General features: G+C 39.4%; 2 protein-coding genes and 1 pseudogene across 8 annotated transcripts; 1 reads left to right on the forward strand and 2 right to left on the reverse strand.

Moving 5' to 3' along the window:
• Nucleotides 1–2,132: 2,132 nt before the first annotated feature.
• On the reverse strand, nucleotides 2,133–2,682 carry LOC100654154 (putative monooxygenase p33MONOX; annotated as a pseudogene).
• Nucleotides 2,683–33,038: 30,356 nt separating this feature from the next.
• On the forward strand, nucleotides 33,039–76,894 carry TMEM184C (transmembrane protein 184C). Of its 3 annotated transcripts, XM_064267553.1 has the most exons (11): nucleotides 33,041–33,663; nucleotides 45,903–46,160; nucleotides 47,128–47,258; nucleotides 47,357–47,393; nucleotides 48,493–48,698; nucleotides 67,379–67,453; nucleotides 68,991–69,084; nucleotides 74,177–74,289; nucleotides 75,644–75,743; nucleotides 76,240–76,411; nucleotides 76,629–76,894. In XM_064267553.1, exons 1-11 carry the CDS (start codon nucleotides 33,541–33,543, stop codon nucleotides 76,892–76,894), a joined length of 1,575 nt encoding a protein of 524 aa, XP_064123623.1. In that variant the 5' UTR covers nucleotides 33,041–33,540. The 3 variants fall into 3 exon arrangements, with proteins under 3 accessions (XP_064123624.1, XP_064123623.1, XP_003417571.1); XM_003417523.4 differs by lacking the exon at nucleotides 45,903–46,160 and having other exon boundaries at nucleotides 33,047–33,663; XM_064267554.1 differs by lacking the exons at nucleotides 74,177–74,289; nucleotides 75,644–75,743 and having other exon boundaries at nucleotides 33,039–33,663.
• On the reverse strand, nucleotides 76,765–106,923 carry PRMT9 (protein arginine methyltransferase 9). Of its 5 annotated transcripts, XM_003417543.4 has the most exons (12): nucleotides 106,735–106,923; nucleotides 104,286–104,434; nucleotides 101,645–101,881; nucleotides 100,964–101,131; nucleotides 98,216–98,318; nucleotides 97,278–97,384; nucleotides 90,013–90,205; nucleotides 88,267–88,450; nucleotides 84,873–85,593; nucleotides 81,167–81,320; nucleotides 79,470–79,592; nucleotides 76,765–79,168 (listed from the first exon to the last, which is right to left on the reverse strand). In XM_003417543.4, exons 1-12 carry the CDS (start codon nucleotides 106,921–106,923, stop codon nucleotides 78,953–78,955), a joined length of 2,544 nt encoding a protein of 847 aa, XP_003417591.2. In that variant the 3' UTR covers nucleotides 76,765–78,952. The 5 variants fall into 5 exon arrangements, with proteins under 5 accessions (XP_003417591.2, XP_064123621.1, XP_023412909.2 ...); XM_064267551.1 differs by lacking the exons at nucleotides 97,278–97,384; nucleotides 98,216–98,318; XM_023557141.2 differs by lacking the exons at nucleotides 101,645–101,881; nucleotides 104,286–104,434; nucleotides 106,735–106,923 and having other exon boundaries at nucleotides 98,216–98,283; nucleotides 100,964–101,008.
• Between the last annotated feature and the right edge of the window lie 14,973 nt (nucleotides 106,924–121,896).

Below are 121,896 nucleotides of genomic sequence, written 5' to 3' on the forward strand. Positions count from 1 at the left end.
AAATAGTGATGTGGAACAAATGAAGGTTGTTAAAAGGAGAAGATTGACATGATCAAAATAAGGTTGCATCGGATTCATTCTGGCAGTGCAGACAGGATGGCTTGTAGCAGAGATTGGCTAACAGACTTTCTGACAGTCTACCAAAAAAAAAACACTCATTGCTGTTGGGTCAATTCCAACTCATAATGACCCTATAGGACAGAGTAGAACTGCCCCATAGGGTTTCCAAGGAGTGGCTAATGGATTAGAACTGCTGACCTTTTGGTTAGCAGCAGTAGTTCTTAACCACTGTACCATCAGGGCTCCTGACAGTAATAAAGATCTGACCAAAAATAACTGACAGGAAGGTGTCGATCACATTACAAAGAAAGAAAAAAACCAAATCCGTTGCCATCAAGTCAATTCTGACTCATAGCGACCCTATAGGACAGAGTAGAACTGCCCCATAGGGCTTCCAAGGAGAGCCTGGTGGATTCAAACTACTGACCTTTATGGTTAGCTCTGAACCACTCACTGCGCCACCAGGGCTCCCCATTACCAAGGAGGAGCTGTCAACTCTGTGTCACTGGGGGGTCATAGAGAAGAAAGGATAAAGACAGCTCCTTTCCTGAACCAGAGTAATGGGAGAAATGGCACCAGGGACTAGAAACTGTAAGAAGATGAGGAAAATAACTCTTTTAGGGTATTATCATTTCTCTAAAACTATGCCCTAAGGAGATTTGCTGAATGATCCAGAATTGTGTGTATTTTCCCACTTGCTACGCGAAAGCAACTTAAATCTGTAGGTGAGGCATTCTCCTCTCCACCCTCCCCACCCCCGACCTTCACCAGCTCCTAAGACCATGATCACGGCATCTGTTGTTTCTGCCTGCTCATCATCGACCTTCCTCCTTCCTCCATTAACAGCATCTGTCTTTCCTACAGAGATCTCATTTCATGCAGTACAGGTGGGGCTGACCCTGTCCCATGTGCCCACACACAACACCCCACCCCTATACCCCAGCCAAAGAAATGGGCACATAGCCCAGACCTGGCCCAATTCCCTCTTACAGTGGAGTGGCTCTGGAATAAGCATGTGGCTGAAGCCAATCACTCTCCATGGAATTTTTCCTGGGAAATAACAGGAAGCATGTCTTCCTGCTACAATTAGTGTTCATAGTAGGAGCTAAGGGTTAGAAATTAAGGACTAAGGGTTAAAGATCAAAGGGTGAGATGAAGGCTAGGAAAGAGAGTGACTACGATGAGAGAAGCAGAGTCCTAGTGAAATCATTTGAACCCTGGGTCTGGCCATATCTGAAGCTAGCTGAACTTCCAAGCTTTCCACCTGTATCATCGAAATCTCTCTCTCTTTTTTTTTTTTCTTTAAGGAAACAGCATTAGATTTCTATCACTTGTTGCCAAAAAAGTTTTTGTTTTTGTTTTTGTTTTTGTTTTTTGGTTTTTGAGAAAGTAATGAAGATTTTTAGTATCAAAACAAGAAATACAAGCATAATAGAAGATACAAAAAAAAGTAATTGTTCTGATAATTCTAGACTCCAGGGTCTGTCTATGGAAAGGCCAGCTCCTCATGTAGATAAGATAATATTCAAATAAAAAACAGCAGGTATTTGAGACAGCATTCAAGACCACGACTGGATATGTACATGTGGGAGAAATAAAAAGGCAGTTTCCCTATTCCCTTTCCTCAGTAAGTCATATGTGTATATAAAGGTACGAGGCTCGTTTTGGGGTGGTGCAAATGGTTAGCATTCTCAGCTGCTAACCAAAAGGTTGGAAGTTTGAGTCCATCCAAAGGCACTTCGGAGGAAAAGCCTGGCAGTCTACTTCTGGAAGTCAGCCACTGAAAACCTTATGGAGCACAGATCTACTCTATAGGTTAGATTGCCCACCAATGCACCTCATACACAGCCACCACCCACCTGGCAGTAGAGGCTTGCATGTTGATAATGATGCTGGACGGATTTCAGTGGAGCTTCCAGGCTGAGACTGACCGGGAAGAATAGTCTGGTGATTTACTTGTGAAATCAGCCAGTGAAAACCCTGTGGATCACAACAGTCTGATAGGCAGCCAATTGCGGGCATGGCATAGGACCAGGCAGCATTTGTTCTTTTATGCATAGGATCACCATGAGTCAGGGGCTAACAACGACAAATGGTAACAAAGCTGTTTAAGAGCCAGAAGTGATCTAGCCTCTAGGTTTCCGCTTAGGGGGAGAGTAGGAGGGTGCTGCTTGGGGTAGATGGGGCTGACGTGGGCTATTTCTCATCTCTTGTTCTCTTTCTACTCTGCAGCTTCAGTTTGTGGAACGTTTCTTTCACTCTAAGGTACTTGGTCTGCTTGGTGGTAAGACTTTTGTGGGATGTAGCCATCCTGTCTCAGCCCTGCCTATTGCTCAAAATACTGAATGCTCTTCTGGTCTATCTTTGATCAGGGAATTCATGATGACATGGGTGTCTCTAGCCTTTGCCACCAGGACTTTGCCATACTGTCGGTGGCTGATGACAGGGTCATGACAGGGGAGGATACACTGGCTTCTCCTTCCTCCACCTTCAAGAGGCGCTTATACTTGTGCTCTGGGGAATGATGTCCATGTCTGATAGAGGAGGAATCATTGGCGTGGGGCCTTCAAGGGCTTTCTCACAGCTGAATGCCTGTTGGTTCATCCCGATAGGCCGTGACATTATGCCTAGAGGCCCACCAGGCTCAAGAGCAGGCACTTCCGGTGTCTCCAAGCCATGGAAAGACTGGGATCTAGGTGCTAAAGAGGCTCAAGGAGGTCTTCCCCAGGTGCTTGGCGCAGTCAGACCCAAGCCATGGCACGGAAGGCGCTGAGCCAATGGGGACAACAAGGCAAGCACTGGGGACACGACCCACAACCACTGGCTCCCAAAAAAGTTTTATATACCTAATTTTACTAGCATTTGATTCGGACATGTCCCGCCTGTGCCAACAGCCGACACAACATTAAAAATTGCTTTAGGGGGGCGGGGCCAAGATGGCGGACTAGGTGGATGCTACCTCGGATCCCTCTTGCAACAAAGACTCGGAAAAACAAGTGAATCAATCACATACACAACCATCTACGAACCCTGAACAACAAACACAGATTTAGAGATGGAAAACGAACAAATATGGGGAAGCAGCGATTGTTTTCGGAGCCTGGAGCCAGCGTCCCAGTCAGGCGGCTTCATGAACATTGCAATTTCCTGAGCCAGAGGGAGAACGGCTCTGGCTCAGGCTCCGCGGCGGCTTTGCTTCCCCCCCCCCCCCCTTTATTTTTCTTTTGGTCTTTTCCTAACCCACTCTTCCGGCCTGGGAGAAGGAACCACAAAAAACCCAGGAACCAAAAATCCACCCCTAATTGGACTAAAAACAGAGAACCAGCTACAGCCAAGCATATATGATCCAAATCTCAGACTTTCATCCTTACAGGGAACAAGGTGGCAGTTATAATCCAGAGGCAATTCTGATAGGGATCTGACTGCATTTTTTTTTTAGCAGATTTCCTGGAAAAACTAGTTTCCCAGTGATGGCTCGGAGACAACAGTCCATATCAAACCACATAAAGAAGCAGACCATGACAGCTTCTCCAACCCCCCAAACAAAAGAATCAAAATCTTTCCCAAATGAAGATACAATCCTGGAATTATCAGATACAGAATATAAAAAACTAATTTACAGAATGCTTCAAGACATCAGAAACGAAACAAGGCAAACTGCAGAAAAAGCCAAAGAACACACTGATAAAACAGTTGAAGAACTCAGAAAGATTATTCAAGAACATAGTGGAAAAATTAATAAGCTGCAAGAATCCATAGAGAGACAGCATATAGAAATCCAAAAGATTAACAATACAATTACAGAATTAGACAACGCAATAGGAAGTCAGAGGAGCAGACTCGAGCAATTAGAATGCAGACTGGGACATCTGGAGGACCAGGGAATTAACACCAACATAGCTGAAAAAAAATCAGATAAAAGAATTTAAAAAAATGAAGAAACCCTAAGAATCATGTGGGACTCTACCAAAAAGAATAACTTGCAGGTGATTGGAGTCCCAGAACAGGGAGGGAGGACAGAAAACACAGAGAAAATAGTTGAAGATCTCCTGACAGAAAACTTCCCTGACATCATGAAAGACGAAAGGATATCTATCCAAGATGCTCATCGAACCCCATTTAAGATTGATCCAAAAAGAAAAACACCAAGACATATTATCATCAAACTCGCCAAAACCAAAGATAAACAGAAAATTTTAAAAGCAGCCAGGGAGAAAAGAAAGGTTTCCTTCAAGGGAGAATCAATAAGAATAAGTTCATACTACTCAGCAGAAACCACGCAGGCAAGGAGGGAATGGGACAACATATACAGAGCACTGAAGGAGAAAAACTGCCAGCCAAGGATCATATATCCAGCAAAACTCTCTCTGAAATATGAAGGCAAAATTAAGATATTTACCGATAAACACAAGTTTAGAGAATTTGCAAAAACCAAACCAAAGCTACAAGAAATACTAAAGGAAATTGGTCAGAAAACCAATAATATCAGATACTAGCACAACACAAGGTCACAAAACAGAATATCCTGATATCAACTCAAATAGGGAAATCACAAAAACAAATTAAGATTAATTTAAAAAAAAAAAAACGCTCGTAACAGGGAATCACTGAAGTCAATACATAAAAGATCAGAATAATCAAAAAGAGGGACTAAATACAGGAGGCATAGAACTGCCATATGGAGAGTGATACAAGGCGATATAGAACAATACAAGTTAGGTTTTTACTTAGAAAAATAGGGGTAAATAATAAGGTAACCACAAAGAGGTATAACAACTCCATAACTCAAGATAAAAGCCAAGAAAAACATAACGACTCAACAAACATAAAGTCAAACACTACGAAAATGAGGATCTCACAATTTACTAAGAAAAATGTCTCAGCACAAAAAAGTATGTGGAAAAATGAAATTGTCAACAACACACATAAAAAGGTATCAAAATGACAACACTAAACACTTATTTATCTATAATTACGCTGAATGTAAATGGACTAAATGCACCAATAAAGAGACAGAGAGTCTCGGACTGGATAAAGAAACACGATCCATCTATATGCTGCCTACAAGAGACACACCTTAGACTTAGAGACACAAACAAACTAAAACTCAAAGGATGGAAAAAAATATATCAAGCAAACAATAAGCAAAAAAGAAGAGGAGTAGCAATATTAATTTCTGACAAAATAGACTTTAGACTTAAATCCACCACAAAGGATAAAGAAGCACACTACATAATGATAAAATGGACAATCGATCAGGAAGACATAACCATATTAAATATTTATGCACCCAATGACAAGGCTGCAAGATACATAAATCAAATTTTAACAGAACTGAAAAGTGAGATAGACACCTCCACATTTACAGTAGGAGACTTCAACACACCACTTTCGGAGAAGGACAGGACATCCAGTAAGAAGCTCAATAGAGACACAGAAGACCTACTTACAACAATCAACCAACTTGACCTCATTGACTTATACAGAACTCTCCACCCAACTGCTGCAAAGTATACTTCTTTTTCTAGCGCACATGGAACGTTCTCTAGAATAGACCACATATTAGGTCATAAAACAAACCTTTGCAGAGTCCAAAACATCGAAATATTACAAAGCATCTTCTCAGACCACAAGGCAATAAAACTAGAAATCAATAACAGAAAAACTAGAGAAAAGAAATCAAATACTTGGAAAATGAACAATACCCTCCTGAAAAAAACTGGGTTATAGAAGACATCAAGGAGGGAATAAGGAAATTCATAGAATGCAACGAGAATGAAAATGCTTCCTATCAAAACCTCTGGGACACAGCAAAAGCAATTCTCAGAGGCAAATTTATATCAATAAATGCACACATACAAAAAGATGAAAGAGCCAAAATCAGAGAACTGTCCCTACAACTTGAACAAATAGAAAGTGAGCAACAAAAGAATCCATCAGGCACCAGAAGAAAACACATAATAAAAATTAGAGCTGAACTAAGTGAATTATAAAAATGAATTAGAGAACAGAAAAACAATTGAAAGAATTAACAAAGCCAAAAGCTGATTCTTTGAAAAAATTTACAAAATTGATAAACCATTGTCTAGACTGACTAAAGAAATACAGGAAAGGAAACAAATAACCGGAATAAGAAACTAGAAGGACCACATCACAACAGAACCAACTGAAATTAAAAGAATCAAATCAGATTATTACAAAAAATTGTACTCTAACAAATTTGCAAACCTAGAAGAAATGGATGAATTCCTGGAAAAACACTACCTACCTAAACTAACACATTCAGAAGTAGAACAACTAAATAGACCCATAACAAAAAAAGAGATTGAAACGGAAATCAAAAAACTCCCAACAAAAAAAAGCCCTGGCCCAGATGGCTTCACTGCATAGTTCTACCAAACTTTCAGAGAAGAGTTAACACCTCTACTACTGAAGATATTTCAAAGCATAGAAAATGACGGAATACTACCCAACTCATTCTACGAAGCCACCATCTCCCTAATACCAAAACCAGGTAAAGACATTACAAAAAAAGAAAATTATAGACCTATATCCCTCATGAACATAGATGCAAAAATCCTCAACAAAATTCTAGCCAATAGAATTCAACAACATATCAAAAAAATAATTCACCACGATCAAGTGGGATTTATACCAGGTATGCAAGGCTGGTTTAATATCAGAAAAACCACTAGTGTAATCCACCACATAAATAAAACAAAAGACAAAAATCACACGATCTTATCAATTGATGCAGAAAAGGCATTTGACAAAGTCCAACATCCATTTATGATAAAAACTCTCAGCAAAATAGGAATTGAAGGAAAATTCCTCAACATAATAAAGGGCATCTATGCAAGGCCAACAGCCAACATCACTCTAAATGGAGAGAGCCTGAAAGCATTTCCCTTGAGAACAGGAACCAGACAAGGATGCCCTTTATCACCGCTCTTATTCAACATCGTGTTAGAAGTCCTAGCCAGGGCAATTAGACTAGACAAAGAAATAAAAGGCATCCGGATTGGCAAGGAGGAAATAAAATTATCTCTATTTGCAGATGACATGATCTTATACACAGAAAATCCTAAGGAATCCTCCAGAAAACTACTGAAACTAATAGAAGATTTGGCAGAGTCTCAGGTTATAAAATAAACATACAAAAATCACTTGGATTCCTCTACATCGACAAAAAGAACATCGAAGAGGAAATAACCAAATCAATACCATTCGCAGTAGCCCCCAAGAAGATAAAATACTTAGGAATAAATCTTAACAAAGAAAACTACAAAGCTGTACTACAAGAAATTAAAAAGGACATACTTAAGTGGAAAAACATACCTTGCTCATGGATAGGAAGACTTAACATAGTAAAAATGTCTATTCTACCAAAAGCCATCTATACATACAATGCACTTCCAATAAAAATTCCAATGTCGTTTTTCAAGGTGATAGAGAAACAAATCACCAGTTTCACATGGAAGAGAAAGAAGCCTCGGATAAGCAAAACATTACTGAAAAAGAAGAAAGTGGGAGGCCTCACTCTACCTGATTTCAGAAGCTATTATACAGCCACAGTAGTATAATACAGCCTGGTACTGGTACAACAACAGGCACATAGACCAATGAAACAGAATTGAGAATCCAGATATAAATCCATCCACATATGAGCAGCTGATATTTGGCAAAGGCCCAGTGTCAGTTAATTGGGGAAAAGATAGTCTTTTTAACAAATGGTGCTGGCATAACTGGATATCCATTTGCAAAAAAATGAAACAGGACCCATACCTCACACCATGCACAAAAACTAACTCCAAGTGGATCAAAGACCTAAACATAAAGACTAAAACCATAAAGATCATGGAAGAAAAAATAGGGACAACCCTAGGAGCCCTAATACAAGGCATAAACAGAATACAAAACATTACCAAAAATGACGAAGAGAAACCCGATAACTGGGAGCTCCTAAAAATCAAACACCTATGCTCATCTAAAGACTTCACCAAAAACACAAAATAATAAGTGTTGGAGAGGCTGCGGAGAGATTGGAACTCTTATACACTGCTGGTGGGAATGTAAAATGGTACAACCACTTTGGAAATCTATCTGGCATTATCTTAAACAGTTAGAGATAGAACTACCATACAACCCAGAAATCCCACTCCTCGGAATATACCCTAGAGAAACAAGAGCCTTCACACAAACAGATATATGCACACCCATGTTTATTGCAGCTCTGTTTACAATAGCAAAAAGCTGGAAGCAACCAAGGTGTCCATTTAAGGATGAATGGGTAAATAGATTGTGGTATATTCACACAATGGAATACTACGCATCGATAAAGAACAGTGACGAATCTGTGAAACATTTCATAACATGGAGGAACCTGGAAGGCATTATGCTGAGCGAAATTAGTCAGAGGCAAAAGGACAAATATTGTATAAGACCACTATTATAAGATCTTGAGAAATAGTATAAACTGAGAAGATCACATACTTTTGTGGTTATGGGGGGGGGAGGGAGGGAGAGGGTTTTTCACTGATTAATTAGCTGATAAGAACTGCTTTAGGTGAAGGGAAGGACAACATTCAATATATGGAAGGTCAGCTCAACTGGACTGGACTGGACCAAAAGCAAAGAAGTTTCCGGGATAAAATGAATACTTCAAAGGTCAGCGGAGCAAGGGCAGGGGTTTGGGAACCATGGTTTAAGGGGACTTCTAAGTCAATTGGCAAAATAATTCTATTATGAAATCATTCTGCATCCCACTTTGAAATGTGGCATCTGGGGTCTTAAAAGCAAACAAGTGGCCATCTAAGATGCATCAATTGGTCTCAACCCACCTGGAGCAAAGGAGAATGAAGAATACCAAGGTCACACGATAACTAAGAGCCCAAGAGACAGAGAGGGCCACATGAACCAGAGACCTACATTATCCTGAGACCAGAAGAACTAGTTGGTGCCCGGCCACAATCGATGACTGCCCTCACAGGGAGCACAACAGAGAACCCCTGAGGGAGCAGGAGATCAGTGGGATGCAGACCCCAAATTCTCATAAAAAGACCATACTTAATGGTCTGGCTGTGACTAAAGGAATCCCCGCAGTCATGGTCCCCAAACCTTCTGTTGGCACAGGACAGGAACCATCCCCGAAGACAACTCATCAGACATGAAAGGGACTGGACAGTGGGTGGGAGAGAGATGCTGATGAAGAGTGAGCTAATTATATCAGGTGGACACTTGAGACTGTGTTGGCATCTACTGTCTGGAGGGGGGATGGGAGGATAGAGAGAGTTGGAGGCTGCCAAAGTTTTCACGAAAGGAGAGACTGGAAGGGCTGATTCATTAGGGGGAGAGCAAGTGGGAGTAAGGAGTAAGATGTATATAAACTTATATGTGACAGACTGACTTGATATGTAAACGTTCACTTGAAGCTCAATAAAAGTTAATAAAAAAAAAAATTGCTTTATTCAAGTTCAGCCTTCATTGGCCACTCTAGGTGTGTCCTTGCTTTCTCTGTCTGCCTCTCCCTCCTGATCTTGACTCCTTCTACCCAGTTGATTTGCATTGCCTTTAAAGAACTTTTAGAAGTTGCTCCAGCCACACACCCTTCTGAGTGTGGGCATTCTGAGGGAGGACCTCAACAAGGGCTGTCACATGGGGAGAGTGGCAAATGGCCCTGCCCTGGGCCTTCCCTGAGTGGTCCTGTTTTCTGCTTGACCTCTGGGTAGGCTTCAAGTGGTAGGATTTCCCCATACACCATGCCTAGTCAGCTCATTTATTTATATTTTGTAAAAAGCCTACATATGTTGCCTTCTCATATGTGGGTTTGAAAAAAAAAAAAGTGGTTCCACTAATGAAATTTGAGTTGCCTATCTATACACAAAAGGAGCCCTGGTGGTGCAGTGGTTAAGCACTCGGCTGCTAACTGAAAGGTTGGTGGTTTAAATCCACCAGCTGCTCCTTGGGAGAAAGATGTGGCATTCTGCTTCTGTAGAGATTACAGCCTTGGAAACCCTATGGGACCATTCTGCTCTGTCCTGTTGGGTCACTATGAGTCAGAATCGACCTGACGGCAATGGGTTTATCTATGCACAAGCATAGATCTCTTTCAGTCAGTTGGCCAGATGGCTGTCTTCCAAATTTCTTGACATAGACAAGTGAGCACCTCCAGTGCTGAATCTATTTGTTGAAACATCTCAATTGGTATTCCATCAGTTCCTGGAGACTTGTTTTTAGTGATTCCCTTCAGGGCAGCTTGAAATTTTCCTTCAATACTGTCAGTTCTTGATCATATGCTACTTCCTGAAATGGTTGAATGCCATTAAGATGGACTCTATTTTGAGGATGCAGCTCTTCCCCGGTCATATTTTGACTGGGGACAGATATATGAATGTGTGGGGAAGGATATATTTATAACCTGAGGAGCTCATCTTCCAGCACTATATTAGACAATGTTTTATTGCTATTCATACGGTTTTCACTGGCCAATTTTTTCAGAAGTAGACTGCCAGGCCCTTCTTCCTAGTCTGTCTTAGTCTGGAAACTCCGCTGAAACCTGTTCACCATGGGTGGCCCTGTATTTGAAATACCGGTGGCATAGCTTCCAGGATGGCAGCAACACCCAAGCCACCAGAGTATAACAAACTGACAGATGAATGATGGGGTCAACAGACATACCCCCTTATTCTAGAAAGAAGCCCTGGTGGCATAGTGGTTAAGAGCTTGGAAGTTGACTCAATGGCAATGGGTTATTCTAGAAAGAATCTCACATTTTGACTTGAGAAACTAGCCCTCTCCCATTGTTGACAGACCTGGTACAACAATCGGAGTGCCCTGCCCTTCTCTGGAGAAGGGTAGGAACAAAGAAGGTCAATCACGTCCTTGTTCCCAGGAACATGACCTTGAGAAGAGTGACACAAAGACCTAAAACAGTGCTGCTCATTTATGCTTATGACGACTCCCTAAGGAGACTGTTCATTGTTCCTATTCTAGGCCCCCAAACCACCCCCCCACCAAAAAAAAACCCCTTGCCATCGAGTCAGTTCTGAGTAGAACTACCCCAGAGGGTTTCTAAGTAGCGGTTCATGGATTCGAACTGCTGACATTTTGGTTAGCAGTCAAGCTTTAACCGCTGCACCACCAGGGCTCCTACATTCCCAAATGAGTCCTGTATATCTTTCTCACAGCCTGTTATGAGCTACTCATATATCCTTCCAATAGATTTCTTGTTGTGCTATTGGCCTCTGACTCCATCTGATGCCTACAAGAAAGGAACCCTAACTAATACACACTGTTTGGGCAGAACTTTTTTTTTTTTGTACCAAGTGAACTTACAGGCCACCGGTCAGCCTATCATCTGTCAGCATGCACCCTTGTCCAGTGACCCATGGCCAAAGAGAGTGATAAGGTAACATAGCATATATCACAACTATTGGAGGTTTAGGTGTCCAAGAAATAACGTTTCTCTTCTTCATACATATTCAGAACCGATTGAGACACAATGACTAAGCACTTTTAGCAATTGTGGATAATCTATTGTGAGTGTGATATATCCAAGAAGTTCTATGCATATTCATCCAACATATTCATACTTAAAGCAAACGTCTTGGTGTGCATCAAAAGAAAGACAAAGTAATACATATACACATGATTTAAGTTTAAAATTAAAAATTTAAAACCATAAACTTTTAAAATTAAAAGTTTAAAACCATAGTCCCAGAAATATAACGTAGGCTCAATTTTCCCTGCTTCTCTCCCACTAGTTACAACTACAAACCCTGGAAATATCACAAGACACAATCAAAGGAGGACTCTTTATGGAGGAAGGCAAACTGGTTAGGGACTCCAAGCCTAAAGAAATAAGACAGCGGCAGGACGTCTTACAACTACAACATCCCATCCAACAGCAGAGGGTGACTCAAGCCCTATGTCTTCCAATCCCCAACCTAGCAACAGAAGGCAGCATAGGGAGGCTCATTCCTCCTCTGGATAGAAGTTTTGCTGAAAACATCAGGAGTATCTGGTGGCATCTGAAAGGGTAATCATCTGGGAGCCCCTCTGACAATAACTGACTAGGGGGAGCATTTTCTTTCCCCACCTAGAGACACAAGGCAGCCAGGGCAGCTCTAGCAAAGGGGATTCCACTACAACAAGCTTGCCTAGTCCAAGAATCACTCTTTGTCCTTTTGGACTGGAGAATTACTTCTCCACATAGAAACACCAGGCTGAACTGTTGGCAGTGGTTCAAGTCAGGTTGGCGGGGGAGGTGCTGATATGGAGAGCAGCAAGGAAGGATCTAAGCAAGGTCTGGCAGTAAGTAAACCTGATTTTAGAAATTGTATGTGCATAAGAGACCTGCAAGCTTCTTTGGCTGACTACCTTGCTTTTGAAATTTCTAAAAACCAAACACAAAATCTAATCCTGCCACTGAGTTACAATGTAAGTTGGATTCCCAACAATGGATTGTGAAGGAGTAGGATTCTGAAGGAGGGGCCACGTGGTAAGCAGAATTCTAAGATGGCAACTCAAGGTTCCTGATTTCTAATGTGCGCACACCTTTTCCCAATTATTAAATCAATCATTAATATAGGTACTACTGTGAAGGGATTCTAAAGATGCAATTAAGTTCTCAAACCAGTTGACCTTAAGATAGAAAGATTATTTGGGTAGGCCTGACTAAAATAGAAACCCTGGTGGCATAGTGGTTAAGAGCTACGGCTGCTAACCAAACGGTCAGCAGTTCAAATCCACCAGGCACTCCTTGAAGGCCCTATGCGGCAGCTCTACCCTGTCCTGTAGGGTCACTATGAGTCAGAATCGACTTGATGACAATGGGCTTGGGCTGGGCTTGACTAAAACATGTGAGCTCTTTAAAAGCAGAGAGTTTCTCCAGCTGGTCACAGAACAGAAAGTCAGAGACATGTACTCCAGGTAGCTTGGAGGAAAGCACACACCCATGCAAACTGCCTAGGGAGTGCCACAAGGCAAGGAGCTGCATTCAGGTGGCCACTAGAAGCTGAAGGCAGCCCCTGGCCAACAGCTAGAAGGAAAACAGGGACCTAAGTCCCAGAGCTACATGGAAGTAAATTCTGACAAGTGACCTTGGATGAAGGCCCCAAGCCCAGATAAGAACCTCAGCCATAGCTGACAACTTGATTCAGCCCAGTGAATACCTGAGCAAAGAATTCAGCCATGCTATGCCTGGACTTCTGACTTACAGAAACCATAAGATAATAAATTTGAGTTGTTTTAAGCCACTAAATTCCTGGTAATTTGTTACTCAATAGAAAACTAATACAGATTGGATAAAATAACTTGTCCTTCACCGTGGAAGGTTTATTTCAACATACCCCAGACCATTGCTGTGTCCTGTCGAATTGATTCCAACTCATGGTGACCCTATAGGACAGACTAGAACTGCCCCATAAGGTTTTCTAGTGCAAACTCTTTACTTGAGCAGGTCACCAGGTCTTTTCTCTAGTGGAGCAGCTAGTGGATTTGAGCCTTCAACCTTTCAGTTAGCGCTAAGCACTTAACCATTGTGCCACTAGGACTCCTTATCCCAGACCACCACATCCTTAGAAAATTGGAATGGAGACATATGGGCATATTCCAAAGAAGCTGGGCACCTAGAACACCTAAATTCCACTGAGCCCTCTTTGCCGGGAGAAGCAGCCTTCCAAGTGTCCTTGAGGTGGTTAGTCTTCCTTTGCCTGAAGACCTTTCTTTGTATAATGTAGAGAAAGGTATCCAAAGCCTTAGAGAGATTAGACTTCAAGTTCCAGTATCAGATGCAAAGACAACAGCCTTATAAATCACTTAACCGTCTCCCACAATTGCATAACTTAAAAATCTCTGTAACAAATCTGTGTGTTTCCGCTTCTCTGATTAAACACTGACTGATACAATAGCGGTCAATGTCACTAATTTCAAGTTCCTCTTTCTCCCAGGCCCTGGTGTCTTCCTAATATACCTTCCTCAAAGTGTTATTGCCTAACTGTTGCGAGAGGCAAAAGCCACAACTATCTTCCTCAACTTGGCTCAAGAGGTTCAGGACATATCAGGGCAAAATTTTGATAAAATCTCCAAGAGTTACCAGGCAACCCGTTCTTTTTACATAAAAAAGAATGCTGTGAGGAAATCTTTAATTCTTCTGCTTCAAAAACTCTATGTATTTTTTTCAAAACTGTTGCCTCAATACTTTCCATTTTATTTTGTGTCCTTCTGTTTAAAGAATGCAAAACATCTAGAAAAAATTACCACTATTGTTTAGGGCTTATATGTGAGTGACAGAAACACAAACTAGCTGCAGCATCAGGATTCAATGAAGCAGAACTACTAGAGTATTACGGGAATAAGAGATTTATTATAGGAATTAGACCTTACACAAATGTGGAGAAGCTAAGGCAGTGAAGGTTAGAGGATTTGACAGAGTTACTAACTAATCCTCTACAAGCATTGACATGGATGGGTACGTCAGAGCTTGCAGAGAAATCTGAGAAGCCAAGTGTACACAGCTGCCTCAGTGGTATTGTGAAAGGGGAGCCCATGGAGAGGTCTATGGGAAGATGTTTCCTCTGTGTAGCTACCACCTTTGTGGGTCTGCCAGTTGGGGGCGGGGTAGGGGTAGAAGTCTTGAGCCACTTCTGGTGAGCAGAGCCAGTAGTCGGGAGGATGAAGGAAAGGAAGAATAAGTTGGGATCCACTTCCACCTCTGTGTCTGTCTATCCGAACATGGTGACCTCCTGAGAGTAATGGGCTCAGCTTCACTTCCACCTTCCAAATCTCACGCAAGTTTCTCTTTGGTCAACTCTAATCCAGAAATGTGCACTGACAGGATTCTGGGGAACAAAATTCACAGCATATGTCATTGCATAACCTAGCATATGGGCTAAGAAAAAAGATGAATTTATTATAAAGATGCTGAGGTTCCTCACAGAACAGAGAACAGTAGAGAGACTGGGACTCAGCAAGAGTCTGAAACAGGAATCGGGGCTCTCTCTGTGTCTCACCTCTTTTGCTCCTCTCTACTTAGCTGCTCCTTTGTCTATCTGCCTCTCTGTAGCCTGGCCTGTTCCATTGCCAGGAACCTCCCTGCTGACGAGCTTTACTTTATGGCTTTAGATGTGTTGGCTTCAGATGTGTTAACTAGAGAAAGACTCAGCTCTGTTTCTTGGTGGTCAGTCCAAGAATTTCTGAGAAGCATCTCATTAGTCAGAGGGCGGGGTAATGACATAATATGGTTCCTCATTCTGCACCACAGATTGGGGGAGGAAGGAAGAGTTTTCAGACAAAAGTCAAGATGTTGAATGAAAAATCTCATAGGTGTGGTGAACTTTCCCCCAATATTATACTTCGACAGAGCTTACCAAGGTTTTAGAAAAGAGTTGTAAAAATCACTGTGCTATATTTTACTGCCTCTTCTTCATTTCACAAGGGGCATTTCATACAATGACTACCAAATCTACACATCTGGGGAAGAAAATGTGACCCCTGGTATAGTGATTTTTCCCATATTCCACACTGTCTCGGCCCTCTTGATCCTCCAGTACAATAATTATGATAAAAACTACTTTTAATTTCTTACAGCAATAGAAAATATGTGTTCACTTTCAAGTACATTCAGTTTAGCATAACCAAAGCAAAAACCTACAGTTGATGTCATCGTGTCATTTGCTATTGACATTACTTCAGGCTCAAGAACCTTCTACCAGAAAGAAAAGTCAAAATAAAATGGAAGAATAATGAATTAAAAAAAAAATAAGCTCACTGTTTATTTCCCTCCCAGAATTTCATTATCAACAACTAACATATATTGAACATTTGCTATTATGAGGCACTGTGCCAGGCGTAATGGACAAAAGCAAGTCTATAAGACACAGTCCCAGCCTTTTAAAATCTAGTTCAGTGGGTAATATACAAGCTTAAAATGTAACCAACCATTTACAATAGGCTATGCTAACCACTGGTAGTCCCTGGGTGGCACAAAGAGTTAAGCACTTGGGTGCACTCTAGGAGAATGACATGGATCTCCTGCCACCTTGCATATTTATGGAAGTGTTGAGAGGGATAGGGATCACTCAACTGATTTGGGAAATTCAGCCTAGCTGGTATAAGAATCATCCTTTTCTCAAATATCCCTCCCGGCTCAGCCAATTTGTTGCTTGATTATATGAGGGAAAGACACTGTGGCTATCCAGGGGAGAAACTGGCTTACACCTTCTCCGACCTCTGGGAGAGCAGAGTGAGGTGGGATGGGAACATAGATCCATCCTATGCAACGGCCTGGTATAGGTAAAGGTGCAGAGGCAGGGGTAAGCATGTCTAGTTCCCCATGGCATCCCAAGTGCTTAGTACAGTGCCAGTCACATAGTATGTACACAGTAAATATTTATGGGTGACTGAAAGACATTCAGGAAATTATCATACACAGTATATCTCAAATTTGGTCCATAAAACAAGTGACAATGTCTTGGGGAATATTCAGAGCCATAAGACAAACGTGACAATTTTACCAGACACTGGTAATTAGATTAAAACTTGTTTTGAAAAAATTTAAAAAACAGTTACATGTTTGTGTATGTATGTGTATGTGTGTGCGGCGTGATTAGTGAAGGAACACTGGTGGAGCAACAGTTAAGTGCTCAGCTGCTAATCGAAAGGTTGGCAGTTCAAACCCACACAATGGCCCGGAAGGAGAGAGACCTGGAGATCTGCTCCCATTAAGAGCACAGCCTAGAAAACCCTCTAGGGCAGCTTTACTCTGACACATAGGGTCGCTATGAGTTGGAATCAACTAGACAATACCTAACAACAGATAGATATTAATATAGACACAGATATAAATATATATACACACATAGGAGTAGATTACAAAGCTCCAATAAATTCTTCAAATAAAATATTAAATTTGGGAGAAATTTCTCCCTTGCAGTGTCTTTAGGCATTATCTCAGACCCCTGGGAATCGCCCATTGATTCTTCTCTGCCCTTAGGAATACTTGGAGGGAAATAGCTTGAGAAGCATGAGTAGGGCTTCCTATTGAACACAAGGAAAAGGAAAAAGTGGTAAAAATAGCAATGGAAAGATAAGTTGTAAAATTCCAAACCTTCTCTTGAAGAAAGATTTGCCAGTTAAGACTAAAGAAATCTTGTTATTTAAATCAGCAGTAAACTGATTTGTTGTGCTCCACCCTTGCCAGTGGCTGCTTATAGATAGAAATACGACCTCATCATATCAATAGGTTTCCACAGCAAAGAAAATGTCTGGCTAAAATTTACATACCATCTTTGCTGAAAAAAAAGAAAATCCTGCTAGATGTAAGAATTTATAAGTGTGTACATAATACACAATATATAAACATAATATACATATACTTCAAATTTAAAATAATCTGATTAAGAAACTACAGCCCCCTCTTAAAGTTGAAAACCTTTAAGATCAAAAGGAAAAAGACAATGGTATAGCTAATAAAACATACAATAACAGCTCATTATTAGAAATTTTAGGGATTAACTATAACTGGAAGAAAACTGGACCTTCAAACTTCATTTTAGTGTTAGATATTTTTGCATAAAATTTGACTAGTCTTCAGCTTCCAAATTTGCTCTCGCTCTGCCTGGCTTCACCTCTTTCAGAAAGTACATGTCAAGTAGCTTTGGGTTCCCTGAGGATAACCAGTATGGTCAGCTCAGTGTGGCTATAAACTTCAGATCTGGATGTTGTCACACATTTGCTCTTTCCAAAGATGCAGCGTACTTATTTCAAGACATCTGTCCTATAGTATTAGCTTTAAAGAATGCTAGTGACGGTGTAGCTAAAAATTTGAATAGAGAAGAATTTGAATAGGTCAGCAGCTACCCTTCCACTGATTTTTTTTTTTTTTTTTTTTTTTACTTATTCTTGAGAAAAGTGTTTCTGCACAGGATGACCAGGTTATGGCACCACTGATCGTCTCATTGCAAGCTTCTTCGTAATCACTGTAGATGGCCACACAGTTTATTCAACTCATAGTGATGAGAATCAAACATGAAGACAGCTGAAATAATTGGGTCAAATCTGTTGCAAGCCAGTTCAGTGGTCACATAAAAATGAGGCCATATTCAAAAAAACAAAATGGACCATATTCTCTACCCGCCAAATAGGAGTGAGGAGGGTGTGGTACCAGCCAATTTCAGAAGGACACGAGCAAGCAAAATGTAAATCATTAATACGTAGGTGCAGAATAAAAATAAACAATGCTATTTATCATGTAAATTTAGGCAAATTTATGTTCCAAACATCTAATTTCCAACTCGTTACACCTCCTAATAAGAAAAGTTAGCCAGTAATAGAAGCACTGGGGAGTTAGACTATTTTAAGCTAATATAGTATTTTTAATACTTTCTGTTTCACTACACTGTGCTAGATTTCTTCCATTTGTCACTCTAAATCCATCTTCTACCCTTCTCTGCCCTGCTCTGTGCCCTAGGAGGCTGATCTGTTTGGACAACATCAGCAGGACTCCTTGTCCCCTGGCTTCCAGGTAAGTTCAACCAATAGGGGGCATAGATACAAGATCAGAGGAAGGGAGGAGAGTGAGGTCAAGTATTAACTGTTCCAGCTGCCCCTTGTGAGGTCATCCCTCCACTGAAAGTCAAAAGTGGTTCATTCCACACAGTCCCTCTGTCTCCATGTTCTAGTAACTGCTTCCTCCTCTTTGCCACATTACTGCACTATCCCATGGGGTTTCCATAATCCTTGCCCAAACCTTTGCAAACAGTCCCTCTATTAAACTCTCCTCAAATCATTCGATTTGATTTACTAAGTGCTTTCAGCTGGAACTTTGACTGAATCACAACATTAATAATCTTGTTAAATCATTATTTTGAATTGTTTGGCAATTAGTGCTAAATCAAAGCAATTGTTTAATAATAACACAAAGTGTGACTGTTACCTTCACCCTGTACATGGTTTCCCTGATAAACCTGAGGCAGGTGCTTTGGAGGAAAGCTAAGAGGAAAATTCATAGAATGTATCTCCAATACTATCACAGAGCCCTCCCTCAAGGATATATGGCCTTGCTTTTATTAAAGTGACTCTACAGGCTGTCTTGGAGTTGCTGGGTAGTACAAGTAGTTAAGCACTTGACTACTAACCAGGTTGGTGGGTTCGAATTCACCCAGAGGCAATTTTTAAGAAAGGCCTGGGAATCTGTTTCCAAAAAGTCACAGCCTCAAAACTCTAAGGAGCATGGTTCTACTTGGCATAGATGGAGTCCCCATGAGTCAGAATCAACTCAATCACAATGGTTTGTTTTTTGCGGGGGACAGAAAGCAAGCAACTCTATCAGGTTGACTCAAGTCAGGCCTCTATTCACCAACTGTGTAATTGATAATACAACCCAAGTAGGTACGGTTAGTTTAGTCCATGTTGTTGTTGGTGTCTTCGAGTCAGCTCCAACTTACAGCGACCTCCTGTACAGCAGAACACAATGTTGCCTGGCGCTGCGCCTATTCATGGTTCTTGGTACGTCTGAGTCTGTTGTTGCAGCTACTGTGTCCATCCATCTCACTGAGGGTTTCCCTCATTTTCACTAATCCTCTATTTCATTAAACATGGCATCCTTTTCTAGCAATTGGCCTTTCCTGATGATGTGTCCTGTCTTCGTTTCTTAGGAACATTCTTCTTCTAAGACTGATTTGTTCATTCTTTCGGCAGTCCACGGAATATTCTATTCTTCATCAAGACAACAGAATTTCAGTCCTTATTGGGTGTGTGACAATTCCCCATAACAGAGCTGCATGCTTACTATCAGCCTTTGTTCTGGCCTATCTTTTCAAGAATATTTGTATAGCAAACATCCTTTAAGAAAGAAATAATGCACCCCTTTAGGACTTTTTTTTAGGACAGAGGGCAGACTTGTTTCCTGACCAAATTAATAAAGGTAAGGCCTCTCTCCAGGGCAGAGACGGCTTACCCAATAAGCTTTCCTGTGCTTATTTACTAATCTGTTGTGTACATTTTCACCTGTTTTTCACCAGAAACCTGTGAAATTGTGCACTATAGATTAGGTTAATTGAATGCAATTAAGTTTGTGCACCTTGCTTGCTATAAACCCATGTGCACCTTCCTTGCTGGCTAATCCACCCCTGTTCCAGGGCAATGTTTGGGCAGGCTTGCTTGCAGCCAATTATAAACTAAGGTCACTTAACTGTGACGCAAACCCAGAGCATGTGCAGCATCCACTGGTGCCTCTCCAAATCATGCCAGGGACTTGGGAGGCAAAGGGAACCGATGCAAACAATGAAGCTCATGCTTCCTGCTGTACTGTGGGTAAAAACGTCCTTTGTCTCTGATCCAGGTATCTCATGTCTTCTGCCAGCATCTATGAAACTGTGGCAGGCTAACCTGTTAGCTTGCAAACAGAGTAAAATCTCAGACCCTTCATTTTTTTTTTTTTACTAGTTGCAGTGGTTAACCGCTGAGCTGCTAACTGAAAAGTCAGAGGTTCAAACCCACCAGCCACTCTGTGGGAGAAAGTTGTGTCAGCCTGCTTTCGTAAAGATTGATATTGATGTTAGGTGCCATTGAGGTGGTTCCGACTCATAGCGATCCTATGTAACACAGAACGAAACACTGCCCGGTCCTGCGCCATCCTCACAATCGTTGTTATGCTTGAGCCCATTGTTGTAGCCACTGTGTCGATCCATCTCATTGAGGGTCTTCCTCTTTTTTGCTGACCCTGTACTCTGCCAAGCATGATGTCCTTCTCCAGGGACTGATCCCTCCTGACAACACGTCCTAAGTATGTAAGATGCAGTCTTGCCATCCCTGCTTCTGAGGAGCATTCTGGTTGTACTACTTCCGAGACAGATTTGTTTGTTCTTTTGGCAGTCCATGGTATATTCAATATTCTTCACCAACACCACAATTCAAAGGCATCAATTCTTCTTCAGTCTTCCTTATTCATTGTTCAGCTTTGAAATGCATATGACGCAATTGAAAATACTATGGCTTGGGTCAGGCACACCTTAGTCCTTAAAGTCCTTAAAGTGACATCTTCACTTTTAAACACTTTAAAGAGATCTTTTTCAGCAGATTTGCCCAGGGCAATGCATCATTTGATTTCTTGACTTGCTTCCATTGGCATTGATTGTGAATCCAAGTAAAATGAAATCCCTGATGACTTCAATCTTTTCCAGTTGTAAGGATTTTTGTTTTCTTTATGTTGAGGCGTAATCCATACTGAAGGCTGTAGTCTTTGATCTTCATCAGTAATGCTCCAACAGAAGGAAACCCTGCCAGTCCTGTGCTATCCTCACAACTGTTGTTATGTTTGAGCCCATTGTTGTAGTCACTGTGTCAATCCATCTTGTTAAGGGTCTTCATCTTTTTCGCTGACCCTCTACTTTACCAAGCATGATGTCCTTCTCCAGGTTCCTCTTGATACCATGTCCAAAGTATGACCGCTAATAAACTTTTGTCTCTGTGCATTTGCCTATTCTAGATATTTCATATATATGAGATCATACAATATTTGTCTTCTTTTGTCTGGCGTATTTCAACCAGCACAATGTTTTCAAGGTTCATCCATTTCATGGAATGTATCAATTTCATTTTTCCTTAGGGCAGAATAATATTTCATTGTATGTACATACCACATTTTGTTTATCCATCCATCTGTTGATGGATATCTGGGTTGTTTCCACCTTTGGGCTGTTGTGAATAATGCTGCAATAAACCTTGGTGTATGACTTCACTTTCTTTTTTTTAATCAACTTTATTGAGGTGTAGTTTATATACGACAAAATGTTCTCATTCTAAGTACACAATTCAATGAGTTTGAAAATATATATATATCTGAAGTAGCCACTATCACAGAGCCCATGTGTTTTATTCATCTAGTAATTGGTTATAGGACCCTATGAAGCCATAGCTGAGGGTTGAAGTAGAGACAGTAATCACGGGTAGCAGGTACCATGAGCCATTTACATGGGCAGTTTATTGGTGACTTCTGGACTGGTTAGGGCTAGGTTTTGTAATTGTCACGTCTATTTTATAAAACTGGAGTGCTGACTTTCATGGCTCAGCAATCACACATTAGTTAGTTCGCAATGCGGGGTTTAAGTTGTATTGTCATTTGGAGTCCCAGGATCAGGTGTTCAGTTTCTATCAGGGTCCAGTAGCAAGCTAAGAACTACTTTACAAATGAAAAATATTTACAGCCTGGCCTTTCACCAAAACCACAGGAGCCTGCTCTGGGTTTGCCAGAATCTCTATACAGCATCTCTGCTGCCACACACACTTTCAGTGCTACAAGATCTTTGAGGTCACAAGGCCCAAGCAGCATGGCAACCTACATAGGTAAATGTGGTATGTGTTGGTGTTGTCTCCAAAATCCAAAGATCCAAAGAGGCCCATTAAGCACTGCCTCCTTCTTCATGGTGGATGGTGTGAGGTGTTCAACTTGCTTCTCTCTTTAGAAGGACTCTCCTAATATGCCCGAAACCACTGGGCCCCCAGAAACTTCACTAGAGTGGCTGGGTCCATGAGCTGTCACAGTGTTTATCATACATCCTCTGGTGTGTATATTTTCTATTTCCTGCTCACCAGGTCAAATTAACATAATATCATCAATGTAATGGACCAGTGCGGTATTCTGTAGAATGTAATAAAAATGTATCCTTGTCTTTACTAGGTAAATGCAAATTGCTTCTGATTTTGCCTATTGATTGGGATGGAGAAGAACGCACTTTCCAGATCAATAGTTGCATGCCTGTTTCCAGGGGCTATGATTTGTTCCAGTAAATATACTACATCTGTATGCTACATCTACAACCATAGCCGCAATTGACATCACCATCTGGTTAGGTTCGTAATAATCTACTGTCATTTTCCAAGGTCCATCACGCTTTTGTTCTAGTCAAACAGAAAAGTTTTATGCAGATAGCATAGAAATCACTACCTCTGCAACTTTTCAGGTTTTTATGGTGAGGTAATTTCTACAATTTCCCAGCAATATCACTTACCATTTACTCTCTTGGTATGTTGTGTGGGAAGAGTTCCAGAGACTCTAGATGGTCCTTCCTTTTAGGATAGCCCTCATCACACAGGACTGGGAACAAAAATGGGTATTCTGCCAATTACTAAGTATACCCATCGCCTTCGAGTCAATTCCTAATCATAGCTACCCTATAGGACAGAGTAGAACTGCCCCCATAGGGTTTCCAAGGAGTGGCTGGTAGATTCAAACTGCCGATCTTTTGGTTAGCAGCTCTAGCTCTTAACCACTGCGCCACCAGGCTCCATCTCTAAGTATATGTGTATGCATATGTGTATGTATTCCTACACATATTCTGAAACTAGAATAATAACCACAGAATGGGTCTGAAGTCCCACTAGATCCACTGTTAGCTGAACTTGGGCCAAGACTTCATCTCATACCTCACTTCTAGAAGCCCCTGCTGTGACTTCTGGACTATGATAGTATTTTGGGTCTCTGAAATCAGTGTAAAAATCAGAACCAGTGTATAATAGACCCCAGAAGTTCTCCACCGTACAGTCCCCTGAGTGATTAACTCCAGAACAGTCCATGGAAGGCTAAGTGGGAAATTCACTGTACACAACTATGGCTGCATTCAGGCCTCCTCCTCACAGGCACCTAGCCTCCACCTCCACTGACAGCCTTCAGGTCTGTGAACTGGTTTAGGTCTTGGAACCTGGTAAGAAGCCATGCATCCTAAGTATGCTGTCTAGTTAGTTTCTACCCAGCAGATCTACACATACCCCTTCTACTAGGTCAAGCAGAACCTCAGTAGGCTGCCCATTTATTTCATTTAAAAACACCCCTATTACATCACTGTGACTCATTGTGGTAACCACACCTAAACTAGCCTTTGTCAGTTAAGTTCCACCATCTACCTTCTACCCCTCTGGAATCCATTATCCCACTATCATCAGGAAACTCAATTCTACAGCAATTCCCCAGCTACAGCAGAGGTGTCCTGTTCCCTAATGCTTGGTGAGAAGAGTGTCCTCTATGTCTTAGGCTGGGTTCTGTAGAGAAGCAAAACCAGTGAACTATCTATGTATATATACATACATTGAGAGAGAGATTTATACCAAGGAAATGGCTGACACGGTTGTAGAGGCTAGAAAGTCCCAAGTCCGTGGGTCAGGCTGGAGGCTTCTCCTGACTCACATAGCTGCAGGGGCTGGCAAACCCAGGATCTGCAGGTCAGACAACAGGCCTCTGGCTCACAGGCTACAGGGGCTGACAAATCCCAATATCAGCAGGTAAGCTGCGAGCTCAAGTCTGAAGAACCGGAAGTCAGATGAACAGGAGTCAGCTGCAGGATTCAGAGCAAGCAAAAACCTGCAAGCTTTGACAGGAAATCCACATATATTAGATACAGGTCCATCCCCAAGGAAAGGCCCTTTCAACTGATAGGCTGCTCACAGCAGGTCCCATCATGGAGGTGATCACATTATATCAGATCTCATCATGTAGGTGATTACGTCATTATACAACTCCCAAACTATATCATAACTGCCAAACCACTAAGAATCATGGCTCAGCCAAGTTGACTCACAAGCTTAACATCACACTGCAGGACACCTTTGATTAGGTAGGGCCAGGCCTGGTTGCTAATAACAGGGAGTCAAGTCAAGAAGCTACCACTACCACCAGGTTCTTAACAAGGAGCCCTGAAATTCTGCTAGAAGACCACAACTGTGCTGGCCACTTCACTTCCACTTTCTAGGCAAGTGTATCTAACTGCCAACAACCTAAATGAGCAAAGAAACAGATATCCTGCATCCCTTTCCTACAGAAAGGAATGCAGCCCTGCTGACATCTTGGTTTTAGTTAGTCTTTCGAGACCCAGGTCAGACTTTTGACCTCCAGAACCGTAAGATAATAAATATATTTAGGCGACTTAGTCTATGGTCATTGTTATGACAGCAATAGAAGACTAATACACCAAGCAAGGTACTTTTTCCCTTTACGTCTTCCTCCTTGGGAACACTGATTAAAAGTCAGATCCTCTAAGAATGGGGCAAGGGAGTTGAAAAAGCTTGTTCCTGGGACAATTTCCTGACTCTGATATCCTGACCTAGAGGAGGTTCTAAGGAAAGCATCAACCACAAGGGAAAAAAAACAGAGAGATGTTGTCCTGTTTTTATCTCCTTTCCCAAGTGAGAAAATTAGAAAACACAAATCATAGGATTTACACTATAGGACAAAAACGTCCAATTCTACCTCTACATTGTAAAGATGATACATAAATAGCACCAACTGTATTTGCCCTGCTGAACTTCATTTAGAATTCTGCATGCACAGACACTCTACGGTGTGAGACAGGAAGCCCTCCTCCCCTCCCCCACATCCTACCAATGTAAAACCATACAGGTCATTTGCTCATGAGTTTACACAGGGCAATCAACAGCCTGAAATATATGAGAAAAGTAGAAGCGAAACTGAAGTGCTCCTTACATTTGAAGAAGAAAATTATTCCTCCCAGGACATAGGGCAAAAACTCTCTCGTGAAGTCTCCTTACCAGTTAAGCAGTTGCTGTCCTGTTGATTCTGACTCATGGCAAACCCCTATGTGTCCGAATAGAATTGTGCTCCATAGGGTTTTCAAACGCTGATTTTTTAGAGCTAGATCTCCAGGCCTTCCTTCCAAGGAGACTCTGGATGAACAGGAACCTCCAACTTTTAGGTAACCAGCCCTACTTCATGTAAATTAAAGCCTTCTCTCTATGGTGATTACCATAGTCTAGCATGTTTTTTGTTTTTTTTTTAGCATGTAGTGTAGAAATAAATGACATATTAAGCTTAATTTAAATCATAATTCATCCCAGAATGAAAGTGCTATTCTTTTCTCACACTTTTTTTTTACAATGCACAGAACCTTCTTCCTGACCAGAAACACTTTCTCTCCCAAATTTTCTGAATTATCTAGCTTTGAATTATTTAGTTAAGGTTTTTTCATTCCTTTTAGCCTGTAACTTGATGTTACAGATGTGTCATTTGAATCAGTCTGAAAATAAAACATCAACAGAAACAAGGTGAAAAAAAAAACTTTCCCACCAGATAGACCTACTGTAAAGCTCACGTAGTGAGTAATAAATTATAGGAAAGGTAATTTATTATTTACTACGCCAGTTGTTTGCACCATTCACAGTGTCCTCTTCATTTCAGTGACAAAGGACAACATACACTACCAAGTGTTAACAGGTGGCTTAAAATATTTTATCGCCTTTCTGATGTGGAAACTAGAGTCTTACAGTCATTAACCCAGTAATTCTAGTCACAGACCTTTAAAGATGGGGACAAATGTCCCAGTCATTTAAATATTTATTTCAGTAGTTTAGACAAAGAGTCTTGATATAAAAACCCAATATGGAAGTATACTGGGGGAATAAATCTGAATCAACAATGGAAAAATTAAAATCATAAGCAAAGAATGCCACCAGGAATTACTGTTACTTAAGCCCTGGAAATGTGGGGGATAGGATCTGGGACCAAACAGGAAGCAAGCCCAAGTCAGAAACACAGGTGGAAGGAAACCCCAGCACTGCAATTCCCAAACCGTGAGCTGAGGAGTCACGGGGCGCTGCAGTGAACTCACAGAAGCACCTTGGGATATTTTAATATTTTGAGGGAAACACAGCAAGATCTGTCAGACACCACATGAACTCCTACAATTAATTTCTTCGAATACAATTAATTAATGAATGGCACTATTAGATATTTCTTTGGCCCAGGAACATGGCGAAAAAATTACTGAGATAGTAAGGATACCATGAAACGAGACAGTTTGGGAACCTCTGCTCTAGGGACATGCTAGGATTCAAAGGACACAGCCTGCATAGAGTATTTTCAGAAAAGCAGATCAAAAGTGGAAAGGACAGTACCTCCGGCTTCCATATACCTAATCATACATGGTGAGGTCTTTTCCTTCACTCTGCCCTGGCTCCAAAGTTAACTCTGTTGCCTATTGCTCTGAAGTTATTATTGGATCCCTAGAAAGTCAGCAAAATTCACTTTAAAATCAGTGAATATCCCTTTTTCTTAATAACAAAAAGAAACAAAAGCAAAACTGATTTTGCAATCTGGTTTTGGGACCGAATAACAGGAATCCTCCAAATATTTACTGCGCAAAATTCTAAAATTTAAATATCACTTCCCTGGGGAAGACATGAATGAATTTTACAGTAAGATTAATTCAGCATCTTCATTAACAGTCCATTGTAGCAGTTTTAAAACTTAGTCTAAATCAGGGATGGGCAAGCCTTTTCTATAAAGGTCCACCGAGTAAATATTTTTAGTTTTTTTTCTACAAACCATTTTTAGCTCAGGGGCCATACAAAAACAGACCGCAAAGTATAGTTTCCTGACCCCTGCTTTGACTCATAAGACCCACCAAACAGAAAGAACAGAATGACATGAAATATTTAAAAAATTTCCAAGTCAATGTAGTTCATTTTTAACATTAACATAGAAAATAAAAAACCAAAACCCATTGCCGTCGAGTGATTAAGAGATTAAGGAATTGGCTGCTAACCAAAAGGTCAGCAGTTCGAATCCACCAGCCACTCCTTGGAAACTCTATGGAGCAGTTCTATTTTGTCTAACATAGAAAATAGACACTCACATTTAAATTATATTTACTAAAATTTATAAATACATCTGTATTATTTATCTAGCAAAAAAAATGATATACTTGACAGAAGTCTAAGATAAGGTAGGATACATATAAATACAAAAAAAATGCAGACAAATAGAGACATGGTGATAACCAAGTTTCTATAGTTTTATCTGTTACAGAGGTGAGGAGGAGAGGGAAGGTAGTGATGAATAAGGCATGATGTCCTCAGAGAAGCCTACAATGTAGCCTGAAAGGAGTGGTGGGTAAAGCTGAAACTTAGAAAATGAGCAAATGCTCAGCTTCAAGAGTCGGATTTGAAAGTTTGTTATGACGCCTTGTCTTAGTTATCTAGTGCTGCTATAACAGAAATATCACAATTGGATGGCTTGTCAAACAGAAATTTATTCTCTCACAGTTTAGGAGGCTAGAAGTCCAAATTCAGGGTGCCAGCTGTAGGGGAAGGCTTTTTCTCTGTGTCGGCTCTGGAGGAAGGTTCTTATCATCAATCTTCCCCTGGTCTAGGAGCTTCTCAGCGCAAGGACCCTGGGCCCAAAAGACATCCTCTCCTGACTCTTCTTTCTTGGGGGTAATAAGGTCCATCTCCTCTCTGCTTGCTTCTCCCTTTAGTATCTCAAAAGAGATTGATTAAACATACAACCTAATCCTGTAGATTGAGTCCTGCCTCATTAACATAACTTCCTCTAATCCCACCTCATTAACATCATAGAGGTTAGAATTTACAACACATAGGATAATTACATCAGATCACAAAATGGAGGACAAACACACAATACTGGGAATCACAGCCTGGCCAAGTTGACATGCATTTTTGAGGAACACAATTCAATCCATAACATATCTGTACCACATTTATTTTATTCCCCACTCATTTGGTGGGTAAGGAGCTTTGATGATGCCGTGGTTAAGTGCTGGGATGCTACCTGAAAGGTCAGCAGATTCAAACCCAACAGCAGCTCTGAGAGAGAAAAGACCTGGCAATCTGCTCCTGTAAATGTTTCAGCCTAGGAAGCCCTATGGGGCAGTTCTACTCTGTCACATGGTGTCCCTATGAGTTGGAATGGACTGACGACACACAACATTTTGTGGATAGTAGACACTTTTCCTTCCCATTTTCGGCAAAGAGAGAAAACAAAACATTACAAAATTAAGCATACTCTTCCTGCTCAGATCTTCCCACTGTATTCTTGCAACCTTTAAAATTAAAATTCACTTAATCTTTTGACTGATTATGATTTATGAAATAATATTGGAATCATTACTCCCTGTCCTTGAGAATAGAGAATGCGACCCAGCCAGAGCTGGGCTCACAAGGACTCACAAGGGCACATCAACTGGGCCCTGAGGTGTAAAGACAATAGCTAGGATCATCTTGGAAAATATCTTTCAGGGAACCTTTCACATGAACCAATTAAACAGAACACAAAAGACTTTCCACTCTTACCTTTTTCTTTTAGCATTTAGTGAATAGAAGATTTGTTGGACCAATGAAGACCCTACTGTCTTACTGAAACCTGTACCAATGACTATCGATAATGGAGATTCAAAATGTAGGATCATAGCTTCTAGCCAATCTGTGAAAAGATTAAGGTTTCAATGGTTTTGCACATTTGTAATGTCAATATATATTGATGATCCTGTAATGTTCCTTGGACTCAGGCAGGCAGGGCTGTAGAAGCATGCTTGTCCTTTTTTCCCATTCTTGCCTATTCTGTAATATTTCCTTGGACTTGGGCAGACATGGCTCTAGCAGTATGCTTGTCCATTTTCCCACTTGTGTCTATTCTGTAATATTTCCTCAGATTCAGGCAGAAGTTAGCTCTGGCAGCATGCTTGTCCACTCCCATTCTTGCCTCTTTGAATATATGCCGAATAAAACTTTCTTTTTGCTTTACTAAACTTTATGATTTTTTTTTCCTATAACAGTTAGCACAATCTCAGACTCTGGGGCGATATATTCCTTAAAGAAAAAAAAAAAAACAAAAAACCTGAGGCACCTTATCTAGACTAATATTCAGCTCTATGAAAAACAAAACACTGCAACAGAGAAGCCTCTCGCAGATTAAGTAGAGTATATATAAATATATCACTAGACAAAAGACATGGTTTCAGTTATCTGTTCGCTGGAAAAGATACATAAGAAACATCCCAAAACTCAATGAAGTAAAACAATAACCATTTTATTACACTCATGGATTCTCCAGGTCAGGAATTACAACAGAGCATAGCGGGTGTGCTTTATCTCTGGTTCACAAGTCTAGAGCCCTCAGGTGGAAAGACTCAAATAGCTCAGGGGTGATTCAAATTGTATTAAAAGAAGCCAGGTTGTAAAACAGAAGCGTTAAAGATCTGAAAGAAAAAAAAAAAGCAGAAATCAAGCTCCAGACTTTTGCTAGGTCAGATGACAATGGGGAAGATAACCGTAACACGTGAGAATTCTCCTTTGTCAGAATCCTGACCTTGGAGCCCTGAATATTGCAGGCCTTCTTTTTTCTTTTTCTTTTTTTTATTGTGCTTTAAGTGAAAGTTTACAATTCAAGTCAGTTTCTCATACAAAAATTTATATTGTTATGTGACCCCAGTCACTCTCCCTATAATGTGACAGCACACTCCTCCTCTCCACCCCATATTTCCCTTGTCCATTCAACTAGCTCCCAACCCCCTCTGCCTTCTCATCTTGCCTCCTGACAGAAGCTGCCCACATAGTCTCATATGTTTACTTGAGATAAGAAGCACACTCCTCACCAGTATCATTTTATGCCTTATAGTTCAGCCTAATCTTTGAAGAGTTGGCTTTGGGAGTGGTTTTAGTTTTGGGCTAACAGAGAGTCCAGGGGCCATGTCCTCTGGGGTCCCTCCAGTCTCAGTCAGACCATTAAGTCTGGTCTTTTTACTAGAATTTGAGATCTGAATCTGCATCCCACTTTTCTCCCGCACTATCAGGGATTCTCTGTTGTGTTCCCTGTCAGGGCAGTCATTGGTGGCAACCAGGCACCATCTAGTTCTTCCAGTCTCAGGCTGACGGAGTCTCTGGTTTATGTGGCCCTTTCTGTCTCTTGGGCTCATATTTACCTTTTGTCTTTGGTGTTCTTCATTCTCCTTTGCTCCAGGTGTGTTGAGACTGTTACACAGCAAGGCTTCCCAGCTCAGGACTAAGCCCTGCCTAGGTTCTTACCTTCTTCTGACCAAGAATCACCAGGAGAGGCTCAGAGTGACATAAAGAAAGTAAAAAGCTCTCGAGGGAGAGAAGGAGTGGGGTTTCCACCTATGCTAGCTTCCAGTCTCTCAATGAACAAAGGATTCCTTAGGGCTTATAAAAGTTTTTAGGCAGGGAAAAAGGCATTACCTTTATTCATTAGATGCGTGGAGATTTCTAGAAGAAGGGGAGGGATTATGAAAATCAAATGCGCGAGCAGTTAGAATTCAAGATGGACTTCCTCATAGAGGTTGCTGGAACCAAGATGGAGTCTGTCACAAATGCTGCCGGGATGTCGAACAGGACTTATTCTGGGATGTTGTACATCTGTGATGCCTCTAGATCTTGGTTCAAGCCCTGGCAAGGCGTGGGGGGGGGGGTCACTGTTCATGTTTGTCTCATGTGGAAGGTCATTCGTAGACCATGTTGATCTTTACTGTGCATGCTTTACACCTGGTGAGTCCCTGAAAAACAATTCAGTACTATCAGTAATTTATAGCTGGTCAAGCACACAGGTCCTTGAAATGTAGCCCCTTATCTTGTCTAAGCTCCTAGTTTGTTAATTACAAGTGGTTCTCCGGTGCCAGCACTAAAAGTTATACAGTGGTCTGCACTTAGGTTTAGATTTCACTATAGCTGGTAGAGCACACAGGGCCTTAAAATGTAGTCCTTATTTAATTCAGCCAGCCCGATCTCTTCTCTGTCTCAAGACCCAATGATGCACCTTAGATGGCCACTTGCTAGCTTTTAAGACCCCAGATGCCACTCACCAAAGTAGGGTACAGAACATTTTCTTAATATACTTTGTTATACCAATTGACCTAGATGACCCCTGAAACCATGGTCCCCAGGCCCTTGCCCCTGCTACTCTGTCCCTCAAACTGTTTGGTTGTATTCAGGAAACTTCTTAGCTTTTGGTTTAGTCCAGTTGTGCTGACTTCCCCTATACTGTGTGTTGTCCTTTCCTTCACCTAATTCTTATCTACTACCAAGTTAATGAACGCCCCCTCCCTCCCTTCCATCCCCACCTTCGTAACCATCAAAGAACATTTTCTTCTGTTGCAGGTCTTCTTGACCAGATGACATTAGCAGAAATTTCCAGTGGCAGTTGCTGTCTAATAGGCCAAAAGGTCTTTGGTGTCAGAAAGACCTCTTTAAAACCCCAGCCTACCACTTACTACTCAGTGAGTTGGGGCAGAATACTTAACTTGAAATTTGTTTTCTCTGTAAAATGGATTGTTTGTGCAGATCAAGCAATGTAAAGCAGGTAAAGAACTTAGTACAGTGTTTGTCCCCTAGAAGATGACAGACCCATTTGTATATCTAACCGAGAAGTAGATAACCAATTGTTTGCTCTATTGGTTTAGCTCAAGGCTTTACGCACATAAAGATCCTATCTGCCACCTGTTTGCTCTACAGGTTTCGCTAAAGGTTTTAAGACATAAAATTCCTTTCATCCGTTGAAATGTTAATTTTTTGAAATTTAAATGTGTATGAGTTTTAAACACGAGATCCAAATGCGAAAGGACATTGGGTATTTGCAGCTATTTCCAAAATAATCTAAATTAATTCCAGCTTTATGATTCAAAATGACCAAGCAGCCTACCCCTAGATTCTAGCAATTGAGAGAAATCTAGGCGGCGTTCCCTATTCTTATCTGCTTTCTTATTCCAGCTGGTTCCCATATCCATTCGCAAAGGGAATCGGAGATCTTTTGCGCAGAACACGGCATTCTCTCCTCCAGTTCAACTCTAAAGTATCTGCCCCCTAACCAGGCTTTCTTTAAACTGAAATAAAGTCAGCAGAAGAACGTAGTAGGTGTTCCTCAAGTCTTACACAATTCTTGCAGCTTCCAGAATCGTCCTCAAAGGCCATCGAGACACCATAGCAGCACCGCCTACAACCTCTACCCACTTTTTGCCTTTCTTTCTTTCTTTCTACCCTTCAAGCGCAACCTCACAGCTCCGCCCCCGCCAACGACCAATCAGAAAATGAAAAGTGAGCCGGATGGGGCGGGCCCTGCTTGACGCTGGCAACGAATCACATCCCTCAGACAGCAGGGGCGGAAGCGGAAGAGGGCAAAAAACCTGGTTTGGCCTTGGGTTCCGGGGGTGGGGGATGTCCCGTAAGAGCGAGTGAGGAAATCCTGGAGTCACCGGGTTTGAGTCTTCGCCTCTTACCTATCAGCGTAATTGGGCGAAGAAATACCTACGAGCGCGGGAGGGAGGAAGCTCAACCCCCAAAGAAAAGAGCAACTGTGGGGCAGAACTGGACTGTGTGGAGGGTCACTAGAGGCCGGTCCCGGTCGGCGCCTCACTCCTCCAAGTTATGGTTCAGGCGGAGCTCAGGGCGATCCTCAGGTGAGGGCAGCTCCTCCGCCCAGGAGTCCCACCACGGAGGAACCAGGTCGATGTGGAGTGGGCAGGAAAAGATGCTGCTCGCACAGCTACCCTGTAGCACCCTAAGCGGCCGCAGCTGCTGCAGAAGCAGAAAGCTCAGCGCCCACCGAGCAGGCGGCTTGAGCAGCTGGTAAAGTTGCCCAGCAGCTCTTTCTCCTTAGCTCCCGGCTCCCCATTACAATCTCCTTCGAGCTCTTTTTCCTTACTACTCGGAGCTGATTTACGCGAAAACATGCCTTGCACTTGTACCTGGAGGAACTGGAGACAGTGGATTCGACCTTTAGCGGTGGTCATCTACCTGGTGTCCATAGTGGTTGCAGTTCCCCTGTGCGTGTGGGAATTACAGAAACTGGAGGTAAGAGGATCCTGCACCACCGACCTCTACTCTTTCTTCCACCAGTCTGCGCATCTGAGGCTGGCAAAGAGATTTCCTTCTCCCGTTCCTCTCCTTCCGCAGACTTAGTATCCTGAACAACATCTCATGTCAGTGAGAGGCCAGTCTTAGGACATAAACCTGTCCGGTTTCTTGTTCACGATTTTAAAAGTATGCTACAGGTGGAGGTGGGGCTGGTTTGAGAAAATAGGGTATATTAAGGTAGTCGCTTACAAAGAGCACTGTGTTTTCGCGTATTCTTAAGTTTCCTGAAAGGTAATTTTATTCGTGAAATCTGATCTTTTCAGATAATGGGTTCATCTCAACTAGATCAGATAAACCACCTTGAAAACCATGTGTTGAATTTCATTAGCTTTTAACTAGCATACTGAATTAAAGGATTCTAGGTTAACTTTGTTTTTACTTTTGAAATTAGCTCAATTAGCTCTTAATCAACAAAGGTTTTGCAAAAAGTTCCTTGTATAATTTTTGATGTCATATTCTTATTATGACATCAGGAAAGTACCCCAAGCAGCCTAGAAGTCCCTAAGGTAAATACTAAGGTGTATACTTTTTTTAAAAAATTGTATAATAAAGTTTAAATTCAGAGTTAATGAAAATCAGAAGGTACTTTCGCTTCTCCATACCTGTATACAAGAGATATTTACAACTCCATGACACTTTTAGGTCCATTTATATTGTGGAAATGGTTTTTTCCTAGTTAAAATATGTTTCATATATGTGTTCTGTACACTGAATTACTTTGTGTTGCCTTTCTCATGCTGGCCTAGTCCCTGCAGTTATTTTTAATGATGATGTAATATCCTACATTAGACATTTCTTATTTGTTAGATATTTAGTTTTTCCCCGTTATTTGTCTACCAAAATTCAACTGTAAATATATTTATAAAAATACGTTTTCCCATTTTCAAGTATTTCTTTGGAATGCGGTATAGGAACTACTTTAAAAATTAATTATATATATATACTTATTTCAAGATTTCTCTTAATTGTTGGTTTCAATTCTGGTTTAAGTGCCACTAGCTTTTAATGAAAACTTTAATCAGCAATCCAACTGCATTTGTTTAGCATGAAAAGTTAGTAATATGGTGTTCTGTCTTTTTTTTTTCCCTTAAGTATTCTATTCCAAGGAACACTTTCTTCAACATTTATAATAGAAAGACTAGGGTAAATACTGATTTTACTTTTTCTGTACCCCATCATACTGGAAAAAACAATACTTTGTACCAGGAACATCGTAGTATTATTTGGCATCATATGTCATGAGCTATACCTTTTAAGCTGAGAGGTCAGTGTGATGGAGTAAGCAGCCTTTGATTCCTTGAAGTCATGTTTACTGCTTTTCTTCTCTCACACCTCACATTTAAGTTGTCAGCAAATTGGGTTCATTCTGCTTTCAAAATATGTCGAGAATCTAGCCATTAATCTGACCACCTTTGATCATCTCAACTGCTAACAAAGTATCTTGCCTGGACTTTTCTCAACACAGCAGCCAAAATGATCCAGTTAAAACATGTCGCATTTTGTCTGTCCTTTTCTTAAAGCTCTCCAGCCATTCCTAGTCCCAGAGTAAAAGCCTGTATTTCTGACTATGTCTGATGAGGCCCAACATGATCTGACACCACCACCCCCCCCCCCGCCCCCGACTTTCCTCCGTTCCTGGGCTTTTACTGCACTGGCTTAGCTCAAATGAACCAGGCATGCTCCCTCATCAGGACCTTTGCACTAAATGTTTCCTCTTCACAGAATGTACTTGCCCCAGATAATAATCTCATTCCTTTACCTCCTTCTGGTCTTTGCTCGGAAACCCTGGTGGTGTAGTGGTTAAGTGCTACGGCTGCTAACCAAAGGGTCGGCAATTCAGATCTGCCAGGTGCTCCTTAGAAACTATATGGGGCAGTTCTACTCTGTCCTGTAGGGTCGCTATGAATCGCAGTCGACTCGATGGCACTGGGTTTGGTTTTTGGTTTGGCCTTTACTCAGATGTCACCTGACTACCCTATTCCGTATTTAAAATTGCAAGCTTCTCCTCCTCAACACTTCATGTCCCGTCCCTAAAACTTTTTCTTGATAGCTCTCACCAGCATGTAACACAACATAAATTTTACATATTTTCTCTTCCTCTCCTGCTCCTCAATTGTCTAATTGAATTAATTAATGAATGTTCGAGTCCCAGTGATCATTCAGGCCTCGTACTATATTGTTAGAGGTATAAACACGGCTACCTTCATGAAATTTGGTGGTGGAGACAAACACAACCAACAAAAACAAAACTGCATAAAATGCTATGGAGAAAACTAAAAAAAAAAAAACTGAGAGAAATTAACAGAGGAAGGGCAGTGTTTTTACACAACTTCTAAAGACCACTGTACCAGTTATAGAAAGTTAAGTGGAAGTGTGGGGAAGTTAGAAAGTTGAGGGATAGAGGATGCTGGGCTGCTAAGATGGCCTGCATGAGGATAGCCCAAGTGGCGGTAGGCAACTGAATTGTAAGTATCCTGGGAAGTAAACATCTGGGGCTTGACAGTGGATTGGATTGGAGAGGAAGGGCAGAGAGAGAGAAATCAAGGATGACTCCAGGGTTTCTGACTCAAACAACTGGGTAAATGGTGGTGCTGGTTATGAAGGTAGAAAATTGAGGGATAGGGACAGGTTTGAGAGAAATTGAATTCTGTTTTGGACATTTTACTTTGAGTTATATGAGGGTCATTCAAATGGTCATGTTAAATATGCAGTTGTATATGCAAGTCTAGAGCTCAGCATCGAGCTGCAAATATGAATGTGGGGGTGGTCAGAACATAGATGGTGTTTAAAGCTGTAGGGATGAATGAGATTATAAAGGGGAAGAAGAAGAAAAGGCCTAGGACCTAGCACCAATATTCAGAGATTAAATAGAGGAATAGAAGCTTGCAAAGATAAAGTAGCCATCATTGGGGAAGAGGACTGTAAGGAACACGGTGTCAGGGAAGCCACGACAAGAGAGTGTTTCAAGAAGGACAAAGCAGTGAGCAGTGCCCCATGCTGCTGAGAGGTCCATTAGTTTTTCACAAGATATGAAGGTCAGTGATGATAAGTTAGAAATGGTTTTAGTGAACCTGTAAGGGCCAAAACCAAGAATGGATTTGTTTGAAGAATGAATGTCAGGTGGAGGAGTGGAGTCAGGATGTGATGACAAGTTTTTGTTTTGAGAATTTTGGCTTTGAAGGGGACTTGAGAAATGACTGAATGGCACAGTGGAGTGGAGTGTGAGATTGAGAGGGTTTTTTTTCCACGGTGGCGTAGTGTTTAAGTGCAACGGCTGCTAACCAACAGGTCGGCAGTTCAGATCCACCAGGTGCTCCTTGGAAACTCTGTGGGGCAGTTCTACTCTGTCCTATAGAGCCGCTGTGAGTCGGAATCGACTCAATGGCAGCGAGTTTGGTTTTTTTTTTTCTTACTGTTTTTAAGGCTAGAGGCACTAACTAGAGCATGTCCCCAAGATTTAGATACGATATTATTTAATCCTTTAAAAATCCTAAAGTAAAGGAATTATTTTATAGATGTTAAAACTGAAGCAGATCTTGAATCAGGTGGACACTTGAGACTATATTGGCATCTCCTCCCAGGAGGGGAGATGAGAGGGTGGAGGGGGTTAGAAGCTGACGAAATGGATACGAAAAGAGAGTGTGGAGGGAGGGAGCATGCTGTCTCATTAGGGGGAGAGCAATTGAGAGTATGTAGCAAGGTGTATATAAGTTTTTGTGTGTGAGACTGACTTGATTTGTAAACTTACACTTAAAGCACAATAAAAATTGAAACAAAAACTGAAGCAGAGAGATAAGTGGCTAAGGTGACATTGTACTAGGCACACTACTATGCTTATTCTCTTAGTCATTATTTACTGGATGAGTTTAAGTATCTAATATGCTTAACACTGTTACCAGCACTTAATAGGTGCTCAATAAAAACAAAAAAAACCCAAACCCATTGCCATCAAGTCAATTCCAACTCATAGTGACCCTATAGGACAGAGTGGAACTGCCCCTTAGGATTTCCAAGGAGCAGCAGGTGGATTTGAACTGCTGATGTTTTGGTTAGCAGCCAAGTTGCTAACTACTGCACCACCAGGGCTCCAGGTGCTCAGTAAGCCCTAATTATTGTTTTTTAAAATATAATCATTAGTGTTGCTTTGGAGCAGAAATTCTGTTTCTTGTGCAGTAGCATCTTAGATGGGTATATGCTCTCTGTCCTATAGGGTCGCTATGAGTCAGAATTGGCTCTACGGCAGCAGGTTTGGTTTTGGTTTATTGAGCACTAACGAAGCCCTGGTGGCAAAATGGCTGAGCACCTAACTACTGACCCAAAGTTCTGCTGTTCAAACCCAACAGCAGCTCTGTGGGAGAAAAGACCTGGCGATCTGCTTTTGTAAAGGTTAGAGCCTAGGAAACCCTTTGGGGCAGTTCTACTCTGTCCTATACAGTTGCCATGAGTCAGAGACACAAAAACAACAGATGAACACTAGATAAAGTAGTTGGCTTATGTTCTGAGACAGTTTTGTATGAGAAGTGCTTATTTTTTAAAACACTAGAATTAGGATGCTCACACTGTGGGAACTGAGACCCTGGAGATTCTTGTAGCCCACCCCATGCCTGGCAGGGCATATACTCATTTATCGGAATGTCAGACTGACCGTCTGCACTACGTAAATTCTTCCTTTTGCTCTCTTACTTTGCCCGAACGTATATAATTGAAGTCCAGTACGTTAAATGCAAACATGATGTCACCACGCTGTAGTGATTTTATCCTGCCCCATTTATCCCTGTACCCCAAGTAGCTACTCTCTGACAGTTCTCTTCTCCACCCCTCAGCAGGATTACACCCAGAAAGTACTCTCTCCTATTCCTCTTGACTCTCTGCTGTGAAAGCATTTGACTGAGGGAGAATCAGTTCACTCCTGGCACTTGCCTTTAATTTTTGTTTCTTTCCTCAAGGTTTCTTTGAAAAAATCTACTTGTCTCCTCTTCCAACTTATGGCTGATAAGCTTAAGAGTAATGCTAAGGGTATCCTTATATCAGCAGATCTCAAATTTGAATAAATTGTTTAGAAATAAATTTAAGTTAAAACAAATATCATTAATTTCTAGAGATTCCTAGTGTTTATTATAATCTTACTTAAATATGTACACACATAAAGTAGGTTTATTTTCTTATATATAGCTTTTTATATAGCTCTGAAATCTACAAATTATAAATAGCTACAAAATCAATAATTCAAATTAGCATTAATGTGGACAGATTATTTTTTTCTGAGACCATATTACCACTTGCAATGTAAAAATGATTACTAACTCCTATAGTGTATGCTTCCTGCGTCATACAATATTTTGCCCATAGAATACCTCAGTGTTGCAACTCTAGGCTTAGATTTTTTCTTCAGCTCTTTCAGCTTGAGAAATGCGAAGCATGTTCTTCCCTTTTGGTTTTCTAACTCTAGGTTTTTGCACATTTCATCGTAATGCTTTACTTTGTCTTCTGGAGCTGCCCTTTGATATCTTCTGTTCAGTTCTTTTATGTGATCATTTCTTCCATTCACTTTAGCTGCTCTACATTCAAGAGCAAGATTCAGCGTTTCTTTTGGCACCCATTTTGGCCTTTTGTTTCTTTTTTGGCTTTTTAATGACCTTTTGCCTTCTTCATTTATGATGTCCTTGATGTCATCCTGCAACTCATCTTCTCTTCGGTCGTTACTGTTCAGTGTGTCAAATCTATTCATGAGGTGGCCTCTAAATTCAGGTGGGGTATACTCAAGGTTGTGTTTTGGCTCTTGTGGACGTGTTTTAATTTTCTTCAGCTTTAACTCGTACTTCCATAGAGCAGCTCATAGTCTGTTCCACAGTCAGCCCATGGCTTTGTTCTAACTGATGATATTGAGCTTCTCCATCATCGCTTTCCACAAATGTAGTTGATTTGATTCTTGTGTATTCCATCCAGCAAGGTCCATATGTATAGCCACCCTTTATGTTGCTGAAAAAAGGTATTTGAAATGAATAAGTTGTTATTCTTGCAAAATTTGATCCGGCGTTGTTTCTGTCACCAAGGCCATATTTTCCAACTACCAATCCTTCTTTGTTTCCAACCTTCAAATTCCAATCACCAGTTAATTGTCAATGAATCTTGATGCATGTTTGATCAATTTCAGACTGCAGAAATTGGTAATCTTCAGTTTCTTCATCTTTGGCATTAGTGGTTGATGCATAAGTTTGAGTAGTAGTTGTATTAATTGGTCTTTCTTGTAGGCATATGGCTATTATTCTGTCATTGACGGCGTTGTACTTCAGGATAGATCTTGAAATGTTCTGACAGTGAATGCGACACCAGTCCTCTTCAGTTTGTCATTCCTGGCATAGTAGACCATATGTTTGTCCTATTCAAAATGGCTAATGCCAGTCTATTTCAGCTCACTAATGACTAGGATATTGATGTTTGTATATTCTGTTTCATTTCTGATCACCTTTAATTTTCCTAGATTCATACTTCATACATTCCATATTTTGATTATTAATGGATGTTTGTAGCTGTTTCTTCTCATTTTGAGTCAAGCCACCTTTACTCTATCCACATTGTTAACTTTAACTCTACTTTGAGGAGAGAGTACTTCCCAAGTCATATTTTGAGTGTGTTTCAACCTGAGGGGCTCATCTTCTAGCACTATATCAGACAGTGTTCCATTGCTATCCATAAGGTTTTCATTGGCTAATCTTTTCAGAAGTAGATTACTAGGTCCTTCTTTCTAGTCTGTCTTAGTCTGGAAGCTCTACTAAAACCTGTCCACTATGGTGATCCTGCTGGTATTTGGAATACCGGTGGCATAGCTTCCAGCATCACAGCAACACGCAAGCCACCACAGTACAAAAAACTGACAGATGAGGAGGGCAAAATATTGATCAACAAAGGAAGCATCAAAAGAAGATGGAAGGAATATACAATCACAGTACCAAAAAGAATTGGTCAACATTTAACCATTTCAGGAGGTAGCATATGATCAAAACTGACGGGAATGAAGGAAGAAGTCGAAGCTGCACTGAAGGCATTGGCAAAAAACAAGTCTCCACGAATTGACAGAATACCAATTGAGATGTTTTGACAAATGGATGCAGCACTGGAAGCGCTCGCTAGCCTATGCCAAGAAATTTGGAAGACAGCTACCTGGCAGACCGACTGGAGGAGATCCATATTTTTGCCCATTCCAAAGAAAGGTGATCCAACAGAATGTGGAAATTATTGAACAGTATCAGTTATGTCACACACAAGTAAAACTTTGCTGCAGATAATTCAAATATGGTTGCAGGAGTACATCAACAGGGAACTACCAGAAATTCAAGCTAGGTTCAGAAGAGAATGTGGCATGAGGGTTATCATTGCTGATGTCAGATGATCATGGCTAAAAGCAAAGAATACCAGAAAGATGTTTACCTGTGTTTTATTAGCTATACAAAGGCATTCGACTGTGTGGATCATAACAAATTATGGATAACAGTGCGAAGAATGGGAATTCCAGAATACTTGAGTGTGCTCATGTGGAACCTGTACATAGACCAAGAGGTTCAGATGCAACAAGGGGATACTGAGTGGTTTAAAATCAGAAAAGTGTGCATTAGGGTTGTATCCTTTCACCATACTTACTCAATTTATATGCTGAACAAATAATTAGAGAAGCTGGACTGTATGAAGAACGCAGCATCAGGATTGGAGGAAGATCCCTTAAACAACCTGCATTATGCGGATGACACAGCCTTGCTTGCTGAAAGCAAAGAGGACTTGAAGCACTTACTAATGAAGATCAAAGACTACAGCCTTCAGTGTGGATTATATGTTAACATAAAACAAAAATCCTCACAACTGGACCAGTAAGCAACATCATGTTAAATGGAGAAAAGATTGAAGTTGCCAGAGGTTTCATTTTACTTGGCTCCATGTTCAGCACCCATGAAGGCAGCAGCCAAGTAATCAAACAATGCATTACATTGAGGAAGTCTGCAAAAACTTCTTTAAAATGTTAAAAAGCAAAGATGTCAGGTTGAGGACTAAGGTGTACCTGATCTAAGCCATGGTATTTTCAGTTGCTCCACATGCATGTGAAAGCTGTACAATGAATAAGGAAGACCAAAGAAGGAGTGATGCCTTTGAATTATGGCTATGCTGAAGAATATTGAATATACCATGGACTGCCAGAAAAATGAACAAATCTGTCTTGGAAGAAGTACGGCCAGGATGCTCCTTAAATGTGAGGATGGTGAGACTTCGTCTCAAGTACTTGGATGTGTTACCAGGAGGGACCATTCCCTGGAGAAGGACATCATGCTTGGTAAATTAGAGGGTCAGCAAAAAAGAAGAAGACCCTCAAAAAGATAGATTGTCACAGTGGCTTCAACGGTGGGCTCAAACATAGCAACAGCTGTGAGGATGGTGCATAACCGGGCAGTGTTTTGTTCTGTTGTACAGAGTGTTGCTATCAGAACCGATTCGACAGCACCTAACAATAACAACAAATCTATGGTGCAGGGCTTTTTGAATTTGGCGTGACTGTATTGTGATGCTCTGAGTCGGAATGGACTTAACTGCAGTATGTCATGGATACTGTGATGACTCAATTCTCTAGGCTTGAAAAAGAATGTCCTTCCTTATAGAATGTTGACCTTCATGAGTCACAGTCACATCATTTCTATCTTTAAGTCTACCACCAAATTCTACTTTTTGTCACTAAGGCAAAAAAAAAAAGTGGGTATTGAAATTACTTGGCAGTACTGTTCTTAATGATCACCATATAATAGAGCAGATCCAGAATATGCTTAAATATATATTTTTTAATCATTGTTGAAATGAATACTTCATTTTAAATGAAATTGAGCAAAGTAAAAAGCCCTGGAAAATCAGTGCTCAGACATTCTTTTCAGAATCTTCACTTCCACCTATTGGCTTTTCAGTTAACTACTTTGATTAATCCGCTTTGCTCCCTAGCGTTCAAGACTTCTGGTTTTGTTTTTCAACTTTTCAGGTTTTGATTTTTCCATACATTGTGGTAAAAATACATTTGCTTTCTATACTGTTGTTTTCTATGCTTCCTTAATCCTTAGCCTCTGATAGGGGAAAAAAAAATCTTGTTCTAGACAATGAAACTGGAAGGTTTGGACTTCAGTCTATTTTATTAATTTTTTTAATTGTGCTTTTTGTGAAAGTTTACCGCTTAAGTTAATTTCTCATACAAAAATTTATACACATATTGTTATGTGACCCTAGCTGGCAATCCCTATAACATGACAGCACACTCCCCCTTTCCACCCTGTGTTTCCCATGTCCGTACAACCAGCTCCTATCCCTTTCTGCCATCTTATCCTGCTTCTGGACGGGAGCTGCCCATTTAGTCTCATGTATCTACTTGAACTAAGAAACACACTCTTCACAAGTATTATTTTATGTTTTACAGTTCAGTCTAATCTTTGTCTGAAGAGTTGGCTTTGGGAATGATTTTAGTTCTAGGTTAACAGAGAATCGGGGTCCATGTGTTTGGGGGTTCCTCTAGTCTCCGTCAGCCCATTAAGTCTGTCCTTTTTACGTGAATTTGATTTCTGCACCACACTTTCCTCCTGCTCCATTAGGGACTCTCTGTTTTGTTACCTGTCAGGGCAGTCATTGGCGGTGGCCGGGCACCATCTAGTTCTTCTGATCTCAGGCTGATGGAATCTCTGGTTTATGTGGCCCTTTCTGTTTTTTGGGCTAATATGTTCCTTGTCTTTGGTGTTCTTCATTCTCCTTTGTCCAGGTGGGTTAGGACCAATTGGTGCATGCTAGATGGCCATTCGAAAGCATTTAAGACCGCAGATGCAGCTCACCAATCTATTTTAATTTTTGATTGCTAAGCCCTGCAAGTTCTAAAAATAAATGCCTTCTTTTTTCCTTTAAGAAGTTAGCACTTGCATTGTCTTAGCTACTAGTGCTGCTGTAACTTAAATACTGCAGGTGAGTGGCTTTTAAGAACAGAAATTTGTTTTCTCACAGTTCTGGAGGCTAAAAGCCCAAGACAGGGTCTCCACGGTGTTGATTCCTTCAGTAGACCTGGGCATTCCTTGGTTCCGTAGTGTTCTTTGGCTCATAGATGATCTTCGCACGGCATCTGTCTCCCTCCTCTGTGTGTCTCTGTCTTTTCTGGTCCTTTTATAAATCAGAAGTGATTACCTTTATGAATCACTCTACACTAGTATGATCTCATTAGCATAACAGGAAGAAACCCTCTTTCCAAACAGATTCACATCCGTAGGTACAAGAGCTGGGAATTCAGCACATATTTTGGAGGACACAATTCAATCCGTAAGATACATTGGAGGAAAAAAAAGAGGATTCATACTCTTTAATGCAGAATTACAAATTAGCATAAAATTCATACCTCAGATCCCTCAAATGGAACAGAGGTTTAAATAAAATTAGTGGTTTTCCCATACAAACTATTATTTTAGGATGAGATGGCTCAAAATATATTTTTGGAAATTGAGTTTTTAAAGGACAAAGTGTTGATCACATCCTGAGTCGATATTGTATATTAGAGGGATACCATATATTACTAAAATTTGTTTGGACGGCACTTGTGGCAGTACTTACCAAATGGGAGGGTTACAACGGATAATGCATGTAAAGAACTTAAAGTTTGAGGCAAAGTGCCAGCACTCAATAAATGTTCTTTTTTTATTTTTTAATGCATGCTTGGATTTATTTATTAATATGTTCCCAGCAGAACTGTTTTCATAGTGAAAGATTGTGAACGACCTAAATACTGATTGAAAGGGATTGGTTTAAATATATTATGTATGTCTGTTCAACAAGATTATGCAGACATTTTAAAATGGTGGTACGACTAATAAAACAACCCAAAAAAAACCCAAAAGTCCATGATACATTAAGTGGGAGAAAAATCTGGTTGTCAATTCTGGGGAGTCCGTTGCCATTATTTCTTTAGATACTGGCTGTCTCTCATTCTCTTGATTCTCATTCAGGAACTCCTATTAGACATAGATTAGACCTTATTTTGGAGCCCTGGCCCTGCAGTAGTTAAGAGCTCAGGCTGCTAACAAAAATGATCAGCAATTCGAGTCTACCAGCCACTCCCTGAAAACCCTATGCGGCAGTTCAGCTCTGTCGCATAGGGTCACTATGAGTCCGGATCAACTTGACAGCAAGTGTTTAGTTTGGTTTTAGACCTTATTTTATCCTTTATGTGTTACAACCTCTCTTTGATCGAATACATTACTATCATTATTACATTCTGGATAATTTCCTCTGATCTACAGTCCGTTTAAATTCTTGTCAACTGTATCTGTACTTAACCTGTCCCCTCAGGTTTAAATTCCAAATAGTGTTAAGTCTTAATATTGTGGTGGTCTTGTTTTAGGGTTTAGATTTCTTGTTTAAATCCTTTTGAATGTGTATGCATATTCTCTTTGAAATTGTCATTCAGTTATCATACCAAATTCTTGGGACCCTAATCCTCCTGTTCATCTGATGACTTTGCTGGGAGTAGATTGCTTCTTCCTGTATTTTATAAGTTTGCACTGTGTCTGCTTTAACAGGGCCTTGTTCTTCCGTGAGACTCCCTTCATTGGTTCTGGTTGTGGGAGCAGTTTACATCTGCAAGGAGACTCCAGGTTATCACTGACCAGAAGCTGATTATTATGTTAATTTCTTGAATTGCAGATATACTATCAAGAGATTGATTGTGTTTTACAGGTTTCATTTCCGAATTTTGAATCACCTCAGTCCAAAGCCTTCCATTCTTTAAAACCTATGTCCCTAGATTACAGTGGAAACCCTCGTGGTACAGTGGTTAAGAGCTATGGCTGCCAACCAAAAGGCTGGGAGTTCAAATCCACCAGGCGCTCCTTGGAAACCCTGTGAGGGCAGCTCTACTCTGTCCTGTAGGGTCGCTATGAGTCGGAATCGACTCGTTGGCAACAGGTTTAGTTTTGTTTTTTTTTTTTAAATTATAGTGACTTAATTTCCCAGGCAGCCATCGCACTTGCACACGTTCTGTGGCTTTTAGTATCTTCTGGGACCTAGAGTTTAACCACTCCCACCTACTCCTTTATTTTTCTTGGGAGTTTAACTATGCTTTTAAAATAATGTTTTATCATGCATTCTTAGGTGTTTACAGAAGAGTTTTCATGTTCTTTCAGCCCATTCTGCCAGAACCAGGGGTATTCCCACTTGGTCCAAAACAGTTTTTTTATACATTCTGGTTAAAGCAAGAGTGGAAGTCATGGCGCATCGTTATGCCCAAGGTAGCCACCAAGGCATTGCTGAAGAGCCCTCATTTGAAAACCATCAGTGTATTGGAAAGGAGCCCCGGTGATGCAGTGGTTAAGCATTTGGCTGCTAACCTGAAAAGTCAGCAGTTCAAACCTGTGAGAGAAAAGAACTGGCCATCTGCTCCTGTAAGAATTACAGCCTAAGAAACCCTATGGGGCAGTTCTACTCAGCCTTTATCCTTGCTGTGGGTTGGCATTGACTTGACGGCTTGGTGGCACACTACAATGACAGTGTATTGGAGGGTCAGCAAACTTACGGCCTACAGTTTTTGTAAATAAGTTTTATTGGATACAGTCGTGCTCATTCATTTATTGTCTACAGCTGTTTTCATCCTATAAGGGCAGAGTTAACTAATTGCCACAGATTATAAGGATGTCATATGGCCTGACAAGTAAGCATATTTACCGTCTGACCCTTTAATTAAAAAAAGTGTGCCAACCCCTCTATTGAATCCTTCTGAAAATAAAAAAGGACACTAGTTTTCACCATGGGTTTTTTATATTCTAAATTTAACAGTAAAATTTGAAGAAAATATAGTAGATTTTTTACTTGCCAGGCATAAAAACCAAGTAATCAGAAAAAGAATTTTAAATTTGACTTAAAAGTTTAGAACTTCTGTGCATCCTTAAACATTATAATCAAATTTATAAAAGGCAGATGACAAACTGGGGCCGGGTACGATGTGGTCTTAATGCTCTTAATGTATAAAGAGTTCTTACAGAAGGCCCCATGAGGAAAAATGTGTCACCTCCCTCCAAAAAAGCGCAAACAGACTGTCTGTTGGAGAAGAAATAAGGTGGCATAGTGGTTAAGAGTTCAGCTGCTAACAGAAAGGTCGGCAGTTCGAATCTACCAGCCAGCCCTTCCTTGGAAATGCTATGGGACAGTTCTACTCTATCCTATAGGGTTGCTATGAGTCTGAATCGACTTGACAGCAAATCGTTTTGGGGTTTTTTTTTGTTGTTGTTTTTTTTGTTTGTTTAGTCGTATGGAAAATATTCAACCTCCTTAGTAATGAAAGTTTAAGAAATATATTTAGCTCTTTGGTTTTAATAATGGAATTTATACTAATATGCTCCTTTGCTTCTTAAGGTTGGAATACACACTAAGGCTTGGTTTATTGCTGGAATCTTTTTGCTACTGACTATACCTATATCTCTCTGGGTGATTTTGCAACACTTAGTGCATTACACACAACCTGAACTACAAAAACCAATAATAAGGTAAATCCACGATATTTTGATTCCACTAACGTTGTATTGGCTTTTTTTTTTTTCATAAATGTGGTATAAAATGTTTCTTTGTTTTGCTTTCCATATAGGATTCTTTGGATGGTACCCATATACAGTTTAGATAGTGTAAGTATGCTTCATTTTATCTCATTAACTGAGAACTTGTATGATGATACTAACTATACTTATAGAATGTTTAAGGTAATGAAAGTATGTTATTTGGTAATAAGGGGTCAGATTAATAGGAAAAGTAAGAGGTAATTGTTTTTAATGTTAATAGAGGGGAAAAAGTATAACCATAGGAGTGGAAAATGTAGATTTTTTTTTTAATGTAGCTGTTTTGTTTGCTTAATCTTTTAAATTTTCAGTAGCTCTTTAACCCGTTGCCATCAAGTCAATTCCAACTCATAGTGACCCTATGGGACAGAGTAGAACTGCTGAGGAGTGCCTGGTGGATTCGAACCGCTGACCTTCTGGTTAGCAGTCATAGCACTTAACCACTGTGCCAGCAGGGATTCCTCAGTAGCTCTTAGTCCTTTAAAGAATGTAGTATTTTAACTTACATTCACGTTTTTATTTGTTAAATCTTGTATTTGAAAAAGGAGCCTTGGTGGTGCAATGGTTAAAGCACTCGGCTGCTAACCAAAAGGCCAGCGTTTTGAACCCACCAGCCGCTCTACAGGAGAAAGATGTGGTAATCTGCTTTTGTAAGGATTTACAGCCTTGGAAACCCTATGGGGAAGTTCTGCTCTGTCCTTACGGAGTTGCTAGGAGTCGGAATCAACTTGATGGCAGTGGGTTTGGTTATATTTGAACAACAACGACGACAAACATTCCCCATTGAGTTCTCTCATACACAGTGGTTACAGACAATTGCTCTAATTAACTGTGAAGGAAAGGTCTTTGTTACCATTTTTCTGTGACTGTGTCAAGATAAATTTCAGATTTAAGAACTCAGGTACTTAATTTAGCTCTTCTTCATATTCATTATTTATTCTACTTATCCTTTTGTTTACCAATATCCAGGATGTTTCTTGCTCTTAAAAATTCATTTCACAGATGTCTGGTAGCCCTTATAAGTGTAAAATTTAGAGAGTGTGAAATAAGTATGTGACAAAACATCTCACATCTCAAATTTAAAAATTAACTCATTGTGAATATCATGAATTGGGATGATTACTTTATCTTACCAGCAACTGTTTTTAACATCTGTGCTTTTTTGTAGTGGATAGCTTTGAAATATCCCAGCATTGCAATATATGTGGATACTTGCAGAGAATGCTATGAAGCTTATGTCATTTACAACTTCATGGGATTCCTTACCAATTATCTGACTACCCGGTATCCAAATCTGGTATTAATCCTTGAAGCCAAAGATCAACAGAAGCATTTCCCTCCTTTATGTTGCTGTCCACCATGGCCTATGGGAGAGTAAGTATGTTGCTTTGAATTGTTTTATGTTTTTGTTTTATTGAAGCAGAGTTTTACATATTGGTCTATTGTCTATAAGGCAGTGTATTAAATACCATGAGCAGAATAAGAAGTATAAAACGTGTCCCTGCCCTCAAGTAATTCTTGGTCAAGCTTAAAAACTAACACAATGATTTTTGTAATCCACACATATAAGTTAGTCTCTTTTACATTACTCATTTTAACTAAAAACTTAAAGAAATAAAGAATTGCAGGAAAGAGCTTAGAATTCATTTAATCCAACGTTCTCTTGCCATTGGGAATGAAGATCTGGAGGGATTAATTTATCCTGGACTAGTTAATGGCAAAGGAGCCCTGGTAGTGCAGTGGTGAAAGCAGTTGACTGCTAACTGAAAGGCCAGCAGTTCGGAAGCACCAGCAGCTCTGTGGCAGAAAGATGTGGCAGTCTACTTCTTAGAGATTTATAGGGAGCCCCGATGGCGCAGTGTTTAAAGCGCTTGGCTGCTAACTGTAAGGTCAGTGGTTTGAAACCACTAGTGGCCCTGCAGGAGAAAGATGTGGCAGTCTGTTTCTATAAAGATTTACAGCCTTGAAAACCCTTTGGAGCAGTTCTGCTCTGTCCTATATGGTGGGCATGAGTCGGAATTGACTCAACGGCAGAGGATTGTTTTTGGTTTTATAATGAGTTAGTTTGCCTTTTTATGTTCATGTAGGACAATAAAGGAAAGTAAAGCCTGATAAGTAAGTTGAGGCCAAGACTGCATTTATTATATGAGTGGATCCATTGAATATTTCTCAGCAAGGAAACATTTGAAAGCAGGGTTTTAGAAACATTAATCTTGCAGTACCGTACAGGATGGATTAGAGGGAGGAAGACTGCAGAGACTGAGAAATAAATTAGGAGGTCGTTACAATAGTCCGTTTGTGAGATAACCTGCGAAGGAGGGATGAAGTTGGATTAGGTGATGTATTATGGGGAACAAGGTGAAAGTTGCCAGCAAAGGTAACGGGAGTGATTTGGAGGTATAGTCATCAGCGTAGACACATGACCTCAGGGATGGCTACATTGCCTCCCATGCAATACAGAACCACTTGTACAACATCCCCACAAATTTTGTCTCTATTTATATACTTTCAGTGACAGGGAGCTACCTGGCTTTTAAAGTAGTAAGCTCCTAATATGTTATTTTGGCAAATTGGTATTGAGCATCTAGTATATGCCAGTATATAGGTATATTGTGGTGCACAAAATAGGCATAGACCTCGCAGAATTTACAGTTTGGTTAGTAGAGTTTAGTAGAGTTAGGAATTAAATAAAGACTTGAATATTTAGTTACTTATTTCAGGTAGTGCTATGAAGGAAAAAGAACAGGCACCATTAGAAAGAATAGAAAGAAAAACCTAATGTAGATGGGGAATGGGAATTGCAAAACTAACCTGAAACATTTAAGTTAAGACCTTAAGGATGAGGTTCTACAGAAAAAGAGCAGGGAGTATTCCAGCTATAGTGAATAGTGTATGGAAAGGCCCTGAGATCTTGTACCTACTAGAAACTGGAATAGGAGTGAAGTTGAAGTACAGTAAACAAACATCACAGAGTTGTGATAAGAATTCAAAGGTCAGCAGGGACATTGTATGTCATGGTGAAGATCGTGTAAAATATACTGCATGCAACAAGAAGCTGTTACAGTATGTTAAGAAGAGGACTGGTGTCCAAATTTCTAAAAGATCACCGTGCTCTTGAATAGACTAAATTTGAAGTAGTTAAGGGTGGAAGCTGGGAGTTAGAAGTCACAGTGGTTCAGTGTATATGAGGCATAGAGGTTAAGAGCATGGCTGCTGACCAAAAGGTCAGCAGTTCAAATCCACCAGCTGCTCCTTGGAAACCCTACGGGGCAGTTCTACTCTGTCCTATAGGGTCACTATGAGTCAGAATCGACTCTACAGCAACTAAAAAGAACAACTACAGTGTATGTGGTAATGATGGCTTGGCTTTGATCAGGGCCCTTCTGTTAATACAGAACCATAGATGAGGCTCTCACTGCCTCCTCAAACTGATTCACAGTTAGCTGGTAGTCACCTAAACCCCAAGCCTTTTTCAAATGAGAGTGCTTGTCAAATACCCATATTCTGTGCTTATGTAATTCATTTGTTCTTAAGTACACAGACTATATTGTATTTCTTCTCTGTGTTGGTTTCATTCTTTGCTGGTCTGTTTTGAATGATAACTGTTGACTAAGTAATGTGACTAATATTCAGTCAGCAGTGGGGTGTGTGTGTGTGTGTGTGTGTACGTCAGGTTTACTTGGCTTTGAAAAGACGTTAAATATTTACCAAAGTCGTAAAGTATGGGGTGTGTTTTTAGTAATAATAAAACTTTCCATTCTGTTCTGTGTAAATATATTTAGATTACCAGTCTCCCTCTATTAGATAACTGATGTTACGTATCTGATCATTGATCAGGCTATTGCTCCTTAGGATAATTCCTTATAATGCTTTAGCTTTAAGATGCAAATGCTGTGGAAGGTTTACAGTTGGTAGATGATAAAAGCTAAGTCTGCCTTTTATACTGTGATTTCTATAACATAAGCAATGTACAGAATCAGTTTTCTTGTCATGACAATTTTGTGTTCAAGGGGAAACACTTTACTACATATAATGTGTTTTTACACAGATAATGCTCCCCTTCTTTATTTTTTTGCCACCTGCACCCTCGTCCCGCAAGGCACCCTTACAAGCACTGCCATGCCAATCCCCTTCCACACGTTGCCGTGAAAAATAACAATGCGCTTAGGAAGGTGCCTCACAGGGGAAGGTGTGGCTGGCAAACAAACGCAGAAGGCACATGTTCCCAAACCAACCCATACCCAGTGCCGTCGAGTCGATTCCGACTCATAGTGACCCTATAGGACAGAGTAGAACTGCCCCACAGAGTTTCCAAGGAGCGCCTGGTGGATTCAAACTGCCGACCCTTTGATTAGCAGCCGACCCTTTGGTTAGCAGCCATTGTGTTGGCTATTCTGGGTCTTTTGCTTTTCATTGTACACTTTAAAATCAGTTGGTCAGTATCTACAAAGTAACTTGCTAGCTTTAATTGGGATTGCATCGAATCTATAGGTCAAGTTGAAAAGAATTGATATTTTGATAATATTAGTTCTTCCTATCCATCAACATATTGTATCTCCATTGATTTCAGTATTTTGGTTTTTTAATCAGTGTTCTACAGTTTTTCACTTAAAGATCTTGTACATATTTTGTTAGATTTATACTAAAATATTTCATTTCCTTTTTTTTTTTTTGGTGATAATGTAAATGATGTTGTGTTTTTAATTTCAAATTCCAGTTGTTAATTGGTAGTTTATGAGAAAGCAGTTAGTTGGTCTCATATCCTGCTACCTTGCCATAGTCGCTTGTAGATTCTTTGGAATTTTCTACATAGACAATCATATCATCTGTGAACAATGACAGTTTTGTTTCTTCCTTCCCAATTTGTATGATTTCATTTTCTTTTTTCTCATCATATCAATTATAATTCTTTAAAAAAATTTTTTTTAGTGGTTGCTCTAGAGTTTGCAGTATACATTTACAACTAATCTAAGTCCACTTTCAAATAACATTATACTACTTCATGATTGATACAGGCACCTTATAACTTTTCCCTGTTCCTCCCTCCTGACTCTTACAACATTGCTGTCATATTTTTCACTTATGTGTACTCATCCAGGGTATTGTTGCTATTATTATTTTTAAACAATCTGTCATCTGTTAGATCTGTTAAGAATAAGAGAAATAAAAGATTTTATTTTATCTTCATCTATTCTTTCTTGAGTACTCTTCCTTTCTTCATGTAGGTTTGAGTTTCTGACCCATATCATTTTCCTTCTGTCTGAAGAACTTTTGAAAACATTTCTTCCAGGGCAGGTCTAAAAAACCCGTTGGAGTTGAGTCAATTCCAACTCGTAGTGACACTGCAGGACAGAGTAGAGCTGCCCCATAGGGTTTCCAAGGAGCGGCTGGTAGATCCGAACCGCAGACCTTTTGTTTAGCAACTGAGCCCTTAACTGCTGCACCATCTGGGCTCTGAAGGCAGATCTAGTGGCAACACATTCCTTCAATTTTTGTTTGTCTGAAAAAGTATTTTTCCTTCACTTTTTTTTTCATATTGAAGTTGCGTTACTAACATTCACAGTATTATTTTTTTTAAGCAGTTTCTACATCAGTTTAATGACATTGATTACATTCTTTGAGTTGTTCAGCCATTCTCGCTCTCCTTTTCTGAGTTGTTCCTCCCTCATTAACATAAACTCACTGCCCTCTAAGGTTCCTGTCTAGTCTTTTGAGTTGCTGTTTTCAATTCGATCCCAGATAGATAATTCTTAAAAGAGTATAATGCTCAAGGCAGGCCTTTTTTGCTACTTAAGCTAAACTGTGTTCGGTTTTAACATGACTTCAGGGGATATTTTTAGTTGAAGATTTCTTTAAAGATTATCTCAGGGCAGTAGTTTCAGGGGTTCATCCAGCCTCCATGACTCCAGAAAGTCTAGAGTCCATGAGAATTTGAAATTCTCTTCCGTGTTTTCACCCTTTTAATCAGGATTCTTATATGGAATCTGATCAAAATGTTCAGTAATGGTAGCTGGGTACCATCCAGTTCTTCTGGTCTCATGGCAAAGGAGGCAGTGGTTCATGGAGGTAATGAGCCACACATTTCACATCCTCCTGTTCCTGACTCTGCTTCTTCCTCTGTTGCTCCAGGTGAATAGAGACCAATTGTGCCTTGGATAGCCACTTGAAACCTTTTAAAACCTCATGAGCTATGCAATGAACTGGGCGGTAGAACTGAAGCACTGCAGACATTATTTAGGCCAGTTAACTGGGATGTGCCATGAAACTGTGACCCTAAACCTCCAAACCAAGGAACCAAATCCCAGGAAGTGTTTGGTTATACATATGCAGCTTCAGCAGCTACTCTTTTTTTTTTTTTTTTTTTTTGTCATTGTTGTAAATATACCTGTCACACAACTTTTGTGAATTCAACTTTTTACAGGTGTATAGCTTATTGACAATTACAATAATTGGCTGTGTAACCGTACCCTTAATCAATGTGATTTTTCTGTCACCGTTAATTCCCCCTCCCCGCACCTGGTAACCCCAAATAAACTTTGGTCTCTGTATACTTGTCTTTTTATGTAAGTGAGGTCGTATAATATTTGTCCTTTTTTGATTGGCTTATTTGCTCAGCATAATGTTTTCAAGCTCCATCCATACTGTGACATGTATCAAGACTTCATTTCTCCTACTGCCTGAGTAGTATTCCATTATATGTGTATACCACATTTTGTATATCCATTAATCTGTTGATAGGCATTTAGATTGTTTCCACCTTTTGGGTGTTATGAATACTGCTACAGTGAACACTGATGTATAAGTCTCTTTTTGAGTCTCTGCTTTCAAGTCTTTAAGTATATACCCAGGAGTATATTTGCTGGGTCATATGGTGTTCTATTTTAGCTTTTTGAGGGACCCCAACACAGTTTTCCACAATCACTGTACCATTTTGCATTCCTACCAGCAATGGATGTTGTCATTGTTAGGTGCTATCGAGTCGATTCCAACTCATGGCAGCCCTATGTACGATGGTACGAAACACTGCCTGGTCCGGTGCCATCCTCAGGGTCCTTGCTATGTTCTTGCCCATTGTTGCAGCCACTGTGTCAGTCCATCTCATTGAGGGTCTTCTTTTTTGCTGACCCTCAACTTTACCAAGCATGATGTCCTTCTCCAGGGACTGATCCCTCCTGATAACATGTCTCAAATACATAAGACAAAGTCTTGCCATCCTTGCTTCTAAGGAGCATTCTGGCTGTACTTCTTCTAAGACAGATTTGTTCATTTTTCTGGCAGTCCAAGGTATATTCAATATTCTTCGCCAGACCATAATTCAAAGGCGTCAATTCTTCTTTGGTCTTCTTTATCTGTTGTCCAGCTTTTGTGTGCATATGAGGCAATTGAAAATACCATGGCTTGGGTCATGCACACCTTAGTCCTCAAAGTGACATCTTGCTATTTAACACTTTAAAGAGGTCTTTTGGAGCAGATTTGCCAATTCAGTATGTTGTTTAATTTCTTGACTGCTGCCTCCATGGGCATTGATTGTGGATCCAAGTAAAATGAAGTCCTTGACAACTTCAATCTTTTCTCCATTTATTATGATGTTGCTTATTGGTCAAGTTGTGAGGATTTTCGTTTTCTTTATGTTGAAGGGTAATCTGTACTGAAGGTGGTAGTCTTTGATCTTCATCAGTGTTTCAAGTCCTCTTTCAGCAAGCAAGGTTGTGTCATCTGCATATTGCAGGTTGTTAATGAGCCTTCCTCCAGTCCTGATGCCATGTTCTTCATATAGTCCAGCTTCTCAGGTTATTTGTTCAGATACAGGTTGAGTAAGTATGGCGAAAGGATACAGCTCTGACGCACACCTTTCCTGATTTTAAACCACGCAGTGTCCCCTTGTTCCAATTTCCTCACATCCTCACCAGCATTTGTTGTTGTTGTTTTTTGCCTTAGCCATCCTAGTGGGAGTGAAATGGTCTCATTGTGGTTTTGATTTGCATGTCTTTGATGGCTAACAATCTTGAGCATCTTTTTATATGTTTTTGGTGGCCATTTAAATGTCCTCTTCGTTGAAATGTCTTTTCAAGTCCTTTGCCCATTTTATGATTGGGTTGTCTTTTTGTTGTTAATTTTTCAAAGCCTTATATGAATTTTGGTTATTAGATTCTTGTCAGATAACATGGTTTCTGAAGATATTCTCCCAGTTAGTAGCTTGTCTTTTCACTTTTTTGGTAAAGTCTTCTGATGGACAAAAGTTTTTTTTTTTTTTTTATGAAGTCACATTTATTTATTTTGTCTTTTGCTGTTTGTGCTTTTGTTATTAGATAATCCATTGCTGAAAGCTAGGTCTGACAGTGTTGTCTCTACTTGTTCTTCTAGGAATTTTACGGTTTTCATTTGCACATTTAGGTTCTTAATTCATTTTGAATTTGTTTTTGTGTGTAGTGTGAGACATAGATCCTGTTTCATTTTTCTGCATGTGGAAATCCAGTTTTCTCAGTACCACTTATTGAAGAGACTCTTCTTGCCCCATGTCATGGACTTACAACACCCTTGTCAAAACTCAGTTGGCCACAGATATACAGATCTATGGGTTTATTTCTGGACTCTCAATTCTATTCCATTGGTTTATGTGTCGGTTGTTATACCAGTACCAGACTGTTTTGGTTACTGTAGCTGTATAGTATGTTTTAAAATTGGGAAATGTGAGTTCCTACTTTGTTCTCTTTCAACATTGTTTTAGCTGTTCAGAGCCTCTTGCCATTCCATATAAAGTTGAGTATTGGTTTTTCTATTTCTGTAAAGAAGGCTGTTGGGGTTTTCATCAGGATCACATTGAATCTATAGATCACTTTGGGTGGTAGTGACATATTAACAGTAGCATCTTCTAATCCATGAATATGGAATATGTTTTTATTTAAGTCTTCTTTAATATCTTTCAGCAGTGTATTATAGTTTTCATTGTATAAGTCCTTCATGTCCCTGGTTAGATTCATTCCTAGGTATTTTATTGTCTTAGATGCTATTTTAAATGGAATTGTTTCTCTAATTTCCCTTTCAGATTCCTCGTTCCCAGTGTATAGAAACCCAACTGATCTTTTTGGTTGTTATTGTTGACCTTGTGCCCTGCAAGTTTCTTGAATTCCTCTATTAGCTCTAGAAGTTTTCTTGTGGACTCTTTGGAATTTTCTATATATAGGATCATATCATCCACGAATAGAGATGATTTTACTACTTCTACATACATTTTATTTCTTTTTCCTATCTCTTTGCTCTGGCTGGGACTTCCATAATACAATATTGAATAGAAGTGGTGAGAGCGGGCACCCTTGTCTTGTTCCCGATTTCAAAGGGAAATCTCTCAGTCTTTCTCCATTAAGTATAATATTGGCTGTTGTCTCTTCATGTATGTGCTGAATCATATCAAGGAAGTTCCCTTTTGTTCCAATCGTCTTTAGGGTTTTCATCAAGAAAGGGTGTTGGATTTTATCAGATGCTTTTTCTGCATCCATAAAGATGACCGTGTGGTTCTTTTCTTTTGTTCTATTAATATGATGTATTACATTGATTGATTTTCTAATGTTGAACCGTCCCTGCCGTCCTGGAATGAATCCCACTTGGTCATTGCATACGACTCTTTTAATATGCTGTAGGATTCTGTTCACTAGTATTTTGTTGAGGATTTTTGCATCTATAGTTATAAGAGATATTGGCCTGTAGTTTTTTGTTTTATCTTGTTTGTGGTGTCTTTGTCTGGTTTGGGTACCAGGGTTGTGTTTGCTTCATAGAATGAATTAGGGAGTATTCCTTCTATCTTTTGAAAGAGCTTGAATAGTATTGGTGTCAGTTCTTCTCTAAATGTTTGGTAGAATTCCCCAGTGAAGCCATCTGGTCCAGGCCTTTTTTTATCGGGGAGTTTTTGATCACTGATTCCATCTCCTCATTTGTTATGGGTCTGTTGAGATTATCTATTTGCTCTTGAGTCAATTTGGGTAGGTTGTGTGCTTCTAAGAGTTTTGTCTTTTTCACCTAGGTTATCCAGTTTGTTGCCATATAAGTTGTTCATAATCTGTCATAATTCTCTTTATTTCTATCAGGTCAATTGTAATGCTCCCTCTTTAACTTTTTTAATTTGGTTGTTTGTGTCTTTTCTTTGTCAGTCTAGCTAAAGAGTTGTCAATTTTATTGATCTTTTCCAAGAGTGAACTTCTGGTTTTATTGATTCTCTCCATTGTTTTTCTGTTTTCAACTTTATTTCTGCTCTGATTTTTGTTATTTCCTTTCTTCTCGTAGATTTAGCTTAGTTTGCTCTTCTCTTTCTAGTTCGTGGAGTTGATGAGTTAAGCTATTAATTTGAGATCTTCTTTTTTTATGTAGGCATTTATTGCTGGAAGTTTCTCTCTGAGTACTGCCTTCACTGCATCCCATAAGTTTTGGTATGTTGTGCTTTCATTTTCATTTCAATCTAAGAAATTTGTGATTTCTCTTTTGCTTTCTTCTTTGATCCATTGGTCGCCTGATAGATGTCTTAGTCATTGAGTGCTCCTGTAACAGAAATACCACAAACGGATGGCTTCATCAAAGAGAAATTTATTCTCTCACAGTCTAGTAGGCTATAAGTCCAAATTTAGGGCATCAGCTCCGGGGGAAGGCTTTCTCTTGTCACCTCTGGAGGAAGGTCCTTGTCATCAATCTTCCCCTGGTTGAGGAACTTCTCAGTGCAGGGACCCCAGGTCCAAAGAACTCATGCTCCTGCTCTTCATTCTTGGTGGTATGAGGTCCCCATATCTCTCTGCTCATTTCTCTCTTTTATATCTCAGAAAGGATTGGCTTAAGACAACTATCTGATTTTGTAGATCTCATCAGTATAACCGCCACTAGTCCATCTCATTATATCATAGAGGTAGGATTTACAACACATAGGGAAATCACATCAGATGACAAAATGGTAGACAATCACACAATACTGGGAATCATGACCTAGCCAAGTTGACAGATATTTCTGGGGGACACAATTCAATCCATGACAATAGTATGTTGTTTTATTTCCAAATGCTTGTATATTTTCCAGGTTTTTTTTTCTGTTACTGATTCCTAGCTTTACTACATTGAGGTCAGAGAAAATATATGATTTCAATCTTGTTAAGTTTACCAAGACTTGCTTTGTGACCTAAAATGTGGTCTGTCCTGGAGAATGATCCATGTGCACTGGAGTAGAATACATGTTGTGCTGTTTTTGAGTAAAATGTTCTATATATGTCTGTTAAGTCTAGTTGGTTTATAGTGTCATTCACGTCCTCTGTTTTCTTGTTGATTTTCTTTCTAGATGTTCTTCCCAGTATTGCAAGTGGTGTATTGAAGTCTTCAGCTATTATTGTAGCACTGTCTATTTCACACTTCAATTCTATCAGTGTTTGCTTTATGTATTTAGGTGCCCCAATGTTGGGTGTATATGATTGTTAAATCTTCTTGTTTAACTGACCCTTTTTTCACTATATGATGTCCATCTTTATCAGATTTTGTCTTAAAATCTACTTTGTCTGATATTAATATTGCCACCCCAGCTCTCTTGGTTATTATTTGCATGAAATATTTTTTTCCAGCCTTTCACTTTCAATCTGTTTGTGTCTTTTGGTTTAAGGTGTGTCTCTTGTAAACGGTATATAGTTGGACCATGTTTTTTTAATCCATTCTGCCATTCTCTGCCTTTTGATTGAAGCATTTAGTCCATTTACATTTGCTGTCGTTACTGCTAAGTTAAAGTGACTTACTTCTGCCTTTTTTTTTTCTTTTTTTTTCTTAAGCCATCTTTGTCTTTGTCCTTTAGTACTGCTTACTTTTGTGTTCTTTGTTTTATTGTAGTGAGCCTTTTTGGTTCTTGTCTCCTTTCCTTTTGTGTATGTTTTTATATATTTTCTTAGTAGTTGCTATGAATATTACATTTAAGAGCTTGTATTCGTAACATTTTAGGGTAAGTTGGTGCCAATTAAACTTCAGTTACAGAAAATTCTGTAGCCTTACCATTTATTACCCTCCCTTTTTGTTGTTATCACTAATTATATCGTTATATTTCATGTGCCCTAAAACACAATTTTATCCTTGCCTTTTATATATTTGTTATTAAAAAATATGAAGGACAAAACATGTGGAATTATCAAGCTTGAATACACTACTAGGTTTTATACTTAACCATGCATTTCCCTCTACTAGGTATCTTTCTTTTTATGTATAGTTTTGAATTACTTTCTGTTGACTTTTCCCTTCCATCTACATCACTCCAATTAGTATTTTTTTGTAGGACCAGTCTGTAGGATTTGTCTGGGAATGTTTTAATTTCACCTTCATTCTTGAAGGATGGTTTCACTGGGTATAGTATTCTTGGCTGACAGTTTTTTTTCTTTCAGCACTTTAAAAATATCATTTCATTTCCTTCTGGCCTCCATTGTTTCTGAGGAAATGTTGGCATTTAATCTTATTGGGGACTCTTTGTATGTGACTGTTTGCTTCTCTCTCACTACTTTCAGGATTCTTTTTATTTTTTGAGAGCCTAAGTATCATGTGTCTTAGTGTAGATCTCTTTGGGTTTAGCTATTCAAAATTAGCTACTCCAGACACCAAATTAAGACAATGAGGCAAAGTGAAAGTAACATTCAAGCCTTTAATCACCTATGGCAGTAGTGTAAGCAAGAGGTCAAGTTTTTTGATCGTCTTGAATTTGTAGACTCATGTCCGTCATTAACTGGGGAAATTTTCTCTCATTTTTTTTTTCATTTTCTGTCATTATTCTTTCTGTCCATTTCTCTCATCTCTTTCTGTAATTTCTGTGACTCTTGTTGTTGTCTCATAATTCCATTAAACTGTGCTCAGCCTTCTTGAGCCTCCATTCATGTTACTCTTCAGCATCTCTAATTTTAACTACCTTACCTCTAATTTGCTAATTCTTTCTTCTGCCTGATTAAATCTGTTGGCAAGACCTTCTGTTTTCTCATTTCAGTTATTGTCCCTTACATTTGCAATATCTCTTTTTTTAGATCCTCATTTTGTTCTTGCATTGTTTTCCTTATTTCTTTTAGCTCTTTGTGTTTTCCCTTAGTTCTTTGGTTATGTTTAATGTTGTTATATTCATCCTTTTTTTTTTTTTTCATTATTCGGTCATCCCTAGATGTGCTTTCTCCCCCTTTGTCATGGTCATTTGGTTGGGTCATTGTTTTCCTGTCCTTTGTGTGATTTGTGATTTTTTTTTGTTGTTGTTGGGGTAGTGGACTTTCCAAGGGTGTTAACTTTCTCAGTTCTTCCCCAGTATTTGGTGATTTTGCCTGCACTACTTTCTGCAGAAAACTCTTAGATAGGCAACACTTTCGGCCTTTGCTTACCATTTTTTCTCCCTCTCTTTTCCCTCCCTGTCTTAATTAGAATTCGAAAGTTCCACATCTCGGTTTTCAACTTTCAGTCTCTCCCAAACACACCAGAAAACACGCTGTGATCAATCCATACACCAACTGACACTGCCACTCAGGCGAGATATTGTATACTAACCAATCTGTCCACCAGGAGGTGCAGTCCTCTCTTGCTATTACTCCCTTCCCTTTTCTGTTTCTTCAACCGTGTTTTTAGTCAGAGAACACAGACCCAGGGAGCCCCACTCAGGGCTGGGCGTTGCCCTCCAGTTTTGCTGAGGCTTCCTTCCCTGCTTGTGGGGGCTGCCTCTGAGCTGACTTTCAAGGAAAGCACCAGCCGACTTTCCTGTTTCAGGAGGAGGAGGGGCTGGTACTCCCCAGGAGAACCTCCAAGAGATCTGTCTTGTTTCAGAGCCCCAGTGGTCCTGTGGTGGTTGGTGGGGGGGCGAGGACACACAGTCTCAGGTGACCCCTCCTCCTGGCTCCACTCTAGGGAGCCTTCTGAAGGAGTTCATATCAGTCTAGCAGCCAACAGTTACTGGGTAGGGAAGGGATTGTCACGCTATGAATGGAGCCCACCCCGTAGTATGTTGACTGTGGGCATAGCCTCCACTCAAAATGCCTGCTTCCTAGCACACAGCAGCCGTCGTCAGCAGTCCTCAGTGCCGATTGGAAGGGGAAGCGGACAGACCCAAGTTGATCCCCTGGGAGGTCTGTTCTGCTCGGCACGATTCATCTCAGCCAATAACTGAGAAACCGAGGTGGGAGAGTAAAGACACCTTTATTTAGTCGCACAAGGAAAGGCAACAGGGCTGCCACTGCCAAGACTGCTCAGCGAGGGCAAGGGGGAAGGTTACTTTTAAGGAGTTTATAAGTAGGAAGTTCATACAAATTACATCAGCAACATCCTTAATTGTACTGTGCAGGGGCAATGGGGTTTATATATAACTTCATGTATCACGTATTCAGAAAATGGTGGTTAAGCTCCGCCCAGAGGCATGGAAGCTACTATGTCTGAGGTACTTTAATGAGCTAAAAGGTTATCCTGAATGTCAACATGGTACCTAAACTGGTTTTTGCCAATTTTCTCTGGTTTTAGGCAGTTGTTAAGGAGAGGGGAACCAGGATTTTAATGTAAAGCTGTGGGGTTTGTCAGGCAAAGAAACAGGATTTTAGGGTGAAGCTACAGGGCATGCCAAGCAACCTGCTTGAGGCAGTGGAATTTTCTTCAGCCTGGAGACCTCTGTCTTAACAGGGATCATTGCCTTTTGTTTGTTTATCATAGGAAGAGATTGCATACTATACCTTGAAAGATTGGACCTGGACTTTTCATTATGGAAGGACAATTATAGAGTTATTTAGGCTTCCTGTTGTTTCTGGAGTCATTTTTAGAAAATTTAGGTTTTTTGCTTTTTGCTTTGTTGTTTTTTAAGTAATTAGGTAGAACAGACGAAAGTTTTTAAATGTATGGGCTTACATTGTCAGGGAGCTGAACTGAGTGGTGTCTTGAGTAGCTAATTAAGACAATGAGGCAAAGTGAAAGCAACATTCAAGCCTTTAATCACCTATCGCAGTAGTATAAGCAAGAGGTCAAGTCCAGAGAACAGCATGTGGCAGCTCGCCCTGCTCTCCGTATTTCCCCAGGAACAGCGCCCCGTGAGAGTCAGGTAAATCAGCACAGAGCAGACGTGGGGACCATCTCACTGCTGAGGGAGCCCAGAACAAAAGGCTTCTGCCAGGTAAAGCCTTTGTAATTGCCTGTGGTCAGGTCTGAGAAATCACTTGCGTTTTTAGCTAGGAGCTAGACCCCTCATACATTGGTTTCATGTCTCTGTTAAGACTTTTTCTGTTCTTAATGTTATTTGTATCTTTGTTTTGTCTTTGATCAAGCTTGCCAGACATTTGTCTATTTTTACTAGTCTTTTCAGGAGCTGACTTTTGGTTTTGTTGATTTTCTCTGTAGTATGTTCATTTTCGCTTTCATGAATTTCTGTTCTGTTCTTCCTTTTTTCCATTTTGTTTCATTTATGTGTTCTCTTTCTAACATAAGTTGGATTCTTATCTCACTAATACCCAGCCTTTCTTCTTGTTTTTAATACTGCATGTAAGGCTACACATTTCCCTCTAAGCACCACATTGACCTGAGGGCACACAGCTGCATCCACTGAACCCCGTGGTTTCAGTAAATGGTATTGTCATTATCATTCAGTCTTAAAAGGGTTTTAAAATCTCCGTTGTGATTTCTTCTTTACCTGAGTTATTTTGGAGTATTTTTAAATTTCCAAACATGGGAATCTTTTGATGGGGGGAGTGTTCATTTTATTATTGACTTTTATTTTCATTGCCATCAGAGCATGTCCTCTATGAGACAGTCTTTGGAATTAAGATTTGTTTCATGGCCTCCAGTACTCCATCAGTTTTTCTAAGTGTTTCCTGTGTACTTCAGGAGAATATGTATGCTGTATTAGTGGGAGCATGTATTACATTTACGTTCCTCAGGTCAAGTTTATCTCATTGTTACACAATTCTTTTATGTTCCTCTTGATTTTGGCTTGCTTGTTCTATCATTTATAGAAAAAAAGTGTTTACATTGCCACTGCTAATGGCTTTGTCAGCTCCTTGCTGTACCTCTGTCAGTTTTTGCTTACGTGTTTTGGTGGTGATTTATCAGGCACTACAGGTTTACGAGTGTTACTTTTCCTGAGGAATTTAATTTCTAATACTGTGTCATGGTCCTTTCTGTACCAAATAACCATTTTTGTCTTAAAATTACTTTGATATTAATAGGTATCCCAGCTGTCCTTTGTCCAGTATCTGCTTCTCATGTCTTTCTTTACCCTTTACTTTCATCCTTTCCCTGGCCTCATGTTTTCGATACATCACTTATAAAAGATGTAGCTTAGTTATTTTTTTATTTCAATCTAATGCTCATATGCATTTTAGCCACGATTTTTAATATTATTGTTAGCTGATTATTGATATGTTCATTTATATTCTTGCCATGCTTTTGTTTTTCATTTGTCTCACTTTTTAAAATTGATTGTATTCTTTTTTTAATAAACTTTTTATTCTGGAATAATTTCAGATTTACAGAAAAGCTGCAAAGACAGGACAGAGAGTTTCTCTAGTGTTAACATCCTACATAATCATGGTATGTTTGTCAAAACTAAGACATCCACATTGGTACAGTACTACTAGCTAAGCTATAGTCTCTTCAGATTTCCCAAGTTTTTCCAATAATGTCCTAAAGAAAATTCCAGGATTCAATCCAGGAATCCTCATTTAACTTCTTTTAATATATACATATATTCTCACTTAATACTTGGTGGAAAGCAGTTAAGAAGGTCTAATTACTTAACAAAGATATAAAAATTTTGAAGTTTTTCAGACATTTGGAGGACTACATACAAGTACCGTAACAGGCAGACCTGTTTACTCCATCCAGATTTACCAGTGTTAATATACAGCCACAGTTCCTTATCTGTAATAGCAAACTATCAAGTACCTTAAAAACTAAAAGCTTTTTCATAACTAATTTATAACGGCAAACTCAATCTGAACTAATACTGGCTGTTTATAATCTTAATGTGACTATCTTCCCAATATGGAATATATACGTTTCACTGCAGGTATATCAATGTGTTTGAGTACAAGTGCTACCCCAGATTCTGCTGGGAGTTGATTATTTTTTTTTCTTATTCCATTTTTTGTTTCTCACCACTGGTTTGGAAATTATGTTCTCTATTTCTAGTTTTTATTAACCATAACCCAAAACCATGACTACTTAAAATCTTTGATCCTGAGTTTGGTTTTTAAAAAAGTCTTTTGTAGATTTAACTACATGTTTAAGAGTTTACTTGTTCCTCTTTCCTTCTTGCATCCCACATCTTCTGTCTGAGATCACTGTCTTCCTCCTAAAGTGTCCTTTAGAAATTCCATTATCGTGGTGGTGGTATGTGCTATCGAGTCGATTCCTACTCATAGCGACTCTATATGACAAAGTAGAACTGCTCCCATAGGGTTTTCTAGGCTGTAATGTTTACAGGAACAGATCATCAGGTCTTTTCTCTCTTACAGCGACACTGAATGGTCACAAACTGCCAATCTTTGAGTTAGTAGTTGGGTGCCGTCTTAGTCATTTGTGCTGCTGTAACAGAAATACCACAAGCAGATGGCTTTAACAAACAAATTTATTCTTTCATGGTCTAGGAGGCTAGAAGTCCAAATTCAGGATGCCAGTTCCCGGGGAAGGCTTTCTCTGTCGGCTCTGGGGAAGGTCCTTGTCATTAATCTTCCGCAATCAAGGAGCTTCTCAGGCACAGGGACCCCAAGTCCAAAGGATACACACTCTGCTTCTGGTACTGCTTTCTTGGTAGTATGAGATCCCCATGTCTGCTTGCTTATCTTTTATGTCCCAAAAAAGACTGGCTCAAGACACAATCCAATCTTGTAGATTGAGCCCTGCCTCATTAACATAACTGCCGATAATCCCATCTCATCAACGTCATGGAGGTAGGATTTACAACACATAGGAAAATCCCATCAGATGACAAAATGGTGGACAGTAACACAATACTGGGAATCATGGCCTAGCCAAATTGATACACATATTTTGAGGGACACAATTCAATCCACGACAGGCACTTAACCATCTGCACTGCTAGGGCTCCTTCCTCCTTTAGTGTGGGTGTATCAGTAGCAAATTTTCTTAGAAATATTTATCTGATTTTGGTCTAATTCTTCAAAGGTAAATTTTCTAGATGGACAATTCTAGGTTGTCAGGTATTTTCTCCAAACACTTTGAAAATTTTACTCAACTGAATTCTAGCTTTCATTGTTGGTGTTCATCCCCTACTGTCAATCTAATTGTCATTCCTTTGTAAGATGATCTCTGGCTACTATGAAGTATCCAGCTGGGTTTTTTTTTGTTTTTTTTTTTCCTGCTTGGTGGGTAGTGTGCCTCCACCTGTAGATTCGTGTCTTTCATTAGTTCTGAAAAGTTCTCAGGTATTATCTCTTCAGTGTTGCCTTTGCTGTATTCTCTCTTTTAGAACTTTGAATACTTGTTAGACTTCTGGAAATATTTTAGACCTGCATGATAAAGCTTACTCATTGTAGCCTTCAGTATCTCTTTCACATTCCTGTTTGTCTCAGCCTTTACTACATTCTTTGTAATTTCTCCAGATACAGCTTCTAGTTCATCAATTCCCCACAGCTTTTAAAGGTACCTAATTGGCTATTTTGGAGCCCTGATGGTGCAGTGGTTAAGAGCTGGGCTGCTAACCAAAAGGGTCGGCAGGTCAAATCCACCAGCTGCTCCTTGGAAATCCTATAGGGGCAGTTCTACTCTGTCCTGCAGGGTCGCTACGAGTCAGAACCAGCGATGGCACATAACAACAATCGGCTATTTAATCCACCTGCACAGTTACCCTCAGGTTTGGATTGGCACCTACTCATAGAACACTATAGGTCTAACCCGGCTGCAACTTAATTTAGCTTTATGAGAAGTATGGCACAGGAAGCACAGCATGTATAGCCAAGGCACTCTCATCAGGAGGTCTTACAACAAGCCCCTGCACAACTTCTAGGCCCCACCACCACGTGTCACACTTAGTTGCAAGAGAAGAGGCCGATAACGGGAGTGAGTGAACCGGTTTAGCACAGAGAACCCAGCAGTTTATTCAATCCTAGTAATAATACCTCCAGGTCTGAATGCCAGGCTCCCAATCCTGTCAGTCTAGGTGCAGTCTTGAGAGGATTCATAATATATACGGTGTTAACGGCCAGTGGCCAGTTCTGATTTAAAAAAGAAAAAAAAAAACCCTGTTGACATCAATTCTGACTCATAGTGACCCTACAGCACAGAGTAGAACCGCCCCATAAGGTTTCCAAGGCTGTAATCTTTAAGGAAGCAGAATGCCACATCTTCCTCCATAGAGCAGCTGGTGGGTGCCAAACTGCCAACCTTCTGGTTAGCAGTCGAGCACTTAACCACTGAGTCACCAGGCATTTGGCCCACCGCACCTTGGCCTTTTAAGAGGGCTTACACAAGGCTCTCAGGACTTTTTTTTTCCTTTGTTTCTTTTTTGTTTTGTTTGTTGTTTGTTGGTTGGTGTTGTGAATCTTTTCCTACCCTAGGTGAGCCCAGTAATAGAGCAAAAACTGGTTTTTATGCAGGATCTTTGTTTTGTCCTTTCACAGTATCTAGTCAACGATACGCTCTAGAATGATATTTAAATACTAAACTTGAAACAGTCCTAAATGTGAATACTGCGTTCTAAATAAATATTCACATGCCCGTACGTACTTCATTTGCTGCTCACGTTTCTCCCAGAATTATACGGGAATCTGTTTTTCCTTTTGCTGTATCCTGGACTCTTCAAAAACTTGAGACTATACAAAGGGATACCTTTTAGAAGATCCATAGTTGTCAAATAATTTTATTGATATTTATTATCATGTTCAGTAAATAAAGAAGAAAATGTCAAAAATGGTATTCAGATAATTTGCCACCATCCACACTCTCCCTCTACTGCCATTTAGGATGACTCAGTTGAAGGAATTAGATTCAGTTATGACATCATTTGTCATAGTGATTTTAATTTGGAGGCCTTAGGAAAAAGTTAATGTTATTTAAATGAAGGGTTGAAATAAGTTCTTTTTCTTTTGCAGAGTATTGCTGTTCCGATGCAAACTGGGCGTATTGCAGTATACAGTTGTCAGACCATTCACCACCATTGTTGCTTTGTGAGTATATACAATTTAAATTACAATTTTTAAAAATCCTTATGCTGTTATTTTTATTTATGTGGGAACAACTGAGTAGGGAAACATACAAAGAACATAATTTACTTATTCATGATACAGGTCTAGTCTATTGTAAAAAACACTGTATTTAGACATCCTGTCTGTATAAATAAAATAAATAAGGTGACCATTTATAGGCAAAGAATCACCACGAGGTTCTACTAAATAACACACTCTGTAGAACTTTTTTTCATGTTCAAATGTTCACACAGCTTCACAGAAACATCTATTGCGTGAAGTTAAAGTATGCTGCTTTAGGTTAAGTACATGATTTTATTTTCTATGTAGTTAATTTAGAAATACAAGCACTATACTCCAAGAAAGAAGTCATGTTTTTCTTTTTAAAAAATTCTGTCAAGGCTTGGGACTTGAGGTAAAATGCGGTATCATTAAGCTACATGGCAAAACTATTTCCTGAACATTCAAGAACATCAAATAATTTAAAGCAAGTAGGTTGCATGTTTTGTCTCCTAGTCATAACTGACATTCTGCACGTTTACAGAGGAAGAATGGAAGGAAAGATAGGTGAAGGAGGACTTTGGTTCTTTATTCTGCCTTTGAGCCAGCAGTTAGCTTTAGAATCAGAAACTCTTTGCCTCAGAACTAAGACTAATTCACTTCCTTATGAAGGCATGCTTTACTTCTCTGCAATTTAGAAATCGAATAAACAAATTAATACTGATGGTAGTATCTACTTAAGTGGATCTGGATCTTTGTAAAATTAACCTCCAAGAGTGTAGGGGGAAATTATAGCTGCAGTTACAGACCTGCAGTATATGTGTATGATAATCAGCCTTTTCAAAATTAAAAAAAAAAAACCCATTGCCATTGAGTCGATTCCAACTCATAGCGACCCTATAGGACAGAGTAGAACTGCCCCACAGGGTTTCCAAGGAGCACCTGGTGGATTTGAACTGCCAACCTTTTGGTTAGCAGCTGTAGCTCTTAAACCACTATACCACCAGGGTTTTCACTTTGAAAATGAGGCAGCATAATTTTTTAAAATCTATTAATTATCCTTCTGGTGCAACGTATGTCTTATTTCAGATTCCCTGCAAGCTGGAAGAATAATCCTTTGGTAACACTTCTAGAAAAAATTATTTCAGTAATTTGTGAATTACCTCTATGACCAGAATCAAGTGGTTACCAAAAGATCTTTCAAATGAACTACTTCTAAATTTACATATTGCTGTGCATGCTGTATTGAAAAATACATTTTGATTTGGTTAATCATTAAGGAGCCCTGGTGGTTCAGTGGTTAGGCGCTCAGCTGCTAACCAAAAGGTCGGCGACTCCAGCCCAGCAGCCGCTGTGTGGGAGAAAGATGTGGCAATCCGTTCCTGTAACAGTGTCAGCCTAGGAAACCCTGTAGGGCAGTTCTGCCTTGCCTTGTAAGTACAGAGTTACTGTGAGTCAGAATCAACTAGATGCCACACAACAACAGTCATAAAGTTGTCTAATTTCTTCATTTTTTTAGAATCTGTGAGCTGCTGGGTATATATGATGAAGGAAACTTTAGCTTTTCAAATGCTTGGACTTACTTGGTTATAATAAACAATATGTCACAATTGGTGAGTAAATATGTTCTTTCATTGTACTAAATTAGTGTCTGTAACTGAATTTTTTTAGGGATAGTTCTTGAAATAAAGCTTAATTCTTAGATTTTTCATCTTGAAATTTGACTACAGGAAGATTTTGAAGAAACTTTATATCTTTATACATGTATAAAGATAAAATAATATCTTAATTATTTGGTGACTTTGACTTGTTGGTCGTTCTTCGTTTCTGGTACTCATTGCAGTTGTGTGGGTATATCATGAATAAAAGTGTTGAGAGAGAGGAAGCTGCATATCCTAGGCATATTCAGTACATGAAGATGTCCAGATCCGTATGACAATACGAGGTTTTAATTTAAAAAAACTTTTTTTTGTTCTCTTTACCTGGAATTAAAGAAAAAATGAGAATACCAAGTTTAAAAAAAAAAAAGTTCTACAAATTGAAATTCTCTGAAGCTGTATCTGTCTGATCTTACCAACTTCAGAACAGGCATTTTCTTTAGAAACTTTGGTTAATACTTTCAACAAAGTAGTAGTTTAGATGTAATGGCGTGCATGGTTGGTATTAGAGCTTTATAAAGTTTTCACACATGGATTCCATTTCTGGAAATGTATCCTAAAGAAATAGAAATAATTTTGCCTTGATTATCTTTGTATAAAACAGACAACAAAAAAACCCATTGTCATCGAGTCAATTCCAACTCATAGCGTCCCTATAGGACAAAGTAGAACTGGCTCATAGGGTTTTCAGGGAATGGCTGGTAGATTTGAACTGCCAACCTTTTGGTTAGCAGCTGGGCTCTTGACCACTGCACCACCAAGGAGCCTATCTTTGTACACAAAGCCTATTTTTATAATAGCATAAAGCTGGAAATGTCCAAAAGCTCAGTGATGGAGACAGGTTAAATATATTGTGGTCCTTCCACTGACCAAAATGTTATGCAGTTATTAAAAATAATCCTTATGAAACAGAGGAAACAGTAAGATACTTAAAAAAAAAAAAATCAGACAATAGAATTATATATTTAGTTGAAGATAGCTATTTTTAAAAATAGAACAGTTTATATATAGAAAGGAATGATTGGATGATGGGACTACAGTAACTTTATCCTCCTACTTTCACATTCTAAAATATTTTATATGAGCATTTTACATGATTTTAATGGAATAAACTTTTAAGAAAAATGCTTATTACTATTCAGCACTACACAGTTTTTTTTTTTAATAACTTTTATTAAGCTTCAAGTGAACGTTTACAAATCCAGTCTGTCACATATAAGTTTACATACATCTCACTCCCTACTCCCACTTGCTCTCCCCCTCTTGAGTCAGCCCTTTCAGTCTCTCCTTTCTTGACAATTTTGCCTGCTTCCCTCTCTCTCTATCCTCCCATCCCCCCTCCAGACAAGAGTTGCCAACACAATCTCAAGTGTCCACCTGATATCATTAGCTCACTCTTCATCAGCGTCTCTCTCCCACCCGCTGACCAGTCCCTTTCATTTCTGATGAGTTGTCTTCGGGGATGGTTCCTGTCCTGTGCCAACAGAAGGTCTGGGGACCATGGCCGCCGGGATTCCTCTAGTCTCAGTCAGACCATTAAGTTTGGTCTTTTTATGAGAATTTGGGGTCTGTATCCCACTGATCTCCTGCTCCCTCAGGGGTCCTCTGCTGTGCTCCCTGTCAGGGCAGTCATCGATTGTGGCCAGGCACCAACTAGTTCTTCTGGTCTCAGGATAATGTAGGTCTCTGGTTCATGTGGCCCTTTCTGTCTCTTGGGCTCTTAGTTGTCGTGTGGCCTTGGTGTTCTTCATTTTCCTTTGCTCCAGGTGGGTTGAGACCAATTGCTGCATCTTAGATGGCCGCTTGTTAGCATTTAAGACCCCAGACGCCACATTTCAAAGTGGGATGCAGAATGATTTCATAATAGAATTATTTTGCCAATTGACTTAGAAGTCCCCGCAAACCATGTTCCCCCGCCCTTGCTCCGCTGACCTTTGAAGCATTCATTTTATCCCGCAAACTTCTTTGCTTTTGGTCCAGTCCAATTGAGGTGACCTTCCATGTATTGAGTGTTGTCTTTCCCTTCACCTAAAGCAGTTCTTATCTACTGATTAATCAATAAAAAACCCTCTCCCACCCTCCCTCCCCACCTCGTAACCACAACAGTATGTGTTCTTCTCAGGTTTACTATTTCTCAAGATCTTGTAACAGTGGTCTTGTACAATATTTGTCCTTTTGCCTCTGACTAATTCGCTCAGCATAATGCCTTCCAGGTTCCTCCATGTTACGAAATGTTTCAGAGATTCGTCACTGTTCTTTATCGATGCGTAGTATTCCATTGTGTGAATATACCACAATTTATTTACCCATTCATCCGTTGATGGACACCTTGGTTGCTTCCAGCTTTTTGCTATTGTAAACAGAGCTGCAATAAACATGGGTGTGCATATATCTGTTTGTATGAAGGCTCTTGTATCTCTAGGGTATATTCCTAGGAGTGGGATTTCTGGGTTGTATGGTAGTTCTATTTCTAACTGTTTAAGATAACGCCAGATAGATTTCCAAAGTGGTTGTACCATTTTACATTCCCACCAGCAGTGTATGAGAGTTCCAATCTCTCTGCAGCCTCTCCAACATTTATTATTTTGTGTTTTTTGGATTAATGCCAGCCTTGCTGGTGTGAGATGGAATCTCATCGTAGTTTTAATTTGCATTTCTCTAATGGCTAATGATCGAGAGCATTTTCTCATGTATCTGTTGGCTGCCTGAATATCTTCTTTAGTGAAATGTGTGTTCATATCCTTTGCCCACTTCTTGATTGGGTTGTTTGTCTTTTTGTGGTTGAGTTTCGACAGAATCATGTAGATTTTAGAGATCAGGTGCTGGTCGGAGATGTCATAGCTGAAAATTCTTTCCCAGTCTGTAGGTGGTCTTTTTACTCTTTTGGTGAAGTCTTTAGATGAGCATAGGTGTTGGATTTTTAGGAGCTCCCAGTTATCTGGTTTCTCTTCGTCATTTTTGGTAATGTTTTGTATTCTGTTTATGCCTTGTATTAGGGCTCCTAGGGTTGTCCCTATTTTTTCTTCCATGATCTTTATCGTTTTAGTCTTTATGTTTAGGTCTTTGATCCACTTGGAGTTAGTTTTTGTGCATGGTGAGAGGTATGGGTCCTGTTTCATTTTTTTGCAAATGGATATCCAGTTATGCCAGCACCATTTGTTAAAAAGGCTATCTTTTCCCCAGTTAATTGACACTGGTCCTTTGTCAAATATCAGCTGCTCATACGTGGATGGATCTATGTCTGGGTTCTCAATTCTGTTCCATTGGTCTATGTGTCTGTTGTTGTACCAATACCAGGCTGTTTTGACTACTGTGGCTGTATAATAGGTTCTGAAGTCGGGTAAGGTGAGGCCTCCCACTTTCTTCTTCTTTTTCAGTAGTGCTTTGCTTATCCGGGGCTTCTTTCCCTTCCATATGAAATTGGTGATTTGTTTCTCTATCCCCTTAAAATATGACATTGGAATTTGGATCGGAAGTGCGTTAAATGTATAGATGGCTTTTGGTAGAATAGACATTTTTACTATGTTAAGTCTTCCTATCCATGAGCAGGGTATGTTTTTCCACTTAAGCATGTCCTTTTGAATTTCTTGTAGTAGAGCTTTGTAGTTTTCTTTGCATAGGTCTTTTACATCCTTGGTAAGATTTATTCCTAAGTATCTTATCTTCTTGGGGGCTACTGTGAATGGTATTGATTTGGTTATTTCCTCTTCGGTGTTCTTTTTGTTGATGTAGAGGAATCCAAGTGATTTTTGTATGTTTATTTTATAACCTGAGACTCTTCCAAACTCTTCTATTAGTTTCAGTAGTTTTCTGGTGGATTCCTTAGGGTTTTCTGTGTATATAATCATGTCATCTGCAAATAGTGATAACTTTACTTCTTCCTTGCCAATCCGGATACCTTTTATTTCTTTGTCTAGCCTAATTGCCCTGGCTAAGACTTCCAACACGATGTTGAATAAGAGCGGTGATAAAGGGCATCCTTGTCTGGTTCTCGTTCTCAAGGGAAATGCTTTCAGGTTCTCTCCATTTAGAGTGATATTGGCTGTTGGCTTTGCATAGATGCCCTTTATTATGTTGAGGAATTTTCCTTCAATTCCTATTTTGGTAAGAGTTTTTATCATGAATGGGTGTTGGACTTTGTCAAATGCCTTTTCTGCATCAATTGATAAGATCATGTGGTTTTTGTCTTTTGTTTTATGTATGTGATGGATTACATTAGTGGTTTTTCTGCTATTAAACCAGCCTTGCATACCTGGTATAAATCCCACTTGATCAGGGTGAATTATTTTTTTGATGTGTTGTTGGATTCTATTGGCTAGAATTTTGTTGAGGATTTTTGCATCTATGTTCATGAGGGATATAGGTCTGTAATTTTCTTTTTTTGTAATGTCTTTACCTGGTTTTGGTATCAGGGAGATGGTGGCTTCATAGAATGAGTTGGGTAGTATTCCGTCATTTTCTATGCTTTGGAATACCTTTAGTAGTAGTGGTGTTAACTACACTGTGTTTTTACAAGTGATTTCTAAAAATAATTCCTAAGTCTTAAGTATTTATCTTAAAAAGTAAATTCACCTGGACTAACATACTGCCCTCAAGAAGTATATTTCTGATTCATGACTTTCAGATTTCATGGTCACAATTTTTTGAAGTTGTATTTCGTGTGTTTCCTTATGTAATGTGTAAGATAGACTCATTAAAAACCCAAACCCTTTGTAAAATCAATAGTAATTTGAGTATAAAAACCATTACTAAGCAGATGTTTTTATTTTGGTTGAAACAAGAGCCTTTTCTTCACTTGTTTTCTTTGGCTGTAGTAAGTAAACATTTAAAAACATTTTTAGGGAAGTATTAATATTATAGAACATCTCTGAGAAATGTCATATATATTCATCCACAGTAAACTACAAAAAGTTTGTTGCTAATCTAAAAAAGTAGTATAGTAAAGCCTAGAACAATCTGCCTGAACACTGCTCTGTATCGTGTACTTCTGTTATCATAAAGTAAAAATTTACTGTGACTGAGGCGGAAACGTTCGTCTTGTTTCCAGTTTGCCATGTACTGTCTCCTGCTCTTTTATAAAGTCCTGAAGGAAGAACTGAGTCCGATCCAACCGGTGGGCAAATTTCTGTGTGTAAAGCTGGTAGTTTTTGTTTCCTTTTGGTAAGTGTTGCTTTCTCTAAAATGTTCTCATTTTCTAAAGAGCAATAAAACTGCTGACTAGGGAGGATGTTTAAAATAACGTCTCTAAGAAGCCAGATGACACTGACGAGTCCCAACTCCCGGCGGCCCCGTGTGCAGCAGAGGAGAACTGTGCCCCGGGGGGTGCTCACTGGCTGGTTTTTTGGCAGTAGATGGCCAGGACTCTCTTCTGAGGCACCTCTGAGTGGATTCAAACCGTCAGCCTTTCTGTTAGCAGCAGAGCATTTGCACCACCTAGGAACCTCAAAATGTTTACTTGCCTTTAAAAAAGTTTATCCCTTTAGCCCTTCTTGGTTCTGTTCATCAGTAAAAAAAAATTTTTTCAACCATACATGGTCCCTGTTTAGTAAAGGGGGTGGGAGCACTAAAAACAAATCACCAAATGTATTAAAAACCAATAATACAAAAAGGATAAAAAGGAAAATCCTTGAAATCCACCACCCAGAAAGAATGATTAGCATATCAGAGTACACATCATATATAAAACTTCACACAACTCCATAAAACTCAGACTGTAAAAACCTCTGTAGTCAACAATGTGTTCAGTGTATTGTGGGTATGGTTCTTCATCGGTAAAGAGAGAACGTAACTTGGGGGAGGGGGTTTTGTTTGTTTACTTAGTAATCTGTTGTGTGGATACAGCTTTGTAACCAGTCTCCTATTGATATTTAAGTTGTTTCTAATTTTTTCATCATTACAAGCAACACTGAAGTGAGTTTTCTTATATATAGAAGTATGAAGCTTGTCTTCCTGTCTCATTGTTTACTGTTTAAATTGAACCTGGAATCGTATCCCTAGATTTGCTTGACATGTTTCAGCATGACTCCTTATCCTGGAGCTAGACCCCTTCTTGGTTTGTCTCTGGATTCAGTTCTTCAAACAAGACTGGTTTCAAAATGGCTGTCTTTAAAAATAATGTGAATAATCTGTGCAAACAATGATTATCTGTTCTTTATTTCAAATGTCTGTTGTACAAGGTGTTAGGCATTGTAGGTGTATAGGAAAAACTTACAATCTAATGACTTGTGCAAACTTTCAAAGCAAAAAAGATGTTCTTAGAATAATGCATAATCAAAATTCATCTGATGAAACTGTATGACAGGAGTCAATTTGCAAAGCACATGTATTTACTACAGATACCAGTCTCTTCACAAAAAGAATGTTCCAGATTTCTAAACGCTGTGAAGGCAGGGTGGTCATGGTGCTGGCCCACAAGTTGCACTGGGGTTTAACTTTTTAAAATGATGTATTTTTAAAACAACTGCTCATTTTATGATTGATATAGATTTGGCATTTACCTTTTCCTAACATATAGGCAAGCAGTAGTTATTGCTTTGTTGGTAAAAGTTGGCGTTATTTCTGAAAAGCATACATGGGAATGGCAAACTGTAGAAGCCGTGGCTACAGGACTGCAGGTAAGTAGTGCCATCTCTGAACTCTGCAGAACTTTTCTATTTGTTAAGCAATTTAACATGTTATCTCTACCAAGCCTGACAACATGCAGGCCACGGGCTACTCTTATCCTCACTTTATAGGTGAGAAAACAGGAGATCTAGAGAGGCTGGCCATAAGAGTTTGTAGCAGAGCTAGGAATAGAACCTGGATTTTATTACTCCCAAATCCATTTCTATTTCTCATTTCTCTTCCCAGTCCTTGGGCATTGTGTTGAAAATACACTGTACTTTGCTAAGAAATTCCTGATTGAGGTAGTACAGATAAGATTTAGATTTTGTCCTTTTTTTTTTTAAGATATAAAAGTAATAATTTGAGAAAATGAAAAAATGAATGTAATCTGAAAAACAAGCTGTTGATACTTCAGTATTTTTGAAAAGGGATAAAGAGAAAGCTTTTCCGCACCTAGAAAACTAGATTTAAGCCCAAAGATGGCTAATACTGTTGTCGTTGTTCTAGGACTTTATCATCTGCATTGAGATGTTCCTTGCTGCTATCGCTCATCACTACACTTTCTCATATAAACCGTATGTCCAGGAAGCAGAAGAAGGCTCATGCTTTGACTCTTTCCTTGCCATGTGGGATGTTTCAGACATTAGAGATGATATTTCTGAACAAGTAAGACATGTTGGTAAGTACCAACCATTTAATTCATTCCGATAAGTAGATTATTATAGTTCTCTTAATATGGTAATTTAGTAGCTATTTAGGAGATGAAAGGACTTTTGTTTAAAGCACTACCGTGGTTTCTTCAGATTGGGGGTAAAAGGTGAGGAGCTTATAGAATGTTGAGTTTTTAATTGTAAAAGTAATTTTGGCTAACTGGAAACCTTTACATTACTTTAAAGGAAGGACAGTCATGGGACATCCTAGGAAAAAATTTTTTCCTGAGGACCAAGATCAAAATGAACATACAAGCTTATTATCGTCATCATCACAAGATGCAATTTCTGTTGCCTCTTCTATGCCATCTTCACCGATGGGTCACTACCAAGGGTTTGGACACACTGTGACCCCTCAGACGACACCTACTGCAGCTAAGATACCTGATGAAATGTTTAATGACACTACAGGAGAGAAAAAAGAACTTTCAGATAAATTTGTGGCCTCTTGAACAAGGTGTACAAGCAAAGTGTGCTACTGCCATGCTATTTCATTACCTGGTATCCCATTGCTCAGGATTTTGTGCTTGGGAGAAGCCATAAAATAATAGAAAATTTCAACATGAAGACAAGTGAAAGCCAGGTACAACTACTGAACTTACATAATTATGTTTTGTATATCAGTCTAAATTTCCTAGACTTAGACTTGATCTCTTGAACAAACAGAGTATTACATACTCACATGGTAGCAAATGATTCCAACTAAATGTTCCTGATGTCATACTGCTTTATCACGAGGACGGACAGAAAAGTCTCACGGCTTTCTACCACTGCTGCATGAATATAATGCTTTGGGATTAGCAGGAGGCGTACTTCAGAAACGTGAATTAGTGGGACTACATCATAATCATGTGCCATAAAAGCTAACAATTATTTCTCTATTTCTCAACTGGATGTCTTTGAATAAATGAGAATTTATGATTTATTTTCTGCAACCTTTTATGTCTCTCATTCTTTAATACATAAAGCCCATAATGCTTTAACCAAAATTTCTTGATTAGAGGCACAACAAAAAGAAGTTAAAAAAGAGAGAGGAGGATTTAAAAGTTACATAACTATGATAAAATTTATCTTATGCATATATCTTATATTCATTCTATTAGGAGAAATATCTAGGAGCTAAACTTATTCATATTAAAACACCTACGTATCTAAAAATCCTATTTGCAACACTGTTCATAGACTAATTACCTACCCATAGCTTTGAGATGAAAAGAATAAACTGGATAGAAGACCTAAAGAATAAGAAACTTGTGATAGAAATGTAGTCTGTTCTCACTCCATGCTATTAAAGACAGCAACAAACGTAAATCTTGGCTGAGCATTCTTCTTCTTAATTCTTCACAACTATTAAACCACAGCCAGAAGACACATAGGTGCTATTTGGAAGAGAATTATCACTTAAGATGGTGTTTCTTTTATTGCTGATCACTGCATCATCTTTAACATTTTATAATGAAAATACAATATAGAAAGTACCAGAGAAGTTATGTCACCAGTATCAAGGATATGCATTGCTTCTCAAAGCTTTCGCTTTATACACACACATTCACAGTAATTAAGGTACAAAGTCTTTATTCTGTCTATTCATTATAAACTAAACATTTCTAATGAAAGTAAGGCTGAGTACTCTAATGTTGGAGGTTATGAAGACTAGACAGTCTGGAGAGACAGTACATCTTATTTTCTTTGTGGCTGACTTACAAAAAGCACACAGCATATATGAGGCATGGCACGAATCTTATTTCAAAAGTCTGTAAAAACTGGACCAATTATATATTATAATGTATGAAATAAATAAAGGATTGACTTTTTGAATTTAATTGTTTTGTCATCAGCTCTTTCAAAGTAGACTAGGAAAATGCTGCTTCCTAAAGATTTATTTCTTCACTAACTCCTTTAACTCTCTTAGTTACATTTAGCTTATAACTTAAATTCTTATTCAGGTTTGCATTCCCCAAACACAAAACCTGAGGACGTATCTTAGAAGTATACTGAGTAGTAAAAGGAAGCAAGCTTAGAATTTACAAGCAAGCTTGGTCCTCAATGGAAGCCTACTTTTTGATGTTTCCCAGTTATAAATTTGGGTTTCAGAAAAAAAAGCCAAGATGCCTAAAAAAATGAAAGTTTTGCTTTACGTACTGATACATGACATTAAGAGAGACTATAAAAATCCCTTATCTTTATAGCTTTAGAGTGTAAAGACAAGTGTTTAACAGAATTTAATCTACAGTAAAATCAAGCAATAAAAATGAAGTTTCCTAATTTGAAAAACAGATAATGACAGAGTCTTTTGCAAAAAGTAAGCCTGTAGCAATATCTTTATAATAATGCTGTCCTTTAATCTAGGATCTTTTAAATAAGTTTTATTAATGTCAGTTTTTTAAAATATTTGGCTGTTAAAAGGGATGAAATTTTTATACCTCATTTTATGATTATGACTCCATTAATTCAGACCATGAGAATTTTTATTTGCTGCTTTCCCTAAACAGTTTTCATTAAACTACTCTTCACTGCTTTACCATGATGCTGACATTACTTTTGTGGTGCTGGACACTGAGTACAAGTTCCTCTCCCATTTCAACCTGGATGGGATTATCTAATACAACCGCAGCTTGTTTCCAGTGTGAGGCTTCACTTGATGTATCCAACCTAATCTCTTCGTCAAGATACACATGATACCAAAATGGAATGGCAGTCACTTGTCCAGATTTACAAATGTGTACCTATAAAAATTAAGAAATCATGAAAACTACAAAAATTTTATCAGGGTAAATAGAGTAGGCTTGGATAAGTCTTTTAGTCAATTTCAGATACAAGATTTTAGACAGCCATATAATTAATCACCTGATTCAAATTAATATCTATTTTTTAAATACTAATATTAACTCAAGGCCATTTTTGTGCATTGTTCAGGAAATAACACATCTTCAAAGACAGTGGCTAAAATTTTGTATAAAGTGTTACCTAGTTTAAGATAATTATTCTGAGTATAACAAGAGTGATCATTTTACACGTTGTCCTTACCTTTACTTCTCTGCTGGAGGTGTTCAAATATGGAGTCATTAAATCTAGTCTTAACAGTTCCACAGGCTCGCTTAAAGGAATACAGGGCAATGAGGACAGGTCCAAAAACACACGTATAGGTACCTAGGGAAAGTAAGATTTTTTCGCTTTTACTCATTCTAAGGCTTATTAGAGTACCTACAATGTGCTTGCTTTATACTTGGCTCAGTATTTTACAGGGCTTTTTGTATCTTATTACTTCATTTAACTCCCACATCAACCTAAAGGCAGAAGGACTTTGATTATTCCAGTGTTACAGGAAGAATGAACACACCAAGGTTTTGCCATGGTCTCAATTACCTATAGATCCTTCACTTGGATGAAAGCAGTTTAAAGTTTTATTTAAACCTAATAGTACCAAGATTTTTAAACTAAGGATTTATGTGTGAAAAAAAGGAACTAAGCAAAAACTACAACTACTGAATTTTTGCAGAAAAGATGGCAAATTCAGCCAAACATCATCATAGTGGATTTTACGTGGAAAGTAAGCTTATTTCTAGAGGATAGTGGTTCTCAGCCTTGACTACCTCATAAAATTATCTGGGTGGCTTTTATAGAGCCCAATGCTCAGGCCACACCCCAGACCAATCTGAGTTGAGATCCAGTTATCAGTATTTCTAAAAGTCCCCAGATACCTCAAATATACAGTCAAAAAGTTGAAAATTACTGCTATATTCCATCAATTTAAGTAGCAATGGAAACTTGCTAGTAACTTTTAGCCTTCTCTTTTTTCCTGTCTGTAAACTACTGCAGGCCAACTTTCAAAGTGACACAGGACACATACATCAACCTCTCCCTGGGCCTCCCTGAAGGCATCCAAACTTCCCGACCCATAAAAACTCACAGCGACCTCACACCATCTCCAAGACTCCTCGTTACGCCTTTTATTCCTATTTATGTCAGTCCCCAGAAGGAGCTCTAGACCGACGTCACCTCTCACTGTCTGCACTCTAGTCCCCATACAGCTCTACCAGTCCCACATAGTGTGGCTCCATTTCTCTTATTTCTCAGCCTAGTCTACAGGCTACTCCTATCATCTTTCCTGATTTCTTCTCTGTTCCCAACCTCTTTGTCAGTTCTCTAAGGCTCAATGCTCAGCCCTCTTCTCTTTCTACATACCCTCAAGATGGTTTCATCTAGTCTTATGGCTTTAAATACCATCCATATACTGTAACTGGAAACCCTGGTGGCATAGTGGTTAAGTGCTACAGCAGTTTGAATCTACCAGGCGCTCCCCGGGAACCCTATGGGGCAGTTCTCTGTCCTATAGGGTCGCAATGAGTCAGAAGCAGTGGGTTTGGTTTTTTGGTTATATGCTACTGACTGCCAAATTTTTATCTCTGCCCCCTCACACACACACACAACACAACATGATCCTCCTGCTATTTTCCCCTTTATGAGTAAATGGTAACTATTGTTTCCAGGTTAGATCCAAAAAACAAAGGGTATTCTATCTTTCTCATACTGCATATCTAAAAAATGACAGAATCCCTTGGCTATTCTGACCCCTAAGCTGATTTTCATCGTAAGTTCCTTTGCTCTAGGAAACATTCCCATCCTAACCCACCTAAACAACACAGTGACTGGATAGAACTAAACAGAGAGAAGGTAGACTGTGGATAACAGTCACCTGGCTGAAGTTTCTTCTAGACACTTACCTGAAACTGGTTAATGAAAGGTGCTATATTTACTCCAAGAGTACATTCTGTTCCTTGAACAGCACTCTCTTCTACCAGTATCTGTGACTCTACAAGTAACCCCAACATCACCACATACTGAGGAAAGATCTTGCCTCCAGACTGCAGCAAACACCTAGAGAAAGAAAAATGTTTAAGGAACATTCTGATTCCCTATATTTTATAAATACCAATAACTAAGAGCCATGATCAATTAGTGACTACTGACTGTATACAAACAATCTAATGACCTTGGAGTGTAGCTCAGAAAGGTAAACCACAGCAAATAATTTCTCAGCAAGTCAAAGTTACTGCTGATCTATGGAAGAGAAAAAAAACAACCTGCTTGATGAATGTAAGTCTTAATTCAGGCAAGAGTCATCAATCGATGCTAAAACTAGTGAACAAAAGTTTGATGAAGAAAAGGATATTTTCATAGTCTCAGTATCACTCCATAAATGACTTATTCATTACAAAGGAAAAAAAGTAACTTACTGTGAAGAAACCTGCAGGATACACCTTAAACCAAATTACCAAAGTTAACATCACCAATGATAGGAGGAAGTTAACTGTGTGTCTCCCGATAAAACTTACTTGGAATTCCTCTCTAAGATGCATCATCTGAATCTAAACATTAAAAAAAAAAAAATTCTACATTAAAGTTATAAAAGGCTAAAGAACTGTTTGAGAACAATGCAGGCTAGAGAGGCATGAGAACTAAATGTATAATCCTAGAATGGATTCTGAAGTAGGGGTGGCGAGTTGGGGGATAAAGGACATTACTGGGACAATTGGTGAAATCTGAGTAAAATCTGTAGATTAGAAAACAGTATCCATGTAAATTTTGATTTGATAAATGTACTGTGGTTATGTAAGTGAATGTCTTTGTTCTTAGGAAATACACACCAAAGTATTTAGGGATAAAGGGGCATGATATCTGGAACTTACTCTCAGAATAATATAGCAAATGTAGTAAAATATTAATTTGTGAATCTGGGTATACAGTGTATGATAAATTCTTTATATTGTTCTTTAGCTTATCTGTAAGCTTGAAAAAAAATTTTTTTAATTAAACACTCTGAAAGAAAAAAAAAGTATAAATCCAGATGTTCTAGAAAAGAATGGACTGGAACGGAAGGCATCAGTATGAACTCATAGTTTTATATAGTAGATAGATCAGACATAGGTGTATATACAGACACAGGCATGTAAGTGTATGATTGTGCATTTGTATGTATATGGATCTGTACACATGTATGTACGTGCACTTACACACACACAGACACACACCATTTCCTATCTTTGTCTGCTGAGAAGGCCTAGAAATAATGATGCACCAGTAGCGATGAGCACACCTACCATGAAGATCTTGGTTTCAAAATACAGTTCTCCACTAAATGGAACCAGGGCTTCTTGGAGAAAAACCAATTCCAGGGCTGGGCCCGAGAAAAGATGAGTCTAGAAAATCTGGTTGAGCCAAAGTAAGAACATGCTCAAAGAATGACGAGAACATATCAAAAAGATATAGGAGCCAGTTTGAAGGTGCTCCCACTGGCCAAAACTGGGACAATTTGAGCATCAAGTAAATACTGATAATAATGGATTATAACCCACTGAATTAAATTTAAGCCCGTAACAATATAAATAAATTTCTGGAGCAGAAGAGAAAGCTCTTCCTTACCATACATCGGAATGCTAAATAACAAATACAGAAAAAATGATGGAATTACAAAATCATCAACAGAGGTTAAAATTAGTGAATAAAGTTTCATGAGAAACAGAGTATTTGCACAGCTCAAAATATCTCCCCATAAATGATACATTAACCACAGAGGCAAAGTAGGAAAACGGCGTGGAGAAACGTGGCAAACACAAGCTTAACCAAGTGACCTTAAAAATCAACATCACCAGTAACAAAACAAATAGATCTCGTGTGCCTTCTGGTACGATGTACAGAGACCACAACATGAAGACATAAGACGAATTCAAATGGAGGGTTGTTAACAAAATAAGTAATTTGCACTCTTCAAAAATGTCAATGTCATAAAAGACAACCAAAGGAACTATTCCAGATTAATTAAAGAGACCTGACAACTAAATGTAATGCACAATCCTGCATTTGAACCTGCACTGGGAATAAAGAGCTTTATAAAAAATACTATTGGATCAAGAGATAAAATTTAAATATGGGCTGCGGATTATAGTATTGTTATCTAATAACAATACTACCTGATAACAATATCTAATATTAGATAATATTAATTTCCTAGTTTTGTTCTTTTTACTGTGGATATGTAAGACAATGTCTTTGTTCTTAGGGAACACACACTGAAGTATTTAGTGGTAAAGGGATATGATGGCTCTAACCTATTCTCAAAATAATTTTGTGTGTGTGTGTGTACATATATACATACGTGTGTGTGTGCATGCAAAGAGAAAAGGAGAGAGAATGATAAAGCAAATTGGATAAAATGTAAACAACTGGTCAATCTGGGTAAGTTATACAGGAGTACTTTATACCGTTCTTAAAAATAAATTTAAAATTAAATAAAAATAATTACATAAGTGTATGGCTTTCTGAGACGACCGAACCAAGTAAGTCAAACCTCATTCGTGTTAGGAATTCATAGCCGAAGTGCTTTCAAAGACAACTCATCTAGTATTCTTATATAGATGAAGAAACCTGAGGATTAGGGATATTAAGTGACTTACAGAAAATTTTACGTTTTCAGGAATTGAGTGACAACCTGAACTCTTCAGGCTCCTTGTTCTGTGCCCTATCAAGAACACTTGTTTAAATTTTTATTACATATAAGTCAAACCTCACGATCCCCATAATTCCTGACGTGACAGGATTGTTTTAAAAAAATGGTGATGGTTTTTATTGGTTACTACATAAATATATACATTTGGTAACAAAAGAAAATGAATATGAAACCTAAAGAATAATTAACTATATAAACGAAATACTTTTTCTTGGTCTTCTCAAATGCATCTTTTTCAATGGATAATTTGCCCTTTGCTGTTGTAATCTTCAGTCTGCACCCCAACCACTGATCCTATACCACAAAAACAACCCCTGGCGCTCTACCCCAATATTTTTTATTCAGAATACATTTCTTAAATCTAGGCCCCCAAATGTAAAATAGTGCCATCTTTTCAGATCTGAGCAGCATAACTGAAGGACTTTGAGGCTTCACCAAATTTGCTTCCAATACCAAATATTAGGGTCAATTTTACCTCAAGCAATCTAAACTGAAGGAGAAATACCTTTAGGAAGAGAACTGTATTATAAAATGAAAACTTTTAATCTGAACAGATCTGGGGCCTTGTTCCAAAGAAGCAATTTGCTTTCCCAATACATCATCAAATGTGTACTTCATGTCTCTTATATCATAAGATGAAGTTTGATTTGTCCTTCCTTACTCTGAATTTCCTCTTTTCGGTTCTTATACGTCTCTACTTTTCCCGTATCATATATAGGCAGGCTAATCCTAAAGTGGTCAATTCTTCGCATCTACCTTGCAGAGTCCCCTTAGAGGACAATCAGGAATGACACACACACACAAAGGCAAGAGCTCACAGGTCCCGAACAGCAATACTTGAGGGCCATATAATTATCTCAGCTTTACGGTATGCCATTAAAGAACTAAAACAGTGAACAAGTTTGAGCTCAAAAAAACCTCACCTGGATATTGCCGCTTTTTCCATTATTTCCTGCTGAATGAGCCCAGATGGTTCAATGACATCCAATATGATTATGCTCCACAACTTGTCTGATTTTGGCCTCTGCAACATCGCAGACTCATCCTCCACGTGTCTCAGCCAAAACTCAAGCGTTTCCTTAGGAAAGTGATTGGCCTCGGAAATGAGGTCTAGAGCAATGCGATGCTGGTCTTTCTCCACAGAACTGTAAGGTTTAACCTGCCCAAGTGAGCCAGCAATTATCGGCAGAATAGAAAAGCCTTCAGACACATCTAACACATAGTAAGGGTCACGGGCGCTCTGCAGAGAATTCTCATTCTGTCCGCTTCCAGACTTCACCTCCTCACTCTGACACCGAATACCCACAGCCTGCAACAGTTTCTCCGGAGTCAGCGCGGACAAAACTTTCCTCATTGCCGTTTTAAAGCCTTCATGATACGGGATGTTATTAAGCAAAGCTATTTCTGTGGACTCCAATACACACGTCTGCTCTACAGAATCTGGTTTGCTGGTCTGAAGGTTAGCCAGGGCACTACAGAGTTCAGCCTCATTTCCTAAAGATGGTGACTCTTCATTCTTGGTAAAACTTTTCACAACATCCATTTCATGTTCCAAACCCAAGACCTGGATACTCTGGATTCTTAAGTAACAGTCCTGACAAGACACTTCCATCGTCACATGGTCCCCAGGCTTTATCCTGTAGTCTTCATTAAACAGTAAGAAAGAACAAAATTAAAATTCTGATTAACAAAGACCACATAAACATCCCCCCCCCTTTAAAAAATCGTTACAGGAGTTACATCTCTTCATTTAATACACAAAAAACTAGGAAAATTCCAGCTGCTTCATTTAGGGAAAACCTCAAGTTTGAAGATTTAATTAACTGGTAGCATAATGGGGAGCATCAACACCTCCGTTATTAGACCCGTCCCTGGTAAGGAACCCAGCGAAGACAAATGACATTCAGGGACCAATACCAAACCTTACTGTAGATTAACGGGACATTTTTTCTCTAAGAGAAATTTCCAAAAGGGCAAAGCAGCACCCAGTAGAAGCTCATCAGTAATGTTTCTTAACTACAAGTATTTAGACACTCCTGCATGTTTAAGAATTTGAAGGACTAAGTCCTATAATGAAGTAGTACTGTATCATGTGCTTTTCCAGGAGCTTTCACACGTAGCCACACTTTAAAATGTAGATGTACGACCCAACTCCTTTTCATCAGCCCTAGAATGACAAAGACCTTTGAGAGTAATTATTAAGACTACCTTACTTAATCTTAAGTGTTTGAAACACTTTCCACAAAAAATTTGAAAATACAAATTATTATTCTTGTGTTTAAACATTTAAAATTTCCTTTCCCTAAAGAGTTAAAAGTGGGGGAGGGGACATCTGTGTAAGTGACTATACCCTACCTCACTGCCATCACAGCGAACCTACAGGACAGAGAACTACCCCATAGGGTTTCCAAGGCTGTAAATCTTTACAGAATCAGACTGCCACATCTTTCTCCCGTGTAGCAGCTGGTGGCTTTGAACCACTGACCTTTTGGTTAGCAGCTGAGCAATTTAACCACTGTGCCACAAGGGCTCCTTGTAAATTACTATAAGAGTAAAAAATAAACAAACAAAAGTAAAAAATACCATTTATTGAGTACTAGCCATTATGGTAGGCATTTTACACCCATTACCTCTAATAATCCCCATAATCCTCCAAGATAGGTAGTTATCACCCCATTTTTTAATAGATGACACAACAAATGCTCTGACAAATAACCAGCCGGGCTAGCCAGGGGGCCAGTAAGTAGCAGAGCCAAGATCTGAATCCAGATCTACCTAACTGACTCCAAAAACACCATACTAGCCACAACACTATACTAACTCCATGACTTAATGACCTTCCCAAATTAGGTTCTTGATTAGGAGACTAACTTATTACCTCTCACTTTTGAAAGGATAGAGATTTTTAAATAGGGGCTTACAGATACTGATACTTCTTAGGCATAACCAATCACTTCATGAGATTAGTTTTCTTGAACACTTAGGGTCACAGTCTCATGGGACAATTCAGTCAACTGGCATAATATAGTTCATAAATTTTACATTCTACATCCTACTTTGGTGAGTAGTGTGGGCTCTTAAAATCTTGCAAGCAGCCATCTAAGATACAACTATTGGTCTCTATTCATCTGTAGTAAAAGAGAAAGAAGAAAATCCAAGAATCAGAGAAGGAACTGGACTACAGGACTAATCGTCTCCATGAACCAGGGCCTCCTCTACCCTGAGATCAGAAGAACTAGATGGTGCCCGGGTACCATTACTGAACATTCTGATCAGGGTCACGATAAATGGATCCTGAGAGAAGGAGAGAAAAATATAGAACAGAACTTCAAATTCACAAAGAATCCAGACTTACTGGACCCACTGAGACTGGGGGAATCCCAAAGATTACTGTCCTGAGATACTCATTAAACCTTGAACCAAAACTACCCCCTGAAGTCACCTTTTATCTAAATAATAGGTTAGCTCAGAAAGTAAAGAATGTCACCCTTGAGTACCATGCTCTTTTTAAAAATTATCTACATGAGACCAAAGGGACATCAGTTAATATAAAGCATGAGTGAGATGTTGGAGGGCAGTGAGACTAAGTTAATGGGAATGGAACAACTGGAACAGAAATGAGAATGTTGACGCAATGTGAAGAATGTAATTATTGTCACTGAACATTAGGTGTAGAAACTGATGAATGGGAATGTTTTGCTGTGTGTACTTTCACCAAAAATACAATATTAAAAAAAGAAATGAGAGGGCACAGCTATGCCCCAATAAAACTTTGTTACAAAATAAAAAAGGACAGAGTTCACTCCTGTGAACTATACTGCTACCCATCAAACTACTGATAGGAAAATATCTTTTCAAAAAATAACACAGAACTTCCCTGAAAAGTCCATGGATGCATGGACTCCTTAAAACTGTCTGCAAACGTCGTGCCTGTGTGAGTACATGCATTTTTCTACGACAGGGCTCCACAGATGCCATCAGATTCTCCATGCGTTAAGAACTCCACTAAAATAATACTTCTTCAATACTTCCCAGAAAAAAAAAGATTAGCATTTCTCTCATCTACTAATAACCAGAGTAATCAGAGCTAAAGAAATTTTTGAATGGTATGGAACAGAGTTGTGTTTGAGTCTCTCTTCTTAACTGTGTTAATTATTTAAAACTACTTTTGAATTAAAAAAATAACATTCTGAAAGACTTAACAGACCTCCCTTCACTGGAAACTTCATATCAAAGTTTTATTTATTTATCTTTGTTGACTCAAATGTTTAAACAATTAAAGCAACAAGTTTAAAAAAAAAATCAGAAAAGATATACCTGCAAGGTCCTGTACAGGGTAGACAGCCTGTTCCCAACACGTTTCCTCACTAGGGCTTGTGGATAAACTATGTTCATCATCAAGCTGGAGTACAAACCACACCACAACAGCATCTAGCGTGCCTTCTTTACTAACAGGAATACCAATCTTCTCAGGTTTTTTAGTTGCAAGACTTTTTAACTCCTGATAAAATGTAAAAGGAATGAGAGTATTTTATACATTTATTATATACATGCCTCAATATCATGTCGTTTTCCATCTCTGTAAGTTCTCAGCCCTGCACAGCCCCTTTAGGGGAATTGCTATCTTGGCACACCTAAACCCATTTAAGGCACAATGGATCAGAAGCTCTATTATACTGAAATACCACTCAGCTATTAAAAAGATGTGGCAAACACACATTACTGATGTGGAAAGAAGTCCATGATACAATATGGAATGAAAAAGGCAAAGCAATAGGTATTGTTTTGTTTTCTAAAAGAAAAAAAAAAGTGTGTTTATATATTTTTATAGAAGCATAGAAAATCCAGACTGGAAAGATAAACTTCAAACTAATGACCTTGGGGGGAAGGGGACAAGATTTAAAAAGAGAAGAAAAATACTATGGCTTTTTCCTTTCTGTTCTGTATTACTTGAATGTGTTAAAGCAGGCAGATATTACTTTCAGAATTAAAGCCTTAATAAGGATTTTATTGTGGCAAATAAAAATAAACCCAGATAAGGGCTTAAAATAACAAAAGGGAAGCTTCTGGGTAATTAGCAACTACAATCCTTTTGTTTCTTATTGGGATATCGTGTCTGATAATGAATGCTCTTAAAGTTTAGAAAGACAGCTCAACCTCGGTAAACAATGTCAAAACTGTTAAGTTAGCTCTAGACCACCTCAAGAAAAACCTAGTAACAACTGCCCTAGCAATTTCTACTTTGCTTAGGCAAACAATTTTAGTTGTTTTCCTATAAAAGTTTTTATTAAATTATAAAAATCCTTTGTCCCCAGGTAGGTTTCACCTAACAAACTTATGAACTTGAGTATTTAACCCATTTTTAAAGACCTTCAAAGAATTTTATGGTAAGTTTCTCTGGGTATGTCCTTTGTTAGCACATCTTTCTACCTCCCACCAACACACATATACATACCCTAGTGTGACCAACTCATCCTGGTTTACCTGGCACTACCCCAGTTTTAAACTGAAAGTCCCATGTCTCAGGACCCCCCAATGTCCTGGGTGAACTGGAACAGATGGTCACCCTAACACACAATCTGGAGATTTGGAATACTATTCATCTGAAAGAATATTGTTAGTTGGAAATGGCAGCATGACATAAAAGTGTCACACCTGGTTTAGGGCACTTTAGAAGTGTCACACCTGCGTTCACATGCTGTATAAATTGAAAAAAATTATTCAGTGTGACAGTTTCCTCAACTGTACAGCCCAAGGACAATTATAATTCTATCGCAGAACACATGTGAAAACACCTGGCAGATTACCTGTTCCCAACAAGTCTTCTGGTTTTTTCTTATTCAGTATTTAAGTGAATTCCTAATCACTTCAGGAGGGAATTCTGGCTGCCCTGTCTTCATCTTCTTTAATAAAGTAATGTAAATTACTTAAAATGAGATTATCATATTATAATCTTAAATAACAGAATTATATGTAAATTCTTAAAATAAGATTATCATATGTATTATCTTAATGTGTGAAATGTAATGCTCAAAAACCAGTAATCAAACTTTATTTTTTTACCTGAAGATTGTTGAAATCTACTGTCATAATTTCAAAGTGTTCAGTCAGAGCCAAATATCCCCCAGGAACTCGACTCATCTTTTCAGTTGTATAAGGTTCAAGTGCTTCTTCAGAATCTAAAGGACAATATGCTGGACTCTGAAATTTCACACTTGTTGGCAAATGGATACCAGCAATGTCCTTAATACCCACCCTGATGGAAGGAGAAATAAAAAGGTGGGGTAGAAAGGGAGAAAGATGGGGTTTTTAGAATCAAGTATTACCATCTAATAGTGAGTCCAGAAAAAAACATAAAAGTGAAATAAAACTTCACGCGCAGAAGTTTCTTAAACACAATTATGCACCCGTATATACAACCGCTAACCAGAAAGAAAATAAATAAGACTACATTAAAATTAAGAACTTCTCATCCAAAGACACCTGGTAAGAAAGTCAAGTCACTAAGTGGGAAAAGATATTTGCAATGCATATATCCAACAAAGGGCTCATACTCAAATATACAGAGAACACCCTCTGAGCACATACATGAGCATAATCTGGGTAGATTCCCAGAAGTGGAATTGCTGGGTCAAGGTCTTTAAACATCTTAACTGTGTTAGATAATGCCGAACTGAGCTATTAAAATGTGGTACCAACAGTATATAAATTTTTCCAGAACCCTGGTGGCATAAGGGTTAAGAGCTATGGCTGTTAACCAAAAGTTGGCAGTTCAACTCCACCAGGCACTCCTTGGAAACCCTACAGGGCAATTCCACTATATCCTATAGGGTCGTTATGAGTCGGAATCGACTCAATGGCAACGGATTTTTTTCTGAGAAAACAGGATATTATCAATCACTTTTAATATTAGCTAATACAAGTAGTTTAAAAATGTTATCCCATAGATTTAATTTCCATTTCTCTGAATAAAAGACATTTATAAATATTGTTACAGGCTGAACTGTGTCCCTCCAAAAAATGTATGTCACCTTGGCTAGTCCATGATTCCCAGCGTTGTGTGACTGTCCACCATTTTATCATCTGATGTGATTTTCCTATGTGTTGTAAATACTACCTCTGTGATGTGAATGAAGTGGGATTAGTGGCAGTTATGTTAATGACACAGGACTCAATCTACAAGATTAGGTTGTGTCTTAAGTCAATCTCTTTTGCAATATAAAAAAGAGAAGTGAGAAGAGAGACACGGGGACCTCATTCCCACCAAGTTAGAAGAGCTAGGTGCCTGTGCTAAGAAGCTCCTAGACCAGGGAAAGACTGATGAGAAGGACCTTTCCCCAGAGCCTACAGAGAGAGAAAGCCCTCCCCTGGAGCTGGCACCCGGAATTTGTACTTCTAGCCTCCTAAACTGTGAGGGAATAAATCTGTTTGTTAAAGCCATCTACTCATGGTATTTCTGTTATAGCAGCACTAGATAACTTAGCCCCCACGTGTCTGTCAGTTTGTCATACTGTGGGGGCTTGTGTGTTGCTGTAATGCTGGAAGCTATGCCACCGGTATTCAGATACCAGCAGGGTCATCCACGGAGGACAGGTTTCAGCTCAGCTTCCAGACTAAGACAGACTAGGAAGAAGGACCCAGCAGTCTACTTCTGAAGAGCATTAGCCAGTGAAAACCTTATGAATAGCAGCGGAACATTGTCTGATATAGTGCTAGAAGATGAGCCCCCCAGGTTGGAAGGCACTCAAACATGACTGGGGAAGAGCTGCCTCCTCAAAGTAGAGTCGACCTTAATGACGTGGATGGAGTAAAGCTTTCGCGACCTTCATTTGCTGATGTGGCATAACTCAAAATAAGAAGAAACAGCTGCAAACATCCATTAATAATCAGAACCTAGAATGTACAAAGTATGAATCTAGGAAAATTGGAAATCGTCAAAAATGAAATGGAATGCATAAACATCAATATCCTAGGCATCAGTGAGCTGAAATGGACTGGTATTGGTCATTTTGAATCAGAAAATCCTATAGTCTACTATGCTGGGAATGACAACTCGAAGAGGAATGGTGTTGCATTCGTCGTCAAAAAGAATGTTTCAAGATCTATCCTGAAGTACAAAGCTGTCTGTGATAGGATAATATCCATACGCCTACAAGGAAGACCAGTTAATGTGACTATTACTCAAATTTACGCACCAACCACTAGGGCCAAAGATGAAGAAATAGAAGATTTTTATCAGCTGCTACAGTCTGAAATTGATTGAACATGCAATCAAGATGCATTGATAATTACTGGCGATTGGAATGCGAAAGTTGGCAACAAAGAAGGATCAGTAGTTGGAAAATATGGCCTTGGTGACAGAAACAATGCCGGAGATCGAATGATAGAATTTTGCAAGACCAACGACTTCTTCACTGCAAATACCTTCTTTCACCAACATAAATGGCAGCTATACACATGGACCTCATCAGATGGAACACACAGAAATCAAACTGACTACATCTGTGGAAAGAGATAATGGAAAAGCTCAATATCATCAGTCAGAACAAGGCCAGGGGCCAACTGTGGAACAGACTATCAATTGCTCATATGCAAGTCCAAGCTGAAACTGAAGAAAATCAGAGCAAGTCCATGAGAGCCAAAATATCACCTTGGGTATATCCCATCTGAATTTAGAGATCATCTCAAGAATAGATTTGACACACTGAACGCTAATGACCGAAGACCACACGAATTGTGGAATGACATCAAGGACATCATCCATGAAGAAAGCAAGAGGTCACTGAAAAGACAGGAAAGAAAGAAAAGATCAAGATGGATGTCAGAAGAGACTCTGAAACTTACTCTTGAGCGTCGAGCAGCTAAAGCAAAAGGAAGAACTGATGAAGTAAAAGAACTGAACAGAAGATTTCAAAGGGCCTCTCGAGAAGACAAAGTAAAGTATTATAATGACATGTGCAAAGAGCTGGAGATGGAAAACCAAAAGGGAAGAACACCCTCGGCGTTTCTCAAGCTGAAAGAACTGAAGAAAAAATTCGAGCCTTGAGTTGCAATAGTGAAGGATTCCATGGGGAAAATATTAAACGACGCAGGAAGCATCAAGAGAAGATACAAGGAATACACAGAGTCATTATACCAAAAAGAATTAGTTGATATTCAACCATTTCAAGAAGTGGCATATGATCAGGAACCGAAGGTACTGAAGGAAGAAGTCCAAGCTGTTCTGAAGCCATTGGCGAAAAACAAGGCTCCAGGAATTGATGGAATATCAATGAGATGTTTCAACAGACAGATACAGCGCTGGAGGTGCTCACTCGTCTATGCCAAGAAATATGGAAGACAGCTTCCTGGCCAACTGACTGGAAGAGATCCATATTTATGCCTATTCCCAAGAAAGGTGATCCAACCAAATGTGGAAATTATAGAACAATATCATTAATATCACACACAAGCAAAATTTTGCAGAAGATCATTCAAAAACGGCTGCAGCAGTATATCAACAGGGAACTGCCAGAAATTCAGGCCGGTTTCAGAAGAGGACGTGGAACCAGGGATATCATTGCTGATGTCAGATGGATCCTGGCTGAAAGCAGAGAATACCAGAAGGATGTTTACCTGTGTTTTCTTGATTATGCAAAGGCATTTGACTGTGTGAATCATAACAAACTATGGATAACACTGTGAAGAATGGGAATTCCAGAACACTTAATTGTGCTCAGGAGGAGCCTTTACATAGATCAAGAGGCAGTTGTTCAGATGGAACAAGGGGATACTGATTGGTTTAAAGTCAGGAAAGTTGTGTGTCAGGGTTGTATTCTTTCACCATACCTATTTAATCTGTATGCTGAACAAACAATACAAGAAGCTGGACTATATGAAGAAAAACGGGGCATCAGGATTGGAGGAAGACTCATTAACAACCTGTGTTATGCAGACGACACAACCTTGCTTGCTGAAAGTGAAGAGGACTTGAAGCACTTACTAATGAAGATCAAAGACCACAGCCTTCAGTATGGATTACACCTCAACATAAAGAAAACAAAAATCCTCACAACTGGACCAATGAGCACCATTATGATAAACGGAGAAAAGATTGAAGCTGTCAAGGATTTCATTTTACTTGGATCCACAATCAACAGCCATGGAAGCAGCAGCCAAGAAATCAAAAGACGCATTGCATTGGGCAAATCTGCTGCAAAGGACCTCTATAAAGTGTTGAAGAGCAAAGACGTCACCTTGAAGACTAAGATGCGCCTGACCCAAGCCACGGTATTTTCAATCACATCATACACATGTTAAAGCTGGACAATGAATAAGGAAGACCGAAGAAGAGTTGACGCCTTTGAATTGTGGTGCTGGTGAAGAACGTTGAATATACCATGGACTGCCAAAAGAACAAACAAATCTGTCTTGGAAGAAGTTTGGCTAGGGTGCTTCTTAGAGGCAAGGATGGCGAGACTGCATCTTACATACTTTGGACGTGTTGTCAGGAGGGATCAGTCCGTGGAGGAGGACATCATGCTTGGCAGAGTACAGGGTCAGCTGAAAAGAGGAAGACCCCAGCGAGGTGGACTGACACAGTGGCTGCAACAATGACCTCAAGCATAACAACGATTGTAAGGATGGCACAGGACCGAGCAGTGTTTCGTTCTGTTGTGCACAGGGTCGCTATGAGTCGGAACCGACTCGACAGCACCTGACAACAACAACAATAGATAACTAAGACAAATATATTCACGCTTTGTTGCAAAAACTGCAAATATTTATCTCAGTCTGTTGCTTGCCTTTTAACTTATAGTATCTTTCACCAGATGGAAGTTTTCAACTTTTCTGTGGTCAAATTTCTCAATCTTTTATGGCTTTTGGAACCCTGTGTTTTGCTTTGGAAGGCCTTCATCACCTCATGAATTTTTTTCACACATACATTTAATTCAACTGGAATTAAAAGTAAAGATCTAACTTATTCCCCCAATGAATTATACCATCTGCATTTACTGAACAGTTTATCCTTTTTCTCGATGATCTTAAATTACCACTTTTCATGTACTATAATTTCTATAAATTCAAGGATCTGTATCTAAATGCTTTATTGTGTTCCACTGATCTATTTTTCTATTTCTGCATCAATGTATTACCGTTTTTTACATCTAAAAAGACATTTCAAAAGTTTCTTGACTATTCTTAAACATTTGTTCCTTCAGGTGAACATTATATTCAACTGGTCAGGTTCGAATGGTAATTTTTACAATAATGATTTGCGAATGTTTCTAGCAGGTTGAACAGCATTCATCTATATTATTTTCAGCTTGTTTTTTCACAGTCCTCAACCTGCACTGCTAAGCATTGCAAACTACACTGCAGTACTCACACAGACCTACTCCATCAGAATGTATGGCGTTTTTATTTTTACAAAAGCTCCTCTGGTGCTTCCGTTGTACAGCCAGAGGTTGTTGTGCTGTATAGGTGAATGAGTGACGAAGGAACCCTTTTTCAGAATGGTAGATACCAGTCACTTCATTCCTATTTTGCTTAGGCAAACAATTTTAGTGATTTTGCTACAAAATAGAAAGAAGAAACTACTGAGGACAAGGAGTCTGGAGTCATGCTACAGCAAGAATCCCAGCTACATGGAACCTAGATTTTCTGGTAGGCAATGAAGTAATATATCTCTAACACCTGAAAAATGCAAATACTCTCTAACTCAATAATTCCTTATTACCAAATTTATCCTAAGAAAATTATAAAGCTAAACCCACAAAGATGTAGGTACAAAGGTTTTCATCACTGGTTTTAAAACAAGAAAAGTAGAAACCCAAGGCCAACCCTTCAGGCAAAGATTAGACTGGACTATAAAACATTAAAATGATACTCGTGAAGAGAGTGCTTCTCAGCTCAAGTAGCTATATGAGACTAAATGGGCAGTTTCTGTCCAGAGGCGAGAGGAGAAGGCAAAAAGGGACAGGAGCTGGTTGACTAAAAAAAAAAAAAGGCACAGGAAATCCGGGGTAGAAAGGAGGAGTGCACTGTCACATTATAGGGAGAATAACTAGGGTTGCATAACAATGTGTGTACAAATCCTTGTATGAGAAATTAACTCAAACTATAAACTTTCACTTAAAGCACAATAAAAATAAAATTAAAAAATAGGAAAAAAATAAAAGCAGAAGCCTAAAATTCTAACATCTGAGGACTAGAACACTAAGACACTGATAAAAATCATGAAATAAATCTATTAACATGAAAAGGCTCACAAAGAAAAAGTTAACACTTTACTGATACTGTTGAAACAAAATTAAGTTTATATACACGTACACATTTATTTATACAGAGCTCACATTCAACTAGTACACTCTCATACAGCCAGCGTCACTGCCTGCTCAGTCAGTGCTCTGTGCCCTACCAATCGCTAAACATTTCTACGGTCACCTTGTAAGAAACAGAGAAAAGAGTAAGAATGTACAAAGGTGAACAGTGGTTATCTACTAATGAAAGGTTTAAGAAAATTTTTATTTTGTTTTACTTGTCAGTATTTCTTAAAATAACTTACAAGTTATATTTATGACTATTAAGTTATTCAGAGGAGGGGGTTCCTTAAAAAGTTTTAACAAAACCTGGATCAATATTTTCCAAAATACAACATTCATTAATGTTCAGGAATAAAAGTGTAACCAAAGAACATCTATAATTAAAAAGTATTTAATACCACATTCTCATGTATACAGTGAAACCTGTGAGAGCCAGAACTCGATGGGACTGCCTTGTTCTTCTGGGTCTTGCCAGTTTCCTGCCTTTGAGAGGGAGTAGCCTTATCACTTTTCTATCACTCATTTTAGTGGAAAATATTGGAGTTTTCCTTCTCTCACAGGCTTCTGCCTTACACACGTTCTGACTTTCAGAGGTTTTACTGTATCGTATTTGATGAGCAAATCTTAGAATCTCAAGGATAAGAAGATCCTAAAAGTTCATCCCATTCAACCACACATCATTATAATAAAGTTTAAGAGAAAAAGGAGAGAAGTAAATTAATTAAAACCAAAATTTATTTTCACACTAGAATTTTTGCTATATTTTGCCTCACGCATCAAAAGGATAATAGGTAGTATCAAAATTCATCTTCCATTAAAAAAATAAAAGATGGCTTTAAACCCAAAGTTCCATTTGAAAACAAAGTGAAATATATGCTAAAAAAAATTTAAGACTGCAGAAACATGAATTTAGAGATCAGAAAACTATAAACCCTTATGCAAATATACATCCAACTACATAACCTTTGAAATACAGTATACTATTTAAAATTACTATTTTAAGTGATTTAAATGGTAACTTGCCTATGATGTCTTCGTATCTCTGCACATTCCACCACCACCCCAAATATAACGGCACTTGCTGGTATAACTTTCCCGTACTTTTCACAACTGCCATCATCACCCTGCATCTAAAAATATAAGGATAAAAATTAAACAGTTATTCATACTCAAAATACGTGTATGATAACAAACTATGAAAATTAATTAAATAAAAAAACTTTAAAACAATAAGTATAAGCAGGGTTTTTTCCTTTCAAAAGTTTTTTATTTCCACCGTTATGTACTTTTTTTTTTTTTTTTGGTACAGGTATAAACACAAAGGACAGAGGGAAAGAAGGAAACTATAAGGCTACACAGAACAAAAGGTTATTGAGAAGAATTTTAACTGAGAGGTCAAAATCATTTCAGCAACCACGAGTTGTCGTCAAGTAAATTCTAACTCATGGTGACGCCATATGTGTCAGAGTAGAACTGCGCTCCGTGGGTGCTCAGTGGCTGACGTTTCAGAAGCAGATGACCAGGCCTCCCTTCCAAGGACTGTCTGGGTGGACTCAACCTCCAACCTCTCAGCGGACAGATAAGCACATCCACCAACCATACTAAAGCAGATACCACCACAAACCCTTGATAATTTGCCAAAAATGCAAGCAGCGAGGACTATGAAGCTGAAAGTACCTCTCTTTCTCAACCCTGCTCAAGGGTGTCACAATCAATCTGTCCACAGATTAACCTCAAATCCTATAAATTCCTTAACAGTATTTTTTTGCCCATATACCTCATTAGGACATACGAATATACATGTTATTAAATGGTTTTCGCATGGATTTCTTTCCAAATACACAGTACGTACCTTGATTATGGGAAATGTATTTCATATTTCATACTGCTTTGTAAATACACTAGGGTTTCAATAAATATCTGCTCAAACAATGGATTCTTAAGAGTATTTTCATGCTTACCTTTGGCTGCAAAAGTAAAGAGTCCCATGCATGAATCAAACTCTCCACAATTCCTTCTCCAAATAAACCTGCATCGACAGTTTCTGTTACAACTAGGGACACTCTATAGAATGATTTTTTAAAAATACATGTAAGTAAAATATCATGCTATTATATAAAGATGTCAAAGCTAAGAGATGAGAAGAAGGAAGAGTATATTATAGAAACAGTAAATAAGTAAAATTTTCAAATACAATTCATTTTTAATATCGGTTTCTGAATCTTGAGGAACCTGACTCTAATGTTCCTCAGGCTGCTCTGTTCTCCTCTCCTTATGTGTCGGGGACACTCGTCACTTGGCCCCGCTGCCTCCTCAGGCTATTCTTTCCTTGCCTAAATCCTTCAAAGTGGTTCATATCCATTACCTTTACAAGCCCCCTCCTTAACATAGGACTTCAACACTAAAATATTCTATCTTTGACAACCCCACTTTTATCAAAATGACTAATCTTTCTCAGTTCTGATTTTCCTTGACCTACAAATAACATTTAATGCAGGTGAGATGCCCTCCCTCTTAAAATTCATTCTCTACCTTCTATGATACTACATTACCTAGGCCTGCCTCTTACACATTGTCTTCTTCTGTGGCTTCTTTTGCTTTACACACTAGTTTTGGGTCTTCATGAAAGCCTAGTCCATAGAGCTCTGCTCTCCTGTCCATTCTTTCCTCTAGTTTCTCCCCTCTCTGAATTCTGTTAGCACTTACTCCCACTATCGTTTATATGTGTAGTTAAAAGATAAAAGTTTAATGAATATCCCTTATCTTCCTACCTAGACTGTAGGTGTCTTAAGGGCAGAACTATTTTGATACCCCCACAGCACCTAAACTCAGTATTACATATACAGAAAACATTAGTATTTAGGATTGCAAACATTTAGAATGTGAAAGGTATTTCAAATCATCTAGTTTAACATCTTGATGCCTAGAGATTTGGTCAAGGTCAAAATAAACTAATAACACAGAGTCTGAACTAGTATCCCTATCTCCTGATTCAAAGCCAGTGGACCTTTCTAAACTCTATCTGCAGAACAAAACTCCACATCATGACAAAATGCAGATTAATTTTCCCCCAAACTCTGTTAACCCAGAACTAAAACCATTTCTGAAGCCAACTCTTCAGACAGAGATTAGTCTGGAGTATAAAATATAAAGTAATTCTTAGGAAGACTGTTTCTTAGTTCAAGTAGATACACGAGACTAAATGGGCAGCTCCTGTCCGGAGGCAAGATGAGAAGGCAGGAAGGGACAAAAGTTGGTTGAATGGGCATGGGAAATCCAGAGTGTAAAGGGGGGGTGTACTGTCACATTATAGGGATTGCAACTAGGGTCACATAACAATATGCATATTAATTTTTGTATGAGAAACTAACTTGAGCTCTAAATTCACTTAAAGCACAATAAAAAAAAAAAAATTAAGGTAATTTTGATTCGGGACAGTGTTTAATTTCTATAAACCCACTGCCACTAAGTCGATTCTCAGTCATAGGAACCCTATAGGACAGAGTAGAACTGTCCCACAGGGTTTCCAAGGCTGTAGATCTTTACAGAAGCAGATTGCCACATCTTTCTCCCAGGGAGTTGCTGATGGGTTCAAACCGCCAACCTTTTGGTTAGCAGCCAAGTGCTTTAACCACTGTGCTCCTTTAAATTTCTGTAAAATGAGAATAATAATATGTCTTAACAATTTAATAGGACCTCTTTCATGAAAACAAATGTAAAGACCATTGAGAAGCATAAAGTACTATGTAAACATAAGTTATAATATAACTAGAAGAAGACATTTTAAAAAATCATTGTCCAAATGACAATGGAATCCAAAACAATGGTCCTGTTTAAACCTATAACCTAACCTGAAGTAAACTTCAAGTAAAATGAGACCATAGACACCCAGGAGAGGTACTATCTACTGCTACATAGAGAAAACCGTCTCAAAAATGATGGTGTTGGACCACATGATTTTTAAATCCCTTTTAACTTTACAATTCCACATCCTTGTGACGTGAACCAGAGTGTGGTAACATACTAAAAAGCCAACACTTATGGAATTATGTTTAAATCATTTGAAGGGCCCAGGCTGAAATAAAGAGAGAGCTGACACTTCTTAAGCTTGCATATTAGCCAAGGACATTCACACAAAATGAAATAAGTCCATCGAGCCTGATCTGATGCATGCAGTTATTACCCTTTTAGTATCATTTTTAAATAGTTATTGATTACATAGGAGGAATTATGCATTTTTACAAGCCAGAACACTAAAATTAACAAAGGTAAAGTAACTTGCCAAAGGTCAAGTTTATTTATTAAATTCTTTACTACAAATTTTCAACATCTTAAATATTTTTTATAAAGAATACAACCTTATTATGAAAATCTGTTGCATGCCAAAATAAGGGTTTAGTGTCTTGACTTGGACTACAAACCCAAAACGAAACCCATGGCCATCGAGTAGATGTGACACTATAGGACACATCAGAACTGTCCATAGGGTTTCCAAGGCTGTAATTCTTTACAGATAAAGACCGCCACATTTCTCTCCCACAGAGCAGCTGGTAGGTTCAAACTGCTGGCCTTTTGGTTAGCAGCCAAACCCTTAACCACTGTGCCACCAGGGTTCCCTTTGTTTGGACTAGAAGCTAGAAATGTGAGTAATCTGATTTTTAAAAAATAAAATAGCAAATTATAAACATGAAAATTAATTTATATTATACCTTTCAGGAATGTGTTTTGGAATTTCTATGTCCAGCGACTTCATATGTAAGAGTTTGATCCCTGCTTCCATCTTGTTTGCTGCCACTACGTCACAGGCAAGTTCATACATGGTCTTGGATAACTCACAGGCATACACCGAGTGTGCTCCAGCTTTTTTAGCAAATATGCTACAAGGGGAAAAAGCGCTCCATCAAGAAAAAATAAACCGCTAGCGTTTGTCAAATCTTAACAGAATTAAGATGTTTAAAGATGGGGTTTTCCTTTTATTCTTTAATTAACCTAACCATTATTCGTTCCACATTAAACATTGAACTAATATTTTTGTCTAGAAGCAACTCATAACAAAACAAGCATGAAGAAAACTAACAGTCTTTAACTTAGAAAAATAGATTCCACCAGATGAACAGTACAAAAGCTACTCTTAAAAATTATTATTCAAACTTTAAATAATAATCACTCCAAATTTTTCCTGGCACTTAAGTCCAGGTCTTGAGAAAGTAAGTTACAGTGAAAGATACAACAGTTGCACGGATAACCCTAACAAGATTATGAGAAGTAACAAAACTTCATTTTTCATTTTAAATTTCATTGTCAAATTTTGTATATTTGGCAAAACCTTTACTTTCCATTATCAGTACACACTTATAAGTATACATAATTAAAACACGATGACGACAAACCTTAGTATTCCAGTTCCTGTCCCAATGTCCAAAACACTTTTGTATCCTGAACGAACCGCCTTTTGGATTGCTGCATTATAAATCCTATTCCTCCTGATATCATTCAGCATGATGAAGTGCCAACGCTCTACCAACCAGTTTGCAACACGATAAAAATTCTCCTTTGCGTCATTGAAATCAGGGTTGAGCTTCACTGCTTTATGAAAATACCCAGCCGCTTCATCTCTAAAGCCCATTCTAGAGTAAAAAATGACAAAGAAAAAATATTCACCTCTGTGCTATCAATTGGAAACTCTGGTGGCATAGTGGTTTAAGTGATATGGCTGCTAACCAAGAGGTCAGCAGTTCAAATCCACCAGGCGGTCCTCGGAAACTCTATGGGGCAGTTCTACTCAGTTCTATGGGGTCGCTATGAGTTGGAATCGACTCGACAGCAGTGGGTTTGGTTTTTTTTTTTTTTTTTTGGTGCTATCAATTGTTCATGCTGCTGATCTGGCTTGGTAATCCTTCACAGCAACCCGAAACTTACCCAACTCAAGGATCACCTCCTTTGGGAGGTTTTCAGTGAGGGCTGCAATCCTCAATGACTTCTTTCTTTTCTAAACTCCTACTCTACTGATGCATTTCAGAACACTAACAAGTACTTGATTACAAATTACTGCTGTAGTAAAGGACAGCAGAAGTTCTCTTAGCTCCACTTAACCAACTCACTAGCATACCAATGCACCTAAAAACTAGCCCCTCTGTAAAACATAGCTAACTGATGTCTGTGGCTAGTAACTTCTTCTCTGGTATGCCCACATACTTTTTCTCTCAACAGCTGAGTTAAATACTCATCAATAGTCAGTTGCATTTGCTGCCAGACCAGTTTATGCCAGTTGTACGCGTTACTATAATGACATATTTTAATTAAATATTACAAAATATTTAATTAAATATTACAAAATATTTAATAGGGTTTATTTTATTAATTTAAAATGATTCGATGGCAATGGGTTTTATTACAAAAACTAATATCTAATCCTTAGTAGTTCTATACAGTCTTTTTACACACTATTAGTATGCAACACTTCAGAGTTCTTCAACACCCAACCAGCCTACACTCTCTCCAACTAGAGAATTCCCTGATAACATGTTTGGATGTGCAACAATGTCCAATTGTTATACACACTTCTAAACACTTACTCTCAATTTCTATACTTATCTGTCAGTAACTGGTAATTTGTGGAAAAGCACCAGAGCATGGGCCACAAATTAAACAGAACTGAGCTAGGAGAACCCTTCTGTACTCATACTGCTTCTCAAGCCCTTGAAGGCATTTGATCCACTTTAGAAGAAACTGAATCACAGTCTTCATTATGACAATGGATTAAGCAAAAAAGACACTCTGAAACTCCAAACAGGGGACCACACTGTAATAAAAGGCAATAGTCGTATGTCAGATGAGAGACACTTATACTTTAAAATAAAAATGACTGAGATTCGTATATGTTATATTTTTATGATTCCTTGTATTTTCTCAGAATTATTTCATGCACACGTGCCAGGGTGCAGAAAGAGTTAACAGTCCTATCCTTTGAAAGTCCTGCTTACGAGGTTGGCCCTTGGATTTTGGAAGGACTCCCAATACCCTGATAAGATTGGCCCACTGTGCCTCAACTGTTTGTACAAACAATGTGGTTTACACTGGACACCTGCTTCCTTCTGGTAGTCTGGAGTTTTGGTTCATGCCAGGCAGTGGGTACTTATGTGACCAGCCAGCAATAAAAACCCTGGGTGCTGAATCTCTAATGAGCTTCCCCGGTTGGCAACGTTTCACACGTGTCACCAAAGCTCATTGCTGGGGGAATAAAGGGTGTTCTGTGTGACTCCACTAAGAGAGGACCTTCAGAAACTTGGATCTGGTTTCCTCCGGACTTTGCCCCATGTGCCTTTTCCCTTTGCTGATTTTGCTCTGTATCCTCTCACTGTAATAAATCATAGCCATGAATATGACTATAGATGAGGCTTGTGAGCAAATTATTGAAACTAAGGTGGTCTCGAGGACACCCGACACAATTGCTTACTGTGTTATTGTCAAATTCACCCTTTTTGCCTGCTGTAACATTTTTTCTTTGCCACGTGGCACAATGTTAATCTTTGTCAGTAGAAAGTGCTGGAGAGATACTGCAAGAGGAAAGAATTTTGCTTACTGGTTCCAGTGTGCCTCCTCTAGGCCTTCTGCAGCACCAGGTGCCAGCAGTGCCCAGTAGTCAGCAGTTTGCCCCAGCAATCCTCCACTGGGCAGTTTTGTAATGGACTGCCTCAGGTGAGACACCTCCAGGTGCACAGTTTTCCCTGACACCCCAGAGGGCAAATTTCTTTGCCGTCCTGTGAACCGCAGCTCAGCCCCCAGCGGGGCAGTGGCTATTGTGTAGTATATTATATGATATTGAAACTGCTATGATATTACATATTATAACTACTATTCCTATATTCTTTTGACTTCTCTTTACTTCTTACTAGCCAATCCCTCAATTCTCCAACCCTTTGTTGTAGTTAACAGCTTTTTATTTTAAACTTTCCCTATTCAAATTACAACATGATTTATCCCTGATCACAGAGAATAACTCTCAACAAGTAATAATGAAATCATTCAAACCTGAAGAGATGTTCCCCCATGCTATTGCAAATCACTTCATCATCAGGAAATAGTTCCAAGGCCTGCTCATAGCAACCAAGCAAGTCTGGAATTCGACCAAGCGCATCAAGCTCTTCAGCCCATTTGAATAGCGTATACTGAAAAGTTTCCTTTACAAAAGAGAAAAAAAGAAACAGTAAATTAGTCAGTAACATAAAGGATGAAACACAATACAATGCCGGTTCAAGATTCCACAGAGAATGGAACTTACCTATTATTGAACAACTTACCTATTACCTACCACCCAAAGCATTTGGTAGGCATTGTTTGCTGAATAGACAAATGTGTAAATGAATGGATTTTACCACCTATTTGGCAATAATATGCAGAATTAGACAGTCTGACCATTCTCTTCTCTAAACTCTCTCCATTCTTAGCTGCCATATCACACTCTCCTGGTTCTCCATCTACCTCTTTTTTGTGGGCTTCTATGTATGTTTTAAGCTTGTCCTCAGCCCTTTTCTCATCCAAACCGAATGCATTGACTATCACCTGTGTGTTATGGGTGTTACATCTATACTTCCAATCAAGACTCTTCTTCTGAACCCCAGATTCAGAGATGCAACTTCCTATTAGTCATCACAACCAGAGACTGTGCCCCAAGCCATCTCAAAATTAGCTCAAGTATTTCCTGAACAACCAATGTGCCAAGAGCTGGGGCTAAAACACAGTGATAAACAACTCATCAAACCTTTCACCTCCTCTCCATCCCCATTGTTACCGTGTAATCTGGACCTCAAAACCTCTTGTTGGGCTATAGCAATAGCCTTCTCACTGCCAGCCTAACTCTAATCTCACTTCCTTCCAACCATTCTCCACACTGCAACACAATGGAGAGAGGGCAGGCTTTAGTTATCCCAGCTTTATCATAAACACATTTTAAATCATCTTTATATATTTTTTACATAAGAGGTAATACCTTAAACTGAATCTTAATGGAGTTCACCAGAGAGACAAGAATAAGGAGATTCTAGAGTATGAGGGCAAAAAACACAGATTGCATGAAATGGATCAGGGGATTTACAGGTAAGCTTGGTGTGCCTGGAGTTTGGGTTTAGGGGGTCTGAGAGAGTAGCAGAAAATAATACTAAAGAGATAGACCTTTTGCAATAAGCCCATACAAAGGAATATGGGCTTTTTTCTGGAGGAAACAGAACTAGTTACTGAAGCTTACTGAATACCAGGCATTGGAATAGAAATTTCAGATATACTTCTAATCCACACTAAAAATTTACCGAGAATTATTAGCCCTGTTTTACAAACAAGGAAACTAAGGAACAAATAATGGAGGAAATAGCACATGGATTGATCCATTACTCTACAGCTGCTCACTTACAAGAGCAAGCTGCATCCCAATATATTAACTTTCTCCTCCTTGAGTGGGCCAGTTGGTCCTGAAATTTACATTAAATTTAAATCACAAACATCACATCAGCACAGAACCATCTGAATCAACTTTGCCATATGACTCAACTTTACAAATCTAACCTTAAAATAAACTAAGATCTGACTGACTACTGAGATTGAGAGATACCATATTAAAGCAAAACTTGAGGCCAAAAACAAAATTAAGCTAAACCATTTTTTGAAATTTAGATTATTCTAACATTACTTGGAAAAAAAAATGTACAGCATTTCAACAGAATCAGAGTCACAAATAACTCAACTGAAACTTAAAGAATGCATCATGGAATGATGCTTCCTTTAGACTAACTAAATTGCAAAACTTTCCTCAATTACAGTAACCCGCAGCAAGCATTCCTTCCACACAGAGTAGGGGCAAGTGCAGAGGCTCTGAGGCAGGAGCCTGGTCGGGCTGAGTAAGGGGGAGGGAGAGGATCACCTGAGGCCTCCTTTGCCATACAAACGACTCTGGATTTTTGACTGAGACGGAAGCTTTGAAATGAAGTGACATCATTTGACTTTTATTATAAAAAGCTCAGGCTGGCTGTATAGAGAGAGACCGCAGGAAAGCCCAGTGGGAGCCTATTACAAGAGTCGGACGAGAAATGATAGAGGCTTGAAACTGGGGCAGTAAAGGAGGAAGTGGTGAGAAGTGGTAAGATTCTGCATGTATTTCGAAGGTGGAGCCCACAGTATTTCCTGACGGGTCGGCTGTGGGTGCGAATAAAAGAAGGCAAGTGAGAACGGCAAAAATTGCAACCACTAGCCACGCACGCTAACTCCCAACCCTTCGCCATATAAAAAATATATATATATAAAACATATATATAAATACGGGGTTGGGGGGCGGTTCTACTCTGTCCTGTAGGGTCGCTATGAGTCGGAATCGACTCGACGGCACTGGGTTGGGTGTGTGTGTGTGTGTGTGTGTATATATATATTTTTTTTTTTTTTAACGAGAAGATCGGAGGATCTGCCAACAAGTCAGAGAAAGCAAGGCCCTCACCTTCACGTCGTCTTTGAGCTCCGGCGCCAGGCTGAGCACGAGGAGGTAGTGAGCATAGGCGGTGCCGAAGTCCTGGGCGCCCAGGCAGTGCTCTGCGCTCTGCAAGGACCGCGACACCAGCTCGTCCCGGCCGGCCGCCCCGCCGCCACTCCCGGCGCTTCGGCGGGGCCTGAGCCGCGAGTTTGGCATGACAGAGCGGCTGCCCTAAGCCTGAGCGTGCAGAACCAAAGGAAGAAGCTTTTGACAAACGGAACTCGAGGAGGAGCTGGATGGCTACGCAGGCATTCGCCTACCTCGAGCTAGATAACGAGTACAAGAAAGTTATCCTTCGCCAGCGGGTGAGCGCGCCCGCCTCCACCCAGCCAGAGGCTCCGCCCTCTCCCTGCCCGGCCGTCTCCTCCTCCAGCGACTCGCAACGCCGCAACCGCAAACAGACGCCCGCCGCGGCGCCCGCTCCACGAACGTCAGCACGCCCGAACGTGGGCACGTCGGACCGCCCCCTCAGGAGGGGGGCCCGGGGCGGCCGCTGCGCGTGCGCATAAGAGAAACGCTTTTAACAGGTTGCAGGCTTTTTTGCGCCCCTCCTCTTTCCCGTTTGAAACTAGAGCTTTCGATCTCCCTTCCGTGGTCTTCAGTAGTGTGTGACTTCGGCTACGGGACAGCACTGTGCAGCCTCAGTCAGCGCGAAGCTGCTCCTGCCGTTGAGTCACGTCGGCGGTGGGCGGAAAGTCGATCAGGCAGTCGTGATGCTTAAGGAATATGCATCATAAGGCACCAAATCTCAAAATCGCAAGACTGGAAGGAATTGGGAGATAATAAAAGCACCTTAGATGGAGTAGAGGAAATGCTTTCATAGGCAATTTTTAAAATCATCCTCACAAAACCCTGGAAGGTGGGCCTTTGGATCATGCTCATTTCACAGATGAAAGACGTGACATCCTGAGAAGTTACTTGGCCACGGTCACACAACCAGTTAGTGGCTTAGGCTGAAACTCAGGTTCCTTGGCTGCCTGTTTAGTTCTCTTAAAACAAACGTAAGAGCTTCACCGTTCAGTGTATCATCACTGTACAGTGGTTATATTAATACGTAAAAAAAAAGGTTTTCAAATGTGGGACTTAAGGGATAGGTTCCATATTTTAAAAGGGAGGGGGCATAGAGACGACAGCTGAAAGAAATCTTTTTTGTATCCAGTTTGAAATACGTTAATGGTGAATATCTGTACTTAATAAAAAATAAGAGTATTTTGCATATCAAACTAACAAACGTTGGGGTCTCTTCCAAACTTGAAAAGGTCCATCGTTTGTATGCCTTTTTGCCATCTTTTTTGATCCATTTGAACCAAATGGCCACCCTCTGACCTCCCACCTATGTAAATTGTAATTAATTCTTCAGAGTACAGTTTACTAGATTGTGAACTTCCCCTGGTTAGACAGGTCCTCAAGGGCAGGAGCTATTCTTGTCCAGGGAATTTGGCACAATGGAAGGACTGAAATGTTTGTTCAATTTAATTGAAAGTGTATCTCACGCCTAGATTTTGTATGTAGACTTTCTCAGCTATTCAGGTCCATGTTTCTCACCCATCCTGAATTGCTGTACTATTTAGGGCTTAACTATATAATGTTTCCTTAACAAGATTGAAATGCCTAAGGCTTCTCTTTTCCCAGTAGGATGTAGCAGAATATTAAAAGGCCACCGGACTTTAAAAAAAAAAATGCATTTTAGTCCAAGCGCAGTCCTTCCTGGCTCACTCGATAACCTTTCTTTAAGATTCGTTATCTGTAAAAAGGCCTGATAAATCTACCTTCCTTACTTTAGTCACAAACTAATAAAAGCATCATATGAGATAATGTACATAAAAACATTTTGTGTATAAAATATACATACAAACAAAATGTTAGGCATTGCTACTATTATCTAAATCATCTTTTAAAATTATCTGGATTGTCTTCTGAAATTAGGTCACTAACACCGTTAAGAATTTAATCAAAACTATTCAACTAGAGATATGCATGATTGAAATTAAAACATGTTTTTTTGGAAAACAGTAGGAGGTGTTGGTGAGAATGTGGAGAAATCGGAACCCTCGTCCATTCTATTGCTTGTAGGACTGTAAAATGGTACAGCCACTGTGGAAAAAAGTTTAAACATAGAGTTGCCATATCACCCAGCATTTCCACTCCTAAGGAATTGAAAGCAGGAACACAAACAGATACATGTACACCTCTGTTCATTGCAGTACTGTTCCCAATAGCCAAACGATGGAAACCTAAATGTCCATCAACAGATAAGATACAGTATATACATACAATGGAATAGTACTCTGCCATAAAAAGAAATGAAGTTCTGATACATGCTACAACATGGATGAACCCTGAAAACATTATGCTGGAGGAAATAAGTCAGTAACCAAAGGACAAATACTGTATGATCCCACTTATGTGGAATGTCTAGGGTAGGTAATGTTTAGAGACCAGTTTTGTTAGTAGTTACCAGGAAGCTACGGTGGCATAGTGGTTTAGAGCTCACTGCTAACCAAAAGGTCGGCAAGTCAGATCCACCAGCAGCTCCTTGGAAACCCTATGGGGCAGTTCTACTCTGTCTTTGGGGTCTCTATCAGTCAAAACCAACTCGATAGCACCTAACAACAGCAAGGGGTGGGAAAGAGGGAGTCATTGCAGGGAACACTCAGCTTCTGTCAAGAGTGATGGAAAAGTTTGGAAATGGCTGATGATGGTGGTTACACACCATCATGAACATAATAGCACTGAATTGTACATGTAAAAAATTTTGAAATGGGAATTTTTGTCATATATCACAATAAAAACATTCGTAAGACAAAAAATTTTTAAAACATTTAAAAAACATTTTTGATATGCAAAAAAGAATTGTATGCAACCCTTTAATTTTTTTTAATTGTACTTTAGATGAAGGTTTACAAAACAAACTAGTTTCTCATTAAACAGCTAGTACACATATTATTTTATAACATTGGTTAACAACCCCACAACATGTCAACATTCTCCCTTCTCAACCTTGGGTTCCCTGTTACCAGCTTTCCTGTCCCCTCCTGCCTTCTGGTTCTTGCCCCAGAGCTGGTGTGCCCCTTTAGTCTTGTTTTGTTTTGTGGGCCTGTCCAATCTTTGGCTGAGGGATAAACCTCAGGAGTTACCACATTATACTCTCAGGGTTTCTCCAGTCTCTGTCAGGCCAGCAAGTCTGGTCTTTCTTTTTGAGTTAGAATTTTGTTCTACATTTTTCTCCAGCTCTGTCCAGGACCCTCTATTGTGATCCCTGTCAGAGCAGTCAGTTGTGGTAAATGGGCAGCATCTAGTTGGACTGGACCCAGTCTGGTGGAGGCCATGGTAGATGTGGTCCACTAGTCCTTTGGACTAATCTTTCCCTTGTATCTTTAGTTTTCTTCATTCTTCCTTGCTCCCGAAGGGGTGGCAACTCATATTCTTTAAGAGTCAGATGTAATTAACTGGAACTTCCCTCCAAAAAACAGAGACCTCGTAATCAGAAATTTGGATTGGAGGAAAATCATTTAGACTTCACCGTTGTAGTCACCTCTGTGAGTCACTATTCCACTGAATTACTGCAACCTACAGGTCATCTTGTACTGCAGGGCATGCCTTCCCATTCCACAAGGGAAACAAACAAACAAAAAAAACCCAGTGCCTTTGAGTCGATTCCGACTCATAGCGACCCTATAGGACAGAGTAGAACTGCCCCATAGAGTTTCCAAGGAGCACCTGACAGATTCGAACTGCCGACCCTTTGGTTAGCAGCCATAGCACTTAACCACTACAGCACCAGGGTTTCCTCCACAAGGAAAGGAGTTCTTTATTTTATTTTGCTTTTTGCCTGTTTGGTTCATTGAGAAAACCCAATTACCTAGACCCACCTGGATTGCATAAAGCTTAAAACCGATTGCTACCGAGTCAATTCCAACTCACATTGACCTCAAACTGCCAACTTTTCAGTTAGCAGCCAAGTGCTTTAATAGCTGCGCCAGGGCTTCTCTGTCACGAAGCGTAGAGTGGACATATTTCTACCGAGTCTTTATAGGCTAAGAGATAGAGAAGGAACTTGACAGGTAGTGGAAAGAGGAACAGGGCAGAAATGAAGCCAACTTTGGTTCTTTCATCACAGCCTACAATATCAGCCTGTGGGCAGTAACTACTGCTAAGAATGTGTAATGCCCCTTAGGAAATACTTCAGATTACATTGTCAACTACTAGATCTCACTAAATTAAATGTGATTAAGTCAGACAGAAATAACGAGGTGATTTTTTTTTTCTTTTTTGCATTTCTTTGTAGTTTATCTACAGCTAAAGGACATTCTGCATCAGGCTGGTTATCTGAAAAAATAGGATTGCCACAAATAACAATGGAACATCTGGTCACCTTAAGAAACTGGAATAGAAATATATTTTGACAACTATTTTCTGTTCCTTTATTTCTTCAATCCTGATTGAGGCTTAGAATTACTCAAGATTTTTCATATGTATTGAAGGTTAACTGTATTTATTGTAACTACCTTTCTGTCCTTTTCGAAGAACTCTGTATCCCATCACACACACGCAAACACACGTGCACGCACAGAGACACACATCAAAAAAACAATAGAAGTATGATGCAAAACAAATGCATAATATAGGGTTCTAAGTCTTAATCTTTAAATATTTCTTCTAAAATACTGAAGGTATCATTTCTTTGTTCACAGTACACTCCCACCCCTTTTATTTCCTCACAGTAGAGAAGAAATCAAAACTGATATTTAACAACCTTTGAGAGTCTATTTGATTCCTTCACTTATATGTTCTTTTTCACCCTCTTAGGGTTCTAGGGAAACCCTGGTGGCGTAGTGGTTAAGTGCTACAGCTGCTAACCAAAAGGTCAGCAGTTCAAATCCGCCACGTGCTCCTTGGAAACTCTATGGGGCAGTTCTGCTCTGTCCTATAGGGCTGCTATGGGTCTCAATCGACTTGACGGCAGCTGATTTGGGTATTTTTGGTAGGGTTCTAAGAAAAACCATGCTGGTGTGGAAAACCGCAGCTGATTAGAATGCAGGTTTAACTGTGGTTGTGTTTCACCATGTTCTGGTCAGCTTGTCAACAAACCACACATGCCAAACCAGGAAACAAAACCAACTGAAGGGTTCTCAGTCAACCTTCCAATGTACAAAAGCTGAAGGTTAACAGGAAAATACAAAGCTTACGGGAAGCTCATTAACAATGGCTAAACAACTTACAGGAAGCTCATTAACAATGGCTAAACAACTTACTGGACACAAGATACCTTGTGTTTTTACCCTCTGTGGAGACTTATATCTTTTTAGGTGATCTGGTTTGTTGCCTGGGTCTTATCTCCAGAGATACTGATTTAATTGGGGTCCGGGCGTAAATATTTTTTAAAAGCTACCTAAAAACCAGTCCAAACCCATTGCCGTTGAGTCTATTCCAACTCGTAGCAACCTAAAAGCTCCCTAGGTGTCGTGGATTGAATTGTGTCCCCCAAAAAATATGTGTCAGTTGGGCTGGGCCATGATTCCCAGTTTTGTATGATTTTTCTATATGCTGTAAATCCTGCCTCTATGATGTTAATGAGGGAGGATGGGCAGCAGTTTTGTTAGTGAGGCAGGACTCAACCTGCAAGATTGGGTTGTGTCCTGAAGCATTCTCTTGAGATATAAAAGAAGCAAGCAGAGAGACAGGGAACCTCATTCCACCAAGAAAGCAGCACCTAGGGCAGAGTGTGCCCTTTGGACCCAGGATCCCTGTGCCTGAGAAGCTCCTCCACCATGGGAAGATTGAGGACAAGGACCTTCCTCCAGAGTCAACAGAGAGAAAAAGCCTTCCTTTGGAGCTGACACCCTGAATTTGGACTTTTAGCCTACTTTGCTGTGAGAAAATGAACTTCTCTTTGTTAAAGCCATCCACTTGTGGTATTTCTGTTATAGGAGCACTAGATAACCAAGACACTAGGTGAGTCTAATGTACATCTAGAATTGAGAACCATTGCTTTAGAGCTAAGGGCTTTGGGGGATGGGGCGGATTTCTATGAAGGATTGTTGGGATGTTTGAGGTTTTTAGGGTATGTGGTGTAAGGCATAAGGGCAATATAGGGAGTTGAAATAAAAATTTTTATGGGTTAACAAGAATTGTGAAAATTCTCTCATCTGAATTCTTTTGAAGAAATTTTTGTATGATGAGGTGTAGAATGTTTGTCATACTGAATTACTTGTGGAGAGAAAATTTATGATTGGATGAACAAAACACTACAGCCATGGACCCACTACTTGTACATTGGAATTTGCACTGAAGTATTCTCACTGCTAAATGATCTCAGTTTCTTCAGTCTTTCTGATCTTACTACAGCCAAGATTTTTGTTTGTTTGTTTTTTAGTAGCCCTTTTTTAATAGCTCCATGTGTATTTCAAAATCTAGAACTCAAATATGAAATTCTAGTAATGGCCAGACCAATTCTAGGCTTAGAATCTGAGTGTACAAGAACTGGTAATAACTCAACAACAGAGTTCAGAGACAATGTGAAAGAAAATCTGTTTATTCTACAAACCTTTATTGAGTGCTACTCTACACCATGCCTGATTCTAGGGAACCTGCCTAAATCCCCAGGTGGTGGTACTGGGAAGGACTCCAGGAAATCTGAACAGAGCATGCCCTAACAAAGCATTCTGGGAAAGGCTAAAATTCTTTAGGGAGCAATGAATCTAAACCTTTGTAGTCCTCTCACAAACCCCATCAGTCACTGTAGCAGAGTCCCAGAAGGAGAAAGTTAGCACACACATGGGGCTTGATTCAAGAGAATTTAGCAAAGGGACGATTACAGAAATGAGAGAAGTTAAGAAATTCAACAAGGTTTAATGAGATTACCCAGAGACTAGCAATAGTTGGAAGCTATTACCACTCCTAGTCCTGAAGAAACAAAAATGAGGGGGTTGCTTTACCAGAGCCCAAAAAGAACTGTAACCATCAAAGAGGGGGCACCTCAATGGAAGTGTATCTGTAGATAGAGGAGAGAATTCCATAATCATTTTCTCTCCCTGCCTGCCAATGTCTTACTGGTCCCCCCTATTGGCAGAACCCAACTCAAAGCAAACAGTAAGAGAAACTGTGTGATACAGTCCATAAAATTGAACCTCCCTTCAGGGCACAGAGCAGGACAAAGAAGAATAGAAAATAGTGCCGGAGAGAAAATGGAGAATAACCAGCATAATTTCCAAGTTTTGCCTCTTTTACTTCCTAAATGTTCTTTTAATCCTCTTTACTTAATACTTATTACCACTGTTTTTGTTCAGGTTCTTTTAATCTCTCACCTCGTCTGTTAAGATGGCCTTTTAGTTATCCACCCTTCAGTCATGCGCTCCTTAAATTCATCTTCCACGCTTTAGCTAAAATGATCTAAAATGCAAATGTCCCATGTAATGGCTCCCCAACACATATAGTTGTGTACTGCAAACTCTGTTTGTATGGAGAATTCCCTAAATCCTGAGTAAGGATGTAATTGTCTTTCCTCAGGAAAGGGGAAGTGAGAATACTGTTGAAAGCTTAGGTTTAGACACTGAGGGTGTTTTGGTTTAGAATGTATTATCTGAATCAATGAATTAAGATTCATTAGGGATTTCTTGGAGCCCTGGTAGCACAGTGGTAAAGAACTCAGCTGCTAACCAAAAGTCAGCAGTTCAAATCTACAAGCCGCTCCTTGGAAACCGAGTGGGGCAGTTCTACTCTGTCCTATATGGTCACTATGAGTCGAAATTGACAACAGGGTTTTTTTTGGGGGGTGGGGGTTCTTAGTGGCTAAATGCCACAGAATATTTATGGTGCCCATGGGTAAGATAAAGTTGTTGTTGCTGCTGTTGTTGTTAGTTTTCTTGAGTCAGCTTTGACTCATGATAACCCCATGTACAACTGAATGAAATGTTGCCCAGTCCTGCACCATCTTTACAATCATTGGTGTGCTTGAGTCCATTGTTGCAGCAATTAGACGGCTCATTTTCCAACAGTATATTGCACAATATTCTGCTGTGATCCATAGGATTTTCACTCGTAAATTTTCAGAATTAGATCACCAGGCCTTTCTTCCTAGTCTCAAACCTGTTTACCATGTGTTACCCTGCTGTTATTTGAAATACCAATGACATAGCTTTCAGCATCATAGCAACACACAGGCCACCATAGTACAACAAACTGACAGACACGTGGTGAAAGATAAAGTAGTTGAGCCAATTAGAACTGAGCGTTAGAAGTAAATGAACTAATTAGAACACATACCAACTTCCTTTATAACAACCTTGGGAGAACTAGACTGTCCAGGTGCAGACTTTCTAATGGTAGAGATGAACGCCGTTGACTTTTAAAAGACTGAAGCCCTGGTGGTGAAGGCTGCACAACATTCTGAATGCAGTTAGTGGCACTGAATTATCCGCTTAAGACCCACTTAAGGAAACACCATAGCTCAGTGGTTGGGAGATTAACTTGACTAGACAGTGAGTTCCTGGACCTCAGAGGACATGTCCTACTCATTCTTTTCCTCCAGCATTCAGTATTAAAATTAGAATTAATGGTCTGTTGAACTGAGATGAAGGCAGTGGCAGGAGGAGCATAGAAAGGGGAACATTTGAAAGACATGCAGAAAATAGAATCAAAAATAGAATTAACAGGACCTGAAACAAGTATATGATAGGAGTAGCAGGGACATAGGAAAAGGGAGAAATCGAAGGCAATGCCAAAACTTTTTGCATGAGCAACTAGGTAGATGATGGTACCATTAACCAGGATGCGAAGTTCAGTAGTAGATTTTGAAATGCACATGGAGCAATTAGAAAGGGGTTATTACCCAAAACAGTTAAATGGGGAAAAGACGGTCTTTTTAACAAATGATGCTGGCATAACAAGATATCCATCTGCAGAAAAATGAAACAAGACCCATACCTCACTCCATGCACAAAAACAAGCTCAAAATGGATCAAAGACCTAAATATAAAATCTAAAACAATAAAGATCATGGAAGAAAAAATAGGGACAACATTAGGAGCCCTAATACATGGCATAAACAGTATAGAAAACATTACTGACAATGCAGAAGAAAAACTAGATAAATGGGAGCTCCTAAAAATCAAACACCTATGCTCATCTAAAGACTTCACCAAAAGAGTAAAAAGATTACCTACAGACTGGGAAAAATTTTTAGCTATGACATTTCCAGTCAGCACCTGATCTCTAAAATCTACATGATACTGCAAAAACTCAACTACAAAAAGACAACCCAGTTAAAAACTGGGCAAAAGATATGAACAGACACTTCACTAAAGAAAACATTCAGGTAGCTACATGAGGAAATACGATCATTAGCCATTAAAGAAATGCAGATCAAAACTGCAATGAGATTCCATCTTACTCCAACAAGGTTGTCATTAATCCAAAAAACACAAAACAATAAATGTTGGAGAGGCTGTGGAGAGATTGGAACACTTATACACTTCTGGTGGGGATGTAAAATGGTACAAACACTTTGGAAATCGACTGGGCACTTTCTCAAAAAGTTACAAATAGAACTACCATACGATTCAGCAATCCCACTCCTTGGAATATATCCTAGAGAAATAAGAGTCTTTACATGAACAGATATATGCAAACCCATGGTCATTGCAGCACTGTTTACAATAGCAAAAAGATGGAAGCAACCAAGGTGCCCATCAAAGGATGAATGGATAAATAAATTATGGTATATTCACACAATGGAATACTACGCATCGATAAAGAACAATGATGAACCTGTGAAACATTTCATAACATGGAGGAATCTGGAAGACATTATGCTGAGTGAAATTAGTCAGATGCAAAAGGACAAATATTGTATAAGACCACTATTATAAGAATTTGAGAAATAGTTTAAACAGAGAAGAAAATATTCTTTGATGGTTATGAGAGAGAGGAGGGAGGGAGGGTGGGAGAGGGGTATCCACTAATTAGAGAGTAGATAAGAACTACTTTAGGTGACAAGAAAGATAAAACACAACACGGGAGAGGTCAGCACAATTGGACTAAACCAAAAGCAAAGAAGTTTCCTGAATAAACTGAATGCTTTGAAGGCTAGCGTAGCAGGGGCAGGGGTCTGGGGACCATGGTTTCAGGGGACATCTAAGTCAATTGGCATAATAAAATCTATTAAAACATTCTGCATCCTACTTTAAAGAGTGGCGTCTGGGGCCTTAAACACTAGCAAGCAGACATCCAAGATGCACCAATTGGTCTCAACCCACCTGGATCAAAGGAGAATGAAGAACACCAAGGACACAAGCCTATTATGAGCCCAAGAGACAGAAAGGGCCCCATGAACCAGAAACTACATCATCCTGAGACCAGAAGAACTAGATGGTGCCTGGCTACAACCGATGACTGCCCTGACAGGAAACACAACAGAGAACCCCTGAGGGAGCAGAAGAGCAATGGGATGCAGACCCCAAATTCTCATAAGACCAGACTTAATGGTCTGACTGAGACTAGAAGGACCCTGGTGGTCATGGCCCCTAGACTTTCTGTTGGCCCAGGACAGGAACCATTCCCAAAGCCAACTCTTTGGACAGGGATTGGACTGGAAAATGGGTTGGAGAGGGATGCTGGTGAGGAGTGAGCTTCTTGGATCAGGTGGACACTGGAGACTATGTTGGCATCTCCTGCCTGGAGGGAAGATGAGAGGCTAGAGGGGGCTAGAAGCTGGCGAAATGGACATGAAAAGAGAGAGTGGAAGGAGGGAGTGGGCTGTCTCATTAAGGGGAAAGCAATGGGGAGTATGTAGCAAGGTGTATATACGTTTTTGTGTGAGAGACTGACTTGATTTGTAAACTTCCACTTAAAGCACAATAGAACTTAAAAAAATAAAAAACAAAGGGGCTATTAGAAAACAACAGATTTATCGTAGTAAAATCAGAAATATTGAAGAAACTGGTATAATTTAGGAGTGAAAACATCAATGAAAATTCTAATTCCTAAGCGGTTGATGCATGGCTATAGTGTTTTGTTTGTCCAATTTTAAAATCGAAGTTAACTAATGTAGAGTTTAAGGATCAAAAATCCTGGAAATCCTGGAAGGTTTATGACAACTCAGCAAAAGCTTGTACAAGAAGCATGGCTGATTCTTGGTAACAACAGAAAATATTGTGGCATTTTAATTTACCCCAGTCCCATACCTGCTCCTCAGATCACTGGTAGCTGTGAAAACAATAGTCTACATTTCTAATACAGAAGGGAACAGAACAGACCTTTTTCTCAGAGAGTTGTAATTAATTGTTTTTGACCTATTTAAGGGTCGCTATGAGTCGGAACCGACTCAATAGCAATGGGTTTTAAGGACTCCCTGAAATACTGGCTCAAAAGTCTTGTCCTTTACTTTGCCTAACCCATACTGGCCTACTGCTAAAGCTGCTTCCTAGGGGATATTTGTTGGAAACATTTATAGGCTAATGTTTTCCTGTATTGCTGGTTGCTGCTGGAACAGCTGAAACCTGCAATTGCAGGTTGCTGGTGTCTGAGGGGAGCCCTGGGGGTGCAGTGATTAAGAGTTTGGCTGCTAAACAAAAAGGCAGACAGTTTACATCTACCAGCTACTCCTTGGAAACCCTACGGGGCAGTTCTACTCTGTCCTATAGGGTCACTGTGAGTCGGAATTGACTTGATAAGCAACAGACTTGATGCCTAAGGAGATAGAGTAACAGTTGGGGCAAACTATACTTAAACCAAAAACTTGGGAGGAAAACCTGGGGGATGCAATGTCCATAAGGACATTGAAAACTCTGACATATTTCTGGAACTGTAGAAGTCCACAGACATACTCAGCACTGTACAGATGGTCAGGAAAAACCTGTGAAGACCCTAAACTCTCACTTCCTGATGATATTGAGACTCTGGTGTGGGAAGTGAAGGCTGAGTTGTAAACTGCCTGGCTGAGTGCTGAAAGCACGCTCCAACACACACACACATAGCCCTTCAGAAAAAACTGGAAAAAAAATTTTGTCATTCCAAGTGTTAAGAAAATCTTTGCCCAGTCATTAGCTGACCACTAAGCTAATGAACTTAACACAACAAAGACCACAGACTTTACAGAATTAATTCATGAAAGTCACTAGGCAAATAAACAACAACAATAATAAACAGCAAGAACAACAAACCCTGGGGAAGGGAAACGATTTGATTTACAGAGTTCCCACATTATAATATTTAAAATGTCCACATTGAACAAAAAATTACAAGACCTGTGCAGAAATAAGATTAAGTATGGCCCATAAAAAAAAAAAAAGTCTTTTTTTTTTTTTTATACACAGGAAAAAAAAAAATCAATAGAAATTGTGCCTGAGGCAGCCCAGACTTTGGACTTTCAAGAAAAATATTTTAAATCAGCTTTGTTATATATTTTCAATGAGCTTTTTTAAAAAGTAAACCATGCCTAAAAAACAAAAGGAAATATGAGCATGATATCTCACCAAATCAAGAATATTAATGAAGAGATAGAAATTTGAAAAAAAAAAATGGAAATTTTGGAGTTGAAAAGTAAAATAACTGAAATTTTAAATTCACTGAAGAAAAAATGAACAGAGCATCAGAGACTCGTGAGACATCACCAAACATATCAACATACACATAACGAGAGTTCCAGAAAGAAGGAAGAGAGAAAGGGGGCAGGAATAGTATTTGAAGAAATAATGGCCAAAAACTTCCCAAAGTGACTGGAAAACAATCAATACATCCAAGAAGCTCAACAAACTCCAAGTAGTTATACTCAAAGATATCCATACTAAGACACATTGTATTCAGACTGTCGAAAGTCAAAGATAAAGAATATTGAAAGCAACAAGTGAGAAGCAACTTGTCACATACAAAGGATCCTCAGTAATATTAACAGCTGAGAGGCGAGACCAAGATGGAGGACTAGGCAGACACTTCCTGTGGTCCCTCTTAAAACAAAGACCTGAAAAAAAAAGTGAATTGATTATATATGACAATCTAGGAGCCCTGAACATCAAAGAAAAAGTTAAGGGCCAGACTGAGCAGCAGGGGAAGGGAAAAGCAGTTCAGAAGCAGCGAGGAAGCACCAGACTTGACCTGGCCAGTATCCTGCAGGCTAGATCAGCCGGTGCACATGGGCTGAGGCAAGCAGTAGTGCTGGGGATGAAACTGAGTGGCAGAGAGTCTGCACAAGCCTCTGGAGCCAGAGGGAAGAGGTGCTTGGTCCGCAAAAGTTAAGTACAAGTGTCTAACCTACCGTGCAGGATTAAAATAACCCTTCCCCCTCTGGGAAGTGTCTCTTTCCCCTTCATCCATGCTCTCCCTGCTCTGCTCTGATCCAGCTTCAGTGATTGCCATGGATCCTAGGCCGGAAGTGGGACCCCCCGTGCATGCACACTAGCCAGTCACCTGGTTTTGGAGAGGGAAAAAATAAGCAAACAAATAACAAATAGGAAAAAATAATCTGCCAGCTCCCCTAAACTGGGACTTCAGGGGAGGCACTGCCTTTTTGCCTAGGCACAGGCATAAGGAGTCCACAGACTTTGAATGTCTTTCACGCCTGTCTAGACCTGTGTGGGCCCATATCAACAGCATAGGCCCTCATTAGCATAGTACAACAGGGTATATATCTGAAGACTTTTTAACTGCAACAGCTAAGGGGGAATGACAGATTCATGACATATGACATCACCCTGACTGTTAAGCAAGGCCCTCCCCTACCTGCATCAGGGGCCTGTGAACTGGTGACCCCACCCAGGAGCCACCCACGACAGGGTTCTAAGAATATGTGGTGCCTCCCAGTTCTCACAGCCAACAGCATTGGGAGCCCACAGTCCAGCTGCAAAACCCACCCACCTATGCAATCTGGGGAACAGGGACATGCCTTCCACCCAGGCACTCAGGGGCAGCCATCAGCCCCCTACTTTGCTCAGTACATAACCCCCTACTGCAGCCAGATACCTGTGCCTACTCCAATCACCCTACATAGTCTTGCCCATCCAGGACTGTAGGTGAGAGCCTGCACCACACACTTGGTGACCAACAACCTGGACACCGGCACTGAATCCACATAAGAAAAGTAAACAGACTCCTGGGCTTACATACCTAGTAGCAGCTCTAACGACCTAGTGACAGGATGTGAGAGCTTCAAAGACACCAATAATCAGAGTAGCTTACATGACCAGCCTATTTCAGCATATCAAAACAAAACAAAACAAGAACCTAGGACACAGCAAGCAAACATAAATAAATATAATAATTTATTGATGGCTCAGAGACAACAGTCAATATCAAATCACATAAAGAGGCAGACCCTGATGGCTTCAGCAAGTGACCAAAACAAAGAACCAGGAAACCTCCCAGAGGAAAATAAGATCTTGGAATTACCAGAGGTAGAATTCAAAAGATTAATGTGTAGAGCTCTTCAAGAGATCAGGCAATACACAGACCAAGCCAAGGAACATATAGACAAAGCAATAGAGGAATTTAGGAAGGTTATACAAGAGCAAAATGACAAATTTAACAGGCTGCAAAAACCCATAGGGAGATAGCAAATAGAAATCCAAAAGATTAACAAAATTTCAGAATTAAACAACTCAATAGAAAGTCATAGGAGCAGAATTTAGGCAATGGAAGTCAGAATTAGTGAGATTGAATACAAGGCACTTGACACCAATTTATTTGAGAAAAAATCAGATGAAAGAACTTTAAAGAATGAAGAAACCCTAAGAATTATGTGGGACTCTACAAAAAGGAATAACTGATGAGTGATTGGAATACCAGATCGGGGGGGAAGGGGGAGTGGATAACAGAAAATACACAGAATTGTTGAAGATTTGTTGGCAGAAAACTTCCCTAATATCATGAAAGACAAGAAGATATCTATCCAAGAAGGTCATTGAACCCTACACAGGGTAGATCCCAAAAGAAAGTCACCAAGACATATTATAATCAAACTTGCCAAAATCGATGATAGAGAATTTTAAAAGTGGCTAGGGATAAATGAAAAGTCATCTGCAAAGGAGAGTCAATAAGACTAAGCTCTGAATACTCAGCAGAAACCATGCAGGGAAGAAGGCAATGGGATGACATATATAAAGCCTTAAAGAAAAAAAATTGCCAGCCAAGAATTAC

Source organism: Loxodonta africana, chromosome 13, assembly GCF_030014295.1.
Source record: "Loxodonta africana isolate mLoxAfr1 chromosome 13, mLoxAfr1.hap2, whole genome shotgun sequence".
NCBI lineage: Eukaryota > Metazoa > Chordata > Mammalia > Proboscidea > Elephantidae > Loxodonta > Loxodonta africana.

Bases quoted from the DNA above. Each gene is read 5' to 3' on its own strand.
- TMEM184C (XM_064267553.1), top strand. From the start codon at position 33,541: ATGCCTTGCACTTGTACCTGGAGGAACTGGAGACAGTGGATTCGACCT. The intron at 47,394-48,492 runs GTAAGTATGCTT...GCTTTTTTGTAG, and splicing joins CCATATACAGTTTAGATAGT to TGGATAGCTTTGAAATATCC. The intron at 75,744-76,239 runs GTAAGTAGTGCC...TCGTTGTTCTAG, and splicing joins CCGTGGCTACAGGACTGCAG to GACTTTATCATCTGCATTGA.
- PRMT9 (XM_003417543.4), bottom strand. From the start codon at position 106,923: ATGCCAAACTCGCGGCTCAGGCCCCGCCGAAGCGCCGGGAGTGGCGGC. The intron at 104,435-106,734 runs GTGAGGGCCTTG...TCTTTTGTAAAG, and splicing joins AGCTCAAAGACGACGTGAAG to GAAACTTTTCAGTATACGCT. The intron at 101,132-101,644 runs GTTTGTCGTCAT...TTCCCCTTGTAG, and splicing joins ACAGGAACTGGAATACTAAG to CATATTTGCTAAAAAAGCTG.